Source organism: Taudactylus pleione, unplaced genomic scaffold (genome assembly GCF_031769625.1).
Source record: "Taudactylus pleione unplaced genomic scaffold, aTauple2 ptg000746l, whole genome shotgun sequence".
NCBI lineage: Eukaryota > Metazoa > Chordata > Amphibia > Anura > Myobatrachidae > Taudactylus > Taudactylus pleione.
In genome coordinates, this window is record NW_028285148.1 from 760,850 (window position 1) to 905,028 (window position 144,179).

The 144,179-nt window shown below is 45.5% G+C and overlaps 1 protein-coding gene across 1 annotated transcript; it reads right to left on the reverse strand.

Moving 5' to 3' along the window:
* Window positions 1–3,526: 3,526 nt before the first annotated feature.
* Window positions 3,527–117,370, reverse strand: KLF7 (KLF transcription factor 7). Its single transcript, XM_088457202.1, has 4 exons — window positions 117,131–117,370; window positions 38,087–38,699; window positions 9,759–9,882; window positions 3,527–3,609 (listed from the first exon to the last, which is right to left on the reverse strand). Exons 1-4 carry the CDS (start codon window positions 117,230–117,232, stop codon window positions 3,558–3,560), a joined length of 891 nt encoding a protein of 296 aa, XP_088313328.1. The 5' UTR covers window positions 117,233–117,370; the 3' UTR covers window positions 3,527–3,557.
* Window positions 117,371–144,179: the final 26,809 nt, after the last annotated feature.

Sequence of the window (144,179 nt, forward strand, 5' to 3'; positions counted from 1 at the left end):
TATATATATATATATATATATATATATATATATATATCTCTATCGTGGCACATTAGCAGACAAGGAATTGAGTTCCAAGACATGAAAGCATGCATGTGGCAGCGTAAAACTAGTAATTTTGTTATTCCATAACAGGGGTCTTCAAACTAGCACTCTGGGAAGTAATTAATTCCAACGTATCTCTACATGGCCACAGATGAATAAAGGTATATGGTCGTATACACGTTTCTTCCTGCCGTTGGGTCCTGAAAAGTGTTTTAATTTTTTTAAAAATGATTATATATGTGGTGTTTTTCTTTTATTTGGTCATTATATTACCAATTTGTATTCTTTCTTTTTTATCTGTTCTATACACGGCATCTCACAAATGAAATACACAGAGCTATTTCAGTGCAAGTGACTTAAAATCTTGAACGGTGGGTTAACATGAGAAATCATATATGGCAAAATAACATTCTTCAAGCTGTCCGCACAATAAGATTTTGGTTGGCCAGTTTGACCAGAGGATTTAACGAAACGTGGCACGAAACTGGAATTTTACCCTGTTACAGGACTTTACAACTTAACGTCAGGTCGAGGCAATCAATTTGAAAGAAACTGCAATTCAGTTATTAAATAAAAATATATATTAAAAAATCCCCATAAACATTAAAAATGTATTTATCAAAAATGTGAATGTCCAAAGTCAGTTAAAGCAATGCAGTGTACCAACGCCTTATACAATATTCATTGCTTAGACCTACAAGTGAACAAAGTGGATATCTTAAACTCTAAACATTTTTTTTTCTTAAAAAATTATTGTGTGTCTGCAAAAGTGGGTGGGCAATGCTGATCTACATCATCTTACCCGGGAAAGAGTGTGAGACAGTGCTAAAAGACCCCCAAAATAACTGTTCTCATAATCATGTCATTCATGGGCAAACAAGACATTAATTAAATGTCAAATTATGTTCCATATTCTAAAATTTGCATTTGCAAAGATATACTTAAGCTGGTGGGAAGAGAGTGGATAGAACCATCTTTCAACTGAATGAGTTATTTCCCATAGTTCTACATGCTCCTCAATAAACTACGTGTGATAAAAATATGTACAATAAAGGTGCCTTTTGAAATGCAGTTACACTAGCATTTACCATTCCTATAATGATTTAAAGATTACACTGTTTGTATCAATGTTCCAATGTTTTTTTTTATCACAATATTAAAAAACCATCAAAATGGCCATAACATTAAAATATGTATATCTAGTATGCAGAAAGCAGAGGACTACGAGGATTGTCGACGAGCAGTGCTCTAGGTATAGTAAGTACATTTTAATTTTTAAATCTTTGGAATCAAACATTTTCTATATCCTTCTTTCATCAGATTCTTCGGAACACCTAAAATGTTCTTGGGTTTTGGTCTCAGGTCATTTTAGAACATCCCCTTACCAAAAAAAATAAATAAATAATTAAATGAAAAACATTTTAAAGGGATGAAATGATTTTTTTTTTAGGCAGGTTTTACATCTCATTATTAATAGGAATTAAAAAAAATAAAATTAAAAAAAAAACTTTAGAAACCAGAGGGATCAGTCAACGGAAATTCTTGACCCACTTGCAGCTCTAGGCTTAAGCCTCAAGTGCCACGGCTGCTCTATCAATTATGAATGTATTCCTTTGCTTTAAGTATCAAACATTTAAGGTGTTTTTGTGTTCTTTTTATTTTTTATCATGTTTTTTTTCTTTTTAACTTTTTTTTTCTATTTTTAATATCATTTTATTTATTTTTTTTCAATATGTGTTTTTTTTTTTTTTTTTTTTTGCTTAACAGTCAAGGAGTCAAAACAAGTTAAAAAGAGGCCAGCCGGCTTGGTTAAAGAGCTGCGTTCATCTGGACAAAGTGGGATCAAATGTGCAATTTTACTAGCTGCTCAGGGGTGGTCCCAGAATTTACAGAATATACAACCTGTTGCCCACCACACCTACTTGAATTGACCCCATGGTCTGGTTGGCAGTCTTTGGAGTGAAGACCATTAACAACTGCCTTGAATTTTATGTACATGGATATTTTGTTGACTATGCATTCATGGACTAAGATCAGGTCTATAGGACTCTCGATCTTAGCAAGAAAAGGTAACCTTAGACCTGCAGTTTAGAAAATTTTAAAATAATGCTGTAGGACAAACCCACCATTAACCTGGCTAAAGAATGCGAATGAACGTTTACTCATTTGGACACTTTATACTTAAGCATATCCAATGAATGACCACAGTAAACAAGGAAGAGTCTGCCTTCTGACCAGTAATAGTCATAATCAACTTGTCTAAAGTGTCCCCCATTACCTAATGTTGTATGGTTTAATATATTTGGCTTTTTGTTGTTGTCTTCAGACACTCAAAACATTATATTTAGTACAAAATGCAGCTGCTCTGGAAATAACATCAAGTTTCTAACTAGTTATATTGTTAGGAGTAGAAGTCAATGATCAAGCACAAGGTTTGGAAAGTTCAGTGGGAGAAGGCTGCTGCCCATTCGATGTCAGGAGCAGAGTTGTAGGTTGCTGGTCCAATTCAAACCAAGTGTCCAGATGGAGATTGAAAAGTTCACAAGGATACCTGTCCATAGACAGAAGGAAATAAAATAGTGCTTCGAACAAGCCTTTCAAATGAACAAAGTGTAAAAAAATAAAAATAAATAAAAATGTAAAAAAACATAGATCACAGAAATAAAAAAAAGAAAGGTTGTTCAACCTTTGGAAGTGTGCACACTGGTGATGGGACAACGAGCTCCCATCTCAGTCAGTATCAGCGGCTTTAAACAAGTTCCTAGTGCATAAGGTGTACAACAGCCAACAAAATTAAAAAATAAATAAGGCTGGGGAATTCTATGAGCACTCCTCCATCCACCACGTCCCTCTGAAAGACAGACCTAAACAATCTCAAAATGGTGTAACTGTTTTGACCCCACCGGTCCCAAAGCCTGTAAGTCCTACAGCATGGAGTAAAAAATCTCAGAAGCTCCATAATGAGGCCAAACCAGAGGAGACCAACAGTTAGGTTCCTGGCAGATCTACAACTCTTCAGGACACAAAGGTTGCCCAGTATGAAGTTTTGGTGTCCTAGATCAAAATCCTTCTCACTTTCTTGAGTAACAGTATAAAAGAAAAATATTAGTGCTACAACAATGCAACTCGAAGGTGATTTTTTTTTTCTCTTTTAGCAGCTTCTGAGTTTCAATAAAGTGAGTTCTTCAGAGCTCGTTAAGGTGACCGTCTGCTTGCAGGAAGTCTCAACATCTTGGTTTCCACGATAACATGTGAGAGTTCCCAGTATGCAACTGTTCGTTAATCACTGAACTCTTCACCATTCCGCACCTCTCTCAGGCCGTGGGGTAAGGCATAACAGACAGACCTATCTTCCATATTTCAGCATGAACAGTTGATATGGATTTTTTTGTGTGTACAGAGTTTTACATGTAGTAATGTTCTCTATGTCCTGCAAATAGCATGGACATAAACACAAGTGTTTAATGTAAACCCTTGGTCTTCCCAAGGGCAGTTACTGCTTTGAAGTGTCCTTAGATATGTCTCTTCATATGCAGGGCAAGGTGGTCAGACCTGGAAAAACACCTAAAAGAAAGCAGATTAAAGCGAGAAATATTAATACCATTTAGGCATAACCGTCCATTGAACAGCATCTAAGTTTTGCAATATAAATATACACATATAATGCAACAAACCACTTTAGTTTTAACCAGAAATATATATTCGGCAAGTGCAAAGGTTAACACAAAAAGCCATGTGCATCCTTTGTAATAGGATAAGAATAAAATAATAATAGAATAAGAACTACTTGAAATAGTTTACGGCAGCTGTTTCACGCAAAACTGCAGAAGGCAACAGGCGCTCCAGCAGTGGTAAGAGGAAGGTGGGATGGACCTGGCAAAGCGCACCTGGCGATATACATAGAACGGTCATTACAAGCGTTCTCTTAATTGTAGAAAATAACATTTGTTTCTTTATTATCACGTAAAGATCAATGATTCTAGTGGCCAACTCCATTTCTCTTGTAGTTACATATCCACGGCTTGGTAGATATAAGGGGCATAGCAAACGTGGATTCTAGCGAATAAGTCCTTGACGGTGAACAAAAGGGACATTTAGAAAACACAGAAGGGGAGATGTATCAAGCCTTGGAGAAAGATAATATGGGTAAGTTGCCCAAAGAAACCAATCAGCTTCCAACTGTCATTTCATAGACTCTGTTAGATAAATGAAGCGGATTGGTTGCTGTGAGTCACTTCTCCAGTTTATGTCTCGCCAAGGCTTGATACATTTCCCCCAGAGACTGATCAAGGGCCACGTGCTAAAATTTACTGCCTACGCCCATTCAGTTCTTCTTAAGGATGGCACTAATTAGATTAACAACTAAGGGTTTACTCTCATCTCATTAGAGCAGAAAATGCCTTTTAGAAAAAAAAAGGGGGGGGGGGGGAGAAATTGAACAAGAATATTTAAAAACAAATATATATATATATATATATATATATATATAATTCAAAAGGGAAACTTGTAAAACATTATCAATATATTGAAGTATGGAAGAGTAAGACTTTTTTATACGTATGCGCAAGATGAAAGTGCGTAGGTCAGGTACTTTAATGTAACTGTTTTCCCCTTTTTTTTAGATGCTTTCCCTAATTTGATGTACAGTATACTGACCTGTATCGTGTGTCCTCTCCTGGCAGGACGCAATGAATTGGCGTACAGCTTCCCCTGCGCAGAACTGGGTCTGGCAGCCGCTGTGACATCACTTTGCGGTGTCACAGGACTTCCTACTCAGACAACTTGGCAACAACACTCACACGCTGTCAACGGGGTGAATTGGGGGGCATTGATGTCGCCCTCCCAGGAGTTCCTGCCCGATGCCGACAGCCAGGTCTAGCTAGGCACTTCTCTGCCTGACACGATAAAATGGCAACGCGTGTTCAAGAGGTCGCCGTTCTGCCATTTTGATTAGGACGGTGCTGCCTGTGCTCTTACGAAAAGAGCCAGGCAGACCAATTTTCAAAATGCATATAAAGGTTTTATTTTACTAAAGTAAAAGAAACATTTACGTCACGTACACAGAGGGATTGGTGCAATTTGTGTCCAACTTGAACAGGATTATTTTGCAAATGAGAAAGCTCATAACATACGGGAGCTTATTCTGCTTCATCCAAGTTCCCTGCATGTTGTGTTGGGTATTTACCTTTGCTTTACCCCCACCCCCTCCCAGGGCCTTCTGTTCCCTCAGAACCATCTGCTGAGGCTCCATTAGTCTCAGCCAGGGAGCTGCAATATCCTCAATATCCTCCCACAAAGACTTCCTCCAGCGTCGCTTTAAGACCCAGGATTTCTCTCTCCCCTCAGAACTGATGCACTTAATTTCATTAGGACAACAATTAGCCGGGTGCTGACTGCGCTGCCTTCTAGGCAATAGTATGTGCTTGGAATTTCAGCAGTCCCCATAAGAACCTAAAGGGAAGCTGCTGCGACAGACACAGACAGAGCTAGGACGACTTCTGAACGTGCTTAAATGCATTGAAATACGCGAACATTTTTGAACTGTAGTCGACCATAATTTTTAACCATTATTATTATTCTTATCTATATTTTTCTATGGCGACTTTTAAAGTCATTGGTCCCGGGTGTGGCATTCAGAATGTCGACAGGTACTGAATGTCAACATGGACTTTACTGTAGGTCGACAACCAATAGGTCAACATTCAAAAAACGTTGACATGGTTAAAACGTCACCATTATGAATATGTCGATACTTTAACCAGAATGTTAACATGCTGTTTTTTGCTTATGTTAGTCTAAACCCTAACAAGATAAACTGTCTGTCGACATTCTGGGGCCGACATGTTACATATCAACATTTTTTTATGTTAACATATTGATTGTTGATGTGCGGTCCACATCGACATTCTGGCTGGATCCCGTTGGTCCCTGTTTGGAATGATGACGATGAGAAGGTTCCCAGGACGCAGCAAAGCAGACTGAGCATACAGTAACCGTACATAAAAAAAGCAAAGTAGAATAATAAAAAATATACTGAAATGCTTAATGAAATAGGGGAGGGGGGGCACGAGGCTACTGAACGGTACAATACGGTTTTGCAACAAACATTGGCATCTGCATGTCCATACTGCAGAGAACGTGTATGTTTCCAGAGAGGGCACCTGTTCCTTGGTGCAGTCATCTCCAGCTCTGCTGACGCATCATGTTGCTTACCTTTACCGCCAGCCTAAAGGTGCGTACACACTGGGCGATTAAAGTGGACGACTGAACGATATCGTTATCGTTCAGTCGTCCACTTTATCGTCCATTTTTAACACCAAAACGATGAACGATAACGACAATGCGCGTTCCCGCGGGTCGCTCGTCATGATCGTTCATCGGGTAAACATGCAGGCCAACCTGACGATATTGTCAGGTCGCTGCATGTTGGGGAATGGGGGAAGAGAGCCCGGTGCTGAACGATATCGTTCAGCGAGTGCGCACAATGTCATGAACGACATAGAGCGCAACCTGCCGGGGACACACTAGACGATATCGCTCAGGGAGCATATCGTCTAGTGTGTACGCTCCTTAAGAGTGACTTTCTAGCTGTGGGCACTCCGTTAATATACAAAGGTGACTAACCGCAACTGCCCAGGTTAGGACTAGATTATACCATAACCATACTTGCCGACAATCTGGCTGCTCCTTCCGGGAGGGAGCAGCCAGGTCGGCAGAACAGGGGGCGTGGCCGGCAAAATGGGGCGTGTCCAAAGGAGCTGAGGTTGGTTTGCGGGCGTGACAGGGGGCGGGTTCACGCGATCGTGTCATTTTAGCCCCACCCCCGCTACACAATGTACAAAAAAAGGCAATGCGAAGCAGGGGGTGGGGCCAAAATGATGCGAATCGCGTCAGCGGCCCCACCGCTGCGGGGGTTAATCAGGTAATCGGGAGGGGGGGTTGGGGGATCGACGGCAGGCAGGAGGCTTGCCTGCCTTTCCGGGGGGGCGGGAGCTGCACCCGTTTATCGGGAGGCTCCCGCCCGAATCGGGAGGGTAGGCAACCCTGACCATAACACAAAGCTGTCTATTCACTTCTGTAACTGCTATAATCGGACATATTACACGGCTGATCTGCTTACATTCTAAATCCAAAAAATATTAAAAACTTTCATATTTTGTGCATTTGTAGAGGAGAGATAATATGATAACCCTACAGCAACTCGTCTGCATATACAATAAGAGGTATTGTATTCAGACAATCAGTGTTCTAATAATAAATAGGATATGTTTTACATCTATAACCTACATACATGTGACACATGTGAGGATGTGCTAAATATACAATAGGAGGAAGCAGTAAGACACAGTAAGACACAGGTTGAGTCAACAGTACAGGTTGAGTCTCCGATATCCAAAATGCTTGGGACCAGGGGTATTTTGGATAACAGAATATTCTGTATTTTGGACTATTTGCATATCATAATGAAATATCTTGGGAATGGAACCCAAATATACACACAGAATGCATTTATGTGTTATATACATCCTATACACACAGTCTGAAGGTAATTTTATACAATATTTTTTATAATTTGTGCCTTAGACAAAGTTTGTGTACTTTGAACCATCAAATCCAAAGGTTTCATTATCTCAGTCATGCCCAAAAAATTCCGCATTTCGAAATATTACATATTTCGGTATATTTGGATATGGGAGACTCATCCTGTATAATTGCTGCAAGATTGGATACTTATTGAGGACAAAGCAGATGGGGGTCTGACTCTGCCGGGAGGAGTTCCCAAAATTTGGGAGTCTCCAATTCATACTGTACTTGCCTACTCTCCCGAAACGATCGGAGTCTCCCGAAAATCGTGTCTCGCTCCCGGTTCCCCAGGAAGAGTGGGCAAGTGTCCTGGCCATTGTCGCCCTCTTGCCCCCCCTTCCCTCCGCTGAATCGCATCACGCGATTGTATAGCATTGTGTAATGGGGGCGGAGCCGCGATTACGCGATGAGGAGATCGTGCGGTCACGCCCCTGAGCACAAAACCGCGTCACGCCCCCGTGCTGTGCTGGCTGCCAGTTTGTCAGCAAGCCTGCTCCAAGATGGTCAATCATATTAGGCAAATGTGGCTGTATATTACGTGAGGAGTGGGCGGTATATGAGTGAGTGCGCCCTCAGGTCTTACATAAAACATGTCTGACATGTAATATTTGGTGCTGGCTCCAAACCCCTGGCCATGGTCACAGTATTACATAGCAGAAGTGGCGCAGGGCCAGCGAATGCAGATGGTCAGTGGGGGCGTTAAAGCCCCTGCGCCGACAATAAAACGATATATAGTTTTCGGTTACACTTCTCCTGTAGTGAGTTCTTTTCATGCTTTGCAAAAGTTCAAATGTTGCACTAAAACCCCAGAGGAGAAAAAGGCGCTCCTTTATATCCACATGGCAATGTCAGAGGTCTACTACTTCAGAGTGCTTCAATACGATGGGGGAAAAGGCTTCTGGGTAATAATGGCCCATGATCAAGGATCAACGCACAATTCAATGTTACCCATGTGAATATATAACTAATGTAAATAGATCTTTACACGCTTCAAAAAAAACCCCCAAAAAAACAAACACAAAAACGCATCTTAATATTCCTCAAAAAAATATGTAAAAAATCGTATTATTTAATATACTGCAACTTTAATATTTAAATAATTTTTTTATTTTCCAAAGTCTATTTTAGACAGCGTTAAACTAAATACCAATGTAGTGACTGTCAGTGTTGCTTTAGAATGCTATGTCACAGGAGGGTACAGTCTTGGGAGGCAGGATGTTCACATAAAAACAAAAACAAAAAAAAAAACATTTCCTTGCAATCAAAGGCAAAAACCGTCTTCCTGTTTCCTGACCTGTTATTTTGCTAGTAGCTAAATATATAATCATGATTGCATTACAGACATTTCCCTGGCCTTTTCTTTTAATGCTACTCCTGGGTTCTTTGGCCTGATAAATCCTCCTTCCTCAGCCCTTTTCTAATGTGATTAAAAGCACATCTTTATTCAATAACGTTGACAATAGCCTGAGCGAGGCTTTTGCCTGGCCTGCTAGGCCTCGGCCATCTAGCTTTCATAAGATGATAATGTCAGGGCTGTCATTTGTAATTACTCTAGCACTCTCTTCCTTTCACCCTATTACTTCTCTTCCTCATAAGAGAAAAACTCCTTCCCTCTGGGAGATCTCTCACAGATACATAGAGAAGAGGACGCTTTCACCAGCAAACTAGACTTAAAAAAAAAATAAAAAAAAAGGCGGGAAATGAAAAAATGTCTGACAGAAACATTCAAAGGCGTTTGTTCAGTAATCAAAATCAAAGGTAACTTTAGCACATTACATACAACTAATGTAAAATTCCCCCCCCCAAAAAAAAATAATCAGTATTGACGTATACACATACTGTTGTACATCAAAATAATGGTCTGAAGCAATAAAGTCCTGGTGATTATAAGGTCATGGATGACTGATGCTCACCCATACTTCTTCTGAGTGACATAAAGCAATGCGTAGGTCTATACAATTAAAAATGGACATTTTGCAAACATGAGCGACGAAGCCTGTGTTTAAACACAAATTGACAAATTCAAATGGAACATTCGGCACAAAATTCCCCCATCCAAAATAAATTCAGAGTCTGCTGTGTAGTAGTCAGACCATTCTCCTCGCAGTACTCATTGCAGCCGGCCTCACCTGTCACAATGGTTGCATTTAAAGGGCTTGGCCCCCGTGTGTTTCCTGTAGTGCCTCGTCAGCTCGTCGCTTCGGGCGAAACGCCAGTCGCACCCTTCCCAGGAGCATTTGTATGGCTTCTCACCTGCGGAACAAAGACGGAAGGAGTTAGTCTGGGCACCGTTGACAGCGGAACGCTCGCAAACGCTTATTTCAAAGTTCTGTCAGATATCCCGGAAGCAGCGGATTTCTAAATGGAGCAAAAACCAAAAATATATATAAACGAAAAATAAAATATCCATCTTGGGAAAAAAAAAAAGGACAGAAGAAGTAGTACATGCACTGGAAAATGACTTTGCGTATAAAGAATTAGCACAGTTTTAAGAAGTTGTCAGATGCATTACACAGCTTACGGCATAGAAAAGGGTCACCTCTGTAAGTTTAGCGAGATCACTAGCCTGACAGAACGCTTTGTACTGCATGCTGCTGCAGGGGCAGGAAATGTGACAAGTGGCTATTATTCCGGGAACTGTGTTTTGGCGCCACGCACACCATCCCTCCGAGAGGCACTGATCATGTTTTTATGCCCAGAAAGAGCACTTCTTGGTGATTTTTCAAGTGTTTATGGGACTCCAATGTGCTGGAAATCCACATACATAATGAGACATTTATGGGGGAACAAGTATTAATGGGCAGTCGGTGTACCGTCGCTGTAATGAGCTTCAATCATACATCATTAGGTAGAGAAAGCCGACCTACTCTAGATACAGCAAGACCTGGCTCCAAGTCTCCTCAATGAGAACATTTTTTAATTGTTTGCATTTCCTGAAATTGCATTGCTCCTGTAATCCTTTTTTTTCGTAATTAGTTTATTTTTGTAGCTGATGTTAGGTTTCCCACTTATCGGCCTCCCAGTGTATAATTACATTCGAGACTATTAAGAAAATCATCAGTTTCTCTTCCAGCATTAACTTTTCACAGCAGTCCCACAGGTCACACATCTGCAGTGATCTGTAAGTCTACAAAATCATATGTTAAAGAAAAAAAAATTATATATATATATATATATATATATATATATATATATATATATAAAAATAAACGAGGGGGTAACTTTGGTGCACTATAACTTTGAATATTAATTGAGTAGGAGAAATTTCCACCACTTAGGGGGATTTATTGCAATATTAGCTGTTGGTCAAACACAACCTTCTAATTACTCTTCAAATCACCCTTTGTTTATGTTATGGATATTATTCATAAAATAAAAGCCCTATGGCAGCCCATAATTCCTATATACCTGAATATTTTATGCTTGGTATATCAACAGAGGTAAAAATATATAAAAAAAAATGTACAATACACATCAATACATAAATAGCATAAAACAACTTTTAGCAAACCTGTCCTAGTACAGAAGGATAGATGTTATCTGCCACCTACACCCTTACAGGTGTAAGCTCTTAGGTGGACCTCTCATGTGGTAGGTGCAGGTTTTTCAAAGCGATGATCCTACACGTTTCGTCCACATACGAGACTTCATCAGGGGTAGCTACAAAAAATGGAACTGGTCTGAATCAACACTCGATGATATGGAACTGGTTAGAACACTCAGTGGTATATGCTTATTTTCCGTCCCTTGATGGGGAGAAATTCCTAGAAAGGCTCTTAGAAGCCAAGTAGAACTTCTAACGATTTTACTGGAACAATTAGATGGATGTTTCTCAACCGATAAATGTAACCAGATTCCTTAACAACAATTTAAATATGAAGACGTATTACATTATAATGTGTAAAAACTATGAGACCCAGTGCCAAGCAAGTACACAGATCAGTATATATAGCCCATGTGTGTAAAATCCAAGCTATTATACTTTGCAAAAGGCATATTCCTAGAGTTATGGGCGAAGTTCTTTTAGTCTTATTTGAATACTTTGACCCCACCCTTTTTTTTAAAATCATCTATACTTTTTTCTAGTTTTTTTTTGCGAAATGCGTCACTAGAACCCTGCTCTGAACAATTTAAAATAACTGAAGTTTGCATAGAACAGAGGGCATATAAACCTCTAGACAGGGATGGATGGGGTTAATAAAGTGAAAGGAGGGGTAATTTAGGATTGACAGTTGTTAAGTCACAGGTATAGGTTGATTGTTGTTAAGGGGGGAGTGGTTACTGGGCTTTTCTGTAATATCTGTAGGATATTCAGCCTCTTTGCTTCTGATCTCTTGCCCTCCCTTCCCCTATTGTGTCTTGTGTCAGCTTTATTTCATGGCAGGGGAAGACCGGCAATCTGTAAAGCATCCATATTGCGGCAGCAGGAGTGGTGCACACCTGTTCAATGCACTGGTTAGGCTGGCTTCACCCTACTGGGGTCAGCGGCGCCTCTCACCCGGGAGGGCTGAAAATGGTGCATCGGTAAGGGTGTTGGTTACCGCTCACTTGCTTAGAAAGGGATAGTTGGCCATTGCAAGTACTTTGTATTGGCATGGGTGTCTTACTTGCTTAGAAAGGGATAGTTGGCCCTTGCAAGTACTTTATATTGGCATGGGTGTCTTACTTACTTAGAAAGGGAGAGTTGGCCCTTGCAAGTACTTTATATTGGCATGGGTGTCTTACTTGCTTAGAAAGGGAGAGTTGGCCCTTGCAAGTACTTTATATTGGCATGGGTGTCTTACTTGCTTAGAAAGGGAGAGTTGGCCCTTGCAAGTACTTTATATTGGCATGGGTGTCTTACTTGCTTAGAAAGGGATAGTTGGCCCTTGCAAGTACTTTATATTGGCATGGGTGTCTTACTTGCTTAGAAAGGGAGAGTTGGCCCTAGCAAGTACTTTATATTGGCATGGGTGTCTTACTTGCTTAGAAAGGGAGAGTTGGCCCTTGCAAGTACTTTATATTGGCATGGGTGTCTTACTTGCTTAGAAAGGGAGAGTTGGCCCTTGCAAGTACTTTATATTGGCCTGAGTGTCTTACTTGCTTAGAAAGGGAGAGTTGGCCCTTGCAAGTACTTTATATTGGCCTGAGTGTCTTACTTGCTTAGAAAGGGATAGTTGGCCCTTGCAAGTACTTTGTATTGGCATGAGTGTCTTACTTGCTTAGAAAGGGAGAGTTGGCCCTTGCAAGTACTTTATATTGGCATGGGTGTCTTACTTGCTTAGAAAGGGATAGTTGGCCCTTGCAAGTACTTTATATTGGCATGGGTGTCTTACTTGCTTAGAAAGGGATAGTTGGCCCTTGCAAGTATTTTATATTGGCATGGGTGTCTTACTTGCTTAGAAAGGGAGAGTTGGCCCTTGCAAGTATCTCACCTACCATTAAAGGATAGTTGGCCCTGGTAAGTTGTGTAACATCTTTTGCCTTTGTCAAGCTGTCGCCGGTGGTTTGCCGTTCTTTCCTCTGCCACCATACTCATTGTTATAAATAAATTACGCAGACCTATTATTTTAAATGGCATTAACTGAGTCTGTGTCTTTATTTTTGAGAAAATATGGTTTGAAAGATCTTGTGGTTACATCCATCATCTGACTATAGAGAGTTTATTAGGTGGGGAAGGATGCCCTGGTTTACCAGAATCCCAGGTAGATTCATCAAAATTCTGGAATCTTACGGACATTCCATGCACTTGTTAGAGTATGTTGTTAGTGAGACTCCCACTTTATTTATTGTACTTGCTGTGCAGTGATTTACTGTGAATATTCATACTATTGGATGTGTCACTCCTGCGCGGTATTCATTTAAACCATCACCAGCTTTGCTGTCATCTATGTTTGCAGTTTGTAGACTGGCATGTAGCTAGCTGTTGAGTGCTATATTTATCTCTGCTTTTTATGACCCCCTCCTGTTTGTGTTATATATACATAGTACATTCTAATTAACATACATATCTACCCTTTATATAAAATAGGTCAGATTGAAGTGAAAAATACATATCTCCATTTTGCAGAATTTAATTTGTAAATGCATTGCAATCAAAGACACAACTTACTGATGCAAACAACAAATGCTTTGCAGTAAACGTGTTTTTATAAGCAATGCGCAAACATGGCCGATCCCATTAGTGCCACTAGATGCAAACATGTAGAGAACCCTCAGAATCGTGGCAAGTATAATGCTTTAGTCCTTATAGGGGCTTATTTATTAAACACAGAATCCCTATCTCCAGTGAAGACACAGGGGTCAATCCAATTAGGTGCGAATTACGAGTAGCAAGGTTGTTTCTTGAAACTTGCAGACCATCTCAATTCGCTCCCGAGAATTCTCCAATCCAATTATAAATGGATATTCGCACTACTCGCAGCGGAGGGGTGCGAATTGACTGCCACATGAGATTTGAGAGAAGTGCATGAAAAAGTAGGAAGACCATCCTGGACCCCCCCCCACCAAAATGGTTCATTTGGTTAGCAGAGCCGCATGGAAGGCTGTTTGTGGGCATTAGGAATGTACTGTAGGTTTTTAAATGGTGTCAAATGGCTGATTTGTGTTTTTTTTTTTTTTTTAATGCAAGCAAATTATCAAAAACAAACTTTTTTTGTTTAATTTCAGACGTATTCAAAGAAAAATGCAAAAAAGAAGGAAGAAAAAGGTGATTTTGGGGTACTTGAGGGTACCTTGAAAAAAATAAAAAAAATAATAATAATAAAAAAAAATAAAAAAATTATATATATATATATATATATATATATATATAAAAAAAAAAAAGATTATAAAAATATGTATATATTTTTAAATTAAAAAAAATATTGTAATTAAACTTGCCTAAACTAACGTAAGAGTTGATTTTGGGGTAATTTGAGGACTTTTTTTTACCCCCCCACCAAAAAAAAGATGTAATTATTGGACTAATTAAGCTAATTGGAAACTTCCAATTGCCTAATTAGTCATTAGGGGGGGTGTCCAAGGGGTTCAGCACAGTGTCCCGACATTTTAACCTTAAAATTAAAATTTTCCTTTCCATTTCTCAGCCTCAGGAAAGTGCAAATGGAAAAATGCAAATTCAGTCTGACTGATTCAGTGCGAGTTGATAATTGGATTCCAAAATTAATTCTCTATGCGAATTCGAAGAGAAAATAGCAACTCGCAATTCGCACCTATTTGGATTGACCCCTATTATCTCCCTGTCTATTGCCGGCAGAAGATAAAAATGTGGGGAAGCCTATTTAGCAAGAATCCTTCCCCTATCAGGATGGCAGTAGCAGGAGAAATTACATTTTTAAAAAAACCTTTATTATGTAAAGTAAAACATTTTGTCACAACGCTATACTATTGAAATATTAAAAAATGTTTTAAATAAATCATTTTTTTTTTTACCCAACAAATGTAATTGAATGCCCAAATACATTGCTTACAGTAAGCGTACTAGCTAGCCAAGTCACATGCAATGCGTATATTATTTATATATTAATTTATTAATAATATATTGAAATATATTAATAAATTACAGTTATAACTTGATTTTCATTCACGCATCAAAAGGTTATAAATAAAATAAGAATGAATCAGCCTCATCTCTGTAGGTTGATAAATAGGGCCCACAGTGCCAGCAAAAAATACACGTTTATAACAGCCAACCTTGTGAAACCGTTTCTAGGAACAATGTTGCTACTGAATCTGTGTCTGAGCATGTTATGTACGTACATCGCTCAATGTAGAATTTGGAGTACTTTGCCCACTATGCTTTAATGTATAAGTTAAATTAAAAAAAATAAATTATTTGTTTTGCATCTTAAATAAGCATTTTTGCAACACCAAAACAAAAAAAATCTAGAATAAATAGTCAGAATGACATGATCTACCGTGCAAGAGAGGAATTGTATTGTGTGGTTGGTTAGTACTGAATGACAAATCCCCAATAAACATAGCTCCGACTTTGTGGGAGTTCCCTCTGGGAGATCGAGGAGGGGTGGGGCGGGAACAGAAAATGTGGTGGGCGAGCGGTGCACCAGCCATGGTGCAGGGCCTGCGGGGTGGCAATGTCACTGTCCCATGGTACCCAAATTTGGCTTGCAGGCTGCAGAGTCGCCCAAAAGCATTCTTAGGATGCTACAGGCACTTGTCCTCTTCCTAGTCCCAGCCGTCCCAGGAGGGGAAGGGCTCAGGGGACAATGTGACGGGTCCAGCACTATAAGTCTTCACCACTGTCCTGATGCAAAAACGAGTGATTTCAGGCATTTTGCAGTAAGAGCGAATAGAGTCATCAGAGCTCCGCCCGCCTCACTGCAGAAGTGGCGGGAGGCTTCTCTAAGCGCCCATCATCCCAGGAATCTGGAGTCTTGCAGACATTCCAGGAAAGTAGGCAGGTATGCCAACAAACCTGGCAGTGTCCCTGGAAATTAGTAATGGTTGGCAAATAGCTCAGCCAGACACGCCTAGGTGGCGCCGCTGTAGTTATATAACTTGCATTGTTTTTTACTATGGATGGTACAAGCTGTAGAGTTAAACTAACATTCTTATCTGTTCTCAAAACGATAATAATAAAAAATAATACAACCTCATCTATCTGGTGCTTTTTTTTTTTTTTTTTAAAAGGAAAAAATATTTGAAATATCATTTGTACAATAAAAAAGTTCAGACTTATGCAATATATATATATATATATATTTTTTTTTTTTAAGGAGCCTTTCCAACAAGTTCCATTTAGCCACCTCCAAACCAAGGTAGTAATTGTACAAGAATGCGTATAAACAGCGAGTCTCCGTGCGTCACCCTATAAGGAATTTTCATGCTTAGCTCTCGGAGAGCGAATCTCCGAGAGAATATTTGGGATTTGATAAATTCCTCTCTTTGTTATCCACCGTTTGTAAGGCAGCATCTGTCTTCCGATAGACAGTGAGTCATTGCCCTGCCTGGGGCTGGAATGGAAAGGTTAGACTCCAATCCTTACAGTATTACTTAAAGCTAAATGTGGAGGTGACCTATTAAACTCCGTCAGATGGGATTTTCGACCCTCGGTAGATTAGAGATTGTTTTTGCCAATCAGGGTTCTGTAGCGCAGATGAACTTCTAAAGCACCAGACAAGGTAAAGTCACAGACTATACAATGAAATTAAAGCAGCCTCTCACGTAATATTTGTCCTTTAACTTTCTTTGCATCTGCATAAAAAAATGTTGTCAGCGCGAGTTGGGGCTATTACGCAATAGCTCTACGGTAAAGCTGTGATACAATGAGTTATAGTGACAAATGTTTGCAGGGCATAAGAATGTTATTCACCTGGTTAACAATAGATCTAGTAACTTAACCATATCGCCCCCTCCCCAAACAAAACAAAACAAAAAAAAAACTGTGATTTACTTCGATAAAATTATAGTGCACCATACTAGAGGAGGAATTTAATTGAAAGCAATGGCTGCGAGTCGGTCGGTTGTCCGGCGCCTCGCGGCCAAAAACTTTGCACATTTTACCTCCAGCCCCATAGAGGTACGCAGAAAAATGAGCCATGTTAGACAATGGTAATTGGCAGGCATGTGTGTACCCGACAATATTAGTGCCTCCACTGCGGCAATAGGACAGCAACAAATGGGAATTATTTTCAGGATCACTATTCAGAAAAAATTCATATCCTTATGTAAAATGAATTTTTTTTTTTCCTGTGATATTTTTCATTAACAAACCAATGTTATATAAAAGGCTGTGCTAGTAGTCGCTATATATTATAGAGAGTTACATTTATTTTTAAAGTTTAAATTCATACCCAGCCAGTAATTATCTTTATCGGGTCACTTGAAATTAGGAAATGATCTATAACTGTACAGGAAAGGAAACACAGTTATAATTACCATACAGATGGCTGAGAATTGGCTGCCTCTCTGAAATGACAATTCCTTTTAGAAGTTGGAACAAATTTGGTCGATCACCTGTTGGGTTCTCATAGTCATCCTAAATCTGGACTTTAGATTAGGAAGATTTAAAAAAAAAATTTTTTTTAAAAACCCCACAAAAATAAAAACTTCGATGCAACATTTTTTTTCTTTTTCCAAATTCACATATTACACAAATTCTTCCACCGTTGACACTTTAAGTCTTGCTCTCAGGATACTGCCTTTTAAGCTGTCAAATACATAATGGTGGCAATTGAGTATGTACTTAAAGAACGCGCAGGAGAGGATTTTCTAACCTTAAAAAACAGGGCCATGTGTTTCAAGAACATTCTTGACACTGAAAAATCTGAATATTAATTATGTTTCTTCCCTTATGCTTTAACAAGACAGCTGATGAAATGGCCCCTGAATAAGAATGCAGTTTTAGATGGAAAAGTCAGGGATTATATCCCAGTAGGCAAAAATAGGACACCCCCAACAGGTTCCCAAATAGCATATTTCTACTAGAGCAGAGGTTCCCAAACGCTGCCATGACAGTCCACGTTTTAAGGATATCCATGCTTGATTAATTAGTACCTCAGTCAATTTGATTTAAACATTTGGACTCAAGCATGGATATCCGTAAAACCTGCACTGTAATGGTGGAGTTTTGGAAACTCGGTACTTGAAGATGCCAAAGTATTAGGCAGTGTTGTACAATAGGGGAGGATACAAAATAAGAAAAAATACATATTATCGGAGTCTGAACTCTCACTGTACCAGGAATGTACATAAATAGCCACTTGTAACATTTCTAAGGAAATATATTGATATATTTCACAACAAAATTGATTGACAACCAATATACATGGGGTACTTTCTCTCCTACATGCATGATGTGATGGCATTAAACGGTGGTGTAACTAATGCAGATACAGCCCAAGCAGCTTCCACAGTGCCTGGCCTTAAGCTGGATACACTCTTCTAGAACGCAAAGGCTAAGCCATGTTTACCGGCCCTGGGCATGTTGAGATATCTGCGCGGGGGAATCTGAAACAGGCATATGTTGCCACCTTCTGCCCCTGATGTGGGTCCTGGTGATTTTGGGATATGCTGCCAGATATTAATGTTTTGTGGACAGACTGAGCTGTTCTGGAGACAAATTTAAGCCTCACAACATGCTCAGGGTAATATCATTACACCGTAACGGAAGTGCCGTAGGGGATTTAACTTTTCTAGCATGCGCAATTGCAAATAAACGTTCAACTACATGAACATTACGCAAATCAGGCACACTATGAAGAGTAATAACTGTATTGCAGGCTACATTATATTTTCCCATATATTATATTAGGGAATATAGCATTTATAGAAATCTAAGATTAAACCTATTCATTATTCAGATATAATTTAATTTTAAAATACACCTGTCGCCTAAAGACTATGGCAGCAGAAACGGCAGCCTATGAATCCGCTAACGAACCTGCAATATCCCTGAAGAACGCAAATATTATTTCAGCCCACAAAATGCCTCCGTTGGGCACTATAAATCGAAGAAACAGGTGTCATTCTTTTACTGTAGTTTAAAAGTTTTGGGGGCACAAACATTTTCTTAAAATTATTATTGAAAGGAAATCAGAGTGCCTACACAATCATCGCACCTCTCGTGCCTGGCTGACCAGGGCATGTTAATCTGGCGAATGTTAAGGGATTCACAAATGTTAAGGCTGGAAGTGAATTAGGAAGGCGAATTTCCTTCATTAGGAGGATTAATTTCATATCCCACAGACGCCAATTAGGAATTCTGATTAGACAAAAAAGGGCAACATGACAACGAACAAAAGAGAGCAAAAAAGTGTATGTTCTGGATGTGGATTTAACCAAAAAATTGGAATGATTAACAGTTTTAAAATATTTATTAACATTTTTACCTTCAAAATTTAAGGTCCAGATGATAGACCCACAACAGTGTTTTGGCCGCAATTTGGGGTAAACTGGTAAGTAGAGCGTTGAAATGTCCGTGTGGAGCGGGCTATGAAAATCAAACTAGGCTTGAGACCTGTGTGACATATTCTGGTCACAGCCGTGGGGCAATGGCGAGAGCGGTTCTAGCAATGCACACCCGTATAATGCACACCCGTATCTCTCACTTGCTGCAGCAGAAATGAAGCAGGAGAAATACTTGTCCCGCATGAGGTAACTACAAACAAGCAAAAACATTTTTTAGTTTATTTTTTACGGTATCACAGCGCTGAGTGAAATAGGTGGAAACAGTATTCATTTTAGTATCAATACTGTAGCTATTTCGAAATCGGATCTAGTGTTGATACCCGGTCCTGCGGTCCTCCACACACAAGAGGCAGCGCTCAGAAAACCATTGATTAAGCAGTAGTACATCGGGTGTGCAATAGCATACCGTGGATAAAAAAATTAGACAATTTAATAACAAATATTACACACACAACACTTAAATAAAATAAAAAAATCATGGGTAGACTAGAAACCAGATTCAATGTAAAATGTATTCAGGGAGGTGCAATGTGAAGAATCACTAAACACTGTAGAACCATTGGACCATCAATCAATAGTTTTACCAGTTTAGAACAGAACAGGATCTGCAGATTTACTAATAGTCCGATTTAAAACCAATAGACATGCCGGTGCCAGGTGTGTTTGGGAGAATCACTGCACAGATCATTATGATGTGTGCAGGATTTGTTAAGTTTAAAAAGGTTATAAAGAATTAAGATAAATATAAAAAAAAAAATGTGTGGAGTCCCACCTTAAACCATACTCAGTCCTGGATCTCACAGCCTGGGCTGGTATGGGAAAGTAGGGGGAAAAACCGGCATGGGGTACCCCCTATTTTCCTTTAATCAGCACCAGACTGAATCAGCCAGGGGGGTAATGCCATAGCAGGGAGACACTCAGCGTGGGGGGTCCCCCTGCCATAATGGCAACCAGCCCCAAACTGGTCAGGCCAGGGCTGGATTTACTTTGAAAATTAATTGGGGTTCCCCCTTCCGAGACCACTAGATATGGATAACAGTTAGTAAAAGTGCAATGCTCTTGTTTTATAGTCCTCTGCTGGGGCTATAACGATGGTGGTGATATAAGAGGGGAGGAGGTAACACAACCGAATTATACTATTACTGAAAAAATTCAATTTATTAGCAATACCAACACAAAAAGGCAGCTGCAGCGTACAGGTATTTCTGTCTCACTTATAGCAGTATATATGGAGGAAGTTGTTAATCCATTTTGCATGATTTTATTATGCAACGTAGCAGACGTGAAGCCAGCCATTTGGATGTGTCATCTATAACGTGTGCATTAGGCCTCATTTCTGCAAATGGATTTTTTTTCCGTTGCAAGGTATAATGGGTTCAGTCGTCTCCTGGGTCATTTAAGATGTCAGATTTGCGATTTTTGATTTGGTTTCCTACAGGCTTCTCAAATCCCCAAAGCCTCAGAAGAAAGAACAGGCCGAATACGGGAGGCAGGCGCGTGAGGATGGGAGGATGGCAGGCCATTTGTAACCGTGCCGGCGCTCAGCATTTGGGGATCTTAGTTTGCATTAAAGTAGATATGTATGTGTTCAATCATTGCAGCAGAGGCAGTAATAGCTCTGCATGCGGGGCAAAGCCATTCTGACTGTGGCAATGGGGAGCTCTGCAGGGTGACGCATCCACCGGACAATACACGGCCTGCGGCACATTGCAGGGATACTAGAGGTCGCTGAGAAGTCCTCTGATCGTATGAAAGCATCTAATATAGGAGCAGGAATTCAAAGGAGCATCCGCTAATCATAACACTCCCTATAGCAGCTGCGTTATTATAATGTATATGGTCACCCAATGAACACGAAAATGATGACATCACGGTTTGGACAGGTGACTTACAGGAGTTTATAGATGGAATAACATGACTTGTGTATTATAAGATTAATGTTCTTCATGGGTTTGATCAGATATGAAGACATATGAGAAACAAAAAGGTACATGTTAGCTCACATGTAGGCTACACGCAAATGTAGGAACACACGCTATAAATTTTATATATATATATATATATATATATATATATACATACATACATACACACTTTTACTGCTAATTATAGTGTACAGATGGCACCATAGACCCAGATGCCAGGTTGCCGCACTTGCCTATAGGAGTTAGATGCCTTTAAAGTTCCTGGCTAGTCAGGAGAGTCTATCGGTGACCGGAAGCGATGGCGCCCTCTGAGTACACATGGCGGAGGGCGGCTGTGAGGGGGGGTAAATGACGGAAGGATCAGTAATAAGACACAGGAGATAATGATGGGATGACGGGTTAATAACAATCCAGAATGGTCATCATTACAATTGTGCACAATTAGCACCACAGAAGTCCCAGCATTCCAATGTGCATCATTATAACAGAGGGCCTCATTCAGCAAGGATCGCAACTGCCATTAAGCACACAATCGCACGATTGTTGTGTTCTGCGCATGCCACTGCAATCGGAACTGCGGATCGCAGTGATTACGCAGACACATCGCAGAGTGATTGGTAGGAAGTACCGTTTGGTGATGGGAGGAGGGTGGTCGGTGAAACGCAGGCGTGAAGTGCGCTTGAACGTCGTTGCAGGGGCGTGCATAAATTAGGCACTGCAATGCCCTACGCAGCTCGAGTAGTGAGTGCATGCGATGAGGTTAGCAATTCCTGAGTAAGGGCAGAGCTTGTGCCAGCGTGCGTGCGTTATCGCTATAGCATTCGCAGTTGCGATAAGTAATGAATCCGGCCCAGAGATTGATACAGGGGCTATCAAGAGAATTTGGGTAATGATTAAGTAGGAAGAACATTGAGTGTGTTAAGCAGCGTAACACGCCGCGGTCATCGTATCCGTCATAGCAATACCCAACACCGCGGACACAAACACTTCAGGTAGCTGCAAATTTCCCCAAATAGGCACCAAATAATCATAATCCTCTTTATTATGTGACCATACAGATGTGTCCTCCTACATCTATCCTCAATATGCCACGCAGCGCGATATGCCTGGCGTGAGTGAGTCGCCAGCTTCCGAGCTACTCTGCTAGCGCCTGGCGTCGTTTTTGATGATGTGCCTTAGTCGCCATGCGATGGTACTAGGACACACCAGCGGACTGTGCGGATTAATTTGATATGAGACACTTGTATAAATGTGCGCGACAGTCTGTGAACGGAACTTGAGGTGGAAAAAAGCTGCGGCCGTTGCGTCGTAGCACTTAGCACGCAGATTCAGAGACCTTTACAATCAAGCCAGATCTGTGGGTGTTTGAGCAACCCCAGGATTTGCGCTGCCGCTAACCATATTATCTACGCACAGCATGTTATAGTCATATGGGGCGGCGTAACGGCAGAACACAAAATTAGTTTTTTTTTAGATGGCTCCTACCATAAACTGGCACTGCCGGATACCCTGTACCTCCTGCCCACCCTCAGGGTACAGCTGGCCGCCAACATCAAGGAAGAAGTAGCCAGTAGCGTCTTACATGTGGCGCTGCCGGCTGCTGTACCGTATCAACGTTATGCTGGATGTGTGAAACTTAGTTATGATGCCCCAGCCATGCACCACAGGCCCAGTCCCAGAGACAGAGGTTGGCAGAGGTTGGCGTCGGAGAATGCCAATATGATTTGTGAGTACGCCATCAAAGGAGTACAGCCATCAAAGAGGTTTAATACATACTATTTACATTACATTAAAGTTATTTAAAATGCAATTTACCTAAGCCATGCAATGAGACACTGATCATATTAATTGTGTCATCCATATTTTAGTGTGCAGTACCTTCTCTTGACCTGCAGAGGTCGCTGTTGCAATTGTAGTCTATAGAAAGCATTTGGCATCATGTATTTTTCTAAACAGCAACAATTTAATGTCACGTTTCATACCAGTAATTACTATGGTGAATACCTGCATCCTGAATAAGCTACAATTTTTAAAGGCTTTAAAGCTTCTAAAATGACTATATAAGAATAGGGAAACGCTTTCATGAGCAGCTAAGGGCTAATTTTATAAAATGTAAGAAATCGAAGAGATAAATAAAGATAGTTGCAAATTCAACACTAGCAAAAAGCACTAGGAATCCTGTGATATGGCACCTTATTTAGTGAGGGAGGCTGAGAACCGGGGAGCTACAGAAGAGGAGGTGAGAATTCCCTCATCAGTAACAGCTACTGAAATATCTGATGTTACATAAAGGTGTAGGTGTATCAGCACTTAGCAATCCTCATACAGTTTAAAGGGACAGCAAAGTTTATGGCACAATTCAGCAAGTAAGGAAGGAACGCATAGCACAGGCCCAGCATCTCAGGGACATAAGATGGGCAGCTGTCTAGGGTGCAAATCAGAAAGGGGCTGCATGCTATTAATATATTAGGCTAATTTGATTATAACTGAGGGCTTGGAGGACAACAAATCTCCTTCATGCCCCAGGCGCTAACATTTCTAATTACGGCTCTGCGGCATCTAATCCTCTTGGTTCAATTGTCAAAAATGTTGGTGTCCAAAGCAGCCTCTGCAGTTCTCTCACCCCGATTCATTACGGATCGCTATGGCGATAGCAGCTGCGATTACGCACGCAGACCCACTGCGAAAATATGCTAATGTTTGCAATAGCAATGCCGTCGCGGTCCAACATAAGGACGCCCACTTCCCCTTACTCATATCCGTAATACTGTGCAAGTTTGTGAAACCATCGGCAACATCGAGTACCATCGGAGCCTCACGCACAATTACAACAGGTCTCGTCTTACAGAGAATTTGCTAACCTCATCGCACGCAGTGAGAGCTCAGGCTGTGTATGCCATCGCAGTGGCTAATTTATGCACGCCCCTGTAACGGCGTTCAAACGCGCTGACATACCTGCATTTCCCCCCCCCATCCGTCAACAACCCCAAACGGCCACTTCCGGTCAAACACTCTGCGATGGGTCTGCGTGGTCACTGCGATGGCAGTGGAGCCTTCGCATGCGTGGCACGCAATAATTGCCCGTCTGCGTGCGTAATCGCAATCCTTGCTGAAACAGGTCCCTAGTACTCAAACGTTTAACTTAATAGGACTTATTACATTTTACAGAGGAGAAATTATTGTACTCTAAATAAATCACAATATAGTGACTCTAACAAAGGCTTATTCCATGAATCATCCCGCTTAGCTTGTGCCTGAAATCCACCGGGAAATTGTAACAGCGCAACATAACTGGAGGGAATGATGGAAATCCTCAATTTAATCTGAATATACCAGGGAAGACTGTTATGCGGCTGTAGCGCTGCTGTCAGTTCCAGGCTCACAGTGGTACAGAAAGCTTTATGGGGGATCTGGCTGCACAGTCAGGAAATCAGAGCCCCAGCTGAGCTGTTCTGCGCCCAGCCACGAGGTTAGTGCCGCGACTGCTTATGCACTGGAAATAAAAAGACAGATCTAAGGTTTATCCTATTCCTACAGATGCGCCCACGTTCATTGTGGCTGATCGCGGCACAAACCCGTGAATTGCGCTATGCGCCATGCTACACTAACACGCGTCCCTGATCGCGGGAGTGCGTCTCCTTTTAAGCCTATGGAGACCCAAAAGCACGTCCCCGATCGGAGACGCGGGAGGACAAATAAAAACATTTTTTTGCATTGCTGCCTGCTGGAGAGGGGGGTGCTGTGAACCCCTCAGCCCGGCGCATAGCCAGTGGGGGGGGGGTGTGCGGTCAATGTGATCACTCCCCCCACAGGCATAGGAGACTGCTGTCCCGAGCAGTCTCCGAGTGCAGCCCAGCACACAGCAGCATGGGCTAGGCTGCTGTGATGTAAGAGGGGGGGAGGGGGGGGCAGCGACATATCCGGGCCCCCGCCTGGCCCCTCCAGCAAGCCCGGGCAATTAGTACCCGCTTCCCCCCCCTTTTGGCGCCCCTAGAAATTGCTACTGCTACTCTAGATGTGTGACTTGGATGCATGCACAGTATTAAAAAAAAACTGCCGCTATACTGCGTCTGACATCGGGATATGGAACGACGGGAAGGTCACTAACAGACTGCATGTAAAGCAAACTCGCCTACCTTTCCTATCTTACGTCGCTGGGTGCGGGGTAGAAAGACATGGAGTGAATGGGGGCTTGCCAACACAATTTGAATCACGAATTGGCATTTCGGGAACTTGGTGTGGCTTGATTTGCGGCAGGTCTTCACCCGCCTTGCGGCAAGAATACTTTCTTCAAGATCATTTTCTGATCCTCTTGAAAGTCCATGTGGTCTAATTTGGGAGTCACCTGGAAAGTACAGGACAGTAGGCGTACCAAGAGCTGCATGAGCCGGTGAAAATAAAAGTTAGGCGCTCTTGGCGTCCCCCCCCCTTGCCGGTATAGGCTATATTTCTTGAAGCTTAGGTACATTGTGAGAATTCAGATCAGAGCGATGGCCATAAAGTAACTAAAGGTGAGCGAATGCACTTTGTGACCAGAGAAGACTGTGTATTGTAATAGACAGTAATGCATGCAGACAGCGGCACAACACACTGATTGCACTTTTCTTAAATGTGACTATGTGGGTTGACTGGGCAATTTCCTTACATTCCTACACTGCTAAGGATGAGTGAAACTTGTCTTAAGCACTATAGGGCTTCAAATTGGACAGATGGAGAACTTGCCTAAAAGTTCCTTCTATTATAGTTTTTGGATCTTGGACTGGGGCCTTATGATGTAACTGCACCCAGGAAGTTATGTTGCTATTAAGCCCCACCACTTCCTGGCAAAACACTGCAAACAAATTTAAAACCTAAGAAAACGTGCTCCGTCTCCCCCATCCTGATACCTGCCGACTTAGGGGAACCCCCATTTGAAAGAGACGAGTTCCCGGTTTCAAATGATGTAACCCTTGAGAAGATACTCCCTGGAGAACTTATGTGATGTCCAAAGAACTCTCCTCCATTGCAGAGGTCACTAAAGTCCACGGAAGGGACCATTTCCCACGTTCTGGATTCAATAAGCTCTGAGTGCGCAGAATCCATCCCGTCACCTGATATGGTACATACGTGGTTATTGCCTTTCTTCACAGATTAGCTTTTACTGTACTGTAGTTCACTTTCTTGAAATTTCAATGAAAATAGCACTTTTTGGGCCATTTTGGCTGGACTGTCTTTGCCCACTGGCGCCATTTTCTGGAAACTCAAACTCATCTGATAAAAAAACAAACAAACCCAAAACATAATCTGTGCGGGCAATGCATAAAAAAATTACAGATATTGGACCGGCTTAAAATGTTCCCAAGTAGGCTCAGAGGCAAGGGGGAAAACAGATATATATATATATATATATATATATATATATATAATTGGTATGAAATACCGTCGGCCGTCAGCGGCAGCCCGACAGAAGCAGAGTGCGACGCAGCGGAAGCCCAACAGCGCTGGAAATCCCGATCGTGGATAGGCAAGTATCCACTAACCTAACCCCCCTAACCCTCCTTAGGAGTGCCTAACCCTAACTTCCCCCCCAAGTGCCTAACGCTAATACCCCCTCTAAGTGCCTAACCCTAACCACCCCCTTCCCCGCTGCCTAAACCTAAGTCCCCCGGGGGGGTGCCTAACCCTAAGTCCCCCCCGGGGGTGCCTAACCCTAACCCTCCCTCCCCCTAGCCTAACCCTAACCCTCCCGGGGGGGTGCCTAACCCTAACCCTCCCCCCCCGCGGCGCCCGGCATCACTACGATCGTGATGCCGTGCGCCGGTCTCCCGGCGTCGGGGAAATGCGGGCGTCTACATCTAGACGCCCGGCATTTCACCCTTGCCGGGATAAGACAGTCTGGAAGCCGGCTGCCGGTATTTAGGCAGTTGGCTTCCCGATTGCCTCCCATACATACATTATATATATATATATATATATATATATATATATATTTTTTTTTTTTGCATGGGTTCATAGGTTTCTCCATCTGAATGGAGCTACATGTACTATTAGTACCAACTGTTACCATTTGTCTATACCGAACTTCATGCATACACGACTGGTCACTCTGCACTAGAAGTGATGCCGGGCTTCGAAAATGAGTTTGTCCAAAAAAAGTCTGGAAAGGGTTCAACCAAGAACTAACATTTTTTAAATGAAGGATTTGGCTAGGTGATTTAGGGGTCTATTTACTAAGCCTTGAATGGTGATAAAGTGAACTGAGATAAACTACCAGCCAATCAGCTCCAAACTGATGGCAGGGAGATGTGACATGGCAGTTAGGAGCCGATTGGCTGGACCTCATCACTCTGGGCCTGATTCAGACCTGCTCGCGAGCGCTGAGCGCTTGCAAGCGGGTCGATGTTGCCCAAGTGCGCATGCGCACAACGGAGCCGGCTCCGTCGTGTGCATGCGCGAGACCTGAATAACGACGGCCAAGCCGTCGCTATGGGTCTCGCACCAAAGGGGGCGTGCTGTTGATGGTGATTGACAGCACCCCCCCTTTGGTGGGCGTGCCGGGGGCGTTGCTGCCCAGACGGAGGCGTTACCATGGGAACGCCTACCGTCTGGGGCCGGCCCCACTGACATCACAAGTGATGTAATTGGGAGAGCTCTCGACTCTGATAGAGCCAAAAGCACTCCAGGGTTTGCGGCAACGAGATCTTACCACAAGGGTCTCGTCGCGATGATCTTGACCATCGCGACCATCATTTTGGTCACCCACAGCTATGTGAGCGGCAAGGAAATTCAGAGGGACGGCTCTGAATCAGGGCCTCTGTCTCTTAACATTGCTTAGTAAATAGACCGCCTAATCACTTTGTATAGTAGGTGCTGCTGGTATAAGAATATCGGATGTGAGGGACACCCTGTGTAACACAGCACCTCTTCCTAATCACACTCTCCTCTGTCTCACACGTCAGCAGCTGTATACAATGGCGTATGCAACCGGAAAACTACAGGAATAAGGAAGGAAAACGATCACAATGCCGCTCAAAGGTGTCCACAAAGCTTCACCGAGAAACACAATTCATCAATGTTGTCATTTCAAATAAAGGATATCAATCTAGATTCATCTAATATATATATATATATATAATGCAGGAGCCATTTGCAATATAAGCCTTTTGATGGTAAGAGAGTCTTATTTCTACTCTCATGATATCATTTAAAATAGGTGCATATAAACCCTGTCCCTTGGAACTCTTGCCTCTATTATCATAGATAGGAGCTGCCACACTGCTGCTCTGTCAGGTGACCATTCATATTACTGTCTGAGGGCAGCGAAGCCTTATGAGGAAACAGCAGAACATTATCCTATGCCGAGTACACAGTATACGATGTAACACACAATGTGACTGCCGTCCCGATCGCATTAAATCCCACAGAACACAACATAGTGCGCACGCACTTAGCAATCATCCCAACGACAGCACGCAATATCATGTCGGGGGATTGCATCCAATGAATGGTTTCTCCTGTACGCTATGGGCCTCATTCAGAGATGGAAGCATACCCCATGGTTTGCGTACACCTCCGATGTTAAAAGATTGGCGAATGCTTAGGATCTGTACCGCTCATGCGCCGGTCTTCTACCGCAAAATCTCTTACAGTTCCCCAAAGCCGCAGCCCGATTTATAGACTGCGGCCGTTTGGGGGTGGGGGAGTGGGTGGAGCCGGCCTGCGTTTACCGGACACTGGGCTGCGATACTCGGGATCATCGCACAGGATTCCCACTTTACAGCAACAACTGACCGCATTGGGCAACCCGTGTGCGCATTTAAAATTCTATTAAGTTTCTTTAGGATGAAGAGGTTTCATTTATTCTCAAGCATATTATTATTATTTTATTTTTTTTACTAAATGGTATGTTAGTGCATAGTCTTCACCTGCGTTGTTTTATGCAACATCATTATCCGTTTCCATAGCTTTACCGGAAACATAGACGGAATGGGAGAAACATTTACTAGAATAGGATTAAAAGTAATTGATGATTTAATCTACAGTATATGCGCTTGCTATATACAGGCCGGACTAAGGCCCTCATTTAGACCCGCTCGCAAGCGGGTCGATGGTGGGGCACTGCACATACGCCGCGCGTGCGCAAGCCCCGGAGCGAGTGAGAAATTCACTCGCTCCGGGGCTCGCTACAAACGGGGCGGCTGATCGACAGCTCGCCCTGTTTTGTAGGCGGGAAGGGGGGGGTGGCTGGACAAACAGAGGCGTTCGCGAAGTGGGCGGCCCTACTGACATCACGAGTGATGTCAGTAGTGAGCTTCCTGCTCTATTAGAGCAGGAAGTTCACTGGGGCTTGCGGTAGGGTCTCGTCGCAAGCCCGATGGTCGCGACCTTCGCGACTATCACCTGGCCGTTCGCAAAAGCTGTGGGTGGTCACCCACAGCTTAGTGAGCGGCCAGGAGGCCGGCTAGAAAAAAAAAAAAAAAAAAAGCGTCCGCCCTCATTCAGAGCGAGCGCTCGCTTTTTGCGAGCGGCTCTAAATGAGGTCCTAAGTGCAGCCTCTTCAGGTGAGGATTAAGAGACACTGCAGCACGCGTGCTGGGCTTACAGTAAATGTACCGTATATATAATGAACATGTATTGTCCAGGCAGCTGAAGAAAGTGTATAATCCATCCATTGCAAACCCGATATAATCTCCTGTGTAAATTCCTGTATTCCAGCACAGAACACGACTATATTTTTGGCTGCAGCAGCTGGCAGAAATATAGTGATACAGATTGCAGAGATATGGGCGATATAAAGATGCTTTCTCTCCCGTACATACCGTGCCGCATTTCACGGCTGCAGCAGAACCCAAATTCACTTAACCCTCTCGCTGCCGGAGGACCAGAGAAATGCACACACATTATGTATTTACTAACATTTTACTGACATAGCTCTGGCATATTTTCCGTTATGCTTTACTAATTTGTGTTTTGCATTTACGGCAAAAAAAAAATAAATAAAAATTTGTCTAGATTCGAATTTTTCAACAAAGTAAAAATGAAAAATTAGCAGCTAATCCGGGGGGCAAAACACAGGTGTGACGTGCTTAGGGTCATGGATGAGGATTTATTTTGTGAGGCTGATGCAGGGAGGGGGGCGCAGGTGGCAGACTGTGCAGCATTTGCACTTGTGCTCCATTAATTGCTGACATATCCCCCTCACTCCTTCCCTCCCCCTCCGCCTCCAGGGATAACAGCCGAGATGCAAGCTCAGACTGGTACCCGGCAGAAACACCAAGCAGCCAATTAGCTGTCAGTATGTAGCGGCAGCCAGAGCAGAGATGCGGTAGTCTAGCAACAGAGTAACTAAGAAGGAACAGCTGAGTAGCAGGCTGGGGACGGTGCCCAGGATTTGAGGAGCCAACCAATTAACAGGCTGCATTTACTGCTGCAGGGGTTACTTAGCAACAGCCATCATCATCATCATCACCATCAGCCTCGTACTGCCCCCCCCCCCCCCCACCTTCATCTTCCCCAGCCCCAGCTCGCTCTGTAACACCTTCTCCTAGCACTCTGCAAGTCCCTAATTATAGTTCCTTCACCTTCTCTTGCTATTATTCTCTGGAGGTTGGAGGAAACTTAAATGCCCAATTTAACCCCATCTCTTCCCTTTAACCCTATCACTGCACAGAGCCATTTAACAATTTAGGCTATTATAACAATGACCACACAGGGAGAGGATATCAAGCCTTTGTAAGGGAGATGTATCCAGCAGCGGAGGGAGATACCGAGGGGTCTATGTACTAAGCTTTGGAGAGTGATAAAGTACAAACCAACCAATCAGTTTCTAACGGTCTTTTTTTTTTTTTTGTCAGACACAGGCCGGGATGTACTAAGGTTGCGGTCAGGGCCGGTTCTATGGTTACGCATGGTACGCGGCCGCGTAAGGCGCCACGTAGTGAAGGGCGCCGCGGCCGCGACCATGCAGATTTCTGTGACACAGTCTGCACCGCGCGTGTAGCACTGACCGGACGGAGTTCGGTCAGCGCTACACAGTGCCAAACACACAGCCGCTGGAGCTGGCAACTGTGTGTTTGTTTCAGCAGCTGATGAGAGTCTGTCAGACTCTCATCGGCTGCTGTAGCTCCCACTGCGGGAGCCATCTTCCGGCTCCCGCAGTGGGTAATGGGAGAGACGTCGTCATGACGACGTCTCTCCCATAATGCAAAGCGGCCCTGGAGAATGGTCGGGAGTAGCGGATATCGGCGGCGGGAGCAGGAGCGGGGGGTTCAGGTAAGTGTTTTTTTTTTTGTTTTGTTTTTTATAACGTGTCTCTCTACTGGGGGGGGGCTACAAGGGGTGATTACTACTGGGGGCACTTGAAGGGGGGATTACTACTGGGGGCACTTGAAGGGGGATTACAGGGGGCACTGGAAGGGAGGATTACTACTGGGGCACTTGAAGGGTGATTACTACTGGGGGGGGATTACTACTGGGGGCACAGGAAGGGGGGAATTACTACTGGGGCACTTGAAGGGGGGGATTACGGCTGGGGGTACTTGAAGGGGGGATTACTACTGGGGGAACTTGAAGGGAGGATTACTACTGGGGCACTTGAAGGGAGGATTACTACTGGGGGCACTTGAAGGGAGGATTACTACTGGGGGGGACTACTACTGGGGGCACTACATGGGGGGGAAACCTCCACTGGGGGCACAACAATGGGGGGACTACTACAAGGGGGGACTACTAGGGGCACTACAAGAGGGGGGACTACTACTGGGGGCACTGTATAAGCTTACTAATGGGGGCACAAGGGGCACTGCACAGGGGGGACCACTACCGCGGGCACTGCATAGGGGGGGGCGCCAAAAAACCTACTCGCTTACCAAAAAATTTGGGCTAGGGCCGGCCCTGGTTGCGGTGACCATTCCACCAGTCACCGCAACCTCACTAATCGCATATGTACTAACATATGAAATTAGTTTCGCAAAGGACAGCTCTTGGGATAAGAGCTGCCCTTTGCGAAGCAGCCGACGCCAGGTGAGGGGGTCTCCGTGGGACCCCGCCCCCTCCGAGCCACGGAACTTCCTGCTGGTGACCTGTGCAGGAAGCCCCGGGCTCCTCCTCCTCTTCACTGCACCCGGAAGAAGATTAGGAGGAGGAGGCGGAGGACCCAGGAGGAGCGCGGTCCGGCGACCATGGAGAGCAGGTGAGTGGGGGCCATTACTGGGCGTCTGCGGGGCGGTGAAGCCCGTAGGCTTCTATAGGGCAACGCCAGGTTTTTCTGGCGTTACCCTCTGCACCAATAAAAGGGCGGCCAGGAATTAGTATATATGGAAATGCGGTAAAAACCCTGAAAACTGTTCCTTTAGTACATCCCGCCCACAGCCTGTAACATGACAGGAGCTAATTGGTTGGTACTTTATCTCTCTCCACTTTATTTCTCCCCAAGGCATAGTACATCTCCCCCAAAGTACCAACCACTCAGCTCCTAACTGTCATTTTACAAACAGAGCCTGTAAAGTGACAGAAGCTGATTGGCTGCTCTGGGCATTCTCTTCACTGTATCTTCGAGGTTTGGTACATCTCCCCCATAAGCCTAAGTGATTGTAGTTACTTTGTCACAGGCACAAAGAGAGTATTTGAGGACTCGTCGTACAAACTGTTTTTGAACGAAGGTCACAAAGTTCCTATCCCATGTATAAGTCTACTATGCAGTTGGTCCTAACGTTCGGCGGATTGCATTAATTTTGAACGCTGCCGCGGATCTGCCGCCCTCATGGAAGAATTCTCTAGAAACTTTGAAATGTCACAACAGGGTTTCTTTTAGATCACTGAGGGGTTATTTGTGCTATAACTCAATATGAAAAGCTTAGTCATAATGTGACTTGCCCTGGCTGGATCAATGCTGATTGGCTTTTGGTTATGTTACTGTGCATTCGCATAATGTTATTAAATGACTCCATAAGCGTTAAAAAACGTAAAATGTCATTTAAAAAAAAAAAAAAAACAGCCTGTAAAGTGACAGTTAGGAGCTGATCAGTTGGTACTTTGGCCGGGATGTACTAAGCATCCCCCTTGTCTTTGGGTACCTACCGCGGTTCATTGTGATGGCTCTGGACAGAGGGACTTCCGGGGGGAGCGTCCTGATAAGTAGCCCATAGGCTTCTATTGGGTGACGAAGGTGGTGTTATCCATCGGGATGCATTCCGGTGCTTAGTACATTTGGGGAATGTGGTAAAAGCCCCGAAAACTGCATTTTCGTGTTTTTACCTCATATTCGCCTTTAATCCGACCCTTTATATATTTTTTTATTTTCTTGGTGACGCTGTTGTGTATAGAATGTCTTGAAAAAGGTCCAAACGAGTGACAGACAGGCCGGGGATATAGTCAGGAAGCCGGCGGTAATTCATACCGATTCCACCGGCAGAACATGCTGATTAAATGTATGATTATTTGTACAAGTCTGGTGAGTGCATTCAAATACAGTATCTGATACAAACATGAGCGGCTAGCCGTTATTATAGCGTTGGTTTGTACGTCTATTCTTCTACATGTACTTATTTTAGCACCTAGATAAACAACACGGCTTCAATCACCAGTCATTATGCAGATCGAGAAAGCGCAACATGGCGGCATTGTCTATACTGTACTGTGGAACAGCTGAAAGACAAGTTTTCTTTATAACAAAGATGTCTTCAAATCTATAAGCAGAAGTGCAGGTTTTATACACAGATATATAGTTCAGGTTTTATAGACAGTTATATAGTTCAGGTTTTATACACAGATATATAGTTCAGGTTTTATACACAGATATATAGTTCAGGTTTTATACACAGATATATAGTTCAGGTTTTATAGACAGTTAGATATATATTTTTGTTCCTCTGAAGTTTTTCTATTTTCAGAGATAATCCGTACAAATTGGTTTAAGCATCCTGCCAAATGCTCAATGGGAGGATGGTGGGATCAATATTTGGCCGGTGTCCCACTTTTTAAAACAATCTGCTGTCTAATCTTCCCATGGCTGTGCCCTTCTGTGATCTCTCTATCAGAAAGCTTCGTCTGCCCCCCTGCAAGGGCAGGGACACTGCCAGCCAACAAGACGCAGACACCGCTCTCAGCAGAGCACCCATAACACAGAGGAATAAAACGCTCTATCGTCAGATGATGGATGTAACCATAAGTTCTTTAACACCATATTTTCTCAAAAATAAAAGACACAGACCAAGTTAATGCCGTTGAAAAATAATAGGTCAGCTTTATTTATGACAATAATGATTATGGGTGGCAGAGGAAAGAACGGCAAACCACCGGCGCCCACTTGACTTAGGCAAAAGATGTCCACAACTAACCAGGGCCAATATCCCAATTAATGGTAAGTGAGATATAAAATACTTGCGAAGGCCAACTCTCCCTTTATAGCAAGTGAGACGGTATCCAACACCCATACCGATGCACCATTTCGGCCCACCCGGATGAGAAGCGCCGCTGAACACAGTAGGGTGAAATCAGCCTAACCCGTGCATGAAGGGGTGTGCACCGCCCTTACTGCAGCAATATGGACGCTTTACACAAGACACAATAGGGAAGGGAGGGTGGGAGATCAGAATCAAGGCAGAATATCCTACAGACATTACCCATAGTCCCAGCAACCACTCCCCCATAACAACTAACAACCTATCCCTGTGACTTTAACAACTGCCAATCCTAAATTACCCCTCCTATCACTTTATTAGCCCCATCCATCCCTGTCTAGAGGTTTATATGCCCTCTGTTCTATGCTAACCTCGGTTACCTTAAGCACAACAGGCCACACAGGAAATGCACAACAGGCCGGTCACACAGAGGAAGCTGCACAACAGGCCGGTCACACAGAGGAACCTGCACAACAGGCCACACAGAGGAACCTGCACAACAGGCCACACAGAGGAACCTGCACAACAGGCCGGTCACACAGAGAAACCTGCACAACAGGCCACACAGGAAATGCACAACAGGCCGGTCACACAGAGGAAGCTGCACAACAGGCCGGTCACACAGAGGAACCTGCACAACAGGCCACACAGGAAATGCACAACAGGCCGGTCACACAGAGGAAGCTGCACAACAGGCCGGTCACACAGAGGAACCTGCACAACAGGCCACACAGAGGAACCTGCACAACAGGCCACACAGAGGAACCTGCACAACAGGCCACACAGAGGAACCTGCACAACAGGCCACACAGAGGAACCTGCACAACAGGCCACACAGAGGAACCTGCACAACAGGCCACACAGAGGAATATGCACAACAGACCGGCCACACAGAGGAACCTGCACAACAGGCCACACAGAGGAACCTGCACAACAGGCCACACAGAGGAACCTGCACAACAGGCCGGTCACACAGAGGAATATTCACAACAGGCCGGTCACACAGAGGAACATGCACAACAGGCCACACAGAGGAATATGCACAACAGGCCGGTCACACAGAGGAATATGCACAACAGACCGGTCACACAGAGGAATATGCACAACAGGCCGGTCACACAGAGGAATATGCACAACAGGCCGGTCACACAGAGGAATATGCACAACAGGCCGGTCACACAGAGGAATCTGCACAACAGGCCGGTCACACAGAGGAATATGCACAACAGGCCGGTCACACAGAGGAACCTGCACAACAGGCCACACACAGGAACCTGCAACTAAAATTGATGAAATATGTTAAAAAAAAAATAAAAAATTCAACATTCTGAAGGCAAATTCAGGAGTCTGGTGCTTTGGGCAGCAAAGTACATTTGAATTTACATGGGATTTTTGAAGCATAACATGTTTATCCATCTCTCCCTTTATATATACATATTTATATTTATGCAGACATATACACAGCCCTTTCATTGCCAAAGATGTCTCTGTCCTCCAAACTATGTGACCAATCATTAATAATCAAACCCAGGGGTCGCCAAATCCTTTCTCCAAGGCACCCTAACAGTCCAGGTTTTACGTATAGTCATCCTTAAGCACAGGTGACTAGAATGTTAGGGAGCCTTGAGGACAGGTGGCCTAATGCAGAGATGGACGCAATGGTGATATTTACGCAGATTTAGTCGCAATGTGCACGCACCATGATTGCTTTGCGATTACGTTCACACAGAGGACTCACTCTGCGTTCGGGGGAGGTAACGAGGGGGTGTCAGAAAAACGCAGGTGTGTCTGACCGTTTGAACGCCGTTAGATGGGAATTATCCCTTGCGATCTCCTACGAAGCATGAGAGCCCTATGCGTGTCAGGAGAGCTTCCGAGTCTGCGGCTGGTCAGACCTGCCGCAAGGGTAAGATGGCCGCTCGATGTTACCGATATTTATGCAGATAAGCAGTGTCGAACGCATATGAGAAAGTAGCGGCGGGTGTTCTTATGCTCTGGTAAACTTTGGAACTATTAGCATATTTTCGCAGTTGCGTTCTGTGCGAAATCGCAGCTGCGATCTCATTAGCGCCCATCTGTGAATAAGACCCAACGCCTGGGAAACACTCATCAAACCAACAATAAAAATACATGAAATAAAGCCGGTTATAATCATCTACACAAACGTACAAGGCGTCAGATAAAGCGCCATTGCTGCGGCATCACCAGACGCCCTCTCACGTCTCTAATTAAAAAACAAATCAAAAAGGAAGCTTATTTCAAATGTTCCACCATAAACCAGGGGTTCCCATCTCCAACCCCCGAGTGCCCCCAGCAGGTCATGTTGTGTGGATTTTTGATCTGAGGAAGCAGATGGGAAAATTACTGACCCAGCAAAATAATGAACTCATCTGTGCATGATTAAAAGAAATCTGGAAAACATGACCTGTTGGTGGTACTTGAGTTGAGAACCACGGCTATAAACCAAACAGCTGTTAAATATAACATGGCGAAATGGTCTAAGGGAAGTCATGGTACCACGTATGTAATTACCAGCGCTTGCTAACATGTATGTATTTGCCAGCAGTGGGTTACATAAACACAGCAATAGAAAAGCACTTGCTAACATGTATGTAATTACCAGCGCTGAGTTACATAAACACAGCAATAGAAAAGCACTTGCTAACATGTATGTAATTACCAACGTTTGCTAACATGTATGTAATTACCAGCGCTGAGTTACATAAGCACAGCACAAGAATAGCACTTGCTAACGTATGTAATTACCAGCGCTTGCTAACATGTATGTAATTACCAGCGCTGAGTTACATAAACACAGCACAAGAATAGCACTTGCTAACATGTATGTAATTACCAGCGCTTGCTAACATGTATGTAATTACCAGCGCTTGCTAACATGTATGTAATTACCAGCGCTTGCTAACATGTATGTAATTACCAGCGCTGAGTTACATAAACATAGCACAAGAATAGCACTTGCTAACATGTATGTAATTACCAGCGCTTGCTAACATGTATGTAATTACCAGCGCTGAGTTACATAAATACAGCTATAGAGAAGCACATGCTACCACATATGATTTACCACTTATGTAACTGCGAAAATACCGGATGCCTGTAACAGCGCATGTCTAGTAAAAGTATGTTATGCTGCCCCATGTAGTCCGGCATATGGCGGCAGCCAATGCACAATGATTTGTCACTGTAATAAAAGCGGCACACGTGACAGAACGGCCGTCATACCTGTATGCGTCCTCTGGTGAGCCTTCAAATGTGAACTCTTTGTGTAGACTTTTCTGCAGCCATTAAATTGACACCGATGGACCCTTTTCTTGTTTTCAGGCGAGGCCTCTCCGCCATTCCCGGCCAGCTCACTGTCGCTTAGACCACATTTCGTCGTTATGGCGGCTGACAAGGACTCCGCAGCCCTTCCAGAGCTAATAGAAGCCTTTTTCGCAACCAGTTTTAATGTCACTGTTCCATCCAAAGCAGAGAGAGACTGTGGGGTTTTGACCAGGTGCCGGCTGAGTTCCGGGGAAGAGGGGGGCGTTAGCGACGTCACCGCATTAAGCTGTGCCTGATTTACCGACGAATAACACTCCATGGCGGAACTGGCAGGCTGTAGGCTGACACAGGTCTCTGACAGAAGTTTGTCTTGAGAAAGCAAAAGGTCCATACTAGGGCATTTCTCGTACGTGCTGATGTCCAAAGGAATTATAATGGGATCCAGCTTCCGGCCGCAGACATCCGTCCCTTGAGCAATAGAGCCGTTTAAGAAACAGTCTAATTCTTCCCCAAAAGTCTCAGATATCTTCTTTGGTTCGGTCTGCAAGTACCGCTCCAATTCCAGACAGGTCTACAGATGTGACAAGAGGGAGAGAGAGAGAGAGAAAGAGACTTCAACAACACAGCAAATGTGACAGCACAGCATTACACTGAAAACATTCAAATAACTAATACCATCAGTGTGCCCCAGGGCAGCGGCCATTTTGTGTACCACCCATCTTCCCAGAGCAGCGGCCATTTTGTGTAGCATACATCTTCCCAGAAGCAGCGGCCATTTTGTGTAGCACACATCTTCCCAGAGCAGCACCGTTAAATAAGTTTCATAGTATTTAAAATCCGGCTGCCAGCAAAATAACACAGAGACCTGATGAGACTTCCCGTATCAGAGACCTCCTGTGGCTGTTACCGTAGAACCCTTAACCAGCCTTCTCTACAAAACCGCTGATGTGGATGGATTTATTAGTAAAATATATGTTATTAATGACCAGTTTAATGCACAGTTAGGGGGGTGATTCAATTCAATTCAATAGGAGTTGAATAGCGCCGGGAGGGAGCTCTTCAATTCACCGCGATATTTACTCAGACGGGAAGCAGTTAAGTCGGAGAATGTTGGTTCTCGCGACTTAGGCCCCTATTCATCAACACTAAAATAACGATTTTAAGGACATTTTTCTTAATTAATGTTATTTTAGTATTCATGAAGAGACTTAGCATGGAGATATCACTGATATCTCCATGCTAAGTCACCCTGCGTTAATTTCCACACTCCCCGTACATTAGTACATTAGTATGGGGATATGGAAATTATGGTATTCATCAAATTCCGAAAATTATGTATTTTCATAATTTGATGGAGTTACTATCCGCCAGTGTGAGGTGGCGCATAGCAGGTGACACTTACCTGTGTCAGCGTGGGCAGGTCCCCCGGCGTCTTCCTCCGACGCTCTGGTCCGTACTCTGGCTCCGGTGGCTGCTCGGACTCTGTGTTCTCCCAGCAGAACACAAAGTTTAGAAAAAAAATTATTTTTTTTCTAAACTGTACTGTGGTCTGCTGGGAGGACACAGAGTCCGAGCAGCCACCGGAGGCGCTGCAGCGGGCAGGTAAGTGCGGGACAGGGGTAGGTATGCAGAGGGGGACACAAAATGACCGCAGGTGTAAGCAGTGCTGCGCATGTGCTGGTTTTACAGATGTAACAGCGCATGCACAGCACTTATTACAGCTGCGGTAAGGTAGTGTAGAGAGGGAAAACTATGTCCCGAAAAGCTGTCATCGCAAAAATGACAGCTTTTCGCAATAGATAGTTATGGGGAGGAGGAATGATTAATTCCTCCGGTAATTAGGTAGAACTCCATGCGAGTTCTAAACCTAATTACCGCCATCGATTTTTTTCGGTATGACGAATAGGCCCCTTAATCTGGGTGTTTAGTCGCAAGAGCCGACATTCTCCAACCAAAGTGCTGGCCGCGAGGCTGTTAGTGCTGCACTAAGACGGGAAACTGCCTTCCGGCCTGCACTTTAGTCGGATTTCTCCTCATTCCCTCAGGAGAGTACGAGGAGAAAATCATTAGTCGGACTATACAGCGCGCTGAATTGAATAGTTCCAAGAGCTACTAATCGTCCCGGTGCTTAGTACATATGGGAAACGCATTAAAGCCCCCTGCATTTTTCAGTTTAGTACATTCTGACCCCTATTACATAAAACCATACTTGCCTACTTTTGAAAAAGCATTTCAGGGAGATTGTGAAAGCAGCACCTATGAGCGCGGCGGTAAAGTGGGCGTGTACTGCTACATCTGAGAGGCGTGTCATAACATTTATTTACATCCAAATGTAAATGAGCCCCAAAGCAGTTAGTAAGATCTACGTGTTGATGGAAGCAAACAGATGCTTTTCAGAAAATGCATGTAGCTATAGGGATCATTGTGCCTTATACCCAATGCAGGGAAATTATACTAATGATCCTATTTGAATGTACATATCTCTATTTGTTTTGTATATAACAAATTCATAATTTTGCCTAAGATGCAATCAGGGAGATTGCTGGACTCTTCAGGGAGACAGGGAGATTGCTGCTATTTCAGGGAGTCTCCCTGACAATCAGGGAGAGTTGGCAAGTATGCATAAAACACACAGATAACCATGATGTCATTGCTATGAGGCAGTAATGCTAACCACTACGCCAGCTGCGCAGCCTAAATCTTCAACTTGGGACACCTTATTTTTCTAGAACCAGACTCCTAAATTTGGATTAATATGATTGGTGGGAACAAAAGGACAGAACACGAGCTGACTAATGCTACCGGTGTCATCTTATAACTCGATCCAAGGCTGGAAGTCTAGCTCTCCTTACACAGCTTCAACGTTAGCTGTATAACTACTGCACGATAAACATGGAACTGTCCAACATATAAGAATATTGAAGTTGTGCATAAAGGATGCTTTCATTTCCTCCTTTACTAGGATCACGGCACAAAGAGTATGATGCATTACATTTCCTGACCTGAAGAGTCATTTCTATGTAGTATAAAGGTCGTTTGTATGTAAAATGGCTTATGATCCACTGATTAGCCAACTAAAAGTCCTCGGCACACAATTCACGTACTCCAGCCACTTTCTCGAGCAGACAGTAATTGCGCCCTGTGTAAAATGACACCGTTACATAAGTTTCATAGTATTTAGAATCCGGCTGCCATTCCCTCTTTAGCGCTGAGATGTGAAGGGCTCACAGCATCTGTTTGCTAGTACACAATGATAATAAATGAAACATGTAGCAAGGCATTCCAGGATTATCTGAAGGGCTGCGATAACATTCATTCCTTCCCCATTCCTTTTTACTGGCCTTTAACAACTTCTCAGTGGAATTCCGAAAACCGCACCATGAATACCAATGTATTTAAAACGCTCTATAAAAAAAAAAAAAAAATAATGAAAAAAAAAAATCCCTACTTTAAGTTACTTTCATTGACAAATGTGGCTGGATTAGGAGCTTGCGTGCAGCTATACCGTGAGAAATTAACATGTTATTAACTTTGGGTAATGGTTAGCAGACTGACAATAACGGCTTTTATACAACATAATGGATGTCTAGAGACAATGGGGAAGGTAGATATATTTCCTAGGAGTTTAAGCGCTTTGGAAAATAAGCTATTTTGTGGTTATTAAAATGGTTGCCCAAGGCCAGTCTAATATAATGGAGATTTAGAAGCTGACATAGTGAGAGTTGAAATTTTAATGAATTCCTATAAGAAAACTACTCCGTAATATTTCATGTAACTGGAATTCAGGCTGAAAAAGGTGTCAGAAAAGATTACGGCAACACACATACCGTAATAAAGCCCACAGCAAATAGAAAGAGGGAAAAAAAGCACTTACACAATTGCAAATACAGCCATAAAAAAAAAAATAATACAAAAAAAATTGTCATTTACTTTCTTTAACGTTATTTTATTGATGACAACACCGCGTCACTGCGAATTATTTTCAGATGGAATAAATTCAGCTGCTCAAATGGATTTTCTACAGTCATTTTTGAATAAATTGCGGAACGCAACCTTTGATGAGCTCTCTGGGAAGACCAGACCTCAGTGGCACCCCGACATTTAGGTTTTTGACATCCACCCAGCAAAAGCCCTGTTAGGAAATACCCCCTGCACGTGACTATGTGCTGTAAAAAAAACACTGCAGGGGGACATAAAATAGATATCGCAATTTTTTATTTTTTTTTAAATGCCAGTTGCGTATAAATTTGTCATCTTTGGCCCAAACGCAATTAAGACTACGAGATGTGGGCGAGATTTTAGCAATGTAGCGGCTAGATTTAATGCAACAGCCTGATTTAAGGGAAAACAAATGTAGTTTTATTTTAATTGCTGAAATCTCGCAGCCTAATACATGTAGGTCTTTATTTACCAAGTCTCTGCCCGTTAGGGTCTCTATGACCCCCTAGTTGCCGACCTCCAATGTTACCGACACCCACAAAAGGTTCCTACAGGTGGGACCATTCTAGCAGGGGTGAAGCGCACTGCAAGCCTCTAACATGGAGAGGCGGCAGCTGTTGTCACATGACATGAGACGTCTGAAGCGCAAAATATATATTCCCACCAAGTTTGTGGAGTTGTCACAAGTCTCTATAGTTCTGATGAAGCCATGAAACTTTGTCAAGCAAGTTTGGGAAGGTTCCCATTCTCTATACTATAAAACAGTTACACTTTTCATTGTAGGTTTTATTGTACTATATTGTATATATTTAAACATTACAATTATAAAAAAAAAAAAAAAAAATGTGGGAAAGTAATTAAAAGCTAAAAAGCTTTTTTTTTTTTCTTCCTTCATAGAAATAAGGAGGTTTCAGGAGATTTTGGTCCGTATTAAATTTGGAGTGAAAAGACGTTTTCGCGTGTTTTTGGCGAAAACTTTTCGCCGATGACGTCATTTTCGCCTGTTTTGATTGTACTCCGTACTCAATTTGGTAGACTTGGGGTTTTTAGGGGTGCAACGTTGCGGTAACCCCCGTGCAGCCTTCAGACAGTCCCCCAAAGGTAAATTTTTTTTGAAAAAGACTTAAGGACACCCAAAAAAAATCACTTTGAATTTGGAGACGGAAAAAAATAAATTGTTGGGGGACAAAGATAAAAACTAGCGAACGTGACTCTGGGGGGGGTCCCCAAGTATGCCCCATGTGTTTTTTTTCATCACAGGTGCTTGCAGCAGGTGGATTTTTCACGATTATTTCAACTTAACTTTATCAACTTTTAAATATGTTGACCCCCATTTTCATGTACCCCAAAGTTGCTGGAATAAGTTATTTTCTGAAAAAAACCCTCCAGAATACTATTCTGCACCACATATGCAAAAACGCAATTTAGCAGCTATTGAGCCCGTTTAAAACACCAAATACCTTCAGCAAGCCAAATTGGGGGTAACCATAGCTAACCCACATGTCAGAGCATCTTTTGGGGGGTGTCCGGCTGATTTCCCCAAAACGGTCAGTACTTTCCACTTGTTTAAGTTTCGCCGGGTCCCGTTTTCACCTACTTTCAAATTGAATATGGCGATACTTTTCCGCCTGCAAAACACGCGATGCAGGCGAAAAGTCCGGGAGGCGAAAAAGTATCGTGGCTCGGCTCAAATTGAATACGGCCTGTCTTGATCACCACCAAAAGGCCAAAGTAAGTGCAATAGTAGCAGAACACTGAGCTGTCCATGGTAGGGACTTCAGACCGATAGGATTAGGAGGCAGGATAGGTCCCCACAGCACCACAACCCAGTAGAGGTAATAGCGCTAGTGGTAAAATGTAGCTATAGAGTGTCATATGCTACAGTAACTTACATTCGTCCATAGCCTATTGTTTGTAGGGAACGGAATCTGCGTTACAATTCTAACTTCAGAGTGGATAGTACTGTATTTTACAAGTACCCACACACATACTATATATACACCCCCTTCCCCAAACCAAGGTGTTCTACACTGTGCGCCTCCTAAATGACTGCTAAATAATAAGCACATTTATTGCTATTTGCTCCGCCAAAGACTAAATGTTGCAATACAGACAGACAGGAGACCCGGTCACTGAGCCAAAACAGTAAGATGGAGCAAAGTACAAAAGTGAATTAGATTTTTAATACTGTAAAGTGTTGTCTGCACAAATTCTCATGTGATACTGTACTACAAAGGCGATGGCAGATCCACGGTAATAAAATGACAACGCCATAGAGAAAGGTCTTCCTTAAATTGAAAAAAATTAATAAATAGGATCAGTCTACTAAGCTGAAAATGAAATAAAATGTAAAAAGCATAGTCACCTTCCATACGTCGCTGTTTTACAACGTATCCTGTACAATATATTCCAGGGTGTTTGTTCTAAACGTCAGTTTTTCAAAGCTGCCAATGATCGGGCGACTTTGACTGATAGATTTAAAATGGCAACTGTAACAAAGGCTAAAATCGGGCTTGTTTAGTGTTACAGTTGCAGTTTTAAATCCATTGGCCAAAGCTAGCGATCATCAGAGACTTTAATAAACCAAAAGGTTAATAAATCAGCGCCTAGAAGTGTCAATACATGACATTCTTTGGACCCTGGTCAAGTTAAACAATAGTAATAGATTATACTTCTTAAAATCTGAAGCCACCAGAGTGGGACAGCGTGCCCCTATATGGGTGGGTGACATCATGTGTCATTGGCGTCTGCACAGAGCTTCCAACAGGTCCTAACTGCCCCCAACTGTCCAGTCGACTGGGACAACAATTGGGACTGTCCAACTGAAATCGAAACAGTTGGGAGTCTGCGGATATATAGTTCTAGTCTCATGCACTCCTGCAGTCTATAGGGAAAAGCTGTCCTGGCACCTTGGATTGCTAACTGCACTCTTGCACCTTCATGCTATAGACCTCAATGCATTGTACATGAGAAGTGACCTTGTAATACTACAAGTCTCCAAACTCCTAGCATCGGAAAATCGTCTGCCACCTCTGCATTATGCAACGTCAAAGGACATGAAACTCTTCTCATTAATTAAATTACTGTAACGATTATTTTGCACACATATAAAAGTTGGGTCGAATCATCATATTAAAGACCATACGAAGCATCTTAGTTTAGTGCCCAACATGAAGTAGGTTCTCATTTCCCAGGATGTTCTCCTGTAACTCTGTGATTACTTGCAGAATCGCTCTTCACGGGAGAGTTACATGGATGTCAAGGGTTCCTGCTCTTTTACAGGAGAGTGTGACCTAATCTCTGACCAAGAGCCAGTCAGTCACGGATCTCCTCAGTTGTCATTAGGGGCAGAGGAAGCTGGAGAGTGTTAGGAGAGGTCTACTGAAGACACTTTTCTCTCTAGATCATGTGTCATGCAACTGTGGTTGCCAAGGTAATCACATGACATTCAGCAAACTGTAAAGTGCTACAGAATAAAAAAAACAAAAAAAACACAAAAACAATCCCTCATTTTACATGTAACCAAAGTGATGTAGTAGAAGCACACATCCCGTACGATGATTGCAGCTTTAAGAAAAGTTCTTCGTCTAAATGAATATTGCTATCGGACTTCACCATTTTGTAAAGTAGACAATTAAGTGATTAAAATGGAATTTGAAAAGGAAAAAAATAAAATAAAACCTTCCTTTACCGCCCCGACAGACACTTTGTGCAACCAATTCTGTCAGGGTCAGAAAAAAAAAAAAAATTCTCCATATTTGTTTTTTGCTGTGTTATGAAGTCTGACAAAATGAAGCTGAAAGAAAATGACATTTTCTGTGGCTCAGTTTAGCACCAATCCTCCCCCTGGCTTTGCTGAGTATATACTGTCCCTTAAATGAACTTTTACACAACCGTCAGAGCCACATCGCTATACGCAGAGGAAAACAATCACAAACCAGCGCATCACAGAAGCGCCCTGTCGCACTGTACATAAATATGACATGCTGCGTTTCTTAATTCCTCTTTTGCTCTCTAATCCATTATGAATGGATACACTATTATGCTGGTGATGAAGGTCTGCAGAAGATCAACAGTAACCTAAGTGCGATTACAATTTGAATTGATGCTACTTGAGGATAACAGCAGGCTGTTAAGCTCGTGTGTTTTTAATGGCGTTTCCTGCAAGTGCTTATTCTGGAGGTGATGTGGATCGCGTCTGAATATCTGCATCCATTAACGACACTCGCTGAAATCCGGGATCCTGTCAGTCAGGTCGGTGTTGACACGTGCAATTGATTGTGACCTTTGCACGAGAGCAGTAAGACGTCCCACAAACTGCCAGAGCTGCAGGTTTCACAAACACTGAGGCGCACCAGCCAGGAGGCGGAGGAAAAATCCTTATAGACCCAGATACGGATTACTGGAATAACCACTGAAGAGATGGGATACAATATAAAGTGCTTGTAATGTTAAAGCTATAAAATGCACCCAACAGTCAAGCAACGAGACATTACCGATGTCCGTAAATGGCGGCTATAAAAAGTATTCACAGCCCTCGCATTAGAAATTTTTTTTCATATTTTATTTTCCTTTTCTTATAAAACAAAATGGATTTACTAGGGGAACTTACCAATAAAATAACGCAAAATACTCAAGTTAATAAAATATTAATAAAAGGTAAAAGCTTTTTTCTTAATAAATTAAACATGTAAAATGGACAATAAAGGATTACACTCTAATTTGGAAAATGTTCCAGTCCTTGAAGCATAAGAGCTTTTCTATAGCATCACACTCCCACAACCATGCTTGGCGTTCGGGGCTGTTTTCTTGTGACGGTGAAGAGGGCGGGGCTTGCACCAAACATAGGGCCTGATTCAGAGCCGGACGCTATTTGAGCTCGCTCGTTCAGAAAAAGGGGCCGGCTATTTAAATTGAGCGCTCGCTCTTTGCGGTCTGTTGACGCCTCTATGTCTGAGCGAGCGAACGAAACACGCGCTCGCTATTTTGTAAAGACGCCCCCTGGCCACTCGCATCATATGTCATCTCCGCTATTTATTTGATTAATCGAGTACATCGAAAGGCATCTGAACTGCTCGCAGTGCTTGTGGTTGGTTTATCCTACCGCAATCATGCGAACAGTTCAGGCTAAGAAACAACCAAGTGACGTGGTCGATGACGCTGCTTTGTTAATTATGCACACCCTTAAAACGTCCGTTTTGACCATTGGGCACGCCTGCGTTCGGATCACCACTCCCCGTTTTCAAGCACCTTCCCCTCTTACCACCCACAAACGCCTCATCCTGTCACTCAAATTAGCAGGCACTCGCTATTTTGCGAGCGCTCGATTTCCGACCGCAATGACTGGTTGGCGCATGAGCATTACGACCCATACGCATGCGCAGATGTGCGAACATCGCTCGGAGCGAACGAGCGGCCGCTTACGAGCGGCTCTGAATCAGGCCCATAGTGCCCAGTGCTAGGGCCAGATGGGTTCACCCTCGGTAGGATCCGCCCATAGAATATCCCGCCATTTAGCGTGCAGTGCTCCCACAAGCTTTCTGGCAAACTCTAGGCGAGATTTCATACGACATGTCAAAGATTTTCTTTTTTTTGCCACCCTCCCAAAAAGCCCCAATTTGTGAAGTGCCCTTTTTGGATGTCTTTGCCACTTGGTGACCTCCTTAACAAGTGCCCTTCTCCCTCCGGATGCCCAGTTTTGGAGGCTGCCCATAAATCTCTTATGTTTTTCACCTTTCTACTGTTTTTTTTATTGTTTGTTTTTTAAATAACCATTCCATGGATGTACTCTCAATATTCTTTTATCATGATGAAGCTCTTTTTTGGAAATACACTATTAGTGGGTCTCTCACAGTCATGTACAGGTTGAGTCTCCCATATCCAAATATTATGAAATACTGAATATTTGTAGCATGACTTAGATAGTGGGACCTTTGCTTTTTGATGGTTCAATGTACACAAACTTTGTTTAAGGCACAAATTATTAAAAATATTGTATAAAATTACCTACAGGCTGTGTGTATAAGGTGTATATGAAACAAATTAATTTCATGTATGTACAGTACATAGAAAATAAACGCATTCTGTGTTTAGATTTAGGTCCCATTCCCAAGATATTTCATTATGGTGTGCAAATATTCCAAAATACGAAATATTCCGATATCCAAAATACCCCTGGCCCAAACATTTTGGATATGGGAGACTCAACCTGTATATTTATTGTGAAATAAGTTGATACATTTTAACTGTACACGGTTGTTCTCCAAACAAATTACTTACCGTACTTCTGTAGACAACCAACTGCGCCATGGCTGAATTTTTAGGTTACTAATTCTCCTTCAATTGATAGTAGCAATTATTTCCGAAAAAGTTGTAGAGCAGGGGTAGGCAATGTGTGGCACTCCAGCTGCTGGGGAACTACTCATCCCAGCGTGCCCTGCCACAGTTTAATCATGCCCTAACAGCAACACTGTGGCAGGGTGAGCTGCAAGGTGTAGTTTCACAGCAGCTGGAGGGTGTCAGGATGCCCCTGTTACAGGGAAGTGCAAAAAAGATCAACTCAGTGAAGGAGATTCTTTTGCCACATCATTTAAGCCCTTGGTCGTAGAAACATATCTAAGGGTCACGGATGATGCCCACGGCATATGCTTATAAGAATAGACGTGAGTTTTTCAGGAAATGGACCAAGGTGTTAAATGGTGCATACATTATAGATGGCGCTGCTCAGTAATTCCTACGCTGAAAGTAAAGCTATCATATAGGCTTCATAAGTGTTGTATAAAAAATGCATAAGAAACAAATAAACACGTCGCTATTTTGGGCTATAGAATAACGCCTGTAAAGCGGTTTCTTTCAGACAGGTGTTGGGCGAATGTCAATGCATTAAGCCTTCCTGCACCATAGACTCTGCGGTTTTGGAGGTTCTTATTGGTTTTAGGACAATGGGCCTTTGTGTACCTCCTCTCGGAACCTGGTCAGTATAAGAAGAAAAGAAAACCAACGCTGGTGTTTAATGTTTTCTTTTACAAACTTTGGGACCGATTCAGATACAGACACAAATACCATCGCAGCTGAGATCTCTCAGGGGTCGCCATTGCGAAAATATGGCAACTCACTCGCTGTCCAGTGCTTAGAGAGGCCCACTGACAGCGTCTCACATCCGGCGCTCCCACACAACGCCGGAAACATGAAACGCAGATCAGGCAGCCATCAGCCTTCCGTGTAAGTCTAAGCTGCCGCAGACACAACGGGTCTCCAGACGCGGAAAGGGCTCTCCTGCTGCCAGCAAGGACGCAGTAGCTAATTTATACATGCCCAGAAAATACTGTTTAAACCAACTGACAGGTCTGTGTTTCTCTAACCAGCCCCCGCTACCTCCCCCAAACGCCGACTACCTGTTACTCACTTTGCGAATGCATCCTCTGTGTGAGTGTAACCGCAATAAATTTACTGCGCCTGCACAGTGCCGGCTTACACACAAGTGCAATGGCTGACAATCGCTCAATCTGCGAAAATATCGGCATCTGCGTCCAAATGGGAATCAGACCCTATATTCAATAAAATGCATTGAGTGACTAAGGGCTCCATTTACTAACGAATTTTAGTTGCGGTGTTAGTTACCGTTTTCACTCGCTGCGTTTTATTTATTTTTTTACTTGTATTTAACAATGATGCGCTCGCCGGAGAGCGCTAGTGTAAATAAACCAGGCACCGCTGTTTTTCTCTTACCAGCAGCGCTGACGAATGAAGGTTTTTTTATTTCTGAAATCGGAGCATGCGCTGTGCGTCTTCCGTTCCTGGCACACGCGCAGTCCCTCTGCCCGGACCTGTGTCCACCATTAGAACTAAGGTAAGTTTTTTCTTCTCTCCCTTGTCTATCTGAATTTTTTTAAGCTTTTTTCATTGTTTTTTGTCTGTTGAGTGGCAGGTGGGAGGGTTTTTTTTTTTCACTGCATGAACATACTCCGGGGAGCCTGCAGGGATGTGCTCCGGGGAGCCTGCAGGGATGGTCTATGGGGAGCCTGCAGGGATGGTCTATGGGGAGCCTGCAGGGATGGTCTATGGGGAGCCTGCAGGGATGGTCTATGGGGAGCCTGCAGGAATGTGCTCCGGGGAGCCTGCAGGGATGGTCTATGGGGAGCCTGCAGGGATGGTCTATGGGGAGCCTGCAGGGATGTGCCCCGGGGAGCCTGCAGGGATGGTCTATGGGGAGCCTGCAGGGATGTGCCCCGGGGAGCCTGCAGGGATGGTCGATGGGGAGCCGGCAGGGATGGTCGATGGGGAGCCGGCAGGGATGGTCGATGGGGAGCCGGCAGGGATGTGCCCCCGGGGGAGCCTGCAGGGATGTGCCCCCGGGGGAGCCTGCAGGGATGTGCCCCCGGGGGAGCCTGCAGGGATGTGCCCCCGGGGGAGCCTGCAGGGATGTGCCCCCGGGGGAGCCTGCAGGGATGTGCCCCCGGGGGAGCCTGCAGGGATGGTCGATGGGGAGCCTGCAGGGATGGTCGATGGGGAGCCTGCAGGGATGGTCGATGGTGAGCCTGCAGGGATGTGCCCCGGGCAGCCTGCAGGGAGGAAGTGGACAGTCATGCTTGGTGATCTGAGGCGTCCAGCAGATAGAGGTCAGGGCACCCCCTCGTACCAGTCGGCAGCAGCAGGAGGGACAGGGCAGCACAGGCAGGTGGTGCAGTGGGCACAGGGCTCTGGACACACACTGTTCCTCGACGGTTGATGTAGGTGAGGTGCCCTTTTGAAAGCAACATGTGCCATTATTATGCCTTCCACCTTTACCTCCCATGTTCTGCTCCCCGCACCTTCTGACCCCCACATCGGTCCAAGGGTCCTGCTTGTCGTGTGTTACTGTGGATAGTGACAGTGCCCTGTGCTGGCAATGTGTGTCACATGACTGCATCACTGCTGGCCGCACAGTAACAGAAGCAGGTCCCTGGCGACAGGGCCATAGCTAGGATAGTGTGGCCGATGCCATCGCACAGGGCACCACAGGTCAGGGGGCGCTGTTTGGACCTTTCAAATTTCTGTTTATTATCATTCTAGCTTGTAGCTTCATCTTATTTCATCCCCAGCATCTCCTGGTCTCTCCTATCTCTTCCCTGGCCCTTCCCCATGAGGTCATGGCCCTCTCTCAGGTGCGCTATAGGGAAGCAATCGGGAAGCCGACTGCCTATATACCGGCAGCCGGCTTCCCGACTGTTTTATCCCGGCAAGGTTGAAATGCCGGGCGTCTAGATGTAGACGCCCGCATTTCCCCGACGCCGGAAACCGGCGCCCGGCATCACGATCGTAGTGATGCCGGGCGCCGCGAACGGACAGCCGCAGGGAGGGAAGGGTTAGGTTTAGGGTTCCCGGGGGGGACTTACGGTTAGGCACCCCCCCGGGAGGGTTAGGGTTAGGCTAGAGGGAGGGAGGGTTAGGGTTAGGCACCCCCGGGGGGGACTTAGGGTTAGGCACCCCCCCGGGGGACTTAGGTTTAGGCAGCGGGGAAGGGGGTGGTTAGGGTTAGGCACTTGGGGGGGAAGTTAGGGTTAGGCACCCCTAAGGAGGGTTAGGGTTAGGTTAGTGGATACTTACCTATCCACGATCGGGATTTCCAGCGCTGTCGGGCTTCCGCTGCGTCGCACTCTGCTCCTGTCGGGCTGCCGCTGACGGGATTCGAACCATGCGGCCGGCGGTATATCATACCCATTCCGCGCTATATTATGTCCCTATTTATCCCCAGCATCTCCTGGCCTCCCCCATCTCTTCCCTGGCCCTTCCCCATGAGGCCATGGTCCTCTCTCAGGTGCACTATATTATGTCCCTATTTATCCCCAGCATCTCCTGGCCTCTCCTATCTCTTCCCTGGCCCTTCCCCATGAGGCCATAGCCCTCTCTCAGGTGCATTATATTATGTCCCTATTTATCCCCAGCATCTCATGGCCTCCCCTATCTCTTCCCTGGCCCTTCCCCATGAGGCCATGGCCCTCTCTCAGGTGCACAATATTATGTCCCTATTTATCCCCAGCATCTCCTGGCCTCCCCTATCTCTTCCCTGGCCCTTCCCCATGAGGCCATGGCCCTCTCTCAGGTGTACTATATTATGTCCCTATTTATCCCCAGCATCTCCTGGCCTCTCCTATCTCTTCCCTGGCCCTTCCCCATGAGGCCATAGCCCTCTCTCAGGTGCATTATATTATGTCCCTATTTATCCCCAGCATCTCCTGGCCTCTCCTATCTCTTCCCTGGCCCTTCCCCATGAGGCCATGACCCTCTCTCAGGTGCACTATATTATGTCCCTATTTATCCCCAGCATCATCAGGCCTCCCCTATCTCTTCCCCATGAGGCCATGGCCCTCTCTCAGGTGCACTATATTATGTCCCTATTTATCCCCAGCATCTCCTGGCCTCCCCTATCTCTTCCCTGGCCCTTCCCCATGAGGCCATGGCCCTTTTTTGGGTGCATTATGTCCCTTTGAAAAATGAGGGGGGCACCTATGCTCTTTCTGGCACAGGGCACCAGAAAGTCTAGTTACGGCTCTGCCGGGCGAGATCTAATTATGCCAAAGAACGGTAAGTAACTAATACAGATCGTTGTTAAATACAAACACCAAACACATTTCTAAGGCGCATATGTAAATTAAATAGCGCTGCATTACAGCAGCGCTATCTACATTGATAAATAGCAGAAGCTAAAAACAACATTCATAACAAGTTTAGAACAGCTGAAATTCGTTAGTGAATGGAGCCCTAAGTAACATAAATGGAACCAATAAAAGGAATTGTAGTACTGCATTACAGGTTGTAAGACATTTTTGCAGATTAATAAGTAATATGTGGATTCTTTCTAATGGTAGAGGAAGACGATGATTTTCCTGTGTCCTGACACAAGCTTCTGTTAAGAAGGCAATCGCCCAAAGTCTAACGCTCCAGCGACCCATAATTACTCCGTTTCCCCTGGACCCTTACCACTGACAGTGCACCTGCCTCAGTCTGAATAGACAGCTGGTAAAACGTTGAAACCCCCTTTGTGGTAGAGGGGTGCACATATTAGACACAATGACTAGCTTATATTATTTATTTCTTCGATATAGACCAATTTGCAAACACACAGACACACACAGACGTTGGTTTAGCCTTTTAAAAAATTGCAGCTTTAAAATCAAGAGGCTGTCTACAGCTCGCAGGCTATTGTATACATCTATGTATCCAGAATCACTGGTTACTTAGCTGTTGGTACTGAGGCGTTTTATACATTGTATATGGTCACGTTTAATCCCTCTAAAAGCGAAAGATCTGTAAGAGCAGCTGGATGTGCGCAGATTACTGAAGGGCAGGCGCGCTGTAGCTGGTGGTACACGTGGCGTTTCATTTTATTACGCTATTATTGAGTGTTATTCCCTATTATACACATCTTTGTTATTGGATGTTTGGAGAAGAGTTTGCTGGATTCATGTACACAGGCGCCCTGCGATATCCATTCAGGGATGTCCAGAATCCGACACATTTACCTTTAGGATGTACTACTGTTATTGTGATCAGTAACTTTATGGAGGCATTAATGCATGAACTAGAATAAAATGACCATATTTGCATCCATTATAAATATTGTACCTTTTATTATCGTTACCAACATAAAATAACAAGAATAAATGTACGTATTTTCATAGAGCAGCACAGTCTAAATAGCGATGGTCTCACGTTGAGTTAGCACAGTCTGTCGACTTAGTATCAACCTGGACTCCTGTCTCAGCTCCTCCCCCACATACAATCCTTCACCTTATCCTACAGCCTCCTCCAAAACATTCTCTTTCCTGGCATAGGAGACTGCCAAAGTTCTCTATATGCTCCTTTCTCACCTCCCTCCTAGGTTACTGCAAACATATGCTGCCTGGATTCCACAAAACTGGCTCTATCCTCTATAATCGATCCAAAATACTGTGGCAAGATCGATTTCTCAGTCTCTCGCTGCCCCACCTCTGCTACATTACTCTGAAGAACCCTCCACTGGTTCCCTATCTCAGCCAATAGTATAGAATACCCTCTTGTTCTATCTGATCTCCCTTGTACCTACAACTCTCCTCCCTCCTGGTAACCAAATTACACTCCTGCATCTAAGACTACCACTTATCCCATCTGCCCCTGCCCCAATGACTACCACTCGTCCCATCTACCCCACCGACTACCACTCGTCCCATCTACACCTGCCCCACCGGCTACCACTAATCCCATCTGTCCCTGCCCCACTACTCTCCAGGTGGGGGCAGGCAGAGTTCCAATGAAAGAGCAGTGAGTCGGAGGATCAACTGTCACACTGCACCTGCACTGACAGTTATGAATGTCCTCCAAGCACATTTTCATATGCCATGGTCTCCAGTGTTGGTCTGCAATGTAATAAATGAACACTGCAGATGTACTTCAAGGTTCATTCTTCAACCCGGGCAACACTGGGTATCCAAGCTAGTATACTATAAAGCACCTCATTACTATCAGCGTATACTTCAGTGACCAGGACAAGAGATTACATAACATGAGTGTCATATAGAGATGTTAATTACAAGGTCATTGTACATGATGATAATTCATTTAGAGTTAGGATAAATGCCGGCAATGTCTCAATATTAATGTCATACCCAGAAACTTTGAAGGCATCAACAGAACATGAGTTTTGGAGCAAAGTTAAGTTGCCGTTTCTGTGCTGTGGCTGCGATGAAAGGTTTAGCGTCCCTGCAGGATTTCTATTCAATCACTACAAGTGATTGTAGCCTTACTTAAAAAAATAAATGCTATTTTGGTCCTTAAGGCATTTTAATACATTACTCTTTTTTAAGCTGTAGGTACAGCAGAAAAGTTATAGACCTGATTTATGAAATAATTATTGACATTAGAAGAACTGAAGGCTCAATAAGCCTGATGTGGATTAAACCAGAAAGCTGGGGGCTGGCTTATGTGCTAGTCACATGTTATAAATTACCAAATTAGTGATAAAGAGGCGTGTTCTGGGTATCTTATTTATGCCCTGTGGCTTTAAGGCCCAGGCCTCTCTGACCGATGAAGCTTCCACACCCTCCTCCCCTTTTTGAATTTGGTTCTTTTAGGTAGCATGTTGGCTATTTTTTGGGGTGGGAAAGAACAGCAGCTCATCATACAGGGTGCTAGTTCCATTCCAAAATTACAGCATTTGTCCAATTCTCTACTGAAACATACACCAGCATTTTAGCACATGGTGACGGAGAAAAAGTGGAATAGAAATGATGCGATCTATAAAATCTTTGGTCATCTCATTAAATGGGTGCTACTTCCACAATTATGAACATTTGTTTTATATATCCCATATATAATGTTCTAAAAATAGGAATTTAATTATTTTAAATTATTTTATCCAAAAACCCGACATATTACAAATACACTGAATAAGCTTTTTGCTCGAAATTCCATTTGCTGAATTATATATGTTGCTTGTATCACAATTCACGTTTCGATTATCTCTTTGTACTCTTCATGACCATAAAAAATTTAATTCAAAGAAAAAAAATATGGGTTTTAGTTGTATTGCTTTGATTTTTATATTTATTTAATTTACTTAATTTTCACCACGGACACCCCCATTTCGTGAAGATTTTAGAGAAACAGCGGGATTTCTTTATTTTTTTTATTTTTACACCATGTTCAAAAACGCTGCTGGTCATTACAGGAAAAGAAAAATGAAATGTTAAAAAAAAAAAATTGTTTTGCATTTCATGAAAGGACCATAAAAAATTCCACATGCGGAAACAGACATCTGTTACACTACGGTTTTGATTTTTGAGTCTTTGCCGTATTTGTAAATTTTTTTTAAAAAAAACTCCCCATTCCAGCAAGCGGCTTGTATGGACACGGTCAGCTCATACATCACACACAGAGAAATTCACTCTTGGGACTCTTTTCCTTTGTTAATTCTAATCAGCTAACCATGTCTATTTCTCGGAAATGCTCTACCAAGGTAACACGTCTGACACGTCGGGCTGGAGACAGTCTACAGAGACTTATTTATAAGCCTACTGAACCTCGTCTGTTTATTTGTTCAGATCTGATACACTTGACTCCTCGAAAATTTGTAAAGATGTTTAAGTTCTACGTGAAAAATAGGATATTTCAAAACAATTACAAATATTTTTTTTTTAGACATTATGACAATTTGCACGGACGCTGTAAAAAAAAAAAGAAGATCGGGTCACAGGGCCTGATTCAGACCCGGTCGCAAGCGCTGAGCGCTCGCAACTGGGTCGATGGTGGCCCAGAGCGCATGCGCACGACGGAGCCGGCTCCGTCGTGCACATGCGCGAGACCCAGATAGCGACGTGCAAGCCGTCGCTCCGGGTCTCATACCAAAGGGGGCGTACTGTCGATGTTGAGTGACAGCACACCCCTCTTTGGTGGGCGGGCCAGGGGGGGTGGCTGCCCAGATGTAGGCGTTCCCATGTGAACACCTCCGTTTGGGGGCGGCCCCACTGACATCACGAGTGATGTCAGTGGGAGAGATTTCGGCTCTGTTAGAGCCGAAATCTCTCTGGGGCTTGCGGAAACGAGACCCTACCCCAAGGGTCTCGTCGTAAGCCCGATGGTCGCGATGGTCTTGACCATCGCGACCATCTTCCTGCCCGCTCGCTATAGCTGTGGGTGGAACGTAGGCTCCTAAATCAATCACCAAGATAAAAAAAAAAGCCTAAGTGGTCATGAATTAGGAGCAAAAGGAATAATAACCCAATGGATCATTTTTAAAATCCACCTATCGCACATCACAAAGGTCAACTAAAAATCGAGGTTCCTGGCCTTCCTGAAGTCAACAAATCCGAGAAGAGTGAAAGCTGAGAGGCGGCCGAGGAAATGTTACACAAGCTTTCAGCAAAATATGCTCTAAGATATCCCCGAGCGCTGAAGCGTTCAGTTTTTCTATTGTGGATGATTTGTTCGCGTAATAAACTTTTCTTAGTGCTGTCGAAAGCCAGCATTGGTTTCTGAAAAGGCTCCTTCATGGTATGAAAAGGTAGCGAATTGTGCCCTGGGGTTGTAACCAGAGCCGTGTAAACAGATTAAAGCGACAAATCGTATATATTACAAACATTTTGCTTAGAACAGCCATAAGTAGCCGAGCACACACTGTTGCGGGCGAAGATAGAAAATCTACTTACTGCAGCTTTGGAAAGTAAACGTTACATAGAGAAATGTACTGGTGTTACACCACATGTAAATGAAAACATTTTCTCATTATTTAAGGCTGATTGAAATGTCAGCTACTCAGAAAAAAACTTCCATTGGTCTCGACCAATCAGCAGCAAGGGATTCCTTTGTGCGGCACTCTTCTATAACAAATTCATTTATATAATTGATAATCAGGAAATATACATAATTACAACATAACTTTTAATCGGTTCACTCTTTAAAGAGATTGGGGATTATTTTGACTCTGACGGTGGTATTCAATTAGTTTTGCACCCGCGATAATGTTTCGCATGCCGGAATTTGACTACAAGGCGTATTTTAGCCTCGGAAACTTATCGTGTGCGTACCCATTATTCACCCTATTCAATTCTAAAAAAAGCGAAAATCGGCGACACGCAAAACAAAACAGGTGAAAGGTGGTGTCAGAATCGAATCAGCCTGAACCCCCCCCAAAAAGATGCAGAAATATTGGGGATCATTGTAGTAGTGCCCGATTAGTCCTAGTGAAACGGTTTGGGCTACTTTAGTTCGCACAATTGCCTCTAATTAGCGCGCTGAAGAACGGCATAAAGCAGGATTTTTGGGAGAAAATAAGTAATCCTGGCAAACTTGGGATACCTGAAAATGGGGGCAAGTATCTTTTAATGTCTCTAAAGTGTAGTTGTAATAGAAGTGAAATTCCTCTCTCATTAAAAGCACCTGCAACCCCAAAAACACTTGACCCATTCTTAGAGCACCCCCAGAGCCTTATTTCGCTAGTTTGCGAACTTGTCCCCCCACTTTAAGCTTTTTTGACCCAAAGTACTTTTTTGGGGTGTTCTTAAGTTTTTTTCTGGAATTTTTGGGCGCAGTTGTCCTTTGGAGGGCGGTTTCAAGGGTTCCGAGTGGTTTCCCCACATTTGTACCTCAAAATAAAAATGTGCATTTTTTTTTCTCCTGCTATTCAGAGGCGAATCTTTTTCGCCTATTACATTGTATTGACTTTCCGCGTACGCGAAAAGCGGATGGGATTGAGGGCCTGATTCAGACCCGGTCGCAAGCGCTGAGCGCTCGCAACCGGGTCGATGGTGGCCCAGAGCGCATGTGCATGACGGAGCCGGCTCCTTCGTGCGCATGCGCGAGACCCGGACAGCGACGGGCAATCCGTCGCTCCGGGTCTCGTACCAAACGGGCGTGCTGTTGATGTTGAGTGACAGCACGCCCGCTTTGGTGGGCGAGCAGGGGGAGTGGCTGCCTAAACGGAGGTGTTCCCACGAGTGATGTCAGTTGGAGAGATTTCGGCTCGGTTAGAGCAGAAATCTCTCTGGGGCCTGCGGCAACGAGACCCTACCACAAGGGTCTCGTCGCAAGCCCGATGGTCGCGACCATCGGGACCATCTTCCTGGCCGCTCGCTATAGCTGTGGGTGGTCACCCACAGCTATGCGAGCGGCCAGGAGGCCTTTCTAAAAAGAAATAAAAAAGACCGGCCCTGATTCAGAGCGAGCGCTCTGTCAGAGCGAACGGCACTGAATCAGGGCCTGAATACGGAGATAGCTTTCCGGCAGGCAAAAAGTCGCAATCGCTGATACTTTTTCGCGGATCTCGGCTTTTCGCTTCCAACTGAATACGGCCCTGAGTATGAAAATATGACAGAATCGCCCATCAATAAACACCCATAAATATCATATAATTGATATCAGGAAATGAACATAATTAAAAAAACATAAAACTTTTAATAGGATCCTTCTTTAAAAGAAATTGGGAATTATTATGACTCGGATTATGAAAATATGATAGAGTCACCCATCATCAATGCAAGAAATAGGTGTTGCACCATGTGCGCAGCTGGTAAGGGGTGGAGGCGGAGAGGGGCTTTGGGCCCACATTAACTTGAATAGGATGTCACATAGCAGTCTGTGCGCAGGGAACACCGTGACATTGGTGTGAGCAGTGACATAAAGCTCGCTGCGGAGTTTGGACCGCTAGAATAAATCGGCGGAAGAAACAAAATGCTGTAAATACAAAAGGAAGAAGGCAACCTTTAAATTATAATCATCATCATCCTCCTCCTCTATTTATCTGGCGCCACAAGGGTTCCGCAGCGCCTTACAAAGTTTGGTGAATCATCAAAACAACTTACAGTAGCAAGTACATTGTATTACTCCAGAGACCCATGACTAATGATAAAACCTTTTACAGTTACAGTGTTCAAAAGTAACAGAGAGTTGTTACCGTAGCAGAGCAGGACAGGAATAGGGAAAGGTTACCTTCATTGGCCTAGCTTCCCCTACAGCCACCAGAAACATACCAGTAATTAATGTACCCAGTCTTAAGAGCAACCTGTTATCTGCAATTAAACTCACAAAGCAAGGCAATGCTTCCGAGTCTGACAGCTGCGTCGTCACCAAAGGGAGCCAAACTCTTGCAGAAAGATGAATTGTACCAGCTGAAGCAGAGAAGCCGTCATTACCACCGAGCAGGACTCACATCCATATGTTGCACCGAGATCTAGGACATAGGAACGCTAAACACTTCACCAATGGTATGAAGATTAATTAGCCTGGCCAGACGAGATGCACTAAGCTGCTTTATACGGAAAACAACAAGGAAATATATTCCAAATACTTGCAGAGGTTGAGTTCAGGAGCCTCTGGCCGTGATAGACATGTGTGGGCCAAGGGGCATGAACACCCCAGGAAGGAAGAAGAGTTTCCTCATAGTCATTGAGGATTACTCAAGATACAGAATAGTTTATCTGCTGCAGAGTGAGGAAGAAGCACTGGAGGAACTGGAAGGGTATTGTACTAACAAGCAACTGGTTTGATAAAGAATGGATTGAAATAGGTTCTGTGGAACAGTTATGTCAGCGATATACTGGGGAGTAGCTGTCACGCCTGCTCTACCCAAAATCATTTAGCCAGCTAGAGTACAAAGAGAGCCCCCATCAAAACAAGGCCTGACCTGGAGCGTAATAGGCTCAACTGGATGCAGGGCCTGTGTACATGCACCTGAAGAAAAGCGGATTATACCAAGCCCATGCAAAGGAAGGAATCCTGGCACTTAGCACCAGGTAATAATAAGCTCTACCAGAAACACAGGAAATTAGGTTATCTAGCAACCAATGGGGGGGATTCAATTCAGCGCGATGGTGAACAGACACGGGAGGGCGCTCCCGCAGCTATTCAATTCAACGCGCTGTTTGGGCGGGCAAAGGATTTCCTCTCGCACCCCCCTGGGGATGGGAGTAGAAATCCGACGAAAAAGTGCCGGGCACTCAGCTGTTTGCCAGCTTAGCGCAGCGCTAACAGCCGCGCGCCCGGCACTTTAGTCAGAGAATGCCGGTTACCTCGCCTTAACACCCAAGTTAAGTCGCGAGAACCGACATTCTCTGACTTATCTGCTTCGCGACAAGACACAAAACGCATTGAATTGAATAGCTGCGGGAGCGCCCTCCTGTGGCTATTCACCATGGCGCTGAATTGAATTCCCCCAATTTAAAACTGGGGTATTGAGCATGCGGCTCTCCAGCTGCTTTGGAACTACAAATCCCAGAATGCCCTGCCACAGTTTGCTATCCCTAATAGAAAACTATGTCAGGGCATGCCAGTCTGTGTAGTCGTTTTATTATCTATACAGGCAGAATGTGTTCCAGCGGCTTACACTAGCCAAGAGGAGAATTGGCCGTGCCAGCTGTTAGAGGATATCGCGGAGCCATCTGCTGACCCAACTGAGATGGACAGAACAACCGAGGAATATCGCTAGCTTCCATACAGCAAGAAGATCAACGAGAGAAACAAGCACCTGGCCGACAGACATCTCCGCCTGTGTGACCTAGCTTACTGAACTCAGAACCATTAGAGGACTTCTGCGATAAGTAGCTGTGGAGTGGGGACGTTTATCCCTATAATGATGGACACGGACAGCCTTTGTTAGAAGAACTATCCAAAATTTGCTAGAGATCCAACTCGGATGTCAGTGCTGCGTAGGTATGCTGCCATCATTACCAGCGGATACACGGGAGCCCGAGAGACACGCACTTACTAATGTTTATTAATTTGTGAATTGTCTGTGGTCAGGTTGACTTTATGTAACTTTATAAGAAGGTGTAACTGTAAACCGTTGTTTCACCCTGTATGTACTCCCCCCCCCCCATAGGTGTCTATGGATGACATCTGTGTATAGCGACTGGGGTAAGGGGTTCAGCTGTATATATACCCAGTGTGTGGGGTGTAAGGCCAGCCCTCTGATGAAGTCATCAAAGGGGTGTGGCCTGGCGCACATTATTGGAGTATTGCAAATCCTACACTGAAGTGTCACTCTGGCTCCCTGAAGCAGTCACTTGCCTGGAGATGCACTTTGTTATGCCTGTTTTATATTTGAGAGCATGTGGGTGTGATTGCCTAAGTAAAAAAAAGTTTAATACAAAACAAAAACAAACATACATATATATATATGGCAGTGTGAGGGGATGGACCTTCCCCAGTGAGAGGCAGGCTTTCCAAGTGAAGAGAGAGAACGGTGGTCGCTCCAGTGACCGGCTCTGAACTCCCGAAGCAAGCGTCGGAGTGAGAACGAAACGCGTTGGGTCCATTTTACCAGCCTCTCCTAAGTGTGGATGTCCCCAGATATTACCAAGGACTTTGGCTACATACAGATAAAAAAAAGTGCTTATGTAATTTTACTGTTTTTTCCTGTATTCCATATCTACCCTGTTGTGTTGTAATAAATTCCTTTTGGAAATTAGCACCAATGAAGGGTAATTTCTGCTTGGTTTAAAGCTCATAACCCATCTATGCAAAAACTGTGGGGTTACCAAAGGATACTGGAGGAGCTATCAGGAATTTACGATTATATGCTGTCTGCCCAGTGCTTTCTGGTACGCCAATTATATTATCTCCACACGTTCAACACAAAAAGTACTACACTATATATTCTATCCTATTTGGCTCAAATCAAGCCCCTCCCCTGAGGTTTCCAGTCATCAAAACCCCGGGTCCATCTCAGCTATTGGAATCTCTGTGCTGAAATTCAGATAAGCCGAAAAGATTTTCTATCTGGTACACACATCTTGGTTTTGAGCACATGCACTTTACTTCAAACTTACTACACTGTTGTGTGTCCTTTCCAAACCACTCTCCAGATTACGTTCATCCGGCTGCCAACTCGTGCTCTATTCTTGAACCACAAATAAATAGTAAATTTTATGTAAATTTTATATATATATATATATATATATATATATATATATATATATATATATATATACATATACTTTTATATATATATATATACTTTTTTCTTAAAATATATATATATATATATATATATGTATATATATATATTAAGAAAAAAGTCTGGTGAAGGTGTTGATGGTAGGTATATATGTCACAGGTTCTTAACTTTTGTGTGAGAATTGTCCAGGTAATTAGCAGCCTTAATTGCCACACCACCTGTGAGAGGCTGATAAAAGGTTTCTCTGGGCAGTATCTCACTACCTGGGGAGCAGGCTGACAGACCTGATGAGAGAAAATGCTGTAGCATTATGTAAGTGCTGTAGTTAAATGCTATTTTGTGCGAGTTGGACAATACGTCCTTTCACCCTTAGTCTGTATAGTTAGTGCCGGACAGGACACAATTTATTTTTATATGTTTTGATTATTTTGAGCTGCGAAATAAAACTAGCTGTGGTTACTTGTACCAAGACACTGGCCTGGTGTACTATTAATCGGCTGCTGCAAGATAAGTGCTACCGTTTACCCCAGGAGATGCCACCCCTTGACCTGATATTGCGACAATATATTATGTACAAAAATTTTTAAACAATTTTGAAATTTTTATTATGAATGGGTGAATGGTGCGAGGGTTCGTGCATGCGACCCTGCGTCGCTTCCCTGACAGAGCTCCTCTCCCTTCGGCTAGCATTCAGGAATCGGCCTTGAGGGCGAGATCCTTGTGCTGTCCCAGAAGCAGAAAGTAGAGGAGATGTGGAGAATATAAATGGCACGTGGCATGTCTAATTACCATTTTGCATCTGAAACTAAAAAGACAAAACAAAAAAACTTAAAACTGCACAAAATAAAGGTTACTGGGATCACACAAAGTATACGAAATCATCTGTTCCATTCAAGTCGATGGCTGAGTAACACATCTTTCATTGTTCGTGTGGAATGTTTGCTCCTTGGAACTCACTTCCGTGAGAGCGTGCGCGCTGGGATAGCCATTGAAGCGACAACAAACTCACTGCGGATACACACGTGCATGCAGGATAAGGAGAGGCTTCCTGCTTATTTAGCCGCCTTTCGGAACATTTGAATGTACTGTAATCTATGCAAGAAAAACAAGTGCACAATGTATAACATTTTTGGAAAATCCACTCTCTGAAAACACGACACCAGCAATCTTCTCATGGTGACGCCATAGGTCAGGCTCGCCCGGCCATTACAGGTCCCAGTGTGCCGAAAAGTGAACACCATAAAAAAGTATTTTGTGATTGAACTCCCCTCTATCCAACTAGCAATAATAGGTCCCCGTCCCCTGGACTCCCAACAAATGTGAAGTAAATCACTGGATCCTCCAAAACCCATGGCCTGAAATATCAACGTAAAATGACTGCAGATTGTGATTATCCTTCATTTATAAAGCACCAATAGATTATACACATTTATGGGACCCTGGGATTGTAGAAGAGCGCTGTAAGATATCCCCATCTGCAGTGGCAGAACTTCAGCTGGGGTGCCTGGGAGGTAAGGTCTACTGGCACGCAGCGACTGGCATAGGGAGGCGTTGGAACGTTTACACAGGCTGCACTGTGCAAAGATGGGGGTCTGCCATGTTGTTCTTTAATCCCCAACACCTGATGCCCATAAATCAATGCTTCCATAGCCTCAAGGCTGCTATCTGTCCTGAGCGCAAAAAATAGCTTTGCTCAGCCGTTAATGTGTCGTATGAAGCAGATATTGGTTTATGAGCAAACATATATATATTATATTACACACACCTGTCCCTTCCGAAGTCATATAAATGTTTTCTGATAGAAAACATAAGTAAGGGGTCTATTTATCAAGCAGTGAAAAGTGTGGAGAAATGAACCAATGGAGAAGGTGCCCATAGCAACCAATCAGCTTTGAAGTAGCATTTGTCTATAAAATAATAGGTAGAGGTTGATTGGTTGCTATGGGCAACTTCTACACTGGTCACTTCTCTACATTTTTCACTGCTTGATAAATAGACCCCTAAGCCCACAATGGAGACAAAAGACCAGATACGCAGGACACTAAAACGGGCAGTAACACCAGTGTGGTCACCTTGGTATAGATAGTAATTACAGGACACATACAGTATATGTCCATGTTTTTCTGCACAAAGACTGGCCAGTGCCCTCTTTTCAAATCTATTAGCGTGAATCATTTCTTGGCTCCTAACCCCGTCTGACGCCCATCAAACACTAGTGCACTAAACATATATATGTGAAGAAAAAAACAAAAAAAAAAACACACATTTGAACCGGTATAAATAAACCCATGGTTAAACAAAAAAAAAAAAAAAAAAAGTCACACACGCAAGACGTGTTCCTCAAACTGAGGTATGTCCAGCGCAGCCTCAACCCCGTGAAATCGCACTATACGTATACCAGAGAAAAGCGTCACTCACTTTTAAACGAAATAGCGTTAAAGTGCAATAGATAAAACTTTTTAAATGTTGAACTTATTTTTCCCATTTTTTTTAAACACGCCCCAGACACCTGCACCTCACCCTGAATGACACCGTGCCCATAATGCCCTTTGTTCTGACACCACGGTTCCAGCTGGTTATGAATGTTATAGTCAACCTCAGATGACTCAGCCCCGGGACCTGTGATGTGACCACAAGTCCCTGAATTAGCACTTATCGTGCTTTAATAAAGAAAAATGCTGAAAAAGCAACAGAGTGGGAAGTGGGATTGTAACCGGTGAGTAATGCGAATTTCAACACATCCCATCACTGCAATGTGGGATTACATTGTACTTACAGCCGTCTTTATATGGCACAAATAAACCTGCGGCAGGATATACGGCAATCCAGTGGTAACTACACAGACCTAAGGCTAATACAACAGATTAAATCTTTCACAAACAATACTTACAGCACATCTATGGTAATAAGAGGATGGACGCTGTTTACGCTACACACACACACACACACACACACACACACACACAGGTGGTAAAATTGCATTTCTAATCAGGTAAGTGCATACAAATGTGCATGCTGGGACATGCAGTTCATCAACAGCTGAACAGGCACTGTTGGTCTAACCAGTGACAAATGTCCATGGATGAAAACCGGTTGTCCTGTGTCATTAGGAAGATGGCATTAGCCTATTAAGTCAGGGCAAGTACTGCAGACGGGTTGTTATAGGATGCCGATGGGCGGGATCCTGGCAGTCAGAATTCCTATGCCAGCATCCCAACAGGGTTCGGATACCGACACGTGTCGATGAGTATCCTAACCCTGCCCCTCTCCCTACCCCTCCCTTCCTGGTGCCTGAACCTAAGCTCCCCCTCCCCGCAACCTAAAGCTAACCTTCCCCCTAGTGGTGCCTAAACCTAACCCTTCCCCCTTAGTGCCTAGCTCTACCCTTCCCCTAGTACTTACCGTCAGGATGGTGGCAGTCGGGGTGCCGGCGCAGGGATTCTAACAGGTGTCGGGATTCCGGCACCGGCATTCTAAGAGGCAACATCCCGACTGCAAACAACACAGGCGAACAAACAGCAAAGCACAGCTACAAATCTGATCACCGGTAATAGTATAAAGCTGGGTAAACATGTGAACGACACGTTGGTCTAGGGACGGTCTGATACGATGTAACGATATATAGTGCCCGCATACACACTACGGGAGGAATTCAATTGCTTTAGCGCGCCCGATCTCCCGTCTCAAGTGACGGGAGATCGCGGGGAGCTATTCAATTGATGCCGATTATCGCGCTGATCACGCCCATAGAGGTCGGGTTTAGCCACGTAAAACGACTACCCCCGACCAAAGTGCTGGGCGTGATCGTGAAAAAGGTGCCGCTTGGGTGCCCAAATGGATCACTTTTCGCCCAATGGTGTTCCGGCAGGTGATTGCGCCTGACAGGAGCAACAATTGAATAGCTCCGTCGGGCTGGAAACAATTGAATTCCACCCTATATGATCCCCCATACAATGACAGGATATATCATTACAGGGGTAATCTGACCGCACCATATGTTGCAGATGTGACCAGACAATTCATCAGCTGGGGTGCGCACTATACGATGGTCGTTGCGTTCCATGGCAGATCGCAGGATTGGTCAATATATCGCATAGTGTGTACCCGACTTACCAGGTAAACCAGCTGTAATACCCACCAGCAACCAGACTGGACTGCGCAGGACTCCGGCCTCTATTAGAGGACTCATTTTCCCAGTCTACCCAATACCAGAATTCCGGATCCCAATGGCGGTAGTCTGATTAACGTAAACAATTGTTTCTGTCGACCTAACAACCATGTTGACGTTCAGACCTGACATTGTGGTGTCGACATTCGGAATGTCGACTTTGCACACCATGTTGCACAATTTAGGAGAGGAAAGCAGCATAATTAAAGATGTATTACCATGTAACGTAATGAACATTTCCACTGTGAAGAGGTTGTGAGTAGTGTGTGTATGTGTATACAGTATATGTGTGTGTGTGTATACAGTATATGTGTGTGTGGGGCATTGGCCTTCCACCCACAATACCCCCAGCCCCTCACTGCCCTGCTCTTGCCCATCGTACTCTGGGTACAGGGGCGCTGAGAGGAGGGGGTAATGATTTCCCGGGCCGGGATTGCTGGAGAGAAACTGGTTCACTCCCCTCCTCCACCTCCCTAGTCCTGCCAGCGGCAGCAGCGCAGTGAGTACAGGGGTCCCCTCTGCCTGCACCTGATTAGAGGGGGAGAGCGATCGCACTGATCACGTCCTCCAGGATCTGCCCCTGGCTGAGGGTCCTCTTGCTATAACCCGTGCCTGGCCAGGCACTCTACAGCCCTGTCCGGGCACACAGCTGCATGAAGTGATCCCTGGGGTTCTAGAAGGCGAGATGGAAGGGTTCAGCGAGTCTGAAGCATTATTTCCAGGGTATCGGGATAATACAGACTTGCAGGATAGGGCCAAGTGATTGCTGCACAGTGAGGAAACCATCTTATAGCCGGAACCAAAAGCAACAACAGAATCAGGGATTCTATCCATTGTAAAAGCAGAGGTGACGAGTATATGGAGACTGGCCTTGTCCCAAAAACTGTGTGAGAAAACAACTGGACCATTTCCGCATAGAATTCCTGAGCACGAGAGCTGAATAGATTTGGAAACTCCTCCAAGTACAGACACTGCTCCATAATGGAGATTCTGCTTACAGCACAGACATGAGAGCAGATCCCTGCGCCGGATACATGGCTGATACAACGTAACTCCAAGGCCACATTTATCAATGTTACAGGAAGCTTGCAGGCGTAGGAGAGGTCTTAAGGTGCCTACACACCTGGCAATGTGCTCGCGATCCGACATTGTGTCCGATTTCCCCTTGAACTCTCCCCAGCAGCGCCCCGGCAGTCGTGGGCACGATTTGGTGTTAAAAACTGTCCAATGTGACAAATGATCTATCGTGACTGGTTAATTGTAAGCGCTATTATGTAGGCATACAGTTTATAGACCAGCGGACTAAATGCCGCCGGTCTATATCCCAACAGGAGATGCCCAACGGAGGATTTAAGATAGGCATTGAAATACCAATGCCTATCTTAATCTCGACGCCCGAATGCGGAAGGACGCCAGCCCGAACGAGGGGAGACTGGGCGTCGTTAGCCGCAGGGTGGAGGAGGGTTAGGTTTAGGGAGTTGGGGGGGTGGGGGGGTTGGAGGGTAGGGTAGGGTTAGGCACCCCCCCCAGGGAGAGTTAGGTTATGGTTAGGCACCCCCGGGAGGGTTAGGTTTAATGGGCGGGAAGGGGGGGGGTTAGGTTTAGGCACCCCTAAGGGTGGGTTAGGGTACTTACTAGCCGGCATCAGGATCTCCTCCTGTCGGGATTTGTACCGGCGGCTAAACCGATCCCATTATATATGTATACACACACACGCTCATATATGCAGACAGTATCACAACACAAGTGCAATATCTGTAATACATATGAATACCACATATTATTCACGTGTTTTGTTTTCTTTTATTATTTACGTCGTTTAGCTACATACGGAGGGTACAAGTGCACATGAAGAAAATAGTCAATTATATATTTTGCTGAAAATTGGTTAAGTTTCTGCATATTATTAATGTAAGCTGTTCAGCACAATTCCAGGGGTTCCCAAACTCAGCCCTCAAGGCACCCTAACAGTCCAGGTTTTCAGGATATCCATATTTAAGCACAGGTGGCTTAATTAGCACTTCAGTCAGTTGGATTATACCATCTATGCACAAGCACAGATATCCTTAAAGCATGGACGGTGACGGTGCCTTGGGGACAGTTTGGGGGCCCCAGCACTAGTCTCTCCCTGCACGGGCTGGTCATTCCCCCTCGAGAGTCAGGGCGTGCTATGCTGCCCACCCCCCTCTTAACATTGGTCCCCCCCCATTCATGGCTGAGCATTGCGGTCATTCATATACACATTGTGATCAGCCTAGGCTCCTGTCAGGGAGAGTCTCGGATCACATGGGCAGCGCACTCCTGTAACGGCACCAAACGCAGGTGCTCTCACCTTCTGAACGCCGTCCAGGTACACAGACTCGTTCCAGGCGATAGAGGGAGGGCACAGCCAGACATCGGTGCCGCTATTTGTAGCCTAGCTGGATCTATGCTGATGTGCGAAAATGTAATTGGAGATTTCAGCTAAGAATAGCAATTATCTGTAATCAGGGATTTATCAATGTACCGGTACCAGGTCTGATTCATTTCTGGAAGGTTTTCTGCATTGCTATGTATTTCTCTCAGTGTGCATGGCTGTATACCTGCTGCCTAACATCACAGTTGGACTGAATGGCTATAATTATATTATTTATTAAGTTATTTATAAAGCACCCACATTATGCAGTGCTAATCAGAGAAAATATTTCACATCAGTCCTTGCCCCAGTGAGCTCACACTCTATATTCCCTACTACATGACAACACGTAGATGCTAGGGTTCATTTATTTTTGGTCAGCAGCCTATCACACAATCAGTATGTCCTTACAGTGTTGGAGGTAACCCATACACACAGGGGGAGAATGTACAAACTCCACATAAATAATGCCTTGGTCAGGAATCTAACAGTGCTGTGAGACATAAATGCTCACCACTACACCAACCATGCTGGGAAAAGCTATTCATTTGCATTGTTAATTGGAGCAGGCAGTTATTTAGTAAGTCCTCAGAGTAAGGCAGGGTACACAACTAAACGACCGGCAATCGTGCCGATGGTCAGGGCGATTTGCCTTCACCCTGGACATCGCATGATTGCCGGTACACGCTTTAAAGATTTAACGAAAGACGGCACAATCACTGTTCCGTCCTTCATTCACTTGTACAGGCTCACATGCGATATCGCATGCGACCGCGGGTATGCGCATATTGGGCATACACACTGCAGGATATGCCCGATTTGTCGTTACGATTTTGCTAAATCGGCCCGATATCGTACAGGTGTTTATGCACCCATAGACCAGACAGAACATTCTCACCTCAAAGCGCAGTTTTTATTCCAGCACAGACTTAAATGGTCTTTAATGAGATTTGGAATAAATGTTTTGTATTTAATGTTTGTGTTTTGTCAACTTAGTTAGATTCCCAATAAAACGTGTCAGTACTTTAAAACCAATAGAACTATCAAAACGTCTTCTCTATATAAAGCACCAGGGGCGGTATGCGGCAAAGGGAGAAACGCGGTCAAACCCCAAAAATGAGGGGCTGACCAAATTTCTCATATGCACCAATCCCTGGAGTGCGATACATTCCGGGGCTTGCATGCGGTGGGTAACGCCATTTTCAGACGGAGATGCCCTATAGAAGCCTATGGGCTTGTATCGGTAGTGCTGTGAGAAGGAGCCAATCAGATCCCTCCCAGCATCCTCCGCCTCCTTCTGCGCATGTAATGCATGCGAAGAGGCCCTTTGGGTGAAATGCATGACGCGTCGCATTCGGATGAGATGCATCCCACCGCTCTTCGCATGCATGTTGGTAACGCCGGTATGCATGAAGGCATGCGCAAAGGGATGCTCTTTCGGTAAGAGCCGCCCTTTGCGAATGTGGGACTTACGGGTCTATGACCCAGAAGCCCCTCTGGCAAGTGTCGTGGGGGGGGGGGGGGGTGCTGGGATTGGATTCCTCACACAGCACACTCCCGATAGAAGCCCATAGGCTTTTATAGGGTAACTGGGAGAACAACACTTATTTCTCCAGAAATTCCTGCTTGTTTATCTTTCCAGATCCAAGGATGTAGGTCCCTGGCATGTGGATTTATAATGGTGGTCTGCGTTACTCCCGAACTGTAGTATAGTATAAGCCCAGTACGGCAAAAACCAACACGTGTGACCAGATCTCGCAATCATCCATGGGAAAACAAGGCTCCATACAGAATGATCGGCTAAATAAAGTTCCAGGCTTCGTTGACAACTGTAATTTACTCAGCAAAAGGAACAAGGAGAGCAAGACGGCTTACGCATCACAAGCGGCAGAATTTTTGGTGGTTTTGCTAAGCCAACATATTCTTTTAGACACAGGAAAGAGATGAAGAATTAGGAGTCTATTAACGCTCCACCTGCATTTCGGCAGAGGATTGGCAGAGCGCCATGCACAGCTGGAAGTTACTCTAAAGAAAGAGGAGAAAAACTGAAAAACAAATAAAATAAAATACACTATATATATATATATATATAGACATATAAATAAAATCAAAAGATTTTTTTTTTTAAATAAAAAGTTATCAAAGTACATTGTGAGTGGTTTCAGTACAAACTGTGAAAAATAAACAAGGTAATATTTTGATATTAACTGCCACAAAGATCGTATGTTGATATTTGCAATAGACCTTTTAACTGCCACAAAGATCGTATGTTGATATTTGCAATAGACCTTTTAACTGCCACAAAGATCGTATTTTGATATTTGCAATAGACCTTTTAACTGCCACAAAGATCGTATGTTGATATTTGCAATAGACCTTTTAACTGCCACAAAGATCGTATTTTGATATTTGCAATAGACCTTTTAACTGCCACAAAGATCGTATTTTGATATTTGCAATAGACCTTTTAACTGCCACAAAGATCGTATTTTGATATTTGCAATAGACCTTTTAACTGCCACAAAGATCGTATTTTGATATTTGCAATAGACCTTTTAACTGCCACAAAGATGGGCAACGTGTTCTAGTCAATTAAGCATGTAAAGGGTTACAGGAGAGTTCTTCATTTCGCGCTAATACATTATCATATGAGCTGCTGCTATCAAGGTGAAATTGACTTGTCTTGTCTGCATTAGCTAGAAAGACAAGGGAGAGGGGGGGTGAACGGAACTCAGCGACAGATGGATAGGATGCCAGGTGTCCGAATGGAGCAGCTTATGGTTAATTGGTAAGTAAGCAGCACAGTCAGTATCCTGAATCCCACTCTGCTCTCCAGCAAATGATGCATGGCAGATCGTATGCAATGGGCACATCTGCACAAATTAAAAGCACTTATCTACCTGCTGAAATAAAGGGCAAATTGAGTGATTTAAAAAGTGGGCTGAAGCCAAACGGAAAATAATTTTAAAATAATATATACACACTTAATATATACACACACATACTATTTATAGAAGAGAGACATTTGTTTCCATTAAATGCTTTGTACTGATTGTTATTTTGCCGTAAGCACAATTAAAAACAGAAAATCATGGATTGAGATAATGTAAAATAAATATACAAATAATAAAACGACTCAATTTTTCATGTACACTTGGGTGCAAGGTTGTGTGATGGCAGGAGGCTGTCTGTCGGGCACTAGGCTACAGCTTTCACATTCTTTATTCAGTTAAAGTCTTGCAACAAATGTTGCCACTGAATATGTATTAGTAAGGTAACAAGACTCACAATGCAATAGAAAACATAGGCCCTGATTCAGAGCCGGACGCTCTGACCAGAGCGCTCGCTCTGAATCAGGGCCCACCTCCATTAATATGGAGCGTCCTCCTGGACGCTCGTATAGCTGTGGGTCACCACCCACAGCATATACGAGCATGCAGGATGATGGTCGCGATGGTCTTGACCATCGCGACCATCGAAACTGCGAGCAAAAGCCTGCGGTTGAGTTTTTCAACCGCAAGGCCAGGAGTGATTTTGGCTCTATCAGAGCCAAAATCACTCCCACTGACATCACTAGTGATGTCAGTGGGGCTGGCTTCAGACGGTAGGCGTTCCCTTGGGAACGCCTCCGTCTGGCAGTCACGGCACCCCGGCACGCCCACCAAAGGGGGCGTGCTGTCAGTCAACATCGACAGCACGCCCCCTTTGATGAGACACTCCGAGCGAAGGAAAGTCCTTCGCTCGTCGGGTCTCGCGCATGCGCACGACGGAGCTCCCTCCGTCGCGCGCCTGCGCAGTGGGGAACATCGACCCACTTGCGAGCGGACTGCCGCTCGCGAGTGGGTCTGAATGACCCCCATTGTGCTTAAGACAGTATTGATTCACTCAGTGTGTGACTGGAAATGTTAGCACATGGGGCAACATAGAAATCGGATGCCCCCCCTGAGCCACAAGTTTAAGCCAATGACCATAAAATATGATTATCTGCACATATAGGACCAGGCAGGAGGCAAAGAGCACACGGAGAGGTGCCTTAAGCTGGGTACACACTAAACGATGTGTACCCAGAGCGATATCGTAGGTGGCAGGACCCGGCAGGGGGTCTCGGCATCGGCAAGTGCGTACACACGTGCTGATGCTGGGAGCGACGGTGGGGTCCATGCTGCATTCGGCTACATGGCCCCCGCTGACTATATCGCCCATCGGACCGGAATGCAGATCTGACGGACGATGTTGCTGACGACGCACAGGAGCGTGCATAGTCAGCGATACAACCGGTACACTCTGGCAGATGTGGACGTTATATGGTACACATATTGTCTAGTCTGATTCTGAGTCGTGCCGGTGTTGAGCGTGCATTTGCTGTGCAAGCATCCAAGTCGCACCGCACACGAGTCCCAAATCGTGCTCGTAAACAGAGTCACAGTTGCGACAGTTGCAGGAGTGTTTTGAAAATGGGTGTTCCCAGGTGAGGACTGAGCGGTGGCTATGCGGATGCATAGAGATGATCCGTTTTATTATTGGCGTGTAATGTGAGTGTCGCAGGCGTTTCGCTGAAGTGTTTGCGCACTCAATCGTTCACTCTGGAGACCGTACTGGGCATCTCAGTCCTTGCACAGTCAGCCGCACAGATTTACACAGGGGGAAGAGCTGTGTAGCAGCATTTGCATAGAGTTGCAGATGGGCGACCGCCAACAGACGCTGCCGCGGGCACCACGGCGTGCACCTCAGAATCGGGCCCCTTAATGAGCTGCAATTTTACAAAATCTGCAATTCTCAGCGATATTCTCGGCGGGATTTAGATCCGCAACTTTTTTAAATGAAAAAATCCCAGAATGTTGCGCTGGAAAAATATACATTTAGCGAAAGCGCACGCCATTAAATAGGGTCAGGTAATGAGTAGACACAGGGCAAAGCGCCAATCGTCTGGTAACATTTTGCCAACGTGCCATCAGTCGGAGCACTCTCTCGGCACTATGCACATTTCAGTAACGCCACCAGCTAGAATGGTTTAGGAAGCGATCACAGACAATAAGCAGGTGCAGGGTGGAATGTACAGTACACAGGATGGAAGGTACAGTACACAGGATGGAAGGTACAGTACACAGGATGGAAGGTACAGTACACAGGATGGAATGTACAGTACACAGGGTGGAAGGTACAGTACACAGGGTGGAAGGTACAGTACACAGGGTGGAAGGTACAGTACACAGGATGGAAGGTACAGTACACAGGGTGGAAGGTACAGTACACAGGATGGCTGCTTGCAGAGAGCAAACACACCTAGGCAGGTACATTTGTTACACTTATTGTTATGCCCACAGAATGCGCCATTGTTTGCTTCTTCACACAGTTTTACTTTTGCATTTAAGCAAATCTGAGAACAAATTCAAATAAATGCGACAAGATCACCTGCCGGTTTATGTCTGACATGTCAGGGGCGTCATTTATCAATCTGCACTCATACATAGCTTAGTCTCAGCCAGACCATCATTCAGTAGGAGAGTAGATGTGAATGCCCGTAGGTGGCATCGGTTCCCAGTACTCTACTGGCATCAGGGGCTCTTACAGATATTTACATCATGCTGCCCACTCTCCCGGGAACGCCGGGTACACACCCACAAATGATGGGACTGGATGCCCTAACTAACTTGGGAACAGCCTGGTCCCCACTGGGGGGTGTTGTGAATTGCGCAGTGGGTGGGGGAGTAGGGCCGTGATGATGTGACTCGCCTCAGCACGCCCTGTAGACCTGCCTCATAAACTTCCCCTTCTGGATCTCCCTGGGGCTAGGTCCCAAAAGTATGATTTACATGACAGAGGTTGGATATCAGTGGGCATCATGGGAAGACAGCGGGGGGGTGGCTTGCCAGATGCGGACGTATCGCCGACAGCAGCTGCGTCTAAAGGCTTCATGTTCAGACGGAGAAACTGCGCCTGCCATAGGGCAGGGGCAAGATTCAATGGTGCGTCCGATGATCCGTCTGAAGACGCACTATGTGGGCGTCTCACTAGGAATAAAAGTCGGCTGCGTCCACCTCTGAATCATGCTCTACGGCGCTGATTATTTATGCAAAGCCGATATTTTCGCAGATCGAGCGATTGTTTGAAAATGTGCATGCACGAAAGCCGCACTGCGCACATGCTGCGATTGCAATTACTCTCGTACAGAGGAACCACTGGCAAAGTGAGTGACAGGTAGTCAGCATATGGGGGAGGTAACAGGGGAGAGGTTAGAAAAACGCAGGCGCCTCGGACCATTTAAACGCAGTTTCATGAGCGTTTCATGAGCCATTGCGATCTCCTTCACAGCACGAGAGCTCTGTGGCTGGTCAGACTTGACTTACAAGCTGCACAGCTGACTGATGTGTGTCGATGGTACCGATGTTTACGCTGTCGTACGTCGTTGGGAGGATATGAAAAGCCAGCAGTGGGCGTCGCTTGGCTCGGCTATGCATTGGAAGGCATTAGTATATTTTCAATAGCGATCCGCGAGAGAATGCAGTGGCGATTATTACATTAGCGCAAATCTCTGAATCAGGCCCCTATATCCGTACTAAGACACAAAACTGAGGAAGACGTGCACAGCGCAGGAATTCTGCTGAAGGGCATTTTAGGACGTTATCACAGACAGCCGGGAATTAGGAACGTATAGGGCGAAAATTCAGCTCAGGTAAATGAATTTATATAGGTAAAGAGGAGCAGGATAACAGGAGGCGGCGTAATGTATAGGTGGAAACGCTCTTTACAGCTACTGAGAGAAAAGCAGAAGTGAATAAGAGGAAGGAGGCTTCTCACCACAGGGAAGCTGCGAGGTGTCGATCGTCACTAAGACAATTATTTACGTTGTGTGTAACGTCAGCCAGCAATCACCATTTCTGTGCATAAAGAATATACATAAACTTTCTGCTTCTATTCCACAGAAAAGGTCAAACAAGCATATTCTACGTCCATCTGTCTGGGAACAAATGAGCACTCGGCAACATCAAGCACAAAGTATTATAGCCAAAGTAGTTCCGGCTTTCCAAGCTGGCCAAGCCTGAAACGTCCCCAAATGCCGCTGATGGCCATATATGCAGCGATACAAAACACGCGTGGCTATTGTGCCTTTAGCTGCACTTTCAAGGCCCCTAATGGCTACATACAAAATACGCTTTTACCAGCAACCTGTAGACCAAACTGCTGGTCTCACCCGCTTTGCCCTTTTGACAAGCAGCATCACTGGCATTCTCCTAATATCACTGGGCAACCATCTTGTTAGTCTGCGCAAAGAAACGCAACTGCTACAGAGCAGTGTTAGAAGGCGGTATAAGTGAGGGCTGCTTCCGGGAAACAAAGATTCGACTTAGCACATTATGATCCTCTTTTATCAACGCGGTTTATGATCTTATCATTCACAACGAGTGATAAAACTCCCTGCGTTTGATAAATGGCGCTCCGGCCAGACCAGAGCAGACCGCGCAGAAACAGCCACCTCTGACACTAGGGGGTAGATGGATCAAGGCTTTGGAAAGAGAAAAAGTGGAGAAGTTGCCCATAGCAACCAATCAACAGCTAACGGTCATGTATCTGGCACAGTCTTTGAAATGACAGTAAAGAAGCTGATTGGCAACATGTGTAAGGAGCTGAGTGACCGAATAACGGGGTAGACATAATCTTGCGGGTAGGTTTGAATCTGCTTTCAATCTGTGCTGTAAGAAGAACAGCTGCAATGTATGGAAGCTCCGCTCGCTCAGTTATAGTCCCGTCAAACACGGCTTTATAACGTGGAAACAACGTGGGTGGAGGAATGCGGCGAAGAGGCCTAGAGAGGGATCCGAACCAGAGAGACTCAGCGTAACTCTGTATTACAGACTGGACATTCCTACACTCTGTTATTGGGTATTATTATCTAGCCGCATATCCGAGCGCAGAAAACTGCGATTTGCTGTTATATCGGTCATTCAGAAGTCTGCAATTAGCTCATTGTTACAGTATTATATCTCACAACATTCCCAATTGTAAAATCATGACAAATTAAGCCACAACAGTACTGTAACTATAGGCGGTGATAATTGCTCATGCCCTAGTACAGTACTGTAACTATAGGCGGTGATAATTGCTCATGCCTTAGTACCGTACTGTAACTATAGGCGGTGATAATTGCTCATGCCCTACTACCGTACTGTAACTATAGGCGGTGATAATTGCTCATGCCCTAGTACCATACTGTAACTATAGGCGGTGATAATTGCTCATGCCCTAGTACAGTACTGTAACTATAGGCGGTGATAATTGCTCATGCCCTACTACAGTACTGTAACTATAGGCGGTGATAATTGCTCATGCCCTAGTACCATACTGTAACTATAGGCGGTGATAATTGCTCATGCCCTACTACCGTACTGTAACTATAGGCGGCGATAATTGCTCATCCCCTAGTACCGTACTGTAACTATAGGCGGCGATAATTGCTCATGCCCTAGTACAGTACTGTAACTATAGGCGGTGATAATTGCTCATGCCCTAGTACAGTACTGTAACTATAGGCGGTGATAATTGCTCATGCCCTAGTACCGTACTGTAACTATAGGCGGCGATAATTGCTCATGCCCTAGTACCGTACTGTAACTATAGGCGGTGATAATTGCTCATGCCCTAGTACCGTACTGTAACTATAGGCGGTGATAATTGCTCATGCCCTAGTACAGTACTGTAACTATAGGCGGTGATAATTGCTCATGCCCTAGTACAGTACTGTAACTATAGGCAGTGATAATTGCTCATGCCCTAGTACAGTACTGTAACTATAGGCGGTGATAATTGCTCATGCCCTAGTACAGTACTGTAACTATAGGCGGTGATAACTGCTTATGCCCTAGTACAGTACAGAATATTTAGGACAATCAGCAGCAAAATTAAATTGGTACAAAATACACCTGGAACAGAAGAAAGGATTATTTTGTAGTTACGTATGTAAAGTCAGCCTTCCTGCGGAGACACGTATAGCGTGTAATGGTGGGCTGGCATCCTTGGCATAACAAGGCATTAGCAGATAATCGCCTTCCCGTAACTCATTACATAAGTAAGCCCAGGGGCACGCTGGATTCTTACAACATAACAGCACATTTTCAGGCGCCTTTGTGCAGCTTTGTAATGCAGTTTTATCACACAAAAAAATGGATTACAATTGATTAACACTCTGCTAAAAATGCATAGTAAATTGCTATGCTAATGAAAGTAATTAGGCTATTAAAACCATGAAAGGATATGCAAGTTACTGTACAGAAATAGAAGCGATTCTCTACATGTGAGGTTTATATAATAATAAGGTGCTATCTAACTTGCAGTGAAAATTAAGGTGCAATTAAATGAGAAATGTATAATATTGGCCCAGATACACTGGGAAGGTCATCTGTCCACTGTTTCTAGAATTAAAGGTTTACAATAATATATATATATATATATATATATATATACACATACACAAATATATATATATCCCCCTCGTTCTTTCTTACATTTTTCCCTATTACACATAATAGGAGTATTAGGAGATGGATGTATAACTATATTCATGCTGCCAGTGTCCTGCCAACTCCAATAAGAGTGTTACTAAGTCAGCGTCCGCCCGGACAGCGATTAATTCTACCACAGTCTTGTATATAACATATAGCACTGTATAATAATGCAGGTTTGCACAACAGGCTATAATGCAAGTTTCCTGCTCTGGCCAATAATGGATGTCTGTATCAGGTGAGGATTATCCCAAATGTGTACGAGAGCCTCCCCCATAATACTCCCCGTCATGCTCCAGAGTTTTTATATAAAGAACTGTGGGCCTGATTGAGACCCACTCGCAAGTGAGAAATCACTCGCTCCGGGACTCGCATCCAAAAGGGGCGGCTCGCCCCTTTTGGTAGGCGGACCGGGGGGGTGGCTGGCCAAACGGAGGCGTTCCCGGAGGAACGCCTGCCGTTTGGGGGCGTCCCCACTGACATCACGAGTGATGTCAGTGGTGAGCTTCCGGCTCTATAAGAGCCGGAAGCTCACTGGGGCTTGTGACGGATGAGACCCTACCACAAGGCTCTGGTCGCAAGCCCGATGGTCGCGATCATCGCAACCATCATCTGGCCGCTCTCTAAAGCTGTGGGTGGTCACCCCCAGCCTAGCGAGCGGCCAAGAGGTCGAACAAAAAAAACAAAAACATGCGGCCGTCCTGATTCAGAGCGATCGCTCGCTTTCTGCGAGCGCCTCTGAATTGGGCCCTGTGTTTATAACATGTGTCCCTCCCCAGCCATTGACCTCACTACACGTCACTGAAAACAGGTTGAGTCTCCCATATCCAAATATTCCGAAATACGGAATATTCCGAATTACGGAATAATTTTGGCATGACTGAAATAATAAAACCTTTGATTTTTGATGGTTCAATGTACACAAACTTTGTCTAAGGCACAAATTATTAAAAATATGGTATAAAATTACCTTCAGGCTGTGTGTATAGGGTGTAAATGAAACATAAATTTATTTCATGTATGTACACAAACTTTGCTTGAGCCACAAAATTATTGAAAATATTGTATAAAATGAGCTGCAGGCTGTGTGTATAAGGTGCATATAACACATATATGCATTTTGTGTGTATATTGGGGTCCCATTCCCAAGATATTTCATTATGGTGTGCAATTATTCCAAAATACGGAATATTCCGTTATCCAAAATACCCCTGGTCCCAAGCATTTTGGATATGGGAGACTCAACCTGTATAAACCAGAATAGTAATACAACCAGTGTTATTATCTGGGGGTGCTGCCCGGTAGTCACAAACACATCCAGATTTATCGGGAAGAGCCAGAAAACTCACTTTGTTGAGGTCAAACTTGTAGTTGAATAAATTAATTAAAAATTAACTATTAATAAGTGCTTATAGAATAAGAGGTCTATCTCCAGCTTATGTTACACACATACAGAAGACGGCAATGACAAACGTAGCAAAGACACTATGAAACCATATGGCAGGGGTAAAATAAAGCAATTAAGTGACGAGTGTGTAATAGTGAACAATACACTTAATAAAATAATCGCACCAACGTCTTAATAGGGAAGAATATTACAGTGTATAATCCAAGGACTAATATATAAATGTGCGAGTCTCAGGGTAGAATGAAAATAAAATTCTCCGGGAGTATGTGTATAACATAAGGTGGAGGTAGGCCTCCTAATATAATAGCATTTATTAAAAGTACATTTTTAACTATATCATTATTCAACTACAAGTGCACCCACAACAAAATGCTTACGCTGGCTCTTCCCGATGGTCAGAGGGATCATTAAATGGTTAAAAGTATAATTTAAAAAAAAATCACATTTAGAAATATATACGTATTGTGATCACGGAATAAAGAAATAAATCACTGAATGAGATATAGCAGGCGAGAAAAATAGCTTTAATCCAAATTACGAAATGGTTCCGGTTTCCCCATAGCTAAACAACCTATTAAAGAACATATTTGGGAACTACCCTTTCTGTCGGGGGTGGCGTATTATGTCATTAAAAATTATCATGCAACGTGAGAATTCGACATGCTTAGTATGTCGATATTCATGATGTCTACACAGATGACATGTTGACTTAGAATGTTAGAATGTCGACGTCCCTGGTGGCTCAGCGGTCACTTACACATAAATACAAGTACACAAACGTACCTGGCAAAGTACAATAGGGCAGTGGTAGGTAATGTGTGGCCCCCCAGCTGCTGTGGAACTACATGTCCCAGCATGCACGGCCACCATGTTGCTGTTAGGGCCTGCTAAAGGATGTCGCAGGTAATTGACATAAATAATGGGGGAAAATAAAAGCAAATAATAGACACGCTGGCAGCCTGATATTCTGATGTGAAATTATCCATTTAGTCCTGAGAACCATAACAAGCGCGGCGTTTCTGCGACGTACAAAGAGGAAGATTTTGCTGTTGCTCACAGGATATTTTATAAAACCTATTTGGTACTGACGGACAGGATGGGAAATAATTCACAATGGCGTTAATACAGTTATCAGACATCGCTGCCCTATTCAATAGCAATTTGTCCCTGACTGATTTGTGCAGCCAACTAAAAACTTGTTTGCACTGATTTTCCGCTCCTAAGCACATTAGTGGTGAGGTCACAGGGTCCCAGGCTCATGCAACAGAAATGATGTTGCCAAAGCCCCTTCTCAGGCAATTCACGCAGCGCTCAGCTACATCAGACTTCCGAAACGCCAGAGACAGCCATAGAGACAGCCATAGGCACTGCAGGAGACAGCCATAGGCACTGCAGGAGACAGCCATAGGCACTGCAGGAGACAGCCATAGGCACTGCAGGAGACAGCCATAGGCACTGCAGAGACAGCCATAGACACAGCCAAAGACAGCCATAAACACTGCAGAGACAGCCATAGACACAGCCAAAGACACAGCAGAGACAGCTATAGAGACTGCAGAGACAGCCATAGACACAGCAGAGACAGCTATAGAGACTGCAGAGACAGCCATAGACACAGCAGGAGACAGCCATAGACACTGCAGGAGACAGCCATAGGCACTACAGAGACACTAGAGACAGCAGAGACAGCCATAGGCACTACAGAGACACTAGAGACAGCCATAGACACAGCAGAGACAGTCATAGGCACTACAGAGACACAAGAGACAGCCATAGACACAGCAGAGACAGCCATAGACAGCCATAGACACAGCAGAGACAGCCATAGACACAGCAGAGACAGCCATAGGCACTACAGAGACACTAGACAGCCATAGACACTGCAGAGACATCCATAGACGCTACAGAGACATCCATAGACGCTACAGAGACAGCCATAGACACTGCAGGAGACAGCCATAGACACACCATAGACACTGCAGGAGACAGCCATAGACACTGCAGGAGACAGCCATAGGCACTGCAGGAGACAGCCATAGGCACTGCAGGAGACAGCCATAGGCACTGCAGGAGACAGCCATAGGCACTGCAGGAGACAGCCATAGGCACTGCAGGAGACAGCCATAGGCACTGCAGGAGACAGCCATAGGCACTGCAGGAGACAGCCATAGGCACTGCAGGAGACAGCCATAGGCACTGCAGGAGACAGCCATAGACACTGCAGGAGACAGCCATAGACACTGCAGGAGACAGCCATAGACACTGCAGGAGACAGCCATAGACACTGCAGGAGACAGCCATAGACACTGCAGGAGACAGCCATAGACACTGCAGGAGACAGCCATAGACACACCATAGACACTGCAGGAGACAGCCATAGACACTGCAGGAGACAGCCATAGACACTGCAGGAGACAGCCATAGACACTGCAGGAGACAGCCATAGACACTGCAGGAGACAGCCATAGACACTGCAGGAGACAGCCATAGACACTGCAGGAGACAGCCATAGACACTGCAGGAGACAGCCATAGGCACTGCAGGAGACAGCCATAGGCACTGCAGGAGACAGCCATAGGCACTGCAGGAGACAGCCATAGGCACTGCAGGAGACAGCCATAGGCACTGCAGGAGACAGCCATAGGCACTGCAGGAGACAGCCATAGGCACTGCAGGAGACAGCCATAGACACTGCAGGAGACAGCCATAGACACTGCAGGAGACAGCCATAGACACTGCAGGAGACAGCCATAGACACTGCAGGAGACAGCCATAGACACTGCAGGAGACAGCCATAGACACTGCAGGAGACAGCCATAGACACTGCAGGAGACAGCCATAGACACTGCAGGAGACAGCCATAGACACTGCAGGAGACAGCCATAGCGTCCTATAAAGCGGTCTGTAAACATAACAGAGAAACATCCCTGATACAGAGAAGCAAATTGATGAATGAAATAATTAAATTAAGCTTTAATAAATGTTTCCATTCATTTTGCGCTTGTGGACAAACCTGTTGTTCAGAAACTGTTACCCATTGTTACCGGAACGCGGTCGCTCACAAGAGCATTCAGTACTGGAGGATGCAGGTTAGCTGTTTAAATGAAAGATGTGCAGTCATCTCAGCTACTGATTGGCTTTACCTAACACTCCTATTCAATTAGACACAGCAATCACTAGAGTCTCCCAAGCCATATACACTGCCAGCAGCGACAGCCCTATCCAAAGCAGGCCCTCAGTACTGGCAGTGCAGAGCCCCATCGATACTGCTAAACATCGCTGGTTTGCATCCGAATGGCGATATTCTCATGGTTAGCCACCATCGATGATTGAGCTACGATGATGACACTGTGACCTAAAAAACAGGAGCTGCCCAAGAGGGGTGTTTTGGAACGTCCCGTGGCTCTTACAAATTTAGAGCAGCACTAATATTACTAAGTGCAAAGCCCACCATGTTTAGCATATCATATTATGGCTGCTTTCAATTTTGAGGTCAAACCCGTCAAGAAGCGCGGTCTGCAAAAGGAGCCACTTAGTAAATCTAGCCCTTGATATATTTTGGCACCAGGTAGATTAAATTTTGTTTTTGCATCAAATCAATGCAAACAGGTTACACTAATGTACTTCAGCTCGTTTCAGTACCTCAGATAAACGCTTCAGGTACACAGGCTGATTTACTAACTATATATAATGGGTAATCATTTAACGTAAGATCTACCATTAAAGGGACCTATTTATCAATGTGTGACGATCAGAATAAAATGTTGCCAGAGTATCAAAGAATCATTGGCTTGTTTATAATAGGTGCATGGTGTGTGGTGCACACAGGCGCCTGGGTCCAGGGGGTCCCCCACACAGCATACCCTGCACCCCGAGCATACTTACCTACTGCTCTGCTGCGCAATCTTCTCAGTTACATCTTTGAAAGATGGCGCCGCGCAGTGACACCAAAGACTCTGGCACTTGCTCTCCTGTGCGCATTCGCCATCTTCCCGAATATCGCTGCAAGAAATATAGCACTTTTTACGCTTTTCTTCTGTTGTCGCTAGGAGTTGGCGATACCAAAACTAGAAATGTGGCGTACTCATGCTGCTGCTATACTTTAATTCAGTAGGAGCAGAGCTATAGCCAGTGGTGCCACCTTGAGGTATAGGATAAAAACCAATCACCAGCAGAATTTAGGGGTCTATGTACTAAGCAGTGATAAGTGACAGAGTGAAAAGTGATAAGGTGCCAGCCAATCAGCTCCCAACTGTCATCTCACAGGCTGTGTTTGAAAAATGACAGTTGGGAGCTGATTGGCTGGCACTTATCACTTTCTTATCACTCTTCACTGCTTAGTACATAGACCCCTTAGTGTTTTGTTCTTTTGATAAACAAATCCTTAAATTTACTTTTAAAGCAAAAATACTCAGCTTCTGGTGTACCGTAGATAAGCACGATAAACACCAATTATAAAGATATAAATAATGACCTGTGGTTCTATAGATACACTTAATGCACATGCCATGGACTATAGATACACTTAATACACATGCCACGGACTACGCAACGGAGCACAGCTATTGACTAATTTAGCATATTACCCGGCTACATGTAAGATCTATTCAGTGACATCAAAATATATCCATAATTGAACTCCATAACTAAAATACAGCAGAATTAAAAGCATTATTTATTAGCCATTCACCAACAAACAACCTATTATTATGAACTGAAGGTGAATATGTGAACTGTCTGTAACTACCCAAATCATTACACTCACATTCCGGAATACCGGGGGCCTTTAACAGCCAACCAGCTCCAGAGACAGACAGGCGTGAATAAAGAAAAAGGGAAAAAAATCTAATTTATCATCCTATTGCCCTTTTAATAACCTCTTTATACTACCCGGGGGTCCAATCTACTGAAGAGTGGCATTAGTCCTTGTCATATTTATACACCGAGAGAAGGGAAAAGAAAACCAGTATATTCAATCACAGTAAATCAGACAGTGTGAACGCTCTCTGTGCCTTTGATGGATATTCTCTGAACGGAGGTTTCCATTTCTGAACATTTCAAATTGAATATTTTTTTTATTTAGCTTTATCTACAGGTTTATTTAAAAAAAATAAAAATAAATCCTAGCGAGTCGCGGATATGGTGGAGCGTCAGAACTAGGGTAATAAGCAGCCAGCAGTGTCTGGCTGTGAAAGATTTGGATCCGTAACCGGCAGCATTACGCTGCTTAGCCGCAGGTACTAAACAAACGCAAGCGGCAACGCAGGTCACACCCCATCGTTTGCAGTTGGGACGAGGGTAAAGGTCAGCAGAGGATGCTTGCAGAGAACGAACACCAGTAAATAAAACAACGCCCATAGGTTTCTGTCGCGCACAACTGCCAGAAAGCGTGGGATTACTGGTTTCATCCAGATATCCATTTATATCATACTTACCAACATTTTTATTTTCCTCTCCGGGAGATGCCAGTGGGCGGTGACGGAGGGGCGGGGTCAGACTATTCACGTTATTAAGCCCTGCCCCCTCGCAGGAAAATATCAGGAATTCCACATCTTAACTAGGGAAGGGGGCTAAATGGCAGGATTCTCATAGAATTGCGCCATTAGGCCCCACCCCTTACTCACGGACCCACCGATCCCCGGGGAAATTCTCTATTTACAAAAAAAAAAAAGTAGCATCAAGCTGTTTTATTCTGCCCATCCACTAGGCGATTAAACCTAGCGATGGAGCGATAATGACGGTCGTTATCGCTTCATCGCTTGGTAATCGCCCGCAAATCGGGCAGTAAAAGGGTAAAAAACGACCAGCGACGCGCGCGCCCGCTGGTCGTTTTTAACATCAAACATCGCCCAAACATGAGGGACTTTAGAATGACAGTAAAAGTTTGACAGTGTCTAGATCAGGGGTCTTCAAACTTGGCCCTCCAGCAGCTGTGGAACTACACATCCCAGCATGCACTGCCACCTTTTTGATATAACAGCATGCTAAAACTATGTGCAGTGCATGCTGGGATGTGTAGTTCCACAGCATCTGGAGGGCCGAGTTTGAAGACCCCTGGTCTAGATAGACACCAGGGACAGGGTGCAGCAAAGGTAGAAATGCGGTCAAATTCTGAAAATGCGGGTTTGACCACATTTCTCATATGCACCAAGCCGCGTAATGCGATGCACTCCAGAGCTTGGATGCTGCGGGTAGCGCCATCTTGTGATTGGCATCACCCTATAGAATCCTATGGGCTTCTATCGGGAAGAGTGCTGTGAGAGGGATCCAATACGGTTAGGCAGATAACGGAGTGTTAGCCACTAGAAGAGACATTTGGGGACAGGCACCTACCCCGATGGTTAGGGTTAGGCACCAAGGGGAGAGTTAGGGTGAAGATTAGGGTTAGAAAACAAAAAAAAATCACGTGTCGACCATTTGTGTGTTGACCATTTTCAAGTCGACATTATGCCCATGTCGGCAAGTTGCACCTTTTGTCCCTGTCTACCTATTGACTGTCTAACATCTGTTTATCTAGACACTGTCGACCTTTTTACTGTCTAATCTTTTATACCATAACCCTCCAGCTGCTGAGGAACTATACATCCCAGCACACCCTGCAACAGTTTTAGAGATCTATTGGTTGTAGAAGAATTAAAAAAAAGAAAACCGTCATCCATATTTGGAGCAGTATCTATAATCTAACCACCTCCACAAAAATATACACCGTGATTTTTTTTTTTTTTATTCCTTCGTTTCGTTGCTATAATGACTAGAACATACAGCTTGCAGTGATACGCTTTCATTACATGGAACAATTTACATTACAGTCACTTGAGAGCATTACTCCCCTCCTCCTGACTCAGACTCGCCTCGGGCTCTTATTTCAAGGCTGTATTATCACTTCCTTGCATGCTCAATGAGATCCATACATTTATGCGGAAGGGAGCAAATATCGTGGAGGAGACAAAAATATTAATAACGCTTCTAGATGTTCTCAAGCTGTCACTTATGACTCTCTATCCTTTCAAAATGCAAAAAAGGAGAAATTGCGCGCAGAGACAGGGGTGTAAATTTTATCTTTGGAGTAGAACAAAATGCTTGTGATGGATAAGCCGCCCGATTCAGCAAGGTTTGCAATTTCTAGAAAGCTATTAAAAGCAGAGTTTCTTCTCCTTGTGCAGCCGTAATATATACTGCGCTTTAGAAGCCTATATTATGTGGTGTAAAAAAGATTTTACCGTGGCAATCGAACAGAGGTCGCAAGAGAGTTTTGGAAGGACAATAGAGCCATCTCCACCGAATGCTGCACATCGACATTGCCGGAATACAGTATGAATTTTTACAACTGGTTCTAATAAAGGTCACGGAAAAGCATTATTATTCGGAATTTTTATCAGAGAGAAGATAAACCTTTAGCGACAACACAGTATTCTGCGCACGTGGAAAGGTCGGAGGCTTAGAAACACATCCATGTATCACACTGCAAAGCTATTACAATAATCCAAGAACACCTAGTACAGTGTCTTCATACACTAACACATCCATGTATCGCACTGCAAAACTATTACAGTAATCCAAGAACACCTAGTACAGTGTCTTCATACACTAACACATCCACGTATCGCACTGCAAAACTATTACAATAATCCAAGAACACCTAGTACAGTGTCTTCATACACTAACACATCCACGTATCGCACTGCAAAACTATTACAGTAATCCAAGAACACCTAGTACAGTGTCTTCATACACTAACACATCAATGTATCGCACTGCAAAACTATTACAATAATCCAAGAACACCTAGTACAGTGTCTTCATACACTAACACATCCACGTATCACACTGCAAAACTATTACAATAATCCAAGAACACCTAGTACAGTGTCTTCATACACTAACACATCCATGTATCACACTGCAAAACTATTACAATAATCCAAGAACACCTAGTACAGTGTCTTCATACACTAACACATCCATGTATCGCACTGCAAAACTATTACAGTAATCCAAGAACACCTAGTACAGTGTCTTCATACACTAACACATCCACGTATCGCACTGCAAAACTATTACAATAATCCAAGAACACCTAGTACAGTGTCTTCATACACTAACACATCCACGTATCGCACTGCAAAACTATTACAGTAATCCAAGAACACCTAGTACAGTGTCTTCATACACTAACACATCAATGTATCGCACTGCAAAACTATTACAATAATCCAAGAACACCTAGTACAGTGTCTTCATACACTAACACATCCACGTATCACACTGCAAAACTATTACAATAATCCAAGAACACCTAGTACAGTGTCTTCATACACTAACACATCCATGTATCACACTGCAAAACTATTACAATAATCCAAGAACACCTAGTACAGTGTCTTCATACACTAACACATCCACGTATCGCACTGCAAAACTATTACAATAATCCAAGAACACCTAGTACAGTGTCTTCATACACTAACACATCCATGTATCGCACTGCAAAACTATTACAATAATCCAAGAACACCTAGTACAGTGTCTTCATACACTAACACATCCACGTATCACACTGCAAAACTATTACAATAATCCAAGAACACCTAGTACAGTGTCATCATACACTATTGTTGCAGCCGATCAAAACAGCCCTTCTACATGCTCCAGCTCCCATGCGACTCGGCTTGCGCAGAGCGTCTTTTTAGCTCGCATTTGCGACATACTCGCAATGCAATGTGATCAAACCGCTTTTCGAGACTGCACTGGTTCATTTCATATGAGACACTGATATGGTACATCTGTGTGCGACCGAATCTGTATACAAAGTGCTACGAGGCAGCGGACGCGGCTTTTTTGCACGCCAAGTTCCGTTGTGCTTCATCCTGGACTTTGTGCAGGTCCGACCTGTTAGTCCCAGCCGGCCAGAGCTTATCCCTGCACATGACTTAATATGCTTGTTCTTGGTTAGTTTAACAGTGAGTATACGACTACAAGCATCACTGAGTCTCTACTCTCTCTGTGTGTGTCGGCAACTGTCCTATTTCATATATGAAGCTATGTTCTGGTAGCCACAAACAAGCCAGAATCTTATCCTGTGCTGGAAAATAAATACAGAAAACCAGATTGGAGAAGTCATCTGATCTTTATCTTCAGCTGAGCGCTGAAGGGGGTGCGGTCTGGCTGCGTCACGATGCAACCCAATGACTGGTGCCACTAGGTGGCGGCACTGCTCGCACACCCATTATTACGGCCCTGTGCAACCGATACCTTAACCCAACCTCTACATGAGAATTGCTCTAGTCAATACAAACTTAGGGCCATATTCAATTAGAGGCAAAAAGCCTTTTTCACCTGTGTTTTTTAGAACATTTTGCCTAAAAAAATTTCACCAAATTCAATTCCAGGACAATTTCGCCTGAGCGGAAACTCGATGCATTGAATTCTCCAAAAAAGATTCTCTAATCAATAGCAGGTGAAAAGAAGTGCAAAATCTTTATTTTAGGGTGCAAATGTGGGGAAACGACTCAGAACCCTCGGGACAGCTCCCCAAAGGACAAATCTGCGAGAAAAAAAAAAAAACACAAAAAAGAGACATGTCATTTTTGGTGTCAAAATTTAAAAAGTGGGGGGACAAGCATAAAAACTAGTGAAATAGGCTTCTTGGGGGGCTGCAAGTATGGTTCAGGTGTATTTGGGATTGTAGGTACATGCAGCAGGTGGATTTTTCACGTTTTTTAAAAGTTCACTTTAGAGACATAAAACCATGCTAGCACCCATTTTCATGTACCCCAAATTTGGCAGGACTACTTATTGTCACCAAAAATACTGCTTAATGCTATTCTTCACCACTTTTACAAAGACTCTAATAGCAAGCAATTTACACAACTTAAGTACCCCAAATAGCTTTATTAGGGCTATTAGTACACATCTATAGTGATTCCCTGTGTTATTAGGGCTATTAGTACACATCTATAGTGATTCCCTATGTTATTAGGGCTATTAGTACACATCTATAGTGATTCCCTATGTTATTAGGGCTATTAGTACACATCTATAGTGATTCCCTATGCTATTAGGGCTATTAGTACACATCTATAGTGATTCCCTATGTTATTAGGACTATTAGTACACATCTATAGTGATTCCCTATGCTATTAGGGCTATTAGTACACATCTATAGTGATTCCCTATGTTATTAGGCCTATTAGTACACATCTATAGTGATTCCCTATGTTATTAGGCCTATTAGTACACATCTATAGTGATTCCCTATGTTATTAGGGCTATTAGTACACATCTATAGTGATTCCCTATGTTATTAGGACTATTCGTACACATCTATAGTGATTCCCTATGTTATTAGGCCTATTAGTACACATCTATAGTGATTCCCTATGTTATTAGGACTATTCGTACACATCTATAGTGATTCCCTATGTTATTAGGACTATTCGTACACATCTATAGTGATTCCCTATGTTATTAGGACTATTCGTACACATCTATAGTGATTCCCTATGTTATTAGGGCTATTAGTACACATCTATATATTAATTTTCTATGTTAGAGCATCTTTTCTGGGGTGCAGACTGATTTCCCCAATTCTTTCAGTACTTTTCGCCTGTTCCGCATTCGCCCGTTTTGGAATTGAATTAGGCAAAAAGCGGGGATGCGCATGGAATGATTTTGCCTCTGAAACAGGTGACTGAGGCAAAAAGTCGGACAGGCGAAAATTTTCAGACTTTTCGTATCTAATTGAATACCTCTCTTAGGGCTCTATTTACTACAATCCGCATTGGTAATGCAGATTGTAGTGTGATATTACCGACTGAATTCGCATTGCGAATTCAGGCAATATCACAGGGATTTACTACAAATCCCTTGCAGGGACAGAGCTTGCGATAAAGCTCTGTCCCTGCGAATCCCCCTCGGAGCCTTATCACGGTTTTTTCGTAAAAAATACCGTGATTAAGTGCCCGTGCATGCGCCTACCGGTCGCCGCTGCTACCCCCCCACCGGCGCTAAGCCCCGCCCCCACGATCGCGGACCCCCCGTGACCCCCCTCCCCCCCGCCCCTTAATAGCACTTACCTGCATGCTCCAGGCCTCCGGTGATGTGCTCCATTCCTCCGGTCAGGTGATCTCCCATACTACACTGGGGCCCGATCACCTGATGACCGGGCCGCAGTGCACTGTGGGAGACCAGCTGACCGGAGGGGAGACATCACCGGAGGCCCGATCACCGGTCCCTGGAGTCAGTTAAGTAATTTTTTTTTTTCTTTTTTTTTTTTTACAGTAATCAGCTTGCGGTCTGTTTCGACCACACAGCTGATTACTGGGACCGACTCCCGGCTCTGCTCTCCCCGGGGGGAGGAGAGCAGGGCAGGAGGCCGGTAACCGTGGGAGACCCTGGATAACGCCACCTCCAGGTGACGTTATTATCACAGGGCTTTCCCCGATATTTTTTTCACATTTATTTTTAGTAACTATGGTCGGATCACATTTCCCATTACAGTTATGGGAAATGCGATCTGCTTTACTAAAAATAAGTGATAATTAGGGGTTGGAGTAGAATTTTATGAATTCTACTCCAATTGCCCTGTAATAACTATAGGTGATACTAAAATAATGTGAAAAGGGTGTGACAACACCCTTTTTCACTTTAATTTAGTATATTGTTAATAAATAGAGTCCTTAGTGATGTTACAGCTAAAACAGAGGTTCCCAAATTCCGCCATTACAGGCCAGGTTTTAAGGAAGTCCAGATGGTTAATTCAAATTGACTGAGGTACTAATTAAATCACCTGTGGTCAAGCATGGATATCCTTAAAAACCTGGGCTGTAATGGTGGAGTTAGGGAACCTCTGAGCTATAGAAAGATACTACTGCCCTCTCCAAACTGCATAACATGCTCATTATTATTCCTTAGTCTCTGACTTGTAGGGTTTTAGATGTGCCATTTGGTTAGGATTAGGGATAAGTGGAAATTGGGAGCGTGTAGTTTATTTCGGATGTTCGTTTCAATATTTAAACCTATGAAAATACTTTGTTTGTAAGCTCTCACGAGCAGGGCCCTCGTGCGCTTTTCCCTCCCTCACAGGGGCGTCTTAAGAGAGGAAGGGGCCTGTGTGCACTCCCCGTGCGGAGCCTCCTCCTCTCTCCCCGGTGGCCGGCAGCCGACTGACACAGCTGGTCAGCCACCGGAGCATTAGTAGACTCTGGAGTGTGCCCGGAGTCTACTGCGCATGCGCTGAACACCGGAAAAATGGCCGCAGCGGCTATATACGTCATGGATAAAAATATCTTGGTGCGAGCTCCCAGCTCTCGTTTAACTGAAGTATTCGCAACACTACAAAAACCAGACGGACTTATCTGAAACTGGGGGCTGCGAGCCCTATAAGCCCGCAAACCGTACGTACCCTTATCTGCTACTGCATAATCCTTCTTGTACTATTTTACTAGAACACGACCATAGACAGCAGATACGCAGGCCACCACATGAAATATAAATGGAAGGGGACTGAACGAGCAGACAATTCGTCGCATTGCCTGGAGATATTCCGCGCTCCGCAGACTATGGCGTTTTACCCCCTTATGCTGCTTCTCTCATCTGTCTTCCTGGAATTGCTTTTTCCAGTGGAGACATCAGCATCTTTGGCACAAACCGAGAGACGATTACTCAGTGAGCGGCCATGTGTGTTTCCAGCAGCAGCGTCCAATTACATCCACAGAAAAAGATATTGGAAGCAGCTAAATCATTTCCAAACACAAGATGCAGGAGATTCAGAGGATCACTTAGTGTTATTTAATGCTAATTTCCTAGCAAATGAAGAACAGTGTGGACCTCCCTTGCACAGAAATAGTTAATAATAATTTTATTTATATAGCGCTATTGTCCAACAGGACTCAAAAGAGCATTAACAGGTAGCATGAACTTACAAGCCATACAGCCATAGAACCTCGTGCTCATACCTTGTTCCCTGCTTGTCTGCTAATTCTACAGCTATGGCTAAGATAAAGCAACCTGCAGTCAATGTAGAGATTAGGACGGTTTGTAGCAGCACAAAGTATTTAAGGAAATGAGCTTGCCGGGCTTCTGGGAAGCAGTGACCACTATGGTCCTCGAGACTACGGGCCTGATTCAGCCGAGAAGGAAACTGCAGAATCGCTAAAAGTCTGCCATCGCTCAGCCAGCATAGAGACGCCCACTACCGCTATCTCACATCCGTAATACCTCACCGTCCTGCGTATACATCGGTAACATCGGCCAGTCACGCACAATTACAGCGGGTCTGACCGGTCTTAGAAACTGCAAGTCCCGTCACACGCAGTGAGTACTCAGGCTGCGTAGGCAATCGCAGCAGCCAATTTATGCACGTCTATGCATCAGCATCCAAACGGTCAGGCACGTCTGCGTTTCTCCAACCACTCCCAAAAGCTCACGGCCTGTTACTCACTCTGCAACGGATTGCATAACGTGTCCGATCTGCGTACGCGGTTGCAATTATAGGTCCTATGTTAGCAAGGCTGGGATGCGGCGTGTGATCAGCGCAGCTTGTGAAGTATGTACTCATGGCAAGGTTGCGCGTTCTCCATAAGGACTCCGCCACTCACCGGGACCCAGTCGCTTCAGTGGATGTGCAGAAGAATCTATCACCGTGCCGCAATCTACCGCGCATATGCGAAATCTACAAGAAAATGATGCCGGCACCATGTTACCGATGATTTGCTCAGAAATAATGAGCTGGTCCCATATTTCTAAAGAAAGCACAGGGAAAACGGCGCCAGGTGTGCGGTGTGGTCCCGTGTACAGCGCACCCATTACAGATATACCAGTGACTGATAGTTACACATCCACCATGGTGCATTTAGCAGTAATGAACTGATCACTACGTAAACGGTTTCAGGAGGAGCAGCTTTCCGATCAGCATGGCGAATAGAGATGGCAGCATCTGTAATAGTCCTTTATCGATAACTAGTGCGATATATTTTCCGCCATCCCCGTAGACCACTGCACCCGAGCAGCGCTTACACCGCCTGTCTGTATTTAGCCATAAATATCTTTGCACACAAACATAACATGTGAAAACTATTCTGACTGTGCAGTTTCAATCCCCCATTCTGCCCCCCTCCCCTTCGCCCATCGCCCCTCCCCTTCGCCCATCGCACCATAAACGGACATCACATGACACGGTCATAGACGGGGAGAGAAACAGGAGGGCGTTTAGGGCAGTGCAAAGGTGAAATAATAAAGGCTGCAATAAACATGCAGTTTTATCACCGGTAATCAAAAGTAATGAAGAAGGGAATTGAAGACACAGTGGCGGGGAACATTGCGCCAGAACAGACAGAGAAAGCAGAAACACCAATCTCACAGGGAAATCATTTCGGTGTGTAATGCGCATCTGTAAACGGTATTTGTTTTGTCCTCATGATTACTACGGATGCAGTGAATAAAGAAATAAAAGTTTATTTTCACACGAGAGGGCGATAGTGAAGACAGGAAAAAAAAAAAAAGGGAAAATAAAAACTGTAGAACCAAAAATACGAAACTATAATATAATATATATAAGAAATGATCACCCCACATTCCAGTGTAAGAGTAACAGCAGCAGACAGAAAACAATCACAAAACTGCAGCCGTTCCCCAAAGCAGCCTCCTACGCGCCTGGCCCCTCCAGTTGGAATGAGGAGCGCACAGTGGGCTTTGGACAATGCTTGTTGTGGGCACATGGAAAAAACTGCTGCTTTTAGGAACTTTGCTGACTACTTAAAGATAACTGTATAACAAAGTATCTATTATCAGTTACTTATACAACGCACACATATTCCGCAGCGCTTTTACAGAGAATATCTGGCCATTCACATCAGTCCCTGCCCCAGTGGAGCTTACACTCTATATTCTATATACCACTAGGGTAACTAGGGTTAATTTTTGTTGGGGGCCAATTAACCTACCAGTATATTTTTGGAGTGTGGGAGGAAACCGGCGTACCCGGAGGAAACCCACGCAAGCACAGGGAGAATATACAAACTCCACACAGCTAGGGCCATAGTCATGCTTGCCGACTATCTGGCTGCCCCTTCCGGGAGGGAGCAGCCAGATCGGCTTTACTCGGCAGGGGGGGGGGGCGTGGCCAGCAAACGGGGGCGGGGCCGGCCAGACTTCAAGAGTTTGCAGGCGGAGCAGGGGGCGAAGCCACGCGATCGCGTCATTTTGGCCCTGCTACACGCTGCCGATATTACAGGCAGCGTGAAGCAGGGGGTGGGGCCAAAATGACGCGATTCGACGTGAATCGCGTCACAGGCCCACCGCTGCCGAGGATTTTTCTGTAATTGCGGTGGGGGGCAGGAGGGGTTGGCAGCTGCCGGGAGACTTGCTTGCCTTCCTGGGAGGTCGGGAGCGGCACCCGATTTTCGGGAGGCTCCCGACCAAATCGGGAGGTTAGGCAAGTATGGCCATAGTGGGACTCAAACCCACGACCTCAGTGCTGCGAGGCAGTAATGCTGACAATGCACATATGCATAATGGGCTGATTCGGAGTTTGGAACAAAACAAAACAAAAAACAAAAAAGTAACTTTGCACCTGTAACAAATCAGGGCTGCACATACATGTATTATTTTTGCATGCAGGGTAAGTACATGTAGCCAGGGATGGACTGGGGCTGTATATCAGCCCTTGCAGTCCGCCCTGCACTTCCGTGTAGAGGGGGGCGTGGTAAATGCAAGGGGGCGTGCTGTGAGCCACGAGGGCTGGCCTCGCGGCACGCCCCTGTCTCTGTTCGGCCCAGCACAGCCGCCGCTGGCCCATACACGCCTCCACCCCTTCTGGCTCCGTGAAAACTTAATGATTTCGGAGCCGTTGGGTGGAGGGCGGGGGTCTTTTCCTTCACCCCTCCTCGAGCCGGTCCTTAGGCCATCGGCCCTTCTGGCATATGCCAGAAGAGCCCGAAGGCCAGTCCGGCCCTGCATGTAGCCCACAGATACTGGACAACTTTATTTTAACGCTGCAATTTAGATCGGAGTTTGAACACCCACCTCTCAAATCTAAAAGGTCTCTGCACATTCTATATCTGTCCCCCCTCCCACCCCTCCCCCCTAAAGTGTAGCATGGTTTTACCACGTTGCAAAGTTGCTGGCTCTATTTTTTGCTTTCCTCCCAAATTTGTATGAGCCTCAATATTAGCCTACGGTCCTATATGGGAACCTAGGCCCTGATTCAGAGCCGGACGCTCTGACCAGAGCGCTCGCTCTGAATCAGGGCCCACCTCCATAAATATGGAGCGTCCTCCTGGACGCTTGTATAGCTGTGGGTCACCACCCACAGCATATACGAGCGTGCAGGATGATGGTCGCGATGGTTTTGACCATCGCAACCATCGCCACTGCGAGCAGAAGCCTCCGGTTGAGTTTCTCAACCGCAAGGCCCGGAGTGATTTTGGCTCTATCAGAGCCTAAATCACTCCCACTGACATCACTAGTGATGTCAGTGGGGCCGGCTTCTGACGGTAGGCGTTCCCTTGGGTATGCCTCCGTCTGGGAGGCACGCCCCCGGCACGCCCACCAAAGGGGGCGTGCTGTCAATCAACATCGACAGCACGCCCCCTTTGATCAGACACTACGAGCGAAGGAAAGTCATTCGCTCGTCGCGTCTCGCAGATGCGCACGACGGAGCTCCCTCCGTTGTGCGCATGCGCAGTGCAGACCATCAACCCACTTGCGAGCGGACAGCCGCTCGCGAGTGGGTCTGAATCAGGCCCCTAGTTTGCAAACAATGTAATACAACGCTAAGGTCTTCATGGAAACTCAAGAGAATTATATCCTGAGTAGTAATGGTTGAGGACAGTAAATGAAATACCGGATGTCATTTGCAAGTTTGTAAGAAATTAGCAGGAAAGATCATCACCTTTATTGCCTAACTTGCTGTGTCTAATCTAGTTACACCCTACACAGAATGTTATTTAAAAAAAAAAGAAAAAAAAAAAGAATGTCGACAGCCAATTCTAAGGTTACTGGTAGGTTTGTTAATTGAGAAGTCCACACAAAACTGCATCGTTGACATGCCAACTGTGCAATGTCGACATTTCTCATGTCAACATCCCGTCCATGTCGACTAGCATTGTAGTCAGTTAGTTTCATGACCTACTCATAACAATGCAGAAACCCCCTAGCATTATAACAAGTGTTGACAGTGAGGGTATTCGGTTGATGGCTGAGGGGTACACTTTCCGCTACTACTAGCGAGGGGAATAGATGTGCAATTAATTCAGCTTAAATAATTCTGAACACGTATCATTTCATGGTACCCTCTTTTATATAGAATACGTACAGCAGCACTCCCGGTTGCCCTGGTAGTTATTATTCTTCAGCATTTTAAAATGATCAAGATTGGCAGGACCAATTATCATTAACAACTGTGTAGCGCCAGCCTATTACATTGCGCTGTACAATAGGATGTGGCGTGATCACTTTTTGTGCTGGTCACCTGAATAGAGCACCAGTAATGGACATGGGAGGTGGTTTTCTCGCCCCACCTGAGAATGCAGCTTTAAATTATATATACAGTAGATCTAGAGATGAACATTTCATGCGAGATTAGTCTTTGTGTAAAGCACACGTACAGGTGAACGCCATCCTGCGATACACAATACAGCTTTATTATCGTTGCCTGTGCAGGAGATACAAATGAAGTCACTGCATACAAAAATGACATTTGTGCATAAGTGTTACTTTTCTTGGCAAGAGTTGCGCCAAATACCGCAGATTCCGCTGCGCCTTTCTGAACAGATTGAGGCACTTGACTGCGATCGCTTATGAGCGAAATGTAATAATTACAGGAGGCATGGTCTTATTCTGATCCATTTCTCTCCAAATTAAATATCAAATGGCAAAGAAAATACGGATGTGTTGAAGAGATTATGTTAATTGCATTAAAGGCCCTAAGGGACCGGCATTCTCAGCCAACAAGATAAGACTTGGCAACAGCACTTGTTTGAGCCTGAGGTCCTGGCATAGCAACTGGGGACTCAACCATGATGTCTGGTCTGGTACAAGATGAGCGTCACACGTTTCTTAGAGAGAAAAACAAGAACAATTCTGTTCCATGTGCGAATGTCGCCTCCCCATAATAATGGAACATTAAAAGTGAATATGGAGAGATTCCCATCAATACCAAGGTAACGCCATTTACGCAAATTGCTGTCAGGTCCATTTTAATGATCTTCAAGAAGTCACAAGGCCAATGCCGGCCATGCATGCAGCGATACGGGTCAGTATAGGCACCAGAATATATATATCCATTGGCGTTACGGTAAATCTGTTTGGCATGCTACAAGCACCGGCGTGACTGTAAGAACGGGCCTCCCTCCCCGTGGTCTGGTTGGTGCAATATAACTACCAACAGGGGATACAATTTTAATAAGCCAAGCGGCGTGTTGCCAGTTTTGGTTAGGAGGATGTGAATGACCAATTTTGTGATATAAAAAAAAAGTGAATCCAATTGGTGGAGAGAGGGGTGGTTAGAAAATCGCAGGCGTGGCGGGTCCGTTTTCTAGGCGCGCTCTAGTGAGGCTCTGTGAATTAGTTTGCAGCTGCAGAGGCCCCGGCGTCTTAGGAGAGCCGCTCTGTCTGAGTCAGCGGTGGCGTATTCAGACGTTCAATGTGTGACCGATGTTGCGCGTGATCGGCGGATGGCAGACGCACCGGAGGAAGGCATCTCAGTGCACAAGACGGCGGCTGCCTCATCAGCATATTTTCACAAGTCCGCTGAGTACGGAATCACAGGCGCAAACGGAATTTGTGTCCATCTGTGAATCTGGCCCCTGCCACTTGCGCATTATTATAACCTGTGCACCACCATTATAACCTGTGTGCCACCATTATAACCTGTGCGCCACCATTATAAACTGTGCGCCACCATTATAACCTGTGCGCCACCATTATAACCTGTGCGCCACCATTATAACCTGTGCGCCACCATTATAACCTGTGCACCACAAAGCTTAACAAGATTTAGCCAATGTTTCTAGAGCAGAAAAAAAAATTAACAAACACGCATATTAGATGTTTATATTGTACATGTCACTTGTTTACGATGCAAGAGGAATGGGCCTGAGCCCACCACCAAGTTCGATCACACTGTATGGAGTGGGCCGAGCCTGTACAATCCTGCACATTTTCCCCATGACACCATAGCAACATCTATGAAGAATTCAGTCAGGACACGCCAAAGGTCCATTGTGCATGTTGCTCCATCAGGATTATACTGAGAGTAGGAACAGAAATGAGCCTTTAGCGATTCTGTAAGTGATCTTTATGGAGGAATAAATCAGGCCAACGATCGCTGGATGTAAGATACGAGCGCTGAAGGTGCGATTACGGACGTAGGATAGAGGGACACCTTCTCATTTTTAAAAAGTCCAGTTGAGGGTGTAACCATCACCTCGTTTAGCCCAGGTGTACAGGAAGAAAATAATGTTCTCGTTTAACAAATGAGATAAACAATAATTTCCTCCACGGAAAAGCATTTGCATCTGTCTGATCCATCATCGGCAAACAGCACACGCTGCAACGCGATTCCCCTCCAGCTCAGGACACCGGGTGTAACTGGAAATATGCCAGGCATCTCCAAATACTGACAATGTCCAAGTCACCACTTTAGCATGCCAAGGTGGTCAGACTGACATATAAACTGCCACTCTGCTTGCCTGTACCCATCATCACTGGCATAAACTGCCGCTCTGGCTGCCTGTACCCATCACTGGCATAAACTACCGCTCTGGCTGCCTGTACACATCATCACTGGCATAAACTGCCGCTCTGCTTGCCTGTACCCATCATCACTGGCTAAACTACCGCTCTGGCTGCCTGTACCCATCATCACTGGCATAAACTGCCGCTCTGGCTGTCTGTACCCATCATCACTGGCATAAACTGCCGCTCTGGCTGCCTGTACCCATCATCACTGGCATAAAGTTCTGCTCCGGCTGCCTGTACCCATCATCAATGGCATAAACTGCCGCTCCGGCTGCCTGTACCCATCATCACTGGCATAAACTGCCGCTCCGCCTGCCTGTACCCATCATCACTGGCATAAACTGCCGCTCCGCCTGCCTGTACCCATCATCACTGGCATAAGCTGCCGCTCCGGCTGCCTGTACCCATCATCACTGGCATAAACTGCCGCTCCGGCTGCCTGTGCCCATCACTGGCATAAACTGCCGCTCTGCCTGCCTGTACCCATCATCACTGGCATAAACTGCCGCTCCGGCTGCCTGTACCCATCACTGGCATAAACTGCTGCTCTGGCTGCCTGTGCCCATCACTGGCATAAACTGCCGCTTCGGCTGCCTGTACCCATCATCACTGGCATAAACTGCCGCTCCGGCTGCCTGTGCCCATCACTGGCATAAACTGCCTCCCCGCTGCCTGTACCCATCACTGGCATAAACTGCTGCTCTGGCTGCCTGTACCCATCACTGGCATAAACTGCAGCTCCGGCTGCCTGTGCCCATCACTGGCATAAACTGCCGCTCTGGCTGCCTGTACCCATCATCACTGGCATAAACTACTGCTCTGGCTGCCTGTACCCATCATCACTGGCATAAACTGCCGCTTCGGCTGCCTGTGCCTATGGTGATCACTGGTACCTCAGTGCACCCGGAGCCTTACAGGACATAACAAAATATTAGGACGAGGGAGAAGTGAATAAATCTAAGGGAATATGATCACCAGTAAAAGATTAAATAATGTTCCTTATTATTATCATCATCATCCTTTATTTATATGGCTCCAAAAAGGTTCCGCAGCGCCTTACACAGTACATAAATGAGCACACAAGAAATACAGTTAATAGTAATACAAAACAATGCAGGACATGGTTATACACATAGCTGCATAACACAAGCAGCAGGACATGAGCAACCAGGTGTTAGGTGCCATTGTGGGGAGTTAGGAGAACATGAAAGTATAAGTAGGGGAAGGAGAAGCACGTGAGGTGTTAATGGTATCTATCATTCAGAGGAGCAAGTCTAGTTCAGTAAACTGAGGTGACCCTCCAGTTGGGATAGGGGCCCTCATTCAGAGCCACTCGCTATTTGCGGTCGTTCGTTCTAAAACAAGGGGTGGCTATTCAAATGAACCGTTCGCTGTTTGCGGTCTGTTCACGCCTCTATGTCTGAACGAGCGAGCAAAACTTGCAGTCGTTTTTTGGAAAAATACGCCCCCTGGCCGCTCGCATCCTACGTCATGTCCGCTATTTATTAGATTAATCGAGTACATCGACCAGCATATGAACTGCTCGCTATTCTTGTGGTTGGTTTTTGCTACCACAATTTTGCGAGCAGTTCTGGCTATAAAATAACCCAGTGATGTGGTCAATGACGCTGCTGGATTAATTATGCACACCCATAAAACGCCCGTTTTGACCTTTAAGCACGCCTGCGTTCGGATCTCCACTCCCCGTTTTCAAGCACCTTCCCCTGTTACCACCCACATACGCCTCATCCTGTCACTCACATTATCAGGCATTCGCTATTTTGCGAGCACACGAATTTCGGCCGCACTGACTGGTTAGCGCATGCGTATAACGATCCGTACGCATGCGCAGTTGGGCTAACATCGCTCGGAACGAACGAGCGGCCGCTTACGAGCGGCTCTGAATCAGGCCCAGAGACTTTTCCTGTTGATGTCCTGGGAGAGAACCATCCAGGAAGTAGGGATCATGGGTGAGGAGGCCATCGGCCAGGACAGGACACAGGAGGCAGGGAAGAGAAGAAGAGCGATGTATGGAGGTATATATGGAGAGGAGTGAGGGAATGTATAAAGGAGGAGAGGTATGTATCTGACACTACACCTAATATGGAGCAAATAGAGAGAAAGCTGCGTGGAGCAGGGGCAGACGCTGCATGGTAAGCGCACAATAGATCATCCTGCCACAAATAAATACCTTGCTACATAACCTGACCTGGAAGTCACCGACGCTCACAGGATGTAACATTTCCCCAGGAAAGTGAAATGATAACAGCGCTGACGAGAGAAGGAGCAGCCTGCGAGGTGTCACCGGAGGTCAGCGGTGATGTAACGTGAAGCCCCTGCACCGTATGCTACCTGGGTAGGCCCTAACGTACTACTACTTATACATCCATACATTGCTATTGCTTGCAAGGAAATCTTTATTGCTGAAGGCTTTATTGGAGGCTCATTGTAATCTTTGGAGACACCTACTGTATATTGAGCGCCAACTGGTGAATGTTACTTACGAACCGCGCACCCTTTTAAAAGCCGAAAGGTTAAAACGTTATATAGTGCGCTTCAAGTATTTATTGGCATTGTAAGAGCACAGTGATGCTATCTATATCTCCATGCTTCCTATCAGATGCTGACGTGGAAATATTTATCATCTAGAATAAGACTTGGAAAAAACACAAACTGAAACAGTGATCGTGATGTGCGAGTCCACTTCTACAAATGCGCCGATTTCCCGTAGGGTAACCCCTCCTACCGGCAGACCCATACAGAGGGGCTGGGCGGACTGTAAAAAGGTGCAGTAAATAGCGAATACAATGCGGCTTATCTAAGGGGCCTATCCATTAGCAGATAAATTTGAACGATGAACGATATAGCGTTTAGGCCCTGAATGATGACAGATGCGCACTCCCGCGGCCGACAAATTGTGTCTTTCGTCTCTCCAACATGTTGGTCAATTATCGTATATCGCTGACAGATAGGAGAAATATCTGTCCGTTTATATGCGGTAAACGACGAACGATATTTTTAAAGAAAATGAATAGAAACATAAAAAAAAATCCACTCCCTGAATGATGTCATGCAATATCGTTCGTAAAAATCTGTCATGTACATGACAGATATCGGTCATCACAGCCCCAGGAATTTTCAAGGGATAATCTTTTGTCTTTGTCATCTTTTGAAAGAGATCTGCTAATGGATAGGCCCCTTTATTGAGACTATTACTGTATCCTTCAGTATTATTATACAACATTGCAGTTAGTATGTACACCTATGCCACCTTGGGTATAACCCAGCTACATAGTGTATGAGATGTGATTGGGGATTGCTGGAAAAACCGGGACAACTGTCACGCTACGCTCATTGCAGCTTGTGTAAACCATTGCTGTACAATTGGGCGCACAGGTGTGGCCAGCTTAGTCGCTGATCCGGGAGGGGGGGGGGGGTTGGCGAATATCCTTTTCACAAAGGCAGCCCAGATGGTGTAATGGTTAGCATTACAGCCTTACAGCACTGAGGTCGTTGGTTCAATACCCACTAGGACACTAGCTGTGTGGAGTTTGTATATTCTCCCTGTGCTTGCATGGGTTTCCTCTGGGTGCTCCGGTTTCCTCCCACGCGCCAAAAATAAACTGGTAGGTTAACTGGCTCCCCACAAATTAACCCTAGTGTGGATGCATGCGGTAGGGAAAACAGATTGTAAGCTCCACTTGGGTAGGGTTGGATGTGAATGGCCGAATATTCTCTGTGAAGCACTGCGGAATATGGGCCTGACTCAGACCTGGTCGGAAGCGCTGAGCGCTCGCAACCGGGTCGAAGGTGGCCCAGAGCGCATGCGCACGACCCGGACAATCCGTCGCTCATGGTCTCGCACCAAAGGGGGCGTGCTGTCGATGTTGAGTGACAGCATGCCCCCTTTGGTGGGCGGGCCATGGGAACGCCTACCGTTTGGGGGCGGCCACACTGACATCACAAGTGATGTCAGTGGGAGAGCTTTCGGCTCTGTTTGAGCCGAAAGCTCTCTGGGGCTTGCGGCCACGAGACCCTACCACAAGGGTCTCGTCGCAAGCCCAATTGTCTTAACCATCGGGACCATCATCCTGGCCGCTCGCAACCCACAGCAATGCGAGCGGCCAGGAGGCCGCTCCATAAAATAAAAAAAAAGGGACGTCCTGATTCAGAGCGAGCGCTCTGTCAGAGCATCCGGCTCTGAATCAGGGCCTATATGCGCTACATAAATAGCTGGTAATATATAAATAAAGCAGAATGGTCATGATTATTAAAAAAAATAATAATAATAATTATTATTACAAAATTTGTATAACTGATCTATTTTTTTTTTTATTTTGCCATCCCTTCCCTGATCGCTAGCAGCAAACAAAACGAGGCGGCAGACTCCTTTCATTTTGGAGTAATTACTGTCTGTGTATCTTCTGAGAGAGGCATTAAATGGTTCCTTCTATGTAACAGATCGTGAAATTCTTTTTTAAGATTTCAAAAACACATTAAACTATTTTATGGAGGATGATAGGTCAGACTTACACTTATGAGATTCAAAAATAAAAATCTGTATAGCTTCTTAAAATAAAAAATTAGATATTTAAATAAATAAAAACATGTAATTAATACATTGCTGCTACATAGGTTTGAAAAAAGGTTTGAGCCCCTTGAAACATCGGATGAGAGAACAAACCCCTAAGCCTGACATATAGCCCAACTCAGAGCCAACTAGCTACCCCCCCCCCATGCTATTTGTGCCAACACCTGACAGGCTTTATTAAACGATCCCGTTCAGTGGATTATTTGTAGCTTTAGAGAGGTCAGATTGTATCATTTTTTAGACAGTGTATCACTAGGCAACACCGAAATCACAGCTCTAATTAATATCGCTGTCTGATCGTCCTACATGTGCTGGATGTTTAATATCGAACATCTAGCACATGCACGAACGACTTAACGATCCCGCGAAAACAAACAGACTAACCTGGTTGATATCGACCATCCGTGCATCGACCATTGTTTGGTCATTAGAGGGGTTGAAAAAAAGAACAATATAAACGATAACGTTATCATTTATATCGTTCTTTTAAGTTGGACTGTGTTTAGGAGTATAATTACTAAGGTGAGGGTTTTTAGAAGTGCAGATGTTGCCCATAGCAACCAAACAGATTCTACTGAACATGTATCTAGCACCTTCTAAAAGATAACTGCTAGAATCTGATTGGTTGCTATGGGCAACAACTCCACTTCTAAATACCTGCACTTTAGTAAATATACCCCTTATAGTCCAACAATCCTACAGCTGATCTACAATACAATGGGGTCCACTCGATTCAGATGACGGGTGGCAGAAAGTTACTGTGTGCACCAATCGCCTCCGGGGAGACAGCCAAGAAGAGGTTGTACCAGGTCCACGGCTGCAGCCAGTGGCCCTGCCTACGATGCACATTCCTGTACGTCAGATCGTATGCAAAGTAATCAGTATATTTTATTATGATTGATCAGACTAAAGACAATCAGTTATCTAAACATTTTATTGTTAAGTGTCCGTGTTCACTACATGTTGGCATCATTAGACACAAATGAAGTTAGAAATGGAAAAAAAACAAAAAACAAGTGCCTGGTCCAACGTTAGTGCAAGAAAACTGTATGTAGAAAAGATCTCCAAGTATACTTACAAAACAAACAGAAATAATGGAGGACCCCCCCCCCAAAAAACAAAAAAAAACAAAAACAAAAAACCCCAGTGCATTCTAGTAACTGGTTTCCCCAGGAAATCAATATGATCTGCACATCCACTGTGTGTCTAGCCCCCCCTATATTATACACAACGCATTTGCTAGAATAAATCCTGCAATAAAGATTTTAAAACCTAATTTTCCCAAAAGAAAAAAGTTGACAGTAATCTACTATTGATTGTGAATGATTCACATTTTCTATTACAGGTCTATTAAAAAGGTTTGCACAGGACAATTCATATATATTTTTTATATATATATATATATATAATTTAGCAAGTTTAAAAGTTTAGATTTACAATTAAAATCTATGGTAATTAAGTCAATGGAAGGACACATTCTTTGTGATCCATTTTACTTTCATGAGACCTAACCATAAAAAATGCATTTACTAATTGTCTCTGCAGCTTTACTAGATCATAAAAGTGAGCAGTAATAAGTGGCCCAGGCTCGTGGAGCAGCGCTGGCTTTTGCTGATAAAACACAATTATTTCGAGCTACTTCAGGTTTAAATGTAACAATGCTACAAATTTTCCTGCAAAACGATTGTTTTTTTGGGGGCTTTTTTTTTTTTTTTTAATAAAAAAAGAATAATAAAGAAATTCACTGATCCAAACATAAAAGGGCTTAAAAAATAAAAATAAAAAAATAAGCGTGGGCTACATTTACTATAAGACAATTTAAGTGCAATTACCATAAATATCTTCTTTTTCCACAATTCCACAAGATGGACGGAAAATCACAGCAGTAATTTGGAAAAATATTAATTCAGTGTAACTTAATTTACTATGGTTTAGAGGCGATTACTGCGCAATAACACATCTCGCCCAGCAGTACACTGTGGTAGACGCAGCACCCAACAGTACAAATAACGAGAGATAGAGGATTTATATTACTTTACAGACAATCATTATTGCTTATGAATCTGCCTCTCTTTGGCCTATACTCAAGTGTCCTCGAAACCCGGCCCGAGGTTCGCCAGCACACATGGCGGTAACCTATGGTACCCCCAACATTGTCAATTTTCCGATGTTGGTGGTTGAAGAGTGCCGCCATTACCACAGCACTTAGCGGCGATCGCCTGCGACTGAATCGGCTCGTTGACTGAAGTAACATAGAAATAGTTCACAATATTCAAGAGCAGAGATGATAATTATATTGAAATTAGTGCTGGAGCAAACACCATTGGCACTTGGAAGCCAATGGAGGTAAATAGCCCCAAGGATTTATTTCGCTCGTAGACAAGAAGGACAACCGTGCAGGTATAGGAGCAAGAAAACGCACAACAAGATTTACAAACGTTATCTTAGATTCTTTATCATGTTCCAGAATTACCTACACTCTCAGAACCTGCGGGAGGCTCCCGATTTTTTGGGGGCAACCTGCCACACCCCCAAAAGAGTAGGCATCTCTCCCACATTCCGCCTGCATACTTGTGAAGTGGGCGGAATGGGAAGGATTTCCCTGGGGATCGGCGATCGGGCGAGCAGGGGGGGAGCTTAATGACAATTCTCATTTTGCCCCGCCCCCTAGTCAAATATGGGGTAATTTGTCACGAGGGGGCAGGGCTTAATGACTCAAAATGTCCGTCCCCGCCCACCTGCTTATACGCCCCAGTATGTAAGTAGGTCATGGTCTATGGGCACAGACCCTATTACAGAGGAAATGACGCTACTTGTTTATGGGGAAATCTATCAAAACCTTCTAAAGACTGGAGAAGTGTCCATAGCAACCAATCAGCTCCTAGCTAGCATTTGTCAAGTACATTCTATAAAATGCCAGGTACCTGTAGAAGTTGTTTGGTTGCTATGGAAAAATTCTCCACACTTTTGTGGGCTTGATACATTTACCCCTTAGCAGGGCACTAACTAGGGGCGAGCCAGTGGCGTATCTATAATGGGTGCAGTGTGTGCGGGGCACACGGGCCCCCGGTTCCAGGGGGGCCATGTACCGCACACTCTGCACCCTTATTATTTTAAACTTACTTGTCCGTGGTCCCGCATTGTGCCAGCGCTGCTCAGAATACCGGAAAATGGCCGCCGCTGCCATTTTCCCGGTGTTCTGCACATGTGCAGTAGACTCCGGGCACACTCTAGTGCCTAGAGAGTCTACTAATGCTCCGGTGGCTGGCCAGCTGCGTCAGTCGGCTGCCGGCCACCGGGAAGGGAGGAGGGGGCCCCGCACGGGGAGTGCACATGGGCCCCCTCCTCTCAAGACGACCCTGGGGTGTGCGTCCGGTGCTCCCCCATGGCCTCTGCTTCTGGCCAGAAGAATGCCTGGCACAGCACCCTGCAGCTAATAATAGCATCACAGACAGGCAGCCTGCCGCGAGTACATCTTGAAGATGCTCTCCGCACTACACTTTTGGGTGCCAATGGCCCCGTCCCATATGCGTAATGTCATGTGCAAAGGGGACGCGGCCGGCACAGGGCGTTGTTAAGCCATGTTACAGCCCCGCTCTTTAAGGCGCGTATCCACTAGATGAGAAAAATTACGACATCGTTAAATCGTTTATTAATCGTGCAGTAAAATGCCAGCGATGCCCGTTCCCGCTGGTCATTGTTGGCATTTGGCATCACCTGAACATGCAGGACAGCCTAACGAGATTGTCAGATTGTGCATGTTCGGGGATGAGGGTGGAGCCTGCACTGATCGTTCAGTGTGGGCACATTATCCACTGCACAGGATGGTGAACGATTACAATGTTGCAATTGTACAGTCGTTCCACGCTCGTGTAGCGGATACGCGCCTTATGATGAGACAAGAAGTTACAGTGAATAGCAGAAGTCAGTGGCTGAAGATAGTAAAATAAAGACTTCTATATTTATGTATGTTACATACATGTACTTTTATTGTAGATGGATTGAACGTAGATGGCTAAACAAGGGTTCGTTTTTTTTACTACTTGTTCATTCAAAAACACTCAGCGATAGGCGCCCAAATGTTACGGGGCCGAGGGAACCGATGATTTATGTCATCACAAACAATGGTCTGTAAATAAGGTGAGGGCTGAAAAAGGGAACTAACATATTCTCCCAAATTTCTACTTTAATGAACAGAAATAGGGAAATGAATCATTCAGAAGTTGTGCAGAAAACACTCTGCATGTTCTCTGACTGCGCCCACAGGCCGCGTAACCAGACGGTGAGGGATAACTGGCAAAATCATTCACAGGTTTGAATGCAAGTCCATTATTTTACTAACCGTTATATGGAATCAGTATGAATGACCACCAGCCGCATGGCCGGCGGTTCAAATCCTGACGCCGGAAGACCGGCAGGTGTGAAGATCCCGACAGGTGATTTAGGCAAATACAACAAACCCTGTCCCCCTCCTAACCCTCCCTTAGGGGTGCCTAACCTTAACCTCCCCTCCTAGTGCCTAATCCTTACCTCCCCCCACCACCCCCATCCCCACAGCCTAAACCTAAGTCTCCCGGGGGGTGCCTTACCCTAACCTCCCCCCAAAGGTTGCCTAACCCCCCCCTTCCCCTAGCCTAACCCTCCTGGGGGGTGCCTAACCCTAAATTCTCCCCCGGAAACCCCTAACCTAACCCTCCCCCACAGCTGTACACGCCCGCCCTACCTTCGTTCGGAATGCTGGGCTCCCGGCGTAGGGATAATGAAATGCATCGGGATTTCGACGCCTATCATTAGACCCCTGCTGGGATTACACAGTCGGGAAGCCGGCGGTCGGCATTTAAAATATCAAATTCAACATCAAGAATTTCATCCAAGCGGAATAATACAATTTGGGGTCTATAGAGGGGATTAAAATGTAATTTGTGTTCTATTGTTCACTTTCAATGGGGGGGGGGGGAGAGAGGAAGGAAGGAAGGAAGGAAGGAAGGAAAGAAGGAAAGAAGGAAAGAAGGAAAGAAAAGAAGTATGTTGGGGGGGGTGTTTTGGGGTGTCAATGCCCCTTCCTCTTCAACTGCTAATTTGAGCTTAAGGTAATGTTGACTGGAGAAGTTGAATGGGCAGTTCCCCAAGATATGGAAATGGGTGAGTGGTTAATGCAGGGCAGAAGGCCAGCGCCATAACTAGGGGTTACACTGCAAAGGGGATGGCACCATTGCTGCCCCGGTAACTCCTACATTTGGATGCAGGGTGCCTGGAGACCCCTCCTGAGAGCTGCCCCCGTCCATAGGATGCGTCTCGCTCTCAGGTTCCTGGTCCCGGCCCACCTCTTCGCGGCGTCACACGTGTGGGACCAGATGCGGCGCAGGTGACCGCTAGCATACGCTACAAGCACGGGCAGTAAAAGATGGTTTATCTTGTCGGACTCCACCCAAAAGCTAAAGGTTTCCTCTTTGTAATTTTTTTTTTTAATTACCCATATAATAAAGAGAATACATTGTCTTGTAAAAAGTTTAGTTATCCCATTCCATCTTAGGACAGGAAACAGGACTGTCATTAAAATATAATAGTTATATAAAAAACAGGGATATATGGGGAAGAAACAGAAAATCATTTCCATCACAGTGCAATATATAGCAAAGCAAATGGATAGAGGACTTATAAATAGAGGGATTATGGCAGAAGACTGGTAGGTCCCTAGGATATGCAGTCAGTATGTCGACACAGTTACACCTGGAAAATGTCAACAATGTAAAAATGTCGATATTATCATTATGGGTACTTAAAAAGAAGGGGGGGAAAAAAGTGTCGACATAACCATGTCGACGTAATATACCGAACCCGGTCCCTTGGTGCAGGCCATAACAGGCAGCGTAAGGCATAGATTCCAGGTTACAGATCTCTAGAAAAACAAAGATTTGAGTGAAGTCTGCAGCAAAATCCAGGAGGGGGAAACATCCAATGGGGGCAGCTCTCGGACAAGAGACAAGGGATTATACAGTAATGACTAGTATATATTTCAAAGCAAAACGGTATGGGCTCAGACAGGCCAGCACTTTTAGAACATTTTATCAAATCAGCATCTTCCATCCAGAAGAGATTAAAGAAAAGGTTTTGGAAGTGCCGATGTGAAAAAGACTTATCAGCAATAGCGCACCGGCCAAGTTTTACATAAGCATAAGCTGTATGCACAAGTGATTGCTAGTCGTAGCATGAGTGACTCCCCGGTGTGAGATCAAATCTGAAAATTCCCCAAATGCACGTCGTACGCAGATACGACCGGATTAACCCGCCAGTGTCCCCAACCTCAGGAGCAGCGATAGCAAAGAGCGCAGGCAGGAGGAACATCTCCTTCACCCAAAATGATGAAAGTTTTTGTAATAAGGTTTCATGCAAAAAAAAAAAAAAAAAAAAAAGGTAACAATAATTACAGTGGTTCCCAAACTGGCGCTTGCAGCGGTGCAACGGATTGCGGGTCCAGAACCAAATCAAATGTATGGTCAATGTGATAGGCAACCTCCAGAGCTGGTTTTGCCGATCATGCAATATGTGAACAAACAGAAGCGCAACCCTGTCCGGCACCACATAACTGCACCTAAGGGTGACATTTAAGATTTTTTCCTGAATTTCTCAATTATACCCCTTTAGGACATACAGCAAAAACCCAGGTTTTCGGATGTGAACGTGCATCATCCCGGGTTTTTGCTATGTGTGAACAGAAACAACCCAGGTCGAAGTCCGACCCTGCTCTGTACCAGGGTTTTTCCCAGGTGCAACCCGGGTAGGCTCTAGTGTGAATGTATCCAACCCAGGTTTTTAGAAAACTCTCTCATTGGCTGTTCCATGCACCTGCAGATGACATCACTTACAGGCACCCGGACCACTTGACTGGGGAGCAAACGATTTTAAGTGTGTATTATTTTCATGTTTAACTTTATGTGAAAATTATAGACCTAAACTTTTTAAAGGTTATATTCATCATTTCCTTATATTGTAATGTCATTTTTTTTTTATTGATTTTCTATTAAAAATAAAATAAAAAAAAAAAACATTGGAAACTATCTCTGCGGCCTCTACTCTAAAAATGCACATTTTTATATTATGTCATTACTGTGAGCAAAAAACAAAACATCCCCTTTAAATCCACGCCAAATGTCAGGGCAGACCCGGGTTCAGTGCGAACGTATCCGCCCTTGGAATTTACTGAGTTTATGGTGTAGTGTGAATGAGGGTCTCAGACTTATGCCGCGAATCCACTTGCCGAATAAAATGAGCAATTGAATAACGATATCGTTCAGTCGCTCATTAATAGTGCATAAATCGGGCATGAGAAAGTCGAAAACGACCAGCGATGCGCGCTCCCGCTGGTCGTTTCGGACATCTATCGCCTGAGCATGCTGGTCAGTCTACCGATAAACGACAGATTGGCCATGTTCAGGGACGAGGGAGGGTGCGTACACTGAATGACATATCGTACAGTGTAGGCACTGCAGGGGAGGAGGAACGACCTTTACGATTACAATGTTGTATTCGTACTGTCGTTCCACTATCTACTAGTGGATACGCACCTTAAGACTGGGGAAGTTCCAGGGTTGATAGACCCGGGAAATACCTGTCTATTTCCAAGATCTTATGTCTGAAAGGTGTATAAGAAACTTTTGGATAAAAGTAATCCACCCCCCCTTCCCCCTCCCCAAACCACTGAAAGCAGCAGTAGCTCCTCCCACACATTTACATTCATATTTCTGGTTACAAGGATAGAAGCTGCATTTAGAACACGGTTTCCATAGCAATGCAAGAAATATATTTGAAGGGATTTGTAGAATGACCATAAATATGAGGAACAAAGTTTTAGTGGAAGTTTCTTTTGTATCAGCCGTTGCATTTGCAAAAGTACCTGTAGTCATTTGCAAAGGGTAAAGTTTGAGCAACTACAGTCATTACAAACCAGTTGCAACAAAACTAAAATGTGGTAATTATTTCATAACAGATACGGACACAACCTAATTTACCAATAAGCGGGTTGTGGTTAGGAGGTCAAGGAAATGGCAAAAACTATGAAACACAGAAATATACAATAAGTAAATAACAGCTGGATTTAAGTCACACACAAAGACATATACAGTAATGGCCCGTACACCCGGGTCGATCAGACAACGATCAGATATCGTTGTCCGATTGTCCTGCATGTGCTGGTTGTTCGAATTCTAACATCAAGCAACATGCATCAACCTCCCAGCGACCTAACGATCAACGATCACGGGTCCCTACAACAAACAGGCTAACCTGGTCGATATCGATCATCCGTGCCCGCGCATCGACCATCGTTTGGTCATTAGTGGGGTTGTAAAGAAAGAAGATATAAACGATCAAACGATAACGATTATATCATTCTTTTAAGTTGGACCGTGTGTATGCACCATAACTGGGAGAAGAAATGCCCATGAGATCTTACACTCCAAGGCACGCTTTGCTTTGCTTGCGGGTCGGCCGCAATTTTACTGTGTGTGTGGAACACAATGCGGACATTTGCCCGTATACTGAGCAATACACATCTACGAGGACGAACCTCCCCTTATCCATGCACATGTGCATATAGCCATCATCGCTATCAGCATGCACTGGCAAGTCGATGGATGCGCTCCGCTACGGAGCATGCGCAGTACCAAAAATAGCGAGACTCGTGCGCAGCTCCAAATCGGCCGCCTTGTGTGTACGTAGTGTCCCAATTTCACCAAAATACACGGGAGAGGCACTAACTGCTGCACAGCCGAGAGAGACACTGTATGAACGTTTGCTTCTGTTTTACAAGCTTCCCTAGCAAATAAAATATAACCAAAATAAAAAAAAAAAAATGTGCAAAATTCGGATTCGTTTTTATGGATTAGAACAAACATTGTTTTCCTATTCACCAGTCTTCACAAAATGTCCCCCACAAAATTATAATTGTTCCTATTAGTCATAAGCTTTCATGTGATGCACGCTGACCAATAGGAAATGTCCATCCACGCAGGGGGTGGGGGAAAGAGCTCAATTGGAAAAAAAAAGAAGATATGCCCTATTGTAATGGTCTGCTCACATAATCTAAAAGGAAGAGACAAGGCTGCACGCTTCCTGCGAACAGGTTTGCAAAGCATTTAGGGGCAGATGTACTAAGCTCTGGAAAGTGATAAACTACCAACCACTCAGCTCCTAACTGTCAATTTTCAAACACAGCCTGTAACATGACAGTTAGGAGCTTAGTACATCTCCCCCATAGTGATATAAAAGAAACACACACACACAGCACCATTTCAAATACAATTGACATGCTAATTAATTTACATATAATGCCAGCAGATAAGCCATAAACAGAAGAGCACTGCATAATTTATAAATGATCTATGCTAGACACGGGCTATCCGTCCTCAATACAACCAATACCTGATTATGATTTGTTCATTAAGGAACCATTTCTTGTAAGATTTCCTACAACTATATTACACTTCTCAGGTGGTCGTCAGAGTATACTGTATCCAGATACTAGGTGGGTGATAGCTTAATTATTACATACATACTTCTTATTGTAAAGATCGGTCACATGACCAAGAGGACAAACCAATGTCTTACTCAGACGCGTTTCAATAACGATCACAACAATTTCACATGAAAAGGAGAAATTCTTGGAGGCCATATAAGCTACACTTGGAGGATCAACCTATGAAGGCCTTATTAAGAGATCAAATCTTGCAAACAATGAACTCGATTCAAGTCAACGTGAATTGAATAGTGCCGGGAAGGAGCTCCCGGAGATAGTCAATTCATCGCGCTGTTAAGCCAGACTAAGGATTTCTTCTTGCACCCATCTGACAAAACTACCGGCGCGATGCTGTTTTCTGCTCTTAGTGCCGTGGAAACAGCATCGCGCCGGGCAGTTTAGTCAGAGAATGCCGGATATCGCGACTAAACACCATGTTTAAGGCCCTAGAGAGGGCATTCTCTGACATAACAGCACGCTGAACTGAATCGTTCTGGGAGCTCCTTCCCGGTGCTATTCAATTCGCGGTGACTTGAATCGTGTCCAATGCGATTACAGATTGTGCAGACAGCAGTCATTTATCTAGTAATACGGTTTCTCAAGACGGGTAAATTCAATCCCAACTGATATGTGGCAGGTGACCTGTTTGCCACACACCATGTGGACTTGGTGAACGGTCATTTTGCGGAGAGGGCCCACGTCATTTTTATGCATTTCCTCCACAAACAGGCCATTGTGTAAACCCTCCTAGTTTCGTACTGTACGCATCGTTTCCCAATAGAGAATAAAATGACCGTCGGTTGATAAGACAATGCATCTCCACCTACTATGCACAGACTTCAAACTAATGGTTTCTGCAAGTGATTTTGTGTTGAATTATTAAACATTAGGGCAATGCTCTTTGGGCCCTGTTTAATTATTCATATCAGTACTCTGACGCAGAACAGAGTATTTTTTAATAGATCATTTCTTAGTCATAAATAAAAGAGTGCATGACGCTTCTTTACTTGTAATTGTAAAGAAAGGTTCCATACCATGAAACGCGGCACAGAATGCCATGTTAAAAAAAAAATAAACCCAAGCGATATTCTGACATTAGAGCCTCTTGGGCCTTCATTATTGATTTGTGAAGGGGGTGGTGGTGGTGGCCTTATAAGACAGAGGAGTACTGAGGATCAGGAAGGGTTGTGGATAAGTAACATAAACACACAATTCTCCGTTTTGCTCCGGAATCCAAAGAATGTCATCTATTTTGTAAGGATTCACAGTCAGGCATCAACGTCACGCTTTAACCATCCAAACTTGCAGGATGTAGAGTACAGTGTACGTCTGAGCCATCCAAGCACAAGTCTCATCTGTTACATGTTCTACCACGGCAATGATCGGCGCACAATGCCCAAGACGACACGTGAAACACTGACATTTTCACGTCCGTTCTGGTCTTGGAGAGAACGTTGCTCATTATTCCTCCCCCCCCTCACATTGTAAAAGCGGCACGAGACACCCGTTAACGGGGGAAAGCCGATGGAAGCCACCGTCCACAACTGTGTTAGAAGGGAAGACGATTTGCATGAGCACATAAAATTAAAATGTAAAAAAAACAAAACAAAAAAAAAAAAACACAGCACAGATTGGCCCTTGATTATTTTCGAAGGTTCTGCCAACTAGGATACGTTCAAGGAGAAGAAAAAAAAATGGCATCTTTCGCCCATTCATCGCTACCAACAGCATGATGGGGTTAGCTCAGAGGAGCTCACATCAATGTATGCGATTCCCTTTTATTTGTGACTCTTAAAACTTAAACGGGGATCCCACTGTACTTTGATCTATTGTTCTAAAGTGCAAATGCTGTTACTGGGTCAAACAACAGCTGCAGCCCAAGTATCACATACAGCCTGCCTTGGGCATGCCGACTATGTCAACAGATTATCTTGCATAGAGCAGTCTAGACTGTTATTAATATGCTACTGGCTCAAAGTAGTGGCCTATAGTAAGTTGTACCCCCTTTTTTTTAACCAAAGAATTTGGGGGAGGGGGGGGTGCGACATTTCAATAATTATTTAAATTGGCTTCCTCAGTACGCATGGCAGCTTGTGTAATCCTTATTGTGCACACAGAGAGGAAATCTAGTGGGTTAAGCTTCCCTGAGAAGACACAATGAGAAAGGTACGTCCACATTTATTCATCATTGCTGTCCCTGGGTCCATGCTACAGAATGCCCACATCAAACGTTACAGACCGGTCCATACCAGCGGATCGGTCGGATCGGCCGACTGTTATCCAAAATCAGACATTTCAATTCTTCAATAGTCATAAAATAAAAAAATAAATAAAAAAAATATACGGTGCAGAAGTTTACTAAAGTGCAGTTGTGACAATGAAATACAGCTTTGTGTCTCCTAATGATACAATGAGGCATCACTGCTTTCTGGGTAACTTCATTCAGGAATGATTAGATTTGCAATATCATCATCATTAGCTATTAAGCTGCTCTACTACCAGCATCACCCACTGCCATGCAAATGACCATTTTCACCAGTAACCCCCAGTTTATACTGGAAAAAGACTGCAAATGTACTGACACTTGCAGAGGAGTACAGTATTACCTACAACCCTGTCTGCAAGACATACATCTACTCTTTTGTTTAATACAGTAAGTGACTTCCACTATCTCCTATATACAGGATCCCAGGGCTACATATTTACAAAACAAATTGTTACAAGAGTAATATCATGCAAAAACAGAACAAACAGAAAGAATAACAATGATAAATATGTTACACACTGTGTTGTGAGTCACTAGATGCTGTTTTTATGATTTAGTTATAGCCAGAACAGGGACATACTGTAAACCCATGCCATGGTCACTATAGAATGTGTAGGCACCAGGGGATTTCTGCTGAATTAAGAAAATAGCAGCCAGCAAGGAGTCCCCAGGCTTTGCTGATTAAGCATGATATTCTAGATGGGGGAAAATAAAAAAATCAGTGGACCTCTGACAGGGATGGAACCAGTCTCCTTCAACCTCATGTGTTCTACTATACAATGTAATATATTGTAGCTAATGCATTTGGCTCTTGCAAGTGCTCAAGTCACTGTCAGCCTTTCAACTTACTCTATGCAATTAGAGTCACATGGAAGCGAATAATAATAATTATCAAAGGAAGAAACCTGATGCTTTCCCCCAATTGCCTGGTGGCCAGTGACATCTGCAAGGAGCCTGGTTACTAGGAGAGTGTCAGATGCCAGGGAATTTCCAAAAATGAATGTGAAAGTGAATGTGAGTGCAGGAGAGTGTGTGTGTGTGTGCAGGAACAGATTTACAGGATCCATTTAAATCATTCACCTGCTGCCAGTTCTCCTCCAAAGATGGCATGGCTGAGAAGTAGCCCGTGTCATGCACAGTCTGCAGCTCCTGGAATATGCTATAACTAGCCAAAACATCCATGTTTGCAACGCAAGAGAGGAAAATAAAATATATATAAATATCTAATCCTTGATTTGCTGTCCTCCTGCAACACAGATAGATCCAAAGTCCCCTTTTTTTTTTTTTTCTTTAGGTGTTTTCAAGCGCTTGTTGCAGTCAGTAGGGGTGCACGAGGAAGTGCTGATCAATCAAACCCAATCATTTGCAAAAAAAAAAAAAAAAAAAACTACATAAAAAACAAAAAATTAAAAAATGGACAATACAGAGGCACAGAGACAATGCAAAAAGAAAAAAAAAAAAAAAAAAAAGTCAATATCCAATGTGTGAGTGGGATGCAAGAAATCCTCTGCCAGGCTGTGGTGGCTCTTCCAGAGCTTGTGCCAAGGAAGGGAAGATGCAAAGTCAGAGGCATGCAATGGTCATCTGCCTGTGCAGCACTGCTGCCTGCTCAGGGGGGCAAGCTGGGCTCTCTGATTTAGGAGGAGGCAGAAGAAGTGGTTGCATTTTCTCCCCTCTCTCTCTCTCTGTGTCCCCCCTTTTGCTCCTTGAGACTTTCTCTCCCTCCTCCTCCCTCAGATCTGGCAGCAGATGAGCTGGCTCCTCCCCCTCCCTCTGCCCCCCTCCTCCTAGCTTTCCCCACAGCCGGCTGACTGCGCATGCGCGGCGGATTCTTGGAAACAGCTGCCACTCAGCTGAGCCTGTGCCCATATAAGGAGAACAGGGAGGGAGGGGGCGTGGCTCGGCCCAGCGGGGAGGAGTGACAGGGCGACGGGCCACACAAGGAGCACAGCCCGGTCGGTAGGCGGGACGTGGCCTGAGACTGGCGCCGCGATTGGCTGACAGCGGTCCTCTGTGCTGCCTTACAAGGTAGTGTGATGGAAGCTATTTTTAGAGGCGTATATAAGCGGCGGCCGCGGCCGGGGCAGAGAGACGGGGACCGGGAGAAGGACGTGTGTGGCAGCGGCTGCGGGATGTGCACGGGGACATAACGGGGCCACTGACCGGGCATGCACCCAGCAGTCACTGTGTTCTCCGTCCTGAGGATCCCTTTATCCTCAGTGAGCAGGGTTAGCCCGCAGAGCTGACACTCTATAGTCAGTGAGCAGGGCTAGCCCGCAGAGCTGACACTCTATAGTCAGTGAGCAGGGCTAGCCCGCAGAGCTGACTCTCTATAGTCAGTGAGCAGGGCTAGCCCGCAGAGCTGACTCTCTATAGTCAGTGAGCAGGGCTAGCCCGCAGAGCTGACACTCTATAGTCAGTGAGCAGGGCTAGCCCGCAGAGCTGACTCTCTATAGTCAGTGAGCAGGGCTAGCCCGCAGAGCTGACACTCTATAGTCAGTGAGCAGGGCTAGCCCGCAGAGCTGACTCTCTATAGTCAGTGAGCAGGGCTAGCCCGCAGAGCTGACACTCTATAGTCAGTGAGCAGGGCTAGCCCGCAGAGCTGACTCTCTATAGTCAGTGAGCAGGGCTAGCAGCAGAGCTGACACTCTATAGTCAGTGAGCAGTGCTAGCAGCAGAGCTGACACTCTATAGTCAGTGAGCAGGGCTAGCCCGCAGAGCTGACACTCTATAGTCAGTGAGCAGGGCTAGCCCGCAGAGCTGACACTCTATAGTCAGTGAGCAGGGCTAGCCCGCAGAGCTGACTCTCTATAGTCAGTGAGCAGGGCTAGCCCGCAGAGCTGACACTCTATAGTCAGTGAGCAGGGCTAGCCCGCAGAGCTGACTCTCTATAGTCAGTGAGCAGGGCTAGCCCGCAGAGCTGACACTCTATAGTCAGTGAGCAGGGCTAGCCCGCAGAGCTGACTCTCTATAGTCAGTGAGCAGTGCTAGCAGCAGAGCTGACACTCTATAGTCAGTGAGCAGTGCTAGCAGCAGAGCTGACACTCTATAGTCAGTGAGCAGGGCTAGCCCGCAGAGCTGACACTCTATAGTCAGTGAGCAGGGCTAGCCCGCAGAGCTGACACTCTATAGTCAGTGAGCAGGGCTAGCAGCAGAGCTGTGTCTCTATAGTCAGTGAGCAGGGCTAGCCTGCAGAGCTGACACTCTATAGTCAGTGAGCAGGGCTAGCCCGCAGAGCTGACACTCTATAGTCAGTGAGCAGGGCTAGCAGCAGAGCTGACACTCTATAGTCAGTGAGCAGGGCTAGCAGCAGAGCTGACACTCTATAGTCAGTGAGCAGGGCTAGCCCGCAGAGCTGACACTCTATAGTCAGTGAGCAGGGCTAGCAGCAGAGCTGACACTCTATAGTCAGTGAGCAGGGCTAGCCCGCAGAGCTGACTCTCTATAGTCAGTGAGCAGGGCTAGCCCGCAGAGCTGACTCTCTATAGTCAGTGAGCAGTTCTAGCAGCAGAGCTGACACTCTATAGTCAGTGAGCAGGGCTAGCAGCAGAGCTGTGTCTCTATAGTCAGTGAGCAGGGCTAGCCCGCAGAGCTGACACTCTATAGTCAGTGAGCAGGGCTAGCAGCAGAGCTGTGTCTCTATAGTCAGTGAGCAGGGCTAGCCTGCAGAGCTGACACTCTATAGTCAGTGAGCAGGGCTAGCAGCAGAGCTGACACTCTATAGTCAGTGAGCAGGGCTAGCCCGCAGAGCTGACACTCTATAGTCAGTGAGCAGGGCTAGCCCGCAGAGCTGACTCTCTATAGTCAGTGAGCAGTGCTAGCAGCAGAGCTGACACTCTATAGTCAGTGAGCAGTGCTAGCAGCAGAGCTGACACTCTATAGTCAGTGAGCAGGGCTAGCCCGCAGAGCTGACTCTCTATAGTCAGTGAGCAGTGCTAGCAGCAGAGCTGTCTCTACAGTCAGTGAGCAGGGCTAGCCCGCAGAGCTGACACTCTATAGTCAGTGAGCAGGGCTAGCCCGCAGAGCTGACACTCTATAGTCAGTGAGCAGGGCTAGCCCGCAGAGCTGACACTCTATAGTCAGTGAGCAGGGCTAGCCCGCAGAGCTGACACTCTATAGTCCGTGAGCAGGACTAGCCCGCTGAGCTGACACTCTGTAGTCAGTGAGCAGGGCTAGCCCGCAGAGCTGACTCTCTATAGTCAGTGAGCAGTGCTAGCAGCAGAGCTGACACTCTATAGTCAGTGAGCAGTGCTAGCAGCAGAGCTGACACTCTATAGTCAGTGAGCAGTGCTAGCAGCAGAGCTGACACTCTATAGTCAGTGAGCAGGGCTAGCAGCAGAGCTGTGTCTCTATAGTCAGTGAGCAGGGCTAGCCTGCAGAGCTGACACTCTATAGTCAGTGAGCAGGGCTAGCAGCAGAGCTGACACTATAGTCAGTGAGCAGGGCTAGCCCGCAGAGCTGACACTATAGTCAGTGAGCAGGGCTAGCCCGCAGAGCTGACACTCTATAGTCAGTGAGCAGGGCTAGCCCGCAGAGCTGACACTCTATAGTCCGTGAGCAGGGCTATAGGATAAGAATTGGTATCAATCAGTGCGCTTACAAGCAGCCGGTCTGGACATAAATGGAACACGATATGTCGCCACACATCAGAAATTACACCAGAAAAAATTGGCCACTCAGTCCACTTGGCGCTTAAGGTCTGGATCTTCAATGTCAGGATACACTATTCTTCTTCTCCAAGATCAAATGTCCCCCAAAAAACAAAAGAGAATACCACTATAGTGTAATATTGTCAGATCCCGAAATAATCATCTTTTCACTTGTAGTGGATTAAAACCGTACCGTTAGTATTAGTCTACTTACTAGATCAGCAGACAATCAGCACATACATTTAACCACACAGGATTTCAGGATGCCACAGTCCTTTGCTATGTAATCAGATTTTCCTCTTCCCAGATCCATGAAGTCATATAGAAACCACGGGAGAGACAACTCCAAATAGTGTAATACGCCTTTAATATAAAACACATATGACATGGAAAAAAAAACCAGATGAACTCTCACCATGAGGGAATGTCTACCAACAAATGTAAACAGAGTATAGATATAAAAACTCCGGAACTCCTTAACTGCCCACTGGATCCAGTCCAACTGTCCTTGCCAACGCGTTTCGATACAGGAATGGTATCTTTATCAAGGCATGTTGAGGACTTCTACCCAAACCAGTATTTAGACCCCTAATTCACCTGGTGAAACAAATTCCTGAAAATGGCCTATTTCCAGACATGGATATACTAACCGTCCATTCCTACTATATATTCTATAGTTCCTGGGTCATTCCAAATCTCCATTCTGGGTCTTGCCTTCCTAATACAGGCTGTAGCCATTCTCATGCTTGTATATCTCTCCGCTATCATCACGCTTCCTATTCGAAACCGGACGTCGCGGTTGCCGTTTGCGCGTCACTTGCGTTCCAGTGATGTCACTTCCAGGTGACATGTTTCCGGTTCAGCGGTACATACTGTTTGCGTATTTTGTGGAGATGTCCTCTATAAAGCGGCAGCCATCTTGTGGTGGATGATCCCATATTTCTAATATTAGAGGCCATTTTCTTGTAGTAAAAACAATAACAAAACAACAATAAAACAGTTAATATGTTTAAAATTACATAATCATAAATATCTAAAATGGATTATAGGAACCACTTAACCTCAAAATCTTTGTTGAGGCCAGAGGGAGCTAAAGTTTTATAATCATAGATCATATTCATTTAATTTTTGGCCACGGTTTTTGACGCACTCCCTCCCCTAGTCTGTAATGAGCTTTTTTAAGGCATAAACATTTTTGATATGTAAGCTAAGGGCAGACCTGACCCCTGCCGCAGGACTTGAGAGATTCCTGCACGCAGAGAAGCGCCCAGCTGCATGCGGAACCGCTGAGATTAATTTATGCACGCCCCTGTAATGGTGTGCGAACGCACAAGCACGCCTGCGTTCGGCCGACCACCCCCCTGTCACCACCCACAAATGGCACTTCCTGCCAATCAACATTGAAGGTCTCTGTGGGCTCCATGCGTACTCTGAGAGAACTCTTAGTGTACTCAGCGACCTGTACAAGCACGTGCAATGCGCAGATCGCAAACATAGGCTCGCACCGTGCGTTCTCTCATTTGCGTTGCTTGATGAATCAGGCCCACAGATAGCAGGACAATATAGAAGGCGGTTAATGATACTGAGATAGCAGGACCATATAGAAGGCTGTTAGTGACAACTGAGAGCAGGACCATATAGATGGCTGTTAGTGACAACTGAGATAGCAGGACCATATAGAAGGCTGTTAGTGACCACTGAGATAGCAGGACCATATAGAAGGCGGTTAGTGACAGCTGAGATAGCAGGACCATATAGAAGGCGGTTAGTGACAACTGAGATAGCAGGACCATATAGATGGCGGTTAGTGACAACTGAAATAGCAGGACCATATAGATGGCTGTTAGTGACAACTGAGATAGCAGGACCATATAGATGGCTGTTAGTGATAACTGAGATAGCAGGACCATATAGAAGGCTGTTAGTGACAACTGAGATAGCAGGACCATATAGAAGGTGGTTAGTGACAACTGAAATAGCAGGACCATATAGTCTATAATGGCTGCTAGTGGCAAAAGCAAACTACTAGAGGCTTGTAAATGGCTGATTTTTTACACTTTTTATTAATTGTTGGAAAATGATAGCAAGCAAGTGTTTTCAGAAAATTAAAGTCTTTCCAGCATTTTGGGGTACAGAAAAATGTCTTTAATAAGTTTTCAGTGTTTTTATATGTTTGTAAAACACCTCCAAATTACCTGTCCTACATCAGTTACACCTCCATTATTCTGTCCCACATCAGTTACACCTCCATTATTCTGTCTCACATCACTTACACCTACATGTACCTGTCCCACATCATTTACACCTCCACATTACCTGTCTAACATCATTGACACCCCCACATACCTGTCCCACATAATTGACACCCCCACATACCTGCCCCACATCATTTACACCCCCACATACCTGTCCCACATAATTTACACCCCCACATTACCTGTCCCCCATCATTTACACCTCCACATACCTGTCCCACATCAGTTACACCTCCATTATTCTGTCCCACATCATTTACACCTCTACATTACCTGCCTCACATTGTTGACACCCACACATACCTGTCTAACATCATTGACATCCCCACATACCTGTCCCACATCATTTACACCCCCACATACCTGTCACACATCATTTACACCTCCACATACCTGTCCCACATCATTTACGCCACCACATATCTGGCCCATATCATTTACACCTCCACATACCTGTCCCACATCATTTACACCTCCACATTACCTATCTAACATCATTGACATCCACACATACCTGGCCCATATCATTTACACCACCACATACCTGGCCCATATCATTTACACCCCCACATACCTGGCCCACATCATTTACACCCCCACATACCTATCCCACATCATTTGCACCCCCACATACCTGTCCCACATCATTTACACCTCCACATACCTGTCCTACATCATTTACACCTCCACATACCTCTCCTACATCATTTACACCTCCACATTACCTATCTAACATCATTGACATCCACACATACCTGTACCATATCATTTACACCTCCACATACCTGTCCCACATCATTTACACCTCCACACACCTGTCCCACATCATTTACACTCCCACATACCTGTCCCCCATCATTTACACCCCCACATACCTGCCCACATCATTTACACTCCCACATACCTGTCCCCCATCATTTACACCTCCACATACCTGTCCCACATCATTTACACCTCCACATACCTGTCCCACATCATTTACAACCCCCACATACCTGTCCCACATCATTTACACCTCCACATACCTGTCCCACATCATGTACACCTCCACATACCTGTCCCACATCATTTACTCCTCCACATACCTGTCCCACATCATGTACACCTCCACATACCTGTCCCACATCATTTACACCTCCACATACCTGTCCCACATCATTTACACCTCCACATACCTGTCCCACATCATTTACACCTCCACATACCTGTCCCACATCATTTACACCTCCACACACCTGTCCCACATCATTTACACCTCCACATACCTGTCCCACATCATTTACTCCTCCACATACCTGTCCCACATCATGTACACCTCCACATACCTGTCCCACATCATTTACACCTCCACATACCTGTCCCACATCATTTACACCTCCACATACCTGTCCCACATCATTTACACCTCCACATACCTGTCCCACATCATTTACACATCCACACACCTGTCCCACATCATTTACACCTCCACATACCTGTCCCACATCATTTACACCTCCACCTACATGTCCCACATCATTTGCACCTCCCCATACCTGTCCCACATCATTTACACCTCCCCATACCTGTCCAACAAGGATTGTAATTGCAAAGCTGCGCGCAATGGAGGCGACACGCCTCAGTTTTGGGAACGGAGGTCATCGCTGCCCCCTCTCCACCCACAAACGGCAGCAGTCTGCTGAATCAGGCCCTGTGTCTTGACCTTTGTACCTTAAAATAAAGATTTGCGCTACCTTTTCACCTGCTCGGGAGTACGCACAATAAATCGCAAATTTCCTCTGAAGAAATAATGTGAGTTTGGAATTGGATTGCACATGGCATCTCAGTGCCTGATCCAGACCAGGTCGCTGGATGCGTTCACTCGCAACCATCAGCTGCCAAAGTATGCAATTCCCACGATCGCACGGCAAGACATTAGCACGCCCACTATGTCTTGGTGTGCATTCGCAGTGTGTATTTAGATGCACACCAGCCTGTCTTAAGACGCCCACTTTCCCTTAGTAATACACGTTATCTCCAGGAATTGTATGTAACAATCAGTAACATCGAGTACCATCGGACCCATTCGCAAGTACCATCGGACCCATTTGCAGCACTTGCGGCTGACCATACCCTGCCGCAAGCACTGTGAGTACTTCAGTGTGTAATTCAGCCATGTGACGTGTACTATGACGTTGCGTCTTAATTATGCACGGCTCTGAAACGGCGTTAAGACACACAGACACGTCTGCGTTCGCACCACCACATCCCCATTTCCATCGACCAACCCCTGTCTCCACCCACAAACTGCTCGTCCTGTCACTCATTCTAGCGTGGCGTCTAAGTACAAGGGGCGATCGCATGGACTGATTTGTGCACGAGCACTGCGACTTATACGCATGCGCAAATTGCAAACATTGCTCGCTACGAGCGAGCGCATCCTGCTTGCACCTAACTGGATTTACCCCAAAGAATCGTCATGAAAATAATACCAATGTGCACCAGGATCGATGTTATTTTCATCAATGCGCAGCTCGGGAGTTAGAGATGGCTGGCGCAAGCGCAGTTTGGGAGTTAGAGACGGCTGGCGCGTGCACAGTTCGGGAGTTAGAGATGGCTGGCGCATGCGCAGTTTGGGAGTTAGAGATGGCTGGCGCATGCGCAGTTATGGCAGCACTCTGTGCAATATGGTACCACTCTGCCATACAGCAGCATTCTGGCCCTGATTCAGAGCCGGACGCTCTGAAAGAGTGCTCGCTCTGAATCAGGGCGTTTTTGTTTTTTTTTGTGCGGCCTTCTAGCCGCTTGTATAGCTGTGGGTGACCAACCACAGCTATTGCAAGCGGCCAGGATGATGGTTGCGATGGTCAAGACCATCGCAACCATCGGGCTTGCTACGAGACCTTTGTGGTAGGGTCTCGTGGCTACAAGCCCCAGAGAGCTTCTGGCTCTAATATAGCTGAAAGCTCTCCCACTGACATCACTGGTGATGTCAGTGGGGCCGCGCACAAACGGCAGGCATTCGCATGGGAACGCCTCCGTTTGTGAAGCCACCCCCACGCCTCGAAAACGGTGCGAGCTGTCAATCAAAATCGACAGCCGTCCCCTTTTGGTGCGAGATCCGGAGTGACGGAGCGTCCGTCGCTAGCTGGGTCTCGCGCATGCGCACGTCGGAGCCGGCTCTGGAGTGCGCATGCGCAGTGGCCTAACATCGACCCGCTCGCCAGCGCATATAACTTGCGAGCGGTTCTGAATCAGGCCCTCTGTGCAATACACAACAGTCATAGCAATACGGTATTACTCTGCTATACGGCAGCAGTCTACGGAAAATCAAGGCATTGTGAAGCAGGGGGCGGAGCCACGATGATACGACTCAGCGCGAATCGCGTTGTCGGGCCCCCTGCTGCGGGTTTTCTAGTAGTAGTCCGGGGGGCAGGTGGCAGCCGGGAGGCTTGCCTGCCTTTCCGGGGGGTCGGGAGCAGCAACCAAATCGGGAGGGTAGGCAAGCCTGCTGCAACATTATCACATACAGGAATGGGATCGCTTCCTGTACGTGTAATCCCAGCTACACCTGACTCCCCAGGAAGGGGCAGGCAGGGGTAAGGCAATCAGCAGTCAGAAAGCATCGGAATAAAACCATTACGTGTCCGATGTTCCGTCATTCACCCCCCATCCTTAATTCGCTGCCCATAGAAGTGTGCAGGAAAATCTGCGCTCTACCGTTATTCTTCGCATCGTGCCTTTGAATGGCTCCGGAGACTCAATGAATGTTATTTTATTCACTTTAATTAACACTCCTATTTATGAATAGGAATATGCACTGATTCTCTGAACTGAATAAAGGTATTATATTATATTATGTGACCATTTTAGCTTCTTTGCCCACAGCAGTGATGAATTGCAGGCAGCGATAAGTGACCCCAATAGTTGCTCTAGTTTCAGGGAGCTGATGTTCTACTTTACCAGCAGGAAGGGGCTGTGCAAGCTTCTGATGTGGTGAGAAGACCGTGCTGTCTGATAGGGGGCTACATCACTGTTACTGATACTGCTGTGCAGCTTTATTACCTACCCTCTAACCTAGGGGTGGGCAATAAGCACCCTCCCCCAGCTGTTGTAGAACTACACATCCCAGAATGCCCTGCTACAGTATTGCTATTTGACCATGCTAAAACTGTTGCAAGGCATGCTGGGATGTGTATTTCAACAACAGTTGGGGTGCTGCTTATTGCCCACCCTCTAACCCTTCAAAGTCTATTGTGCTTTAGGTCCTCTCGTGGTGTTACTGTGCTTCTGTGCGGTGGTGTTACTGTGCTTCTGTGCATTGGTGTTACAGTGCTTCTGTGCAGTGGTGTTACTGTGCTTCTGTGCGGTAGTATTACTGTGCTCCTGTGCGGTGGTATTACTGTGCTTCTGCGCGGTGGTGTTACTGTGCTTCTATGCGGTGGTGTTACTGTGCTTCTGTGCGGTGATGTTACTGTGCTCCTGTGCGGTGGTGTTGCTGTGCTCCTGTGCAGTGGTGTTACTGTGCTTCTGTGCGGTGGTGTTACTGTGCTTCTGTGCGGTGGTGTTACTGTGCTCCTGTGCGGTGGTGTTACTGTGCTCCTGTGCGGTGGTGTTACTGTGCTCCTGTGCGGTGGTGTTACTGTGCTTCTGTGCGGTGGTGTTACTGTGCTCCTGTGCGGTGGTGTTACTGTGCTTCTGTGCGGTGGTGTTACTGTGCTTCTGTGCGGTGGTGTTACTGTGCTTCTGTGCGGTGGTGTTACTGTGCTACTGTGCGGTGGTGTTACTGTGCTCCTGCGCGGTGGTGTTACTGTGCTTCTGCGCGGTGGTGTTACTGTGCTTCTGTGCGGTGGTGTTACTGTGCTCCTGTGCGGTTGTGTTGCTGTGCTTCTGTGCGGTAGTATTACTGTGCTCCTGTGCGGTGGTATTACTGTGCTTCTGTGCGGTGGTGTTACTGTGCTTCTGTGCGGTGGTGTTACTGTGCTTCTGTGCGGTGGTGTTACTGTGCTCCTGTGCGGTGGTGTTACTGTGCTCCTGTGCGGTGGTGTTACTGTGCTCCTGTGCGGTGGTGTTACTGTGCTCCTGTGCGGTGGTGTTACTGTGCTTCTGTGCGGTGGTGGTACTGTGCTTCTGTGCGGTGGTGTTACTGTGCTCCTGTGCGGTGGTGTTACTGTGCTCCTGTGCGGTGGTACTGTGCTCCTGTGCGGTGGTGTTACTGTGCTCCTGTGCGGTGGTGTTACTGTGCTCCTGTGCGGTGGTGTTACTGTGCTCCTGTGCGGTGGTGTTACTGTGCTCCTGTGCGGTGGTGTTACTGTGCTTCTGTGCAGCCACATTACAGGCAGCTCGGTGCTGATGATGTCACAGGGGACAGACAGATACTGTTAAGTGCTACTGTTGAATGCACGCTTGTAATAAACTATGATAATTGCAGTTTACTGTAACAATTATTGCACAGTGTTGTCGAAGTGCAGCTTTATTGTGCAGAGTGGTACCGTATTGTACTGTGTGATGCCGTATTGTCTTGTGTGATGCCGTATTGCACAGTGTGATGCCGTATTGTACTGTGTGATGCCATATTGTACTGTGTGATGCTGTATTGTACTGTGTGATGCCGTATTGTACTGTGTGATGCTGTATTGTATTGTGTGATGCTGTATTGTATTGTGTGATGCTGTATTGTACTGTGTGATGCCGTATTGTACTGTTTGATGCCGTATTGTACTGTGTGATGCCGTATTGTACTGTGTGATGCTGTATTGTATTGTGTGATGCTGTATTGTATTGTGTGATGCTGTATTGTACTGTGTGATGCCGTATTGTACTGTGTGATGCCGTATTGTACTGTGTGATGCTGTATGGTATTGTGTGCTGCCTTATAGCAAAGTGGTACCGTATTGCTCTGAATGTTGCATATTGCACAGAGTGCTGCCGTATAGCAGAGTGGTACTGCATTGCTCTGAGGGCCTGATTCAGAGCCGAACGCTCTGACCAGAGCGCTCGCTCTGAATCAGGGCCCCCCTCCATGAAAATGGAGCGGCCTCCTGGCCGCTCGCATAGCTGTGGGTGACCACCCACAGCTTATGCGAGCGTCCATGATGATGGTCGCGATGGTCAAGACCATCGCGACCATCGGGCTTGCGATGGAGACCCTGTGGTAGGGTCTCGCTGCTGCAAGCCCTGGAGTGATTTTGGCTCTATCAGAGCCAAAATCACTCCCACTAACATCACTAGTGACGTCAGTGGGGCTGGCTTCAGACGGTAGGCGTTCCCATGGGAACGCCTCCGTCTGGCAGCCACGCCTCCGACCAAAGGGGGCGTGCTGTCAATCAACATCGACAGCACGCCCCCTTTGGTGCGAGACCAGGAGCGACGGAGAGCCCGTCGCTATCTGGGTCTCGCGCATGCGCACGACGGAGCTCCCTCCGTCGTGCGCATGCGCAGTGGGGCAACATCGACCCGCTGGCGAGCGACCTGCGCTCGCCAGCGGGTCTGAATGATCCCCTGAGTTTTGTGTATTGCACAGAGGCCCTGATTCAGAGCCGGACGCTCTGAATCAGGGCTATTTTTGTTTTTTCTTTGGAGCGGCCTCCTGGCCGCTCGCATAGCTGTGGGTGAGCAACCACACCTATTGCAAGCGACCAGGATGATGGTCGCGATGGTCAAGACCATCGCGACCATCGGGCTTGCAACGAGACCCTTGTTGTAGGGTCTCGTGCCCGCAAGCCCCAGAGAGATTCTGGCTCTAATAGAGCCAGAAGCTCTCTCACTGACATCACTGCTGTTGTCAGTGGGGCCGCCTCTGTTTGTGAAGCCACCCCCATGCCAAGCCTCCAAAACGGTGGGAGCTGTCGATCAAAATCAACAGCCGTCCCCTTTTGGTGCGAGACCCAGAGCGACGGAGCACCCATTGCTAGCCGGGTCTCGCGCAAGCGCATGTCGGAGCCGGCTCCGGTGTGTGCATTCGCAGTGGCCTAACATCCACCCGTTAGCGAGCGCACTCGTGATCGGGTTGATGTGAGACACTCGTGATGTCAGTGGGGCCGCCCCAAGACGGTAGGCGTTCCCATTGGAACGCCTCCGTCTGGCCAGCCACCCCTCCGGCCCGCCCACCAAAGGTGGCATGCTGTCACTCAAAATTGACAGCACGCCCCCTTAGGTACGAGACCCGGAGCGACAGATTGCCCGTCGCTATCCGGGTCTCGCACATGCGCACGACGGAGCCGGCTCCGTCGAGTGCATGCGCTCTGGGCCAACATCGACCTGGTTGCGAGCGCTCAGCGCTTGCGACCGGGTCTGAATCAGGCCCAGAATGCGTACGTGTATACGTGACTAGTGGATGTACTGCCAGCACTCCCTGTCCCAATCCTTCCCATGACCAGGCAAAGCAACGTGTCCCTTTAAAGTTTGAAGTGAAACTAGATTATAGCCACTGATGTGTGTGTAAGTCAATGAGCCATAATTAAGGCTCCATATTTAGCCCTGCTTGTCTTATCATTAAATCGAGATGGCATTACTTCTCCTCCTCTACAATCATGCGTACGTTATAGTACGTTAATAAATAAATCATCGGTTATTGCATCAGAAATGAACAACATCTCTGATAGAATGACAAATGTGTATTTCCCTTGTCCGGATGATTAGCTGGGAAATTGCGGCTGGTCTAAAGGTTTGTTTGGAAGTTTCTGCTGCACTGAAATTTTTATGCCTGCTCATATTATTTTATGTTCCTACCTGCCACACAGATAAAAAGGAACTAGGCCTAATTGAGACAGGGAGTATTAATTGTTCTAGTTTAAAGAGACCTTTCGCGTACATGCTTTCATAGTCCATTAATGTGTGATCACGTCGGAAGCTCTGTTCTGGTGTAATGTCTATCACAAGTCCTTGATGATAGACACATGATTACTCCGACAACTTCTGACTTAAGGAGGAAGCGAACGCTCTTGAGACACATATTATGCGTCTATCTGCTTATAGAAGGCTGCGATCAAGTGATGGAACCATGGAAATATCTAAGGTTTATTAAGAAACCACAAAACATTGGCAAACAAGCTGCAATTGTTAATAGTTTGAAATACACGTATCTATATTTTTAATGTATTAATTTGCTTATTTGCATCATGGCAGCCCACACTCAATTCGCCGAGTGCCAACTTACCCCTCCTCTTCCCATTAGACTGAGTGATCCACTAGTGACGATGCTGTAAGTGCCGACAATTGCAGATAAATCAGGTTGCCAGGGGCCAATCATTGTGCCCATTCAGAGGATTAATGGGCAAGGCCAAAGACTCACGGCAAGCGTTTTGTATGCACAACTCCCCCATATGACACCCAGCCAACAGCGATCTTTTGAATGCAGGGTTTGGATGTGGAACAGTCGGGCTCTCTTCACCCTATTCAACTGGTTTGTTTCAGCAGTAGATTATTTCTGGGTGCATCTTGCAGATTTTATCGTACTACATATAGCAATGAGTAACAGTGGGGGGGGGTGGTATATTTTTTCCACATTCATAATGTAGACATAGACTTAATGTGGGTATTGGTATGATTTACTGCCGGACCCATGCCCGGCGGTTGGAATCCCGACAGTGGCATCCAGGGCCGCCATCAGGGGGGAACCGCCGGGCCTCGAGTAGACGGAGGGGGGCCCGGGTAGCAGCGCCGCTGCAGCAGCAAATGATGCAGGGAGAGAGATAGGAGCAGGGAGGCCGCAAGCCAACTTGAGGTTGCGGAACGGCAGCCAATCAGGAGCGGTCGTAGCGGCTGCTCCTGATTGGCTGCCGGTGCGCAAGCTTGTTTTGGCGTCAGCGCGCGCCACATAACGGCGCGCCAGTGTAGGGAGAGCTGCGGAAGAAGAGGAGCGCGTCTGCAGTGCTGGTGGACCGTGGAGGAAGTAGCCGCTGCCGGATCCATAAGGTAAGTGGGGGAATGTCTGAGCAGCAGGGGGAGAGTGAGGTGATAAAAATGCAGGGTCTGCCGCACACACATGTAACTACCTGGGAGGCGGAGGGGGGGGGAGATGTCTGCCGCTCACAGACTTCACTACCAGGGGGGCAGGAGGGGGAGAGGTGATAAAAATGCAGGGCCTGCTACGCTCACTAGCTCACTAAATTCACTAATGGGGGGAGGTGAGGTAATAAAAATAAAGATGCAGGGCCTGCCACGCGCAGAATATATTCACTAGCGAGGGGTGGTGGGTGAGGTGATGAAAATGCAGGACCTGTCCACAAATTACATTCAATAAGGGGGGGGTGAGGTAATACAAATAAAAAGGAAGGGCGCACAGACTGCATTCAATAATGGAGAGGAGGGGGGCCCTGCCTATTCTTTCAGTCCCGGGCCCCACAATTTCTGATGGCAGCCCTGGGGGCATCGCGGCAGAGGAGGAAATTCCGATAGTCCTAAGGTAAGTATACACTAACCTATTTCTGCCCCCTAACCCTCCCTTAGGGGTGCGTAACCCTAACCTTCCCCCCCAGTGCCTAACCCTAATCCCCCCTCTAAGTGCCTAACCCTCCCCTTCCCCGCCGCTTAAACCTAAGTCCCCCGGGGGGGGGTGCCTAACCCTAAGTCCCCCCCGGGGGTGCCTAACCACCGGGGGGGACTTAGGGTTAGCCACCCCCTTCCCCTAGCCTAAACCTAACCTCCCAGGGGGTTGCCTAACTCTAAGTCCCCCCCAGGAATCCTAAACCTAACCCTCCCCCCGCAGCTATCGGCGCCCGGCGTCCCTTTGATCGGGATGCCAGACGTCGGTCTGCCGGCGTATGTCTAATGACAGGCGTCGGCATATCGACGCCTGTCTTTAGAGCCTCGCCGGGATATCACAGTCGGGAAGCCGGCTGTCGGGATTAGGTCTTCCGGCTTCCCGACTGCATACCGTAATGTGAATATGCAGTATGCTGACACTGGGCCTGATTCAGAGTCGGACGCAATTTGCGGACGGTCGTTCAGGAAAAGGGGGTGGCTATTCAAATGAACTGTTTGCTCTTTGCGGTCTGTTCATGCCTCTATGTCTGAACGAGCGAACAATACTTGCGGTCGTTTTTTGAAAAAATAAGCCCCCTGGCCGCTCGCATCCTACGTCATGTCCGCTATTTATTAGATTAATCGAGTACATCGACTAGCGAATGAACTGCTCGCTATTCTTGTGGTTGGTTTTTGCTACCACAATCTTGCGAGCAGTTCTGGCTATAAAATAACCCAGTGACGTGGTCAATGACGCTGCTGTATTAATTATGCACACCCATAAAACGCCCGTTTTGACCTTTAAGCACGCCTGCGTTCTGATCTCCACTCCCCCGTTTTCAAGCACCTTCCCCTGTTACCACCCACATACGCCTCCTCCTGTCACTCAAAATAGCAGGCATTCGCTGTTTAGCGAACAAACAAATTTTGGCCGCACTGACTGGTTCGCGCCTGCGTATAACGATCCGTACGCATGCGCAGTTGGGCAAACATCGCTCGGAGCAAACGAGCGGCCGCTTGCGAGCGGCTCTGAATCTGGCCCTAAGTCCCCCCCAGGAATCCTAAACCTAACCCCCCCCGCAGCTATCGGCGCCCGGCGTCCCTTCGATCGGGATGCCAGACGCCGGTCTCCCGGCGTATGTCTAATGACAGGCGTCGGAATATCGACGCCTGTCTTTAGAGCCTCGCTGGGATGTGACACTCGGGAAGCCGGCTGTCGGGATTTGGGCTTTCCTAGCTTCACGACTGCATACCGTAATGTGAATATGCAGTATGCTGACACTGGGCCTGATTCAGAGTCGGACGCAATTTGCGGACGGTCGTTCAGGAAAAGGGGGTGGCTATTCAAATGAACTGTTTGCTCTTTGCGGTCTGTTCATGCCTCTATGTCTGAACGAGCGAACAAAACTTGCGGTCGTTTTTTGAAAAAATAAGCCCCCTGGCCGCTCGCATCCTACGTCATGTCCGCTATTTATTAGATTAATCGAGTACATCGACCAGCGTATGAACTGCTCGCTATTCTTGTGGTTGGTTTTTGCTACCACAATCTTGCGAGCAGTTCTGGCTATAAAATAACCCAGTGACGTGGTCAATGACGCTGCTGGATTAATTATGCATACCCATAAAACGCCCGTTTTGACCTTTAAGCACGCCTGTGTTCTGATCTCCACTCCCCGTTTTCAAGCACCTTCCCCTGTTACCACCCACATACGCCTCCTCCTGTCACTCAAAATAGCAGGCATTCGCTGTTTAGCGAACAAACGAATTTCGGCCGCACTGACTGGTTCGCGCATGCGTATAACGATCCGTACGCATGCGCAGTTGGGCAAACATCGCTCGGAGCGAACGAGCGGCCGCTTGCGAGCGGCTCTGAATCCGGCCCTAAGTCCCCCCCAGGAATCCTAAACCTAACCCCCCCCCCGCAGCTATCGGCGCCCGGCGTCCCTTCGATCGGGATGCCAGACGTCGGTCTCCCGGCGTATGTCTAATGACAGGTGTCGGAATATCGACGCCTGTCTTTAGAGCCTCGCCGGGATGTGACAGTCGGGAAGCCGGCTGTCGGGATTAGGTCTTCCGGCTTCCCGACCGCATACCGTAATGTGAATATGCAGATTGCTGACACTGACCATAACAACACTAATGAAGTGTCAAAATGTGGACAAGGTTAAAACCAGGTAGTGTCTTTAGAATAGATGATGAAACTATTGTTATTAACCTTTATTTTTATAGCACTAGCATATTCTATTGTGCTTTACAACTGGGAACAATAGAGTAACCATAGTTGGGAAAATAGAGGGATTTATAATCCCTACGCCAACATTTTTTCTCTTTTTTTTTTTTTTTTTTACAAAAGTGATGGCTGCATTTCTGTATTCGGCTGCCAGGAGTCAGGAAAGGTCAGAAAAAGGATTCCCACCTAACCCCATACAGTAGCAGGAAAAAAGAGGAATATCTCTGGCGCTGGAGGAGGGAATAGCAGCAATCTAAGAGCCTGATTCATTACCGATTGCAACTGCAATTATGCATGCAGACGGCTGATTGTTCCATTCTGCGCACGCGCGAAGGTCTCATTGCGATCGCAGTGACTACGCAGACCCATCGCGGAGTGGTTGACAGGCAGTGAGCGTTTGGGGCTGGTGACGGGGGGACCTGATAAAATGTGTCTGTGACACAGAGCTGGGACTATACCGTATCCTGGGACTAGACTGTCCCTTATTCTCCTAACAGGAGAGCAATACCGTATCCTGGGACTAGACTGTCCCTTACTACCCTAACAGGAGAGCTATACCGTGTCCTGGGACTAGACTGTCCCTTACTACCCTAACAGGAGAGCTATATACTGTGTCCTGGGACTAGACTGTCCCTTACTACCCTAACAGGAGAGCTATACCGTGTCCTGGGACTAGACTGTCCCTTACTACCCTAACAGGAGAGCTATACCGTGTCCTGGGACTAGACTGTCCCTTACTACCCTAACAGGAGAGCTATACCGTGTCCTGTGACTAGACTGTCCCTTACTACCCTAACAGGAGAGCTATACCGTGTCCTGGGACTAGACTGTCCCTTACTACCCTAACAGGAGAGCTATACCGTGTCCTGGGGCTAGACTGTCCCTTACTACCCTAGCAGGAGAGCTATACCATGTCCTGGGACTAGACTGTCACTTACTACCCTAACAGGAGAGCTATACCGTATCCTGGGACTAGACTGTCCCTTACTACCCTAACAGGAGAGCTATACCGTGTCCTGGGACTAGACTGTCCCTTACTACCCTAAAAGGAGAGCTATACCGTGTCCTGGGGCTAGACTGTCCCTTACTACCCTAGCAGGAGAGCTATACCATGTCCTGGGATTAGACTGTCCCTTACTACCCTAACAGGAGAGCTATACCATGTCCTGGGACTAGACTGTCCCTTATTCTCCTAACAGGAGAGCAATACCGTGTCCTGGGACTAGACTGTCCCTTACTACCCTAACAGTAGAGCTATACCGTGTCCTGGGACTAGACTGCCCCTTATTCTCCTAACAGGAGAGCAATACCGTGTCCTGGGACTAGACTGTCCCTTACTACCCTAACAGTAGAGCTATACCGTGTCCTGGGACTAGACTGCCCCTTATTCTCCTAACAGGAGAGCAATACCGTATCCTGGGACTAGACTGTCCCTTACTACCCTAACAGGAGAGCTATACCGTGTCCTGTGACTAGACTGTCCCTTACTACCCTAACAGGAGAGCTATACCGTGTCCTGGGGCTAGACTGTCCCTTACTACCCTAGCAGGAGAGCTATACCATGGCCTGGGATTAGACTTTCCCTTACTACCCTAACAGGAAAGCTATACCGTTTCCTGGGACTAGACTGTCCCTTACTACCCTAACAGGAGAGCTATACCGTATCCTGGGACTAGACTGTCCCTTACTCTCCTAACAGTAGAGCTATACCGTGTCCTGGGACTAGACTGTCCCTTACTCTCCTAACAGTAGAGCTATACCGTGTTCTGGGACTAGACTGTCCCTTACTACCCTAACAGGAGAGCAATACCGTGTCCTGGGACTAGCATGTCCCTTACTCTCCTAACAGGAGAGCAATACCATGTCCTGGGACTAGACTGCCCCTTATTCTCCTAACAGGAGAGCAATACCGTGTCCTGGGACCAGACTGTCCCTTACTACCCTAACAGGAGAGCTATACCATGTCCTGGGACTAGACTGTCCCTTACTACCCTAACAGGAGAGCTATACCGTGTCCTGGGACTAGACTGTCCCTTACTCTCCTAACAGTAGAGCTATACCGTGTTCTGGGACTAGACTGTCCCTTACTACCCTAACAGGAGAGCAATACCGTGTCCTGGGACTAGCATGTCCCTTACTCTCCTAACAGGAGAGCAATACCATGTCCTGGGACTAGACTGCCCCTTATTCTCCTAACAGGAGAGCAATACCGTGTCCTGGGACTAGACTGTCCCTTACTACCCTAACAGGAGAGCTATACCGTGTCCTGGGACTAGACTGTCCCTTACTACCCTAACAGGAGAGCTATACCGTGTCCTGGGACTAGACTGTCCCTTACTACCCTAACAGGAGAGCTATACCGTGTCCTGTGACTAGACTGTTCCTCACTACCCTAACAGGAGAGCAATACCGTGTCCTGGGACTAGACTGTCCCTTACTACCCTAACAGGAGAGCTGTACCATGTCCTGGGACTAGACTGTCCCTTACTACCCTAACAGGAGAGCTATACCGTGTCCTGGGACTAGACTGTCCCTTACTACCCTAACAAGAGAGCTGTACCATGTCCTGGGACTAGACTGTCCCTTACTACCCTAACAGGAGAGCAATACCGTGTCCTGGGACTAGACTGTCCCTTACTACCCTAACAGGAGAGCTATACCGTGTCCTGGGACTAGACTGTTCCTTACTACCCTAACAGGAGAGCTATACCGTGTCCTGGGACTAGACTGTCCCTTACTACCCTAACAGGAGAGCTATACCGTGTCCTGGGACTAGACTGTTCCTTACTACCCTAACAGGAGAGCTATACTGTGTCCTGGGACTAGACTGTCCCTTACTCTCCTAACAGGAGAGCTATACCGTGTCCTGGGACTAGACTGTCCCTTACTACCCTAACAGGAGAGCTATACCGTGTCCTGGGACTAGACTGTTCCTTACTACCCTAACAGGAGAGCTATACCGTGTCCTGGGACTAGACTGTCCCTTACTCTCCTAACAGGAGAGCTATACCGTGTCCTGTGACTAGACTGTCCCTTACTCTCCTAACAGGAAAGCTATACCGTGTCCTGTGACTAGACTGTTCCTTACTACCCTAACAGGAGAGCTATACCGTGTCCTGTGACTAGACTGTCCCTTACTACCCTAACAGGAGAGCTATATCGTATCCTGTGACTAGACTGTTCCTTACTACCCTAACAGGAGAGCTGTACCATGTCCTTGGACTAGACTGTCCCTTACTACCCTAACAGGAGAGCTATACCGTGTCCTGGGACTAGACTGTCCCTTCCTACCCTAACAGGAGAGCTGTACCATGTCCTGGGACTAGACTGTCCCTTACTACCCTAACAGGAGATCTATACCGTGTCCTGTGACTAGACTGTTCCTCACTACCCTAACAGGAGAGCTATACCGTGTCCTGGGACTAGACTGTCCCTTACTACCCTAACAGGAGAGCTATACCGTGTCCTGGGGCTAGACTGTCCCTTACTACCCTAACAGGAGAGCTATACCGTGTCCTGGGACTAGACTGTTCCTTACTACCCTAACAGGAGAGCTATACCGTGTCCTGTGACTAGACTGTCACTTACTACCCTAACAGGAGAGCTATACCATGTCCTGGGACTAGACTGTCCCTTACTACCCTAACAGGAGAGCTATACCGTGTCCTGGGGCTAGACTGTCCCTTACTACCCTAACAGGAGAGCTATACCGTGTCCTGGGACTAGACTGTCCCTTACTCTCCTAACATGAGTGCTATATCGTATCCTGGGACTAGACTGTCCCTTACTACCCTAACAGGAGAGCTATACCGTGTCCTGGGACTATACTGTCCCCTACTCTGGTAACAGGAGAGCTATGCCGTGTCCTGGGACTAGACTGTCCCTTACTCTGGTAGTAGAGCTATACCGTGTCCTGATAATGGTCTCAGCTTCAACCAATATAATGATCAACCTTTCACTGACATGGTGACCTATATAACAACGTTGGAATAACCAAAAGAGACTGTAAAAGTAAATACATAATACTTGTTTATTTATTAATGGCATCAAAAAACATACAACTACTGTCCTGGATAAACTAATTACATAACATTTTTCTCTAGTACAGACAATAATTGGTGAAAAACGTGCAAAAAATTATTCAAAATAAAATTTAAAACTAAATAAATTTAAAAGTGTATCGCATGATAAAATAGGACTTTATAAATTAATATGCCTAAAAATAAAGCATAAAATATAAGGTAAAAATCTCACTAAAGTTGTGACGCGTTTCACGGCATCCAGCCCCTTCCTCAGCCAGTCGGCAGAAAAGCAAGTTAAAAGCTGTAGAATGTTGGGTTATCAATGTGACCTTTACATAGTAGCGTCCTAATCCACACTCCGACCGTCATCGCGAGGCCTATTGCGCAACATGAGCAGTGTGGCCCCAACACTTGTGCAGACCATAAAACAAATCAGTCATTTGCGACCGAATCTAAACTGCATACACCTTTGATTCAGGCCCTATCCTGGGTAACTGAGGACTGTTGGTGGTCATATTATAGTCTTGTTTCTGTGGTTTGCAGAATATTTCATGTAATGAGCAATGAGTTATTTCTACATTCCGGGCACCCTTCTGAGCATCACATAGGTAGTATGCCTACAGCTATCAACGCCCCACTCCTGGGCAGGCCATGTGTGCGCAGCATTATATAAACCTAATGGATGGCAACTCACAAGCTATGAGGCAAGGTGGAGGGAAAGATGAGCAAAGACTAACTGGTAAAAAACCAAGGGCCTTCTATACACAAGGGCCCTCATTCAGAGGTGCTCGCAAAATGCGAGCGCTCGTTCTGAATGTGGGCGGCCGCTTCCCTTTTGAAGTGCGGCCTCCTGGTCGATAGCTAAGCTGTGGGTTACCACCCACAGCTTTAGCGACCGACCAGGTTGATGGTCGCGATGGTCAAGACCATCGGGGCTTGCGACGAGACCTTGAGGTTGGGTCTCTGCAACCGCAAACCTCAGGGAGCTTCCTGCTGATGTCAGTGCGGCCGCCCACAAAACGGCATGCGTTCCTTAAGGAACGCCTCCGTTTGTGAAACCACCCCCCCCACCACGCCTACAAAACGGGGCGAGCTGAGGATCACCATCGACAGCCGCCCCTTTTGTAGTGAGCTCCGGAGCGAGAGAATTTCTCTCTCGCTCCAGGACTTGCGCACGCACAGAGCAACCTGGTCTGAATGAGGTCCAAAGAGTGCAGATGACAGGTAAGATATCTACTCTAAAAAAAAAATCATTCACTGGCTGGCTCTCCTCGTCTTATAATAGCTGACTTGTCCAAGTACCTGGAAATCTTATTTTCCCTTGAGCCCAGTACTACCGTCACTGGTAACACAGCAGGCCGTGTCCCGGAGGCTTGCGTCATTCATCTGCGCAGCACGTCAACCGTAATTCTGGCTACTGGGCCTGCTACAAATTATGGGCCTTCCGGACCAAGCAGAGCTTCAGGAGATTTAGGGCCTGATTCAGACCCACTCGTGAGCGGCTGTCTGCTCACAAGTGGGTCGATGGTCTGCACTGCGCATGCGCACGACGGAGGGAGCTCCGTCGTGCGCATGCGCGAGGCGCGACGAGCGAAGGACTTTGTGTCTGATCAAAGGGGGCGTGCTGTCGATGTTGATTGACAGCACGCCCCCTTTGGTGGGCGTGCCGGGGGCGTGCCTCCCAGACGGGGGCGTTCCCAAGGGAACGCCTACCGTCAGAAGCCGGCCCCACTGACATCACTAGTGATGTCAGTGGGAGTGATTTTGGCTCTGATAGAGCCAAAATCACTCCTGGCCTTGCGGTTGGGAAACTCAACTGCAGGCTTCGGCTCGCAGTGGCGATGGTTGCGATGGTCAAGACCATCGCGACCATCATCCTGCACGCTCGTATATGCTGTGGGTGGTGACCCACAGCTATACGAGCGTCCAGGAGGACGCTCCATAATTATGGAGGTGGGCCCTGATTCAGAGCGAGCGCTCTGGTCAGAGCGTCCGGCTCTGAATCAGGGCCTTAGAACTGTTGGTAGCTCTTCCCATTTTCCCGGGAAGAAAGTCTTATTACAATTAATAAATAAATGTATTAATAAATTTTGTAAACTGGCCGTTGTTGAAACTAGCATAGCTTTGGTTAAAAGTGTCATTTATCTCTTTTTAATAACATCCTTCCAAAAATGCCCCATAATGCATCTTCTGCTGCGTACACACGGTACGATGGCAACGATCAGATAACAATCAGACGATCGTTGTCTGATTGTCCTACATGTGTTGGATGTTCATCTAACACATGCAGTAACCCCTTAACGACTATAACGACCCCTAAAGCATTGTGACCAGTCGTTGTGTTGTTGCTGAAGTTGCTATGGTTGGTTACCATGGAAACCTAAGCGACATTTTGAGGCTTTGGGCTGTACCATTAGAGGGTGGAAACATTCTTCATTGCGGGGCTGCAACGTGTTGGTGCTTTGTCCAATCTGGATGAGTCGGGCGACACTTATTTTGCACAAGAAACATCAGACAATTTTTCATATTGCACGAATCTTTCACCTAACCCGAAGAATCTTTTAACTTTTCTTTGAATCGAAATTTCCACGGCGTAACCTAATTTGGGCAGCTGTCAATTATTCTCTGTTTTTGTTCCCCAGATTTTGAGCTGTCTTGTACTTTAATTACTGATTCACTGGGATGAAAGCCCTGTTCTACTAACATATTCACCAGAGGTTTTATGAAAGGGGTCAACGACTACCATATATCCTCATTATTTAGAACATTTTTTTAAAGCAATTATTTATTCACGCTGTATGTTATCTATATTTATTTAAAGGCGTATCTATTACATCAGATTATATATGATTACACTGCCATTTACCGAGTAATTTGAATACTCACTATGACGAAGAATAGGGTGTTACAAATATCATCACAAATTTGGTAAAATTTATGATTATGATGCTCATGAAGGGGCTGATTCTGATTCGTCCGCGGTGGCCAGGACGAGTATCCCCCCGTCTATCCCGATTTTCTGTCCAACTTCTTGCAGGAGTCGGTGCCAACCACGGCTTTTCTGTCCGGAGACGTCATCATTATCTGAACTTACACCCACCTCATGCTGGGTGCAAAAGATTTGGCAGCCCCATCTCCATCTGCACGTACGGAAGTCGGCCTACACACCCACAACACTTCCACGAGACGGATCTGTCTGCTGCGTCCACACGGTAACCGCCCAGTTGCAAAGGGATAATCTGTTAACGGACCAATGTATTTTCCTGCACACCCCTATGGGGTTGCAAGCTAAAGAACGCGATGCAGGTGTCATGTTGTTTGTACAGAGCTTTAACTGGTTCATGGGTCAACCCACTGGTGCTCACCCCACGAGTGTCACGACCAGGGCTGTGTGTGTCCAGGGCCAGCAAGCCTTACCTGTTCGGACGCTGTGGCGGGGTCCCTCTGGCGGGGGCGCGGGCATCTGGAGGTCAGCGCCGCATACCTCAGGGTCACGCAGGCACAGAGTCCTGAATGCAGGTGTCAGTTTGGGTCACTTTAGGCAGTGCTGCAGTGCGACATGGGCGTCGCCATCTTGGATTTCATCAGGTGACTCATTTCAACCAATCCAGCCACAGCATTACCAGGAATCCTAGCAAGCATGCACTTCCTTTGGTATTTAAGGGCTGCTGAGCAGTCCTTTCTTTGCCAGTGCAACGTTAATCCCAGTGCAAGCTGGGTACTAGTTTTCTGTGCTCCCTTGCTGTTACCTGTTCCTAGCTACTATCCCCACAGACCCTTGCTTGCTCCAGACTCCAGCTACTCTTGTCAGACCTCTGTGAGACAGCAGTGCTTCCCCAGGCTACCACCCCAAGGGGGACTCCTTTTGACATCCGAACTTGCTACGCTTCCCCCCAGTCAGCCAGTTACCAGTCGGCTGTACTCAGCATATCTGTCAGGTTACCTCCATCTGGGCTACCACCTGCCAGCGGGCCACTCATGAATCATACCCCTCTGAAACCTGCATCCTTCCAGTACCAGAAATCTGCCCTGAAGACCTCTCCTAGCTCCACTCCAGGTCCAAGTCCTAATCTTCCCGTGACAACGAGCTGCTAGAGAGCTGCAAGGACTTTTTCTGTGACCGACCAGAAGCAGGACAGGGGCAGAAAGACGCCTGTAGCTTTTCTGTCCCGGTGTCCTGGATCCCGTTGTTTTGGACTGGCGAAGGCCACATCTAATCTACAATAGGCTGCATACACTCCGCTACTAGAACACTGGTACTTCGATGGCACATACACCTCTATAATAGTCATGTCTTGATCATAGGCTAAAAATATAATTTTTTATTGATCGGATTGTTTTAAGTGTAGACAATCTACTACAGTCTGACTGCAATGACCAAAAAATGTCAGAATACCCTGTCTATACTCAACTTCTGATTAAGGTAAAATCTCCACAACAGAGGTGATACATCACCAATTAACTGGGTGAAGGTCAAAACAGAAGCTGAAGGTTTCAAATTAGGAGGCCCTGTATCGCCCCTGCTGGCTGACCTTAATTGGAGTCTCGCTGTTTTGAAGCTCTTTCAGCTGTATCCTGTATAGCAGTGTGTGCAAATTGGTAAAACTGCAGCATAATTGCACTGGCCTGGTAAATATAACCGTATATATATATATTAGTAATAAAGTAACTGTCGCCGCATTGACCTTGGAGCAGCAAATGTCTAGTTTATGTGAAGATCCTGCCATTGATATGATGACATCTAACATGCATTGCTCCTTGTGGCCACATATTCATTAGTGAACTAGACACTGGGCTTAAGCTCAAGAATCACCCATGATTCATAATGCCTGTGAATAATTTATTAAATTATGTTGATTATTTCCCTCCTAGTGCACATTATCTAATGAAATTAGAGCCCAAGTAAGCAGTTGGGTAAAGGAATGAAGATAAGTGACTGTTGGGAGGAATCTGGAAAAATCCCCTCCGTAATGAAGGCTACTGTGTTTGAGCAGACTTAAGACATAACCTTCAAATTCCTGTAAATCCAATGTGCTTTTTCATCAAGAAACGTATCCAATTTCATCGGATATTCCCTTACTGAATCTGCAGTCATTACTTACAAAATGACATTTATTGTTAACAATATAAACCTTTTCTTGACCAGCGGGTCACATCCTATAGGCTTGTACCCCGAGCCATTTAACCCCTTGCCCTCCGAGGTAATACAAAGCAAAACGTCTCTCGTTTTGATGAGCCAGGAATACAATCATGGGAAAGTGTTCCTATCTTTATAGCAGCTGTATGTGAAAGACACACTGACAAAGGGCCTCTATATCCAGCAGATTACTTCAAATTGTGTTTATGCATTAAAAAAAGAATATGTAAAAAAAAAAAAAAAAAAAGGTCTTACGCCTACACTCTAGCAAATTATAGAGTATGTTTTTAATGTCTGACACGTATCACTTTTAATTGAGCTGCAAATCATGTCATTTTGAAACAGGCGAACCATTTTGACACATCCTTTTTGATGAGTATTTGCCGATTAAA

Coding starts and splice junctions, on each gene's coding strand:
- KLF7 (XM_088457202.1), bottom strand. CDS start 117,232: ATGGATGTTTTGGCTAGTTATAGCATATTCCAGGAGCTGCAGACTGTG. Junction 38,700..117,130: donor TGGAGGAGAACTGGCAGCAG/GTGAATGATTTA, acceptor TCACATCTGTAG/ACCTGTCTGGAATTGGAGCG. Junction 3,610..9,758: donor AAATGCAACCATTGTGACAG/GTGAGGCCGGCT, acceptor GCTTTCTTTTAG/GTGTTTTTCCAGGTCTGACC.